Source organism: Macaca nemestrina, chromosome 3 (assembly GCF_043159975.1).
Source record: "Macaca nemestrina isolate mMacNem1 chromosome 3, mMacNem.hap1, whole genome shotgun sequence".
NCBI classification, from domain to species: domain Eukaryota; kingdom Metazoa; phylum Chordata; class Mammalia; order Primates; family Cercopithecidae; genus Macaca; species Macaca nemestrina.
Genome location: NC_092127.1, coordinates 64,919,737 through 65,063,915, shown reverse-complemented (window position 1 = coordinate 65,063,915; position 144,179 = coordinate 64,919,737). Strand labels below are relative to the sequence as shown.

General features: G+C 36.0%; 1 protein-coding gene across 1 annotated transcript; it reads right to left on the bottom strand.

Moving 5' to 3' along the window:
- Nucleotides 1-78,120: 78,120 nt before the first annotated feature.
- Nucleotides 78,121-122,065, bottom strand: LOC105486117 (ankyrin repeat domain containing 50). The gene is made up of 4 exons (XM_071093074.1): nucleotides 120,869-122,065; nucleotides 92,678-92,907; nucleotides 83,047-86,597; nucleotides 78,121-81,578 (listed from the first exon to the last, which is right to left on the bottom strand). The coding sequence occupies exons 1-3, from the start codon at nucleotides 121,378-121,380 to the stop codon at nucleotides 83,050-83,052; spliced, it is 4,290 nt and encodes a 1,429-aa protein (XP_070949175.1). The 5' UTR covers nucleotides 121,381-122,065; the 3' UTR covers nucleotides 78,121-81,578; nucleotides 83,047-83,049.
- Nucleotides 122,066-144,179: the final 22,114 nt, after the last annotated feature.

Genomic DNA, 144,179 nt, shown 5'->3' with positions numbered 1-144,179 from the left:
TTCCCCATCGTCTTGGTTATTAAAATTCAGCTCTTCTTTACTTATGCAAATTTCTTCCTTGAATTCCTCCCCAGAAAATAGATTTTTCTCCTCCACCACATGGTCGGGCTGCAAATTTTCCAAACTTTTATCCTCTGTTTCTCTTTTAAATATAAGTTCTAGTTTCAGGTCATTTCTTTGTTTATGCAAATGAGCATAGGCTTTTAGAAGCAGCTGGACTGTGTCTTGAATGCTTTGATACTTAGAAAATTCTTCTGCCAGATACCCTAAATCATCTCTATTGAGTTCAAAGTTCCACAGATCTCCAGAGCAGGAGCAAAATGCCACCAATCTCTTTGCTAAAGCATAGTAAGAGTGACCTTTACTCCAATTTCCAATAAGTTCCTCATCTCCATGTGAGACCACCTCAGCCTGGAGTTCACTGTTCATATCACTATTAGTATTTTGGTCAAAATCATTCAACAAGTGTTTAAGAAGTTTTAAACTTTCCCTCATCTTACTGTCTTCCTCTGATCCCTCCAAACTATTTCAATCTCTGCCCATTACTCAGTTCCAAAGCTGTTTCTACATTTTCAGATATCTTGATAACAGTGCCTCACCTTTTGGGTAGCAATTATCTGTATTAGTCCTTTCTCACACTGCTATAAGGAACTATCTAAGACTGGGTAATTTATGAAAAAAAAAAGAGGTTTAATTGACTCTCAGTTCTACAGGCTGTACAGGAAACATGGCTAGGAGGCCTCAAGAAATGTATAGTAGGTGGCAGGGCCCAAAAGACTGACTAGAAACAGCAGCATTAGGAGGTTCCCATTGAAAAATATTAATAATAATAATAAGCATGTGAATCCTTCAGTGGCAACCGAGGTATCCAGGTTGTCTCACCGGAACTGACTAGGAGGCTGGTATGACCCACAGAGAGAAGAAAGAACAATGCGGTGCGGTGGCCCACCTGAGAGCCACACGGGGCAGGGAAGCCCCTTCCCCCAAGCCAAGGGAGGCAGTGAGTGAGCGCCGGGGAAACTGCTTTTTCCACGGAGCTGTGCAACCCATGGATCAGAAGATCCCACTAGTGAACCCACACTACTAGGGCCTAGCGTCCCAACCCCGGCCCATGCGGACTCTTAACAGCCTCTCAGCTGGAATCTGCTTAAGCCCAACAAACTCCTGGGGGGAGGAGCGACCAGCACCTTGGCTGCAGCTCCCTGCTGTCTAAGCCTTTTGAGCTCCTTGTGGGAGGAACAACAGCCAGCACTGGAACTCACAACTGTCTAATGTGCTAAGTTCCCGGGGCAGGAAAAGGTCAGGAAACATCTCTATAGCTCCAGGCTGTGCTTTTCCCCTGCTGGAGCCAGGGAGGCTGGATGGCTTGGTTCCAAGACTTGTACCCACAGGCAAACACATTAACTATGGCAGTCTGTGGCCAGAGTGCCTCTTCAGGTGTTACCCTGACCCATCCTTCCTCATTGGGTGGGGCTTCCCTGCAGGAACTCCAAAAACTCCAGCCAGAGGCTCAGGGACACAACCCAGATCTCCCTGGGCCTGAGCCCCGAGCGGGATGGGCGGCCACAGTCTCTGCAGACCAGCAGATTTAGCCTTTCCTCCTGGTAGTTCTGAGGAATCTGGGCAACCCAGATGAGTGGCTTTCCCCACAGTGAGGCACACCCCTGCCACCAAGGGACAAAGTGCTTTGTTAAACGGGTCCTGTTCTTCGTGCCACTGAACTAGGTGAGACCCGCCAACATGGGTTGTCAGACACCTTATACGGGGGTGATCCTACAGGCATCAGATTGGTGCCCTTCAAAGTCAGAGGTCCCAGGAGAAGGAGTAGGAATCCATCTTTACTATTCTCCAGCTTCTTTGAGTGACATCTCCAGATGCAGGAGCAAATAACATGAATAAGGCCTGAAGTGAATCCCCAGCAAATTGCAGCAGCCCTGCAGAAGAGGGACCTGACCATTGAAAGAAAAACAAACAAGCAGAAAGCAACAACAGCATCAACAACAAAAAAAGCCACCACAAAAACTGCATCCAAGGGTCAGCAGCCTCAAAGACTGAAACTAGACAAACTCATGAAGATGAGAAAGAATCAATGAAAAAATGCTGAAAGCTCAAAAGGCCAGAGTGCCTCTTCTCCAAATGATCGCAATGTCTCTCCATTAACGGCACAGAACTGGACAGAGGATCAGATGCACGAATCGACAGAAGCAGGCTTCAGAATATTGATAATAAAAAACTACACTGAGCTAAAAGAGCATGTTCTAACCCAATGCAAAAAAGCTAAGAACCTTGAAGAACGGTTAGAGGAATAGCTAACTAGAATAACCAGTTTAGGGAGGAACATAAACCACCTGATAAAGCTGAAAAACACAGCATGAGCATTTTGTGAAGCATACACAAGTATCAATAGATGAATTGACCAAGTGGAAGAAAGGATATCAGAGTTTGAAGACAACCTTGCTGAAATAAGGCATGCAGACAAGACTAGAAAAAAAAGAATGAAAAGAAATGAACAAAGCCTCCAAGAAATATGGGACTACATAAAAAGACCAAACCTATGATTGATTGGAGTAGCAGAAGGAAGAATGTAAACAAGCTGGAAAACACACTTCAGGATATTATCTAGGAGAACTTCTGCAACCTAGCAAGACAAGCCAACATACATATTCAGGAAATACAGAGAACATCATTAAGATATTCCATGAGAAGATCAACCCCAAGACACATAATCATCAGATTCTCCAAAGTTGAAATGAAGGAAAAAAATTTAGGAGCAGCCGGAGACCAAGTCTAGGTCACCTACAAAGGGAAGCCTATCAGACTAATAGTGGACTTCTCAGCAGAAATTCTGCAAGCCAGAAGAGATTGAGGGCTAATATTTAACATTCTTAAAGAAAAGAATTTCAACCCAGAATTTCATATCCAGCCAAACTAAGCTTCGTAAGCAAATGAGAAATAAAATCCTTTCCAGACAAGCAAATGCTGAGGGATTTTGTTACCATCAGGCCTGCCTTGCAAGAGCTCCTGAGAGAGCACTAAATAGGGTGGGCGGCGTGGGGGAGTGAGGGCGAGGCGGGGAGCCATTACCAGCCACTGCAAAAACCCAGAAAAATATAAAGACCAATGACACTGTGAAGAAACTGCATCAACTAGTGTGTAAAATAACCAAATAGAAACATGATGACAGCGTCAAATTCACACATGACACTACTAACTTTAAATGTAAATGGGTTAAATGTTCCAATTAAAAGACACAGACTGGTGAATTGAACACAGTCAAGACACATTGGTGTGCTGTATTCAGGAGACCCATCTCATGTGCAAAGACACACATAGGCTCAAAGTAAAGAAATGCAGGAAAAATTACTATGCAAATGGAAAGCAAAAAAAAAAAAAAAAAAAAAAAAGCAGGGGTTGCAATCTTAGTTTCTGGCAAAACAGACTTTAAACCAACAAAGATAAAAAAATACAAAGAAGGGCATTACATAATGGTAAAGGGAACAATTCAACAAGAGGAGCAAACTATTCTAAATATATATGCACCCAATACAGGAGCACCCAGACTCATAACACAAGTTCTTAGTTACTTACAAAGAGACTTAGACTCCCATACAACAATAGTGGGGGACTTCAACACCCTAATTTCAGTATTAGACAAATCAATGAGACAGAGAAATAACAAGGATATTCAGAACTTGAACTCAGCTTTTGATCAAGTGGACCTAGTAGATGTCTACAGAATACTCTTCCTCAAATCAACAGAATATACATTCTTCTCAGTGCCACGTGGCACTTATTCTAAAATTGATCACATAATTGGATGTAAAACACTCCTTAGCAAATGCAAAAGAACAGAAATAATAACAAACAGTCTCTCAGACCACAGTGCAATCAAATTAGAACTCAGGATCAAGAAACTCACTCAAAACCATACAATTATATGGAATGGAACAACCTGCTCCTGAATGACTCCTGGGTAAATAATGAAATTAAGGCAGAAATCAAGAAATTATTTGAAACCAATGAGAACAAAGGGACAATATACTGGAATCTCTGGGACACAGCTAAAGCAATGTTAAGAGGGATGTTTATAGCACTAAATGCTTACAACAGAAAATTTGAAAGATCTTAAATGAACACCCTAACATCACAATTAAAAGAGTGAGAGAGGCAAGAGCAAACTAATCCAAATGCTAGCAGACAACAAGAAATAATTAAGAACAGAGAAGAACTGAAGGAGATAGAGACATGAAACACTCTCCAAAATATCAATGAATTCAGGGGCTGTTTTTTTGAAAAAATTAACAAACTAGATAGACTGCTAGCCAGACTAATAAAGAAGAAAAGAAAGAAGAATCAAATAGACACAATAAAAAATCATAAAGGAGATATTACCACTGATCTCACAGAAATACAAACTACCATCAGAGGATACTGTAAATGCCTCTACACAAATAAACTAGAAAATCTAGAAGAAATGGATACATTCCTGGACACATATACCCTCCCAAGACTAAAACAGGAAGAAGTCGAATCCAAGAATAGACTAATAGTAAGTTCTGAAATTGAGACAGTGATTAATAGCCTACCAACCAAAAAAAGCCCAGGAACAGACAAATTCACAGCTGGATTCTAACAGAAATACAAAGAGGAGCTGGTACTATATTCTTTCTAAAACTATTCCAAACAATTGAGAAGCAAGGACTTTTCCATAGCTCACTTTGTGAAGCCGGCATCATCCTGATGCCAAAACCGGGAAGAGACACAACAAAAAAAAGAAAACTTCAGGTCACTGTCCCTGATGAACATTGATGCAAAAATTCTCAATAAAATACTGGCAAACTGAATCCAGCAACACATCAAAAAGCTTATCCACCACGATCAAGTCGGCTTCATCCCTGGGATGCAAGGCTGGTTCAACATATGCAAATCAATAAATGTAATCCATCACATAAACAGAAGCAAAGACAAACACCACATGATGATCTCAAGAGATGCAGAAAAGTCCTTTGATAAAATTAAACGTCCCTTCATATTAAAAGCTCTCAATGAACTAGGCATTAATGGAATATATCTCAAAATATTAAGAGTTTTTTATGACAAACCCACAGCCAATATCATATTGAATGGGCAAAAGCTGGAAGCATTCCCTTTAAAAACTGGTACAAGACAAGAATGCCCTCTCTCACCACTCTTATTCAATATAGTATTGGAAGTTCTGGCCAGGGCAATCAGACAAGAGAAAAAAAAATAAAGGGTATTAAAATAGGAAGAGAGGAAATAAAATTGTCTCTGTTTGCAGACAACATGATTTTATATTTAGAAAACCCCATCCATCATCTCAGCCCCAAAACTCCTTTATCTGATAAACAACTTCAGCAAAGTCTCAGAGTACAAAATTGATGTACAAAAATCTGAAGCATTCCTATACATCAGCAATAGACAAATGAAAGTCAAATCATAAATGAACTCCCATTCACGATAGCCACAAAGAGAATAAAATACCTAGTAATACAGCTAACAAGGCATGGGAGGGACCTCTTCAAGGAGAACTACAAACCACTGCCCAAGGAAATGAGAGAGGACATAAACAAATGGAAAAATATTCCATCCTCATGGGTGGGAAGAATCAATATCATGAAAATGGCCATACTGCCTTAAAGTAATTTATAGACTCTATGCTATTCCCATCAAGCTACCATTGGCAGTCTTCACAGAATTAGAATAAAAAAACTATTTTAGTTTTCATGAGGAATCAAAGAAGACCCTGTACAGCCAAGATAATCCTAAGCAAAAAGAACAAAGTTGGAAGCATCATGCTACCTGATGTCAAACTGTACTACAAGTCTACAGTAACCAACACAGCAGGGTACTGGTACCAAAAGAGACATATAGACCAATGGAGCAGAACAGAGATCTCAGAAATAAGGCCAGTTGCAGTGGCTCACACCTGTAATCCCAGTAGTTTGGGGGACTGAGGTGGGTGGATCACCTGAGGTTAGGAGTTCGAGACCAGCCTGGCCAACATGGAGAAACCCTGTCTCTAATAAAAATACAAAATTATCCAGGCAAGGTGGTGCATGCCTATAATCCCACGTACTCGGGAGGCTGAGGCAGGAGAATCACTTGAACTTGGGAGGCGGAGGCTGTGGTGAGCCAAGATCATGCCATTGCACTCCAGCTTGGGCAACAAAGTGAGAAACTCTGTCAAAAAAAAAAAAAGACATCACACATCTACAACAATCTTATCTTCAACAAACTCGACAAAAACAAGCAATGGAGAAAGAGTCTCCTATTCACAAATGGTGCTGGGAGAAACTGGCTAGACATATGCAGGAAACAGGAACTGAACCCCTTCCTTACATCTTATACAAAAATTAACTCAAGATGGAATAAAGACTTAAATGTAAACCCCCAAACCATAAAAACCCTAGAAGAAAATCTAGGCAATACCATTCAGGACATATGTATGGGCAAAGACTTCATGACAAAAATGCCAAAAGCAATTGCAACAAAAGCTGAAATTGACAAATAGGATCTAATTAAGCTAAAGAGTGTCTGCACAGCAAAAGAACACATCATCAGAGTAAAAAGGCAACCTACAGAATGGGAGAAAATTTTTGCAATCTACCCATTTGACAAAGGTCCAATATGGAGAATTTACAAGGAACTTAAACAAATTTACAAGAAAAAAAAAATCAAAAAGTGGGCAAAGGATATAGATTCTTCTCAAAGGAAGACATTTATGTGACCAACAAACATGAAAAAAAGCTCTACATCACTGATCATCAGAGAATGCAAATCAAAACCACAATGAGATACCATCTCACATCCGTCAGAATGGTGATTATTAAAAAGTCAGGAAACGATAGATACTGACAAGGTTGTGGAGAAATAGGAACCCTTTTACACTGTTGGTGGGAATGTAAATTAGTTCAACCATTGTGAAGACAGTATGGCAATTCCTCAAGGATCTCGAACCAGAAATACCATTTGACCCAGCAATCCCATTACTGAGTATCTATCCAGTAATATACATACCTAAAGGAATATAAACAATTCTACTATAAAGACACATGCACACACATGTTTATTGCAGCACTATTTACAATAACAAAGATATGGAACCAACCCAAATGCCCATCAATGATAGACTGGATAAAGAAAAAATGGCATATATACCCCACAGAATACTATGCAGCCGTAAAAAGGAATGAGATCACATCCTTTATAGGGACTTAGATGAAGCTGGAAGCCATCATCCTCAGCAAACTAACACAGGAACAGAAAACCAAGCACTGCATGTTCTTACTCATAAATGGGAGTTGGACAGTGAGAACACATGGATGCAGAGAGGGGGAAAAACGCACACCAGGGCCTGTTGGGGGTGAGGGGTGCATGGAGAGAACTTAGAGGACATGTCAATAGATGTAGCAAACAACCATGGCACACGTGTACCTATGTAACAAACCTGCACGTTCTGCACATGTATCCCCTCCTTTTTTTTTTGGAAGAGATTAAAAAAATAAAAAAAGAAACTTACAATCTTGGCAGAAGGCAAAGGAGAAACAAGCATGTCTCACCATGGTGAAGTGGAGAGAGAGAGAACAGGGAAGTGCTATACACTTTTAAACAATCAGATATTGTGAGAACTCACTCACTATCATGAGAACAGCAAGGGAGAAATCTGCCTCCATGATCCAATTACCTCACACCAGGTCTCTACTTCAACAGTGGGGATTAAATTCAACATGAGAATTGGATGGGGACACAGAGTCAAACCATATCACCCATCTTGATTCAAAAATGACTGATACTTGTGCCATAGCATTTGTGGGCACTTTGACACCACCACAACAAAGGCTAACACCATACCTCTCAGAATCCCCTGCGCAGTAAATGAGAAGAACATGTAGGGGAGTTCAAAGAGGAAATGAAGTAGAGATCAAGGTCTTATGGGGTCAAACAAGAAGGCTTTATCAGAGGCAACAGCTTTGCAGATCTCTCCACAACCTCCTGCTTCACTCTTATAGACTTTGAAGATCGTGACAAAAGCTCCACGAGCAGCCACGGCTGGTTTCGCACACTTACTTGTGATCTCCAATGTCTTTACCATCACCCTTCACCAATGTTTCACACTGAGACATTTACTGTCAACATTGGCAGCAGCTCCTATTTCCTGCCTTGGGTCTGTAGAATTTCAAACAAGGTTTCTCTGCCTCAGCGTCATTGACACTTTGGACCACATAATTTGTTGTTGGTGGAAGGGAAAAGCTGTGCTGTGCATTGTGGAATGTTTGGTAGCATCCTGGGGTATTAACCATACTTCCAATTGCTGTAAATTAATGCTTTTATGCCTACAAAATGGCCACTAGCTATTCCCAAGTAAACCCTGGCTCATCTAAAAACATCTGGAGATTTCAGTCAGTCCTAAACTATAGGCTCTGACAGTCACAGTGAACCTGAATTTAGCAGGAGAGCCACCTTCAAACATAGTTAGCCAACCCTAAGCCTGCTCCCCTGCCTCACCTGCTCCTTCTCCTGGAAATCACAACAGAGAAGCCTCCCATGCTTCCTCTCAGTGGCTCTGCATTGCATGCTATGCTCTCCTCAAGGAACTGCTGAGTATAACAAATCTGTAAAACTCCTCCTGGTTCTTCTTTCTTCTTCTTCTTTTTTTTTTTTTTTTTGAGACGGAGTCTCTCTGTCGCCAGGCTGGAGTGCAGTGGACTAATCTCAGCTCACTGCAAGCTCCGCCTCCCGGGTTTACGCCATTCTCCTGCTTCAGCCTCCGAGTGGCTGGGACTACAGGCGCCTGCCACCTCGCCTGGCTAGTTTTTTTTTGTATTTTTTAGTAGAGATGAGGTTTCACTGTATTAGCCAGGATGGTCTCGATCTCCTGACCTCGTGATCTGCCCGTCTCGACCTCCCAAAGTGCTGGGATTACAGGCTTGAGCCACCGCGCCCGGCCGGGTTCCTCTTTCTTAACCTGTCTCTGGCCTCACCAAACCTCACCCAAAGTAATATGGCTAAAGCATCTGGCCTCACCCATTGGAAACCAGTAGCAAACTTCTCCACCCCAGTCATGATAATCAAAACTGTGTCCTGACCTTGCTGAATGTTCCATAGGGGACAAAATTGTCCCATGTGGGAACTTCTGGTCTAAAATATTCACTGTCAACTCCTAACCTTCAATAACTATTTTCCTAACATCCTTACCCTTGTCCCTCCAACAGTAGTTATAAGCACTTAATTCTGAATTAAACTTTTCATTTCTGGCTTATACAGAATAGCTTTTAGTTTACTAGCCTAACCTGACTGAGAGTGTTACATAAATAATACATTGTTTTTTGCACATGAGTAATCCAAAATGTAGTTAATTTGGTCACATAAAATACTTAGTTGAAAAAGTATTCACATGGTTTAATAACATGATATAACCTGCTTATTTCCCACAATTTTTCAATATAATAGCATCCTGATTGTTAAGAGAATATTAGTTTAATATTTAGAGATATCCATATTCTTCAATCTATTGCATTTTCAAGAAAAATATGACCTATTTTGCAAGGTTATTTCTGGAGAGATAGCTACTGTCTTACATTTTTAGAATATGTTTATGCAAGAGTTAGATTATAATTTACCAAAATGTTAAGTATAAAAAGGCCAACTAAAAATAAACGTATTTGATGTGGTTGTGGTAGAGATTACTTTGTACTATGGATACATATGCAGGACACATGAGAGAGAAACTGGTATTTTCCCTTGTCAATGGCCTAACTGAACTAGAGCTGAGAAGAAGTAAACAAAAAACTAAGGCTTTGATGCTTTCGAAACTGGATTAGTTCTGTTTGACATTAGATCTTATTGACAAAACAAACAAACAAGCAAAAAGAGTCTCTTCTTTTTATTTGTTTATTATAATTTCACCTTCAATGCAGCTTGATTAATCTTCCCTCAGATAATTGTTTTTAAATTTTACCTATTTATAGAACTGTGAGGCTTTATGGGCTTTGAAATTCTCCAATGAAGGGTATTATAGAGGCGCCAGGTAACTAGAGATACAATATAAATCTTGACTGAATGTTTCGAAGTACAGAATTTCATGCCTTTCTTCTCCCATCTGTGCTCTAATCCTGCCTTTGAGAAAGAAAGCATCAGGGGCACTTCACAGTGTGGTGCATAAAACATAAATAAAACTTTTTTAAAAAGTCTCTTCTCCAGTAAGTCAGTACCCACTGAAGTCATGCCAACCTGTGAATTACAGTTTGCTGAAGCTTTATAATGAGGATAAAATTGCAGGATACTATATCCCATGTGAAATGAAGAAATGTTTTTCCTTTTATATCATGTAAAGCAGAACAAATACTCTGACCTAAAGCAATCCATTTTCTGAAATAGTGTATGTTTCTCAGCTTGCAAGAGCTTCCATTCATATTCATGAGTCTGTTGTACACGTCTTATAATACTCATACCATGGACCAGCAGTGCCAACTGCAGTTCTTGGGTTTGCTCCAGCTGACCCCAGAGTGTATGCATTTTAAGCTTAACACAGAGAAACAACTGTGGCATGTTGAAATCAACATATATATTTTGACCCTGCATCCTACTAATATGTTAGCTGCTAAAAGCATGTTGTGGTTCTTACAGACTCTGCTTGTATGAATGAAATAGAAACACCATAAGATGAAATCTCTACTGATAGTATCATAAACAGTTTCTTGACCCTTAATAAATGAAATTGTAAAAACATCAATTAGCTCTAGTCTAAATATTATCCTCTATTCTTTGTATTTCTGGAAAATATGCTTTATGATATATCCTCTATAAATCATTTCTTCCTGCTCTGTCAATGAGGCTTTCTCTTTTCTGTGTTTTTATTCATTCAACAAATATTTACTACATTTCTGCTGTTAACTAGCTCGGTTCCTGGGTGATATGGTTTGGCTCTGCGTCCCCACCCAAATTTCAACTTGAATTGTAATAATCCCCACATGTTGTGGGAGGGACCTGGGGAAGGTCATTGAATCATGTGGGTGGATTCCCCCATGCTGTTCTCATGACAGTGAGTTCTCATGAGAGCCGATGGTTTTATAAGCATCTGGCATTTCCCCTGCTGGCCCTCGTTCTCTGCTGCCGACCTGAGTAGAGGTGCCTTCTACCACGATTGTAAGTTTCCTGAGGCCTCCACAGCAATGCTGAACTGTGGGTCAGTTAAACCTCTTTCCTTTATAAATTATCCAGTCTGAGTATTTCTTTATAGCAGTGTGAGAACAGACTAATACAGTAAATTGATACTACTGCAGAGAATGTAGTATTGCTATAAACATACTCAAAAATGTAGAAGCAACTTTGGAACCGAGTAACAGAAAGAGGTTTGAACAGTTTGGAGGGCTCAGAAGAAGACAGGAAAACGTGGGACAGTTTGGAACTTCCTATAGACTTGGAAGACTCAGAAGGCAGGAAGACGTGGTAAAGTTTGGAACTTCCTAGAGACTTGTTGAACGCTTTTGACCAAAATGCTGACAGTGATATGGACAATGAAGTCCAGGCTGAGACAATCTCAAGTGGAGATGAGAAAATTCTTTGGAACTGGAGCAAAGGTGACTCTTGCTATGCTTTAGCAAAGAGATTGGCACAATTTTGCTCCTGACCTAGAGATCTGTGGAACTTTGAACCTGAGAGATATGCTTTAGGGTATCTGGCAGAAGAATATTCTAAGTGGCAAAGCATTCAAGAGGAAACAGAGTATAAAAGTTTAGAAAATTTTCAAGCTGATGATGCAATAGAAAAGAAAACCCCATTTTCTGGGGAGAAATCCAAGCCCGCTGCAGAAATTTGCATAAGTAATGAGGAACAGAATGTTAATCACCAAGACAATGGGGAAAGTGTCTCCAGGGAGTGTCAGAGACATTCACAACAGCCCATCCCAACACAGACCAGAAAATCTAGAAGGGAAAAATGGTTTCCTGGGCTAGGCCCAGGGCCCTGCTGATCTGTGCAGCCTCAGAACCGAGTTTCCTGAGTCCCAGCTGCTTCAGCTACAGCAGTGGCTAAAAGAGGTCAAGGTACAGCTTGGGCCATTTGCATGTGGGTTAAGTTTGTGGGTGCACAGAAAACAAGAATTGGGGTTTGGGAATCTTTGCCTAGATTTTAGAGGATGTATGTAACTGCCTGGGTGTCCAGGCAGAAGTTTGGTCAGAGCCCTCCTGGAGAACCTCTGCTAGGATAGTGGAGAAGGGAAATGTCAGCTTGGAGCCCCCACAGAGAGTTCCTACTGGGGTACTGCCTAGTGGAGCTATGAGAAGAGGGCCACTGTCCTCCAGACCCCAGAATGGTAGATCCATTGACAGTTTGCACCATGCACCTGGAAAAGACAAAGCCACTCAATACCAGCCCATGAAAGCAGCCAGGAGGGGGGCTGTACCCTGCAAAACTACAGGGGCAAATTTGCCCAAGGCCATGGGAACTCACCTCTTGCATGACCTAGATATGAGACATGGAGTCAAAGGAAATCATTTTGGAAATTTAGGTTTAATGACTGCCCTATTGGATTTCGGACTTGCATGGGGCTTATAGCCCCTTTGTTTTGACCAATTTCTCCCATTTTGAATGGGTGTATTTAACCAATGCCTGTACCTCCATTGTATCCAGGAAGTAACTAACTTGCTTTTGAGTTTACAGGCTCATAGATGGAAGGCACTTGCCTTGTCTCAGATGAGGCTTTGGACTTGGACTTTTGGGTTAATGCTGGAAAGAGTTAAGACTTTGGAGAACTGTTAGAAGGGCATGATTGTGTTTTGAAATGTGAGGACATGAGATTTGGGAGGGCCAGGGGAGGAATGATTTGGTTTGTCTCTGTGTCCCCACCCAAATCTTACCTTGAATTGTAATCCTCACATGTCATGAGAGGGACCTGGTGGGAGGTAATTGGATCATGGGGGTAGATTCCCCCATGTTGTTCTCATGATAGTGAGCTCTCATGAGATATGATGGTTTTATAAGCATCTGACATTTCCCATGCTGGCACTCACTCTCTCTCTTGCTTCCCTGTGAAAAGGTGCCTTCTGCCATGATTGTAAGTTTCCTGATGTCTCCCCAGTGATGTGGAACTGTGAGTCAGTTCAACCTCTGTCCTTTATAAATTTCTCAGTCTCAGGTTTTTCTTCATAGCAGTGTGAGAATGGACTAATACAGTAGGTTTAGTAAGAAAAAAAAAGAGAAGACATAGTCCCTACCATTTTATTTACACACTAGTGTAGTTCATAAAGAGTTGGCAGGATAATATTTTGTTATATCAATGACAGTATTTTCCCCCTTCATCTATATATTTTCCATAATCCAGACACTATCTATTACCTTAATGAAATGATGTTACAGCAGAATCAGAGAAAATGATTTAAATGTCAAATATGTAGTCTTTGAGAAGAGTTAGGACATAGATAACTTCAAAGACGTGAGAGAATTTCCCATTTCTCCCAAGTTAGATCAAGTTTCCTGGGAGGAAGCTAGGAGCAGGTAGAGACTATGAATCTCCGAGAAAAGAGGGCCTCACCCATGATGGTGAGGGCCTCACCTCTCACTTTTTTCTTTAGAAAAAAAAGGTGAGAAAAAGAGCCCCAATTGTTCTGACTTAAATAGAGCCCAGTGAGGAGCAAGAGTCAGGTTAACTTCACACACTGTGGTAGATAACGTGATGGACCCAGTGGAGTATAGAATGATCTACCAGGACAGTTTCCCCAGTTTCCCTCACCCTAATAATACACAAAGAACAACTAAAAAAAGGTACAAATAATATTCTCAACTAATGATAAATAAACATTCATCAATTAGCCCAAGAGAAAGAAGGAAAGAGGGGAAAGAAGTAAAGAACGAATGGAACAAATAGAAAACATCTAGCAAGTAGGCGGGGTTTAACCAAAACATATTTATGACCATATTAAACGTTAGTGATCTAAAGACATAAATTAAAAGAGACATATTGTTAGATTGGATTTTTAAAAGCAAGACCTTAATATAGGCCTTTTACAGTTTACCCAAGTCAAATATAAAATATAAAGAAGTTAAAATTATAGAAAAAGATACACTAAAAGAAAACTGAAGCAGAAACAATAATATTAAAATAACCTTCTCAACAAGGTAAGTCACTAGGTATAAAGAAGAATATTATATAATGAAAAAGCAGTCAATTATCTAAACATATAAACATGCTAAATGTTCATGCACTCCACTACAGAGTTTCCAAAAACATAAAGCAACAATTTAAAGAATTAAAAGGAGAAATTGGCATTGCCACAGTTCTAATTGGACTTTCTGCACTTTTTTCTCAGAATCAGTAGAATAGCCAAATACAAATTCTGCTGCAATGTATATCACCTCAACAACACTATCACCAACAGAGAAATAGCTGACAATTATAGAACACTCCACCCAGTATTATCAGAGTGAAAATTTGTTTAAAATGAACATGTAAATTAATATTCAGGAAGAGAGACTACATTCTGGAACCTAATTAAAAGCAAACAAAGTATATTTTGAAATGAAACTCAATTAAACAAGAAATCAGATAACTGAAAATTTCCAAATATTTGGAAATAAAATAGCACATTTGAATGAGGACTACCCTGATGCCAAAACCAGGCACAGACATTGCAAGAAAAGAAAACTGCAGGCAATTATCCCTCAGGGGTATTAATGCAAAATTTTTAAAAAAATGCTAGTAAACAAATTCAGTAATATATTTTAAAAAATAATATATCATGTCCAAATGGGGATTATTTTAGGAACTCAGAGCTTACCATTCTAAAATCAGTTGATATAATTCACCATATAGATACTAATTAAGACAAAATATACCTAATTCTCGATTCAGAAATTGTCTCTCACAAAATTCAACATCCCTTAATGATAAGTCCACTCAGAAAATGTGTGTGTTTATACAGAAATATATATTGTTAGAGTTTGGATGTTTGTCCTTTCCAAACCTCATGTTGAAACTGATCATCAATATTGGAGTTGGGAGGTGGGGCCTAGTAGGAGGTAATTGGGCCATGGGGACGATTTTCTTATGAATAACTAGGTGCCATTCCTGCAGTAGAGAGTTCTCACTCTATTCTCTCAAGAGCTGGTTGTTAAAAGGAGCCTGGCACCTCCCCAGTCTCTCTTGTTTTCTCTTTCACTAAGTGATATCGGGACACCCATCTCCCCTTCACTTTCCACCAGGACTGCACCAGAGGCCAAATAGATGCTAGAGCTCTGTTTCTTGTACAACCTGCAGAAAAGTGAGGCAAATAAACCTATTTTCTTTCTAAATTATGCAGTCTCAGATATTCTTTTATAGTGACACAAATGGATTTAGATATATGTTTGTCTGTGTGGAGATATATATGTATATAATTATATTATACAGAATTATCAAAACTTAAAACAATAAATAGCAAGAGATTTGAATAGGTACTTCCTCAAAGAAGATATATGAATTTTTTAAAATGTATTAGTTTTTAGGACAATACCAAAAAAAAAAAAAAAAGTTTAAACCACTAAGAAATACTATTATGCACCTATGAGAATTACTAAAGTTTAAAAAAGAAAGTGTCAATATCAACTGCTCACTAGCATATAAAGCAACTGGAACTCTCATATATTGCTGAGATTATTGCAAAATGGCCTGGCTACTCTGGAAAACAGTTAGACAATTTCTTATAAAGTTAAACATACACTAATTAAGTAACTCAGTAATCTTATTCTTCAGTGTTTTCCCTGTAAATTGAAATCCTATGCCCCACACCGAAGTTTATACTTGGATATTTGTAGCAGTTTTATTCCTAGTATCTCAAAATTTCAAACAACTCAAATGTGTCTCAACTGGAAAATAAAGAACCTGTGGTATCTATATAACTGAGTACTAGTTAACAATAAAAAAAGAAGAACCACTGGTATACTCGGCAATATGGAAAAATAACTATGCATTTTGCTAAGTGGAAAAGGTCCAGAAGCAAGAGGCAACATAGTATATGATTCCATACTATATGACAGTCTGAAAAAGGTGATGCTATAAGGGCAGAAATTATACAGTTGTTGCCAGGGACTGTGGGGATTGGAGGGAGCAGGACGTGCGTAGTTTGACCAAAAATAGATAAGAGAATTGGGGGTGATGGTACTTTTCTAAGTATCTTCATTGTGGTGGTGGTGGTTACACAAATGTATATATTTGCCAAACTTTCAGGAAGTGTACGCTAAAAAAGAACTTTACAGTGTTTAAATGACATCTTAATTTTTAAAATTAAAACTAAACTATTGAAACATAAAACATATAAGAAGGGGAGCCAAATTAGTCTTGTCCCTGAAGAAGTGTCCCAGTGCATAGATACTTTGCTCACTTGGTTTTTCTGCTGTTTACTAATCATTAAGCTTCTGGGCAGTATTTTGCTTCATTGGTTTCCATACCCCAGCATCCACTATGATGTCTGGCAAAAAGAAAGGTCTTAATAAAATTTGTCATGTGTACTAGTTAAGTGAATTATTTGAGAGTTTTAAAGCTTAGCCAATAGATCTGATTGAAAGATTCTACATAATAAATATCAGAAAAAAGTCAATATGACACAGAACTTTTAGAAAAACACCTGACATGTGGACGAGAGAGGAGCTAAATTGAAGAGTCCCAAATGGCCCTTGATAAGAGGTTTATTACTTGCCTAGAGCATCTATTTTAAGAAAATTCTGGATCTGTCACACAGGATTGATGTGATTAACAGTAAGAAAATTTAAATGGCAGCAACGCAAGTTTGGATCTGGGAGAAATGAAATTGTATATCTTAACATAAATTATCCAGGTCCTAGGGGGTCCAAAAGAGTCTATCTTGTAGCTAGAAAGGAAATAATCACTCAAACACATTAAGGAGAAGCAGTTCTCCTGGGAAAGTGATAAGAAAGAGCTGAGAAAGCTCAAGCCAACCTGAAGCTTGATGACGGGATCGTGAAAGGATTTTTATTTGAACCAGCTTAACGGCAGTGGAGTCCTGTGAGATTCTCACTGCACCAGCTGTTCTCTTTCTTCATGGTGTGTTTGATGTACGGGGTTGTGCCTGGAGCCGAGAGCTTCAAGAACATGTGCAGTTTTCCAGCTTCATTTGCTGACAGAAATGAGAGAGCTGGGAGTCAATTGAGTCAGTGTGAAGCACATTAGTAAGTGTCTCTCTGGAACCACAGATTGGGGGTTGGGAGGGGGATTCTGCTTGGTAGACACGTAATAAATTATTTGTTGAAAAAATAAATGGGTGAATGAGCGAATCAATATGTGAATGAATAAATGAACAGGGCTTAATTTGTGTCATTTGGTGCTGAAAAAGTAGAAGCTAGGAGATTAATGGTAAAGATGATTAACTTCTATGGAGTAGCATTTCAGAATTCAAACCTGCTCTTCACTAATCCCCATCATTTACATGTGGATTTGCTGTGGGCATGATTCATTAGCTTCTCCTGTTTTTAGTTTCCAAAATTCTAGGTAGTTCTGTCCCTTAGGAACTCTTCTCTGATACTCTCCTTCTCCGCATTTCTCTTTGTCATTCTCTCCTGTAAATATATTCTCCTCAAACAACGTTTCAGTAAGAAGACTCATACTTTTATGAGCCCATAGGCCAGTCTTGCATTTTATTTTTATAAACCAGGGAAAAGAAAAAAATAAAAACCTTACTTTTGGGGGGATTAAGTAGAGATTATATCCACTGTTTGCATGTAACACTTTCATTCTTACAGCTTTAAAATAGAAAGCAAAATGTCTTCTTTGTACTAATTCACCAACTTAGAGTTTCCACTTCATTTATCAAGAAGACAATAATAGATTATAACAGAACAGATGTATTTGGAAATACTGACCAAAAGGCGTTTCATATACCTCCTTATCAGAGTTTTGCCTTTATTACTTTAACATTAAAACACAAATCATGAACTGAAATAAAGGCAATGTCTGCTTGAAACAAGCAATAGAAATACACGCCAGGCTACATGAACTCCCTTTGAAATCAGCTAAAACTACATTAGGTTAGAACTTCCCAAAATAGTGTTTGTAGTATCCATTATCGAAAAATAAGAGGTTAGAAATGTGATGACTACGATAGTAGTGAATTGGAGAATTTTAATTTTGTGATTTTCTAGTAGTACTAATTTCATAAAGATGGTGCAGAGAGAATCCTGTAATACAATTTAAGAAATTTGGTAGTATCTCATTCACTTAATGATGCATCATAGAAGACTCACAATCCTTCTGTTCAATTTCCTTCCACTGGAAAGCAAATGATGATAAGCTTTGTAAAATACTTACTTCACAGAACTATCAAAAAGATTTAATGAAAAATGAACAAAAAATGAACTTATTGAAGTGTCATACAGAAGAAGGAATTGTTATGCATACTATTTAGGAGACTTGATCTTCAAATACCTTAAGTTCTGATTAGATGCTAGTCAATTGACACAGTTGACATTTTTAAATATGGGTTACATTATATCGGCATTTTTAACTTTAAGCTCTTTGCATATTTTTTATGTTCGGGTTTTCATAACAACTAATAGAAGTAAATAGTAGAATTTTTTTTTTTTTTAAGTGAGGTTCACAGACTAAAAGGTGTTAAATCAAGTTTAGCCAAAAGCTGTTTCCTTACATATTTTAAGTTTGGTCTAAAGGTTTCTCTGTACATTCTGAACTGTAACAAGCGGAGGTGCGAACAGACCGTAGCCTACACTTGTGCCAATCACTGAGTTTTGGCCAATCATATGTAGCCAATTGTTTGGACCGTGTTCAAATAAGGCAAATGCTGACCTGTAACCAATCCAACTGTTTCTGTACCTCACTTCCGTTTTCTGTATGTTACTTTCCTTTTCCTGTCTGTAAATCTTCTTCTACCATGTGGCTGTGCTGGCATTGCAGAGCCTACTCTGGCTCAGGAAGCTATCAGGTTTGAGAATCGTTCATTGCTCAATTAACCTCCCTTAAATTTAATTTGGCTGAAGTTTTTCTTTTAATAAAGATTGCTCCTTTCACACAACCTGTGCATGGTAGGTAGAGGGTGGAATGTGCATTCAGGTAATTTTTACCGTAGGCCCTACTATCCTAACCAATTGAAACTGTTTCCTCCAAGTGTATCCACCTTGGAAAATAGTGGATCGATAGATTTATCAGTATAATCCGAGAAACTACTCCAGTTTTAACATTTGTGGGCTTTCATGTGGTATTTTTGTTCCTAAGAAGTGGCGTGGTGATTAGTGCTTAGAGTGGAGCAGTAGTTCACTTTACAAATAATGCATGTAAGACTATCCTTAGATCCATTTTTTTTTCTAGCAATAGCATGCTTTTATGGTTAGAGTTGTATTGATTAAGAATGAAATGTGGAAGATTTCCATTGTTTCTGAGCTTGTACAGTGCAGGAAATTATATTCTTTTTTATAGGGTTTTCCCTCACTTGACTTTTGACCTATTTTTTCTGAAAACCTGGGAATTTTCAAGAAACAGCTCATCACTACTCACCTCCAACAGTGGAAAAGTCAAGCCAACTATTTCTTTACAAATGTCTCCTATAAACTTGTGAAGAATTTTACTTAATAGGGTTTTGAAAATTTGGGGTATTCCATTTCCCTAAGAGAGGAAGCATTTCTGAATCTAAGACTAATTAAAAAAACTGAAACTTCTGTGATTTCTAAAGAGTGATACAGATGGCTTCCTGTTAAGTCTTATTCAAAAAATAGCTGAGTGTAGTTTACACTATTTTTAACTCACACATTAGGCAAAAGCTAAGACTTATTAGTCTTAGCTTCTTATTTTGCTAAATATGGAAAGCACAATGGAGAAAATATTCAGAGAAAATGTAACATTACTGTCAGGTTCCTTGTCAGTGAAAGACATTTACTGTGTTCATAATGCTGAAGACCCCAATTTTGTCACTTCTTCTAGCCTTCTTATACAGCCCCCAAATTTTCAGGTCTGGTTATTATGACAATGATCACTTCTTCTTTCTAACATTGCGACATTTTGATAGTTTTTTTTTTTTTTTCCATAGTGTCTTTTCATGCCTAGAAAAAATTAGGCATGCTTTAGCATTAGAATGGAGTTTACATTTAAAAATGGGTCTTCTAAAAACTTAGTGATACAGTATGTCGAAAAGGCATAAAAAACAACAGAAAGAGCTCCCAATAGCCAAAGTTGAAATAGTTTAAGCAACAAAATGAAGTAGTATTGGATGATAATGCAAGGTATAAAACAAATATCTATTTGTTCACACTGCTATAAACAAATGATTGAATAAATTAATAAGTGAGGTGAAAAGAGGCAAATCTCCTGTGCAAAATTCCAAATAAACTATCTAGATACTTCACCTTTAAGGAGGGAAGGCAAAACTTCCACTTTCTAAACATGGTCTGCATGTAGTGACTTTCATTGAAAGAGAAGACTGAGGGGTGTGGGGCAGGAATAGACTAACCTTACAATCCACAAGCTTGATAAACACTACTTAAGCCAAAAGTAGTGATTAAGAATAATATTGGCTGTGCGCGGTGGCTCAAGCCTGTAATCCCAGCACTTTGGAAGGCCGAGACAGGCGGATCACGAGGTCAGGAGATCGAGACCATCCTGGCTAACACGGTGAAACCCCGTCTTTACTAAAAAATACAAAAAACTAGCCGGGCAAGTGCCTATAGTGGCGGGTGCCTATAGTCCCAGCTACTCAGGAGGCTGAGGCAGGAGAATGGCATAAACCCAGGAGGTGGAGCTTGCAGTGAGCTGAGATCCGGCCACTGCACTCCAGCCTGGGCGACAGAGTGACACTCCGTCTCAAAAAAAAAGAAAAAAAAAAAAGAGAGATTAATATTAACAGCCATAAATGTGTTGATAGTATGTACCCTTGATTTGAAATGATGAAAATGGCAGTTTATGTCTGTGAGCTTCCTTCCAAAATCCATAATCCCAATATCACCCTGGGAAAAACACTGGGCAAATTCCAATAGAAGAGAATCCTAAAATATACCTGACCAGTATTCCTGCAAACTATTAAGGTCATTAAATAAAAGAAAAATCTAAGAAATGTTACAGTCAGAACACATCTTAAGGAGATATGATAACAAAATATAATGTGGTTTCCTAGATGGGATCTTCCAACAGAAAAAGACATTAGGTCAATACTAAGGAAATCAAAATAGAGTACAAAATTTAGTTAACAATGATGTATCAATATCTGTTAATTAATTGTAACAAATGTATCATACTAATGTGAAAGTTTAATAATAGATGGAGCTGTGTATATTGGAACTTTCATACTATTTTCCCAATTGTTAAATTGTTATTGAAATCTAAAACAATTCTAAAAATAACATCTAATAATTAAAAAAAATGGGTCACCCAACTGTGTTTAGCAGAGTGAAACCAACAAAATAACCTCTGGGGAAGGTTGAGGTCAGAGTACTCCATGGTGAAGTAAAACTGTAATTAGATGACAAACTACTTGAAAATCATATTGTCTCCTAGTTACAGAATGACTTTTAAAAAATCTTTTTGAATGTATGTTTTATTTGTTACAAGATCATAACATAATGACATTAAAGGTCATTTTAAATGGAATAGATTAAATATCCCTCCTTAATACTTTTCCTGATATTGCTTTTCCCTGTTTGCTTCAGTCTGCTTACATGCATATATTCACAAGGTTTGAAAATGTTTGGCTAGTTCATTTACATTATGCATTTCTATGTTGCTATTTGTCCCTTATAATTATAAATTGACTTGATAAAATCATTCTGGTTCACATAAAAAGCAAATTGTTTTTGAAAACTTAATAGAAATAAAATGAACTGAAAGTATTATTCACAAGTGAATTTTCTTTTATATGACTTTTGAGAATAAGGATGACTTGAGTTCCTAGAATATTTTTTGTTTTATTTTTCACTTGAGTTAAACTACATTATTGTATAAAGAACTAAGACTTAAAACAAATTGAGAAACACTAATAGTTTTATTTTATTCATTATATACATGGAAATATTTTTAGTGAACAAATGAAATGAATAAAACAGATAAAATATTAAACCAAGTCAAAAATACATCCTCAAATCTCTGCCTTTTTTAATCATTGGAAATCTATTAATATTTTCTGATTTCAAAGATGCAGCCTTGTATACATATTTTAGTTGTGATTTCATGTTATATTTCAATTATTAATCTCCTTCCATTGGTTTTATTATTCTATTTATATACCAAAAATCAAAACATCTTTATCAAGATGTATGATGTATGTTTATTTCAATATACAAACCAAATTGTCTTGCAGATCTTCATTGCAAGGCATAGTTTAAAATGTGGCTTTCATCTACAATCATCTGATCTTTGACAAACCTGACAAAAGCAAGCAATTGGGAAAGGATACCCTATTTAACAAATGGTGCTGGGAGAACTGGCTAGCCATGTGCAGAAAATTGAAACTAGACTCCTTCCTCACACCTTATATAAAAATTAACTCAAGATGGATTAAAGACTTAAATGTAAAACCTAAAATTATAAAAACCCTAGAAGAAAATCTGGGCAATACCATTCAGGACATAGGCATGTGCAAAAATTTTATGATGAAATTGCCAAAAGTAATTGCAACACAAGCAAAAATTGACAAATGGGATCTAATTAAACTGAAGAGCTTCTGTACCACAAAAGAAACTATCATCAGAGCAGAACAGACAACCTACAGAATAGGAGAAAATTTTTGCAATTTATCCATCTGAAAAAGATCTAATATCCAGAATCTGTAAGTGACTTATGCAAATTTACAAGAAAAAAACAAAGAAAAATCATTAATAAGCAGGCAAAGGACATAAACAGACACTTCACTAAAAAAGACATACATGCAGCCAGCAAACATGAAAAAAAGCTCAACATCACTGATCATTAGAGAAATGCAAATTAAAACCACAGTGAGATACCATCTCATGCCAATCAGAATGGCGATTATTAAAATGTCAAGAAACAACAGATACTGGCAAGGTTGAAGAGAAATGGGAATGCTTTTACACTATTGATGTGAATGTAAATTAATTCAACCATTGTGAAAGGCAGTATGGGAATTCCTCAAAGATTTATAACCAGAAATGCTATTTGACCCAGCAATCACATTACTAGGTGTATACCCAAAGGAATGTTCTATTATTCATTCTATTATAAAGATACATGCACATGTATGTTCGTTGCAGCACTATTCACAATAGCAAGACATAGAATCAACCCAAATGCCCATCAATGATAGACTGGTTAAAGAAAATGTGGTACACATACACCATGGAATACTATGCAGCCATAAAAAGAAATGAGATCATGTCCTTTGCAGGGACATGTATGAAGCTGGAAGCCATTATCTTTACCAAAGTAACACAGGAACAGAAAACCAAACACCACATGTTCTCGCTTATAAATGGGAGCTGAAAAACGAGAATGCATGGACACAGGGAGAGGAATAACACACACTGGGGCCTGTCAGGGGAGGGTAGGGGGTGGGGAGAGCATTAGGGAAAAGAGCTAATGCATGCTGGGCTTAATACCTAGGTGATGGGTCGATAGGTGCAGTAAAACACCATGACACGTTTACCTGTGTAACCTACCTGCACATCCTGCACCTGTACCCCAGAACTTAAAACAAATTTAAATTTTTTTTAAATGTATCTTTTAAATCATCTAATAGTGAATACTTTTAGAATATAAAAAGAGGAATGTGTGACTCTTAAAACTTTCATAATATATTGTTAAAGCAAACCAAATATGGCCTGAGAAGGATTCCGTACTTCTATATTTGAGTCCTTGGGGATGGACTGTAACCTAGCTTAGTAGTCAGACAAAACTGAAAACCTAACTTAGTAGTATGCACCTGTAACAGTAGCCGAGTGTTGGCCAATCCCAGTGGCCCTACTTCAGCCACTCATAGACTAATGAATGTTCAAAGTGTGTTCAAATAAGGCAAACACTGAATTGTAACCAGTCTCACTGCCTCTGTACCTCACTTCCGATTCCTGTACATCACTTTACCTTCTTTGTCTATAAATTTATTCTGACCAGGAGGCACTCCTGGAGTCTCTGTGAATCTGTTATGATTCTGGGGGCTGACCTATTTTTAAATCATTCGTTGCTCAATTAAACTCCTTTAAATTTAATTTGGCTGAAGTTTTTATTTTATCAATATCATAAAATGTTATGCTGCTATTAGACAAAGATATTTTCATATAATCCTGTAATTTTGCAGAATTCACACACACAAAAAATCATTGTAATATTGTGCATCAGACTCTCTGATAAGAGTTTTTAAAAAGTTATATTATCCTTTGAAACCATACAACAATAACCTCAGTACTATATGGATAACATTATTTTACAAATGATGAAACTTATGCAAAGAGGGTCTAAGTATTTTGCCCAGGTAGTAATTACAAGAGAAGTGATTTTATAACAGATTATGGAACTTCAGAGCTTACAATTAGCCACTTCATCAAATTCAAAATTTTGAATAAAATGGATAATTCTTTTAAATCAAAGAACTTATAAAGAGGTCCTCGACATGTCTGAACCTTCAGAATTACACAGATCACAGCCAAAGAGTTTTTGTCTTTTCGATTACTAATAAAAGGGGGTTTAGTAATACAATGCTAAATAAGGTCTCTGTGCTATTCAATCTTATAGCACATAATGTTTTCCCTAATCACACTTTTCACATTTTAAAATTCTATTTTTATTGTTTACGTTCTAGTCTCCCCTGCTGCTCTGAAAGTACCATGAAGAGAGAGACCATGTTTTGCTCACTGTTGTGTTCTTAGAATCTAGCAAAGTGCCTGGCCAGAATGAGCCATCTTATTTGTTAGGATACCTTCTGCTCCTGATGCCACACTAGCCTGCTAACAATTCTTAGATGATGTGGACATGTAATTATTTTATGTAATAGGAAAGTTGGAGTTATACAGGTTTGGAAGAGGGTTCAGTTGCTCAGAGATGCTAGGGACACTGACTGAGCATCTTGGTGTGCGCTATTTAGCCATTGCTGCATTAAAAAGAACTCAAGATGTAGTGGCTCAATATCAGGTTGCTGCAAAAGTAATTGCGGTTTTTGCAATTACTTTTAGTTGCAAAACCACAATTACTTTTGCACCAACCTGATACTATAAGCATGTGTTATATATGAGTTTGTGGATCAGCCGAGTAGTTCTGCTCTTCTCAGCTGGGTTCAATCTTGAAGCTGCAGTCAGCTGGTGGATTGGCTAGGGGTGAACTGGTCCAGGATGAACTCTGCTGAGGAGACTTGTTGCAAGCTCTTTTCTCTGTAACCTGTGATCTCTCATCCTCCCGCAAGCCAGCTTGGACTTTTTCACACGGTGGTGGCAGAGATACGGAAGAGAAAAAAAGAAGCACACATGCTTCCTAATACCTACACTTAGAATTGGTCTGTTTTCACTTCTTTCATATTCTATAAATCAAAGCAAGTCATAAGAAATAAGTCTTATTTACACTCATTATATTCAGAGATATTCTAGTGTGAAAGAAAAATACATCTTAGAGCCCCCAGATCACTAAACTAAAGGGAAAAGTCAAGTCAGGGACTGCTTAGGTGAAACCTGGCTCCCATTCTATTCAAAGTCATTCCTCTGTTCACTGAAATAAATGTATATCTGATTGTCTCCTTTGGAAAAGCTAATCAGAAATGCAAAAGAATGCAACCATTTGTCTTTTATCTACCTATGACCTGGAAGCCCCATCCCCACTTTGGGTTGTCCCGCCTTTCTGACCAAACCAATGTTCATCTTGCATATGTTGATTAATGTCTCATGTCTCCTTAAAATGTATAAAACCAAGCTGTGCTCTGACCACCTTGGGCACATGATGTCAGGACCTTCTGAGACTGTGTCATGGGCTGGTGTCCTAATTTTGGCAAGATAAACTTCCTAAATTGACTGAGACTTGTCTCAGATTTTTGGCATTTATACTAGGTAAATGGCAACTTCCCATGATGGTTTAGTTTCACTACCTGACTCTGCAGTCTTCACTAGGTGTCTCTGAATATAAGTATTCTCATTTGTATTTCCACTCTCTTCATAAAGAGATATAATAGCTATGATCATATATCACAAAAAGAACAATGTTTCTGAATGATTTGGGAAAAATGCAAGTGTATTCTAATTTGAAATACAAGAAGAGACTGATTAATGATATCTCAGAGAATAAAACACTGGGGAATAATCATGGAATCTTGGCTTGGGAAGAAGCATGAGAGATAAGATAGCCTCATCTATCCCTATTTCTATGTCATCTTTTGACAATAGCTATTTGAGACAGCCTATGCTTCGTATTTCTCAGGTCAGTAACTATAAACACATTGCTTCCTAGGTAACTCACCCCTTTCTTTAATCATCCTAGCTGTAAAAACTACACCAGCATCAATATTCTTTGATCTTATTTCACTAATTCTCTGACCCTCTCTTTTCTGTCTAAATTCCTATTTTTGACTTCACCCTCTAAAGCTTGTCCCCATAATACATTACTTCAGTCATATGTTTGCGAACATTAAATTTCTTTCCCCCTTGTCTTTCTTCCACATTTCCTGTGCAAACCTTCAGCTTCAATCAATCCTAACATCTTGTAGGATTCTTTAAATTGAGCTATATACAATGTGATGCAGTCTGGAGACAGTTTGTTACTATAGAACTACAGCAGAACTTCTTGAGCATGGCAAAGATGAAGTAAGTTCTTAAGAAAGTTAATGAGATCATTTTTATAAAGACAAAGCAAAAACTTTTGGTTTTATTACATTATATATCATATGATATAGTTGGATGTTCACATATATGTACAATTTACATTTTGACCAAAACTTTTAAAAAGAAGAGGGATTGTGTTGCGTTGATTAAGTTAGAATTGTTTGGGATTTGTAGCTGCACTGGTACAAACAGGTTTTTGCAACCAGTAGGTAGAATACACATTGTTCAGACAGTCAGGCTACTGCTGAGCAAGTGACTTGAGCTAGAAGACTTACTTTTCTTTTCTTTTTTTTTTTAAGTGATAACAGTTATTTAAATGGAGGAAGGGGGTGAAAGGGATGTCTCAATTCCAAAACTTTTTACTTATTTTCACATTTTCTGCCACACATCTCAACACCTTCAATTTTATACCAAGGCTGATGAGAGATGTAAAGAATAAAGCCAATACTTGATTTCAACCTCAGCTGGGCTTTACAACCCTGTTCCAATAACCTCCTAAACACTCCTGGATGGAATTTCTATTGTTCACTGAAGTTATTCCCAAATTTGAAGTCTTTACTCAAGCTCCCTACCAAATTTTTTCTTAATCATTGAACAGAGAAAACTGCAGTTTGTTCTTCCTTGAGAAAATTGATGCAACTGATGCTAAGGTATAAAGTCCTTGTCCCTTATCTAAAAACAATATTTTAATCTGTACAATTCTTAACCTAGTTACCCCAATCTCAAAGAAAGAAAGATAATGTCATCCACTGATAGTTACTGGGATCCCTCCTAGTTTCTACCTCAGAGACCTGACAAGTACCTCCTCTCCCTCTAGGATCTCAACCTCTCCCATTAAGAGAATTTCTTTCTTCCACACATATAAATGCAATCAGATAGTTCCTATCTTAAGAAACATTTTATACGTGGTGTCTCCAATTTAATCATGGGATGGTTATTCTTTTACCCCCACCATTCCACTGAAGTGGCCTTGATCAAGTTCACAAATGACAACTTAAGAGTTAAATCCAAAGCATTGTTCATATTTATCTCTAAGTAACATTTGGCAGTATTGGCCAGTCTTTTCTTGAAACTAATGCCTCTCTATGATTGGGGGTGCTGGTAGTCTCTTTACTCATCCAGCAAATATTTATTAAGCACTTATTTTCAACAAAACACTGTTCTCGGCAGCTGGGATATATCATTAAACAGATCAGTCAAATATTGCTCCCCATGTGGAGATTATATTCTGTTGAGGAAAGACAGAAACAACCAATATGCATAATATATAGCTAACTTTCTCATATCTTAGAAATTGATAAGCTTTATCACAGAAAGAAAAATGAGAGCAGAGGAAGGGGGTCAGATGTATGAAGGATGAGATTAGTTGCAGCATCAAATTTAGTGGCCAGCTTAGGCCTTATTGAAAAGTGAGATGCTAACAAAGATTGAAGGATACGAGAGAAGTATCCAAGAAGAAATGCAGAAACACAAGCATTCCAGTCAAATGGAAAAATTAGACAATGACTCTGTGTGTTAGAAATAACAAAGGCCCAGTGTAGGTGAAGAGGAGTAAGTAGCAAGAAGAGTAGGAATAGAAAAAGTCAGAGGGTGAATGGGGGTCAAAGGATGAAAAGCTTTTTAGGCCATTGCAGAGACCTTGACTTTTCCTCTAAATGAGCAGAGGAGTGACACGATTTGACCCTGGCTGCACAAGTTGCACTTTGGCTCATGAGAATAGATTGTAATTGGTAAGATCTGTTTTAGTAATCTGGTGAGAGATGATGGTGGCTTGTACTAGAGTAGAGTTAATAGCAACAAAGATGGTGGTAAGTGGCAAGATTCTGGCACAGAAGTCAAAGCCAATAGAATTTCCTATATTTAGAATGCAAGAGAAATTAAGAGATGAAGGATGACCGAAGAGGCATTGGACTAGTGACACGAAGAATAGAGTGGCCATCAAATGAGATGGCAAAAGCTCCAGACAGAACAGATTTGAATGAGAAGATCAGGAATTCCCCCCAGACATGTAAAGTTGACATTTGGATATGTCAAATAAGCAACTGGATATATGAGTTTGAAATACAAAATAGCAGTCTGAGCCTGAGATGTGTATTCTGCAGTCATTAACTTATAGATGGCATTAAAAGTCATTATCAAAGGAATAATGTAGATAGAGAAGAAAGGAGGACCAAGGATGGAGCCTTAGCACGATGCAACATCACACATTAGGTACAAGAGGAGTCAACAGAGGAGACCGAGGACAGGCAGCCAGTGAGGTAGAAGGTAAACAAAGGGCGTGTGGAGTCACAGAAGCCAAGGGAACTAAGTGTGAAAAGGAGGGGTGAATTTGAGTCCTTGATTTGGTCACTGCCAGTCAATCCCATCTACTATGTGGCTTGATTGAGTTGACAACTTTAGTAATTAAGTCACATCTCTGGCTCTTACTGTTCTTGGGGTCAGCTAAAGCATTCAGGTTTTGCTTTTTAATTTTTTTTAATGTAAACAACTCTATAGTCCACTTTCCTTCATTCAATTCTAAGTTTTTATTAAATTTAAAGATAGAACTTATACAAATTTTATATGTAATTTCTTCGAGTTTTTTTTTTTTTTTTACAATTTCAACTTTCCAAAATCAGTGTCTTATAATTGATGTGTATAATGTAATAATGCTTTCAATTTTCCAGCAAACACTATTTTCAAATTGATGATGAACCTTAAACTAAGGTTAAAGCATAGGTTAAAATTAAGGTTAGGCTAACGAATTAATGGCATACTTGAAGCAAAAAAATCTTGAGGATTATCTCTGGGGCAATTATAGTAGCTAGTATTTGTCAATCCTTAGACACCATACTTAGTGTTTATTAGATGTATTAGCTCATCTAATTCTAAACAAAACTTTATGAAGTAGATCATGTGATTACTCCAATTTTACATATGAGAAACTGAAGCTTAGAAAAGTTAAGTTGTATACCCAAGATTATACAATTAATAAGTACGAGAGCCTACAATTGAGCCAGGTCTTCCTAATGAGTCTATGTTCTTAGCCTTCATGCTATCTAAACCATTTAAGTGACTAAAATCATTACAGAGACATTTGTAATTATAAAGAATTAGAAAAACTTAATGCGTACTTTCTGCTATCAAATTTCCAGTTGATTGCGAATATATCTTAACACTATATTACCAATTTCCCTTAAAATTTCCTGGAACTGAACAGAAAGCATCTTGTTCCCCTTTACCCTTCAACATGATTTCATCTATCTTCTTCAGTTGAATACTAATTATAAATATAGGATTTAATTGATGTATTCGTAATAAGCTGATTTTGTATATACTTACATACATATGTAGGAGACATATGCATATATATACATGCATTGGGAGAGAGAACTTTCATATTCTAATTTTTCCCAATGGTTTTTGGAGGCTAATTCCCATGTCAGTACAGCCTACATTTATTATGCACCTGTATGCTTCAATAATTTCTACTTAACTGCAATAATTAATATAATTCTGAGGCATAATGTAAGTCAAATCCTTTCCTTTAGGTGTAACGCATTTCCTATTTAGTGCAGTGAATTTCGTTATAATCATAAACAGTTATTTTGACTTTTTATTACTACTGCACTCTATGCTGCAATTGGTTTGGTCCCTTAGTTGAAGCCGATAGTTTGTGATTGTGGGGTACACACTAGACAGAATAATAATGTTTTCTCAGAATACTTGGCTAATACAGTTTTAGACAGTCAATCCAAAAGCAATTATAGTATAACTCAAATTCTAATTTAAAAGCAGAAAATGTCCTATGTTTACATTTTTATTATCTTGAATTTGCCTTGTAATTATAGTTACCAGTTGTAATACTTACAGTAATTTAAAAGTAATGTGGCTTTTATGCCCTCTAGCTCAAATCCTCTACATCATTTAATGGAAATACTGCAAGCTGAGGCATACAGAGAGAAATTAGGATATTTATAGTGAAGTTTTTCTCTTCATCTTGATTTTTAATTATGGTATTATAAATGGCATTTTGGGAATAACCTCAAACAGTTGCTAAGGATAAGGATGCAAAACTTACTGGTTATTTAACTACATCAAGTCCTTTCATCTGGAAATACAGACGAAAACTGTAGGGGTAGATTATTCAACAGTAAATCCTTCCACATTTATTTATAAATAGTCCAGTAACAGCCACCAAAACTTGTTTCACTTTTTTCCTTCAACATTTGATTAAATTCTTTTCAAATATTAGAATATTTTTACATAAACTATTGTTAAGTTGATATCTTTATATCCTAAGGAAGCTACATATAAGTGAGCTATGTTGAGATTTTACTGAGTAGATCAAAGTCAATTTAAAATTTACAAAGAGTAATCTTAGGACCTATCCCTGGCAGATTTTATTTATCAAAGTAGCCTATTTATTTCGACCTGTATCAAGTTAAGATTAAATTCAGGTTGAGAGGACAGAAATCTCAAATTAGCAGTGGCTTAAATAAGATAAATGTTAATTTCTGGATATGAGCAGTCCTGGCCCATAAGGACCTAAGACACTTTATATTTTCCTGTTCTTCCTATTTTCAATGCATGGCTTCTCTATTATGGTCCAAAACAGCTGTTCAAGCACAGCAATCCCTCTCATTTTGGTGGACAGGATATAAGAAGAGACAAAGAAAGGCATGCCTCTTTCATTCAAGGGCACTTCCCAGAAGTTGCATATAGCCTTTGTTTCCCTTCTATTACCAAAAAATTAAGTCACATGTTGATATTTAAGTACAGATGAGGGTGAAAAATGTATTACTTGTCCCAGGCAACCATGTAGTCAGCTAAAAATCAGGTTCACTGTAATCATGTAAGAAGAGAATAAGTATTAGTGACAGCCAGCAATATCAGCCATATTACTTTTTGTTTAAATCTGTTGCTTATCTATGGTAAACTCTTCCTCCTCCGTCTCAATGGTAATTCATTTATTCAGAAGTAAATGTTAATCCCTTAACATTTATCCTTTCTAAAATAGGTCCAGTTGATGAAATGGTGATAATTTTTTCCCTTACAGTAGCTATATTGAGTTTATCTATAAACAGTGCTGTCACATAACTACAATGTTATGAATGAAGAGCGTGAAAGTGTGTCCCTGAGTAACGATCGTTTGTCTAGGTAAATGAGTGTGCACAGGCTTCCACCATGCTCCGTTGATGATTTGCTTGTGATTAGTTACATATCTGCTTAAATAACCAGTGATCTTACATCTTATTATACATTCTATCAAATTGTATAATAGGGAATCAAAATTCAGAAATAAAAAATTTTCAAAGCTTCCTAAAGAAGGGTTCGTACGATTACCTAACACTTGGGAAATTCACTCTTTCTCTTATTGAAGTTAAGTAAAATATAGAGATGGATCTCTAGATTTAAAATGTTTACCTTATCCTCCAGAATTTATATGAGTATGTAGTTGAAATGCTTACTAAATTTAGAGATGTATATAATAATGGCTGACAGTTTTATTATTCCCTCTATGGTAGGTACTATATTTCAGTTGATCCCTACAAACATTCTGTAAGAGAAATACTAGTATTTTTTATTAAATATATGAAAACTGAAACTCAGCTAAGTTAACTGGGTTACCCAAAGTTATACAACCGGCAAGTGGTAGACCCCTACTTGATTAGACCCCAAGGACCATGGATTTAACCAGAGTCCAGAGTGCTTTTTATGAAAGGTAGTAGTTCTCCCTGAAACTAAAGACTGAGAAAGAAAGCAGAAGCAAGTTTCAAAACATGTTCCATAAACTGTAGAGTACTGTGTTAAAAACTTGGGTTTAGCCCTGGCTCCACCAGTAACAAAGTACTCTCTTAGATCACTTAGGGTTCCAGTTCTAATAAAGTAAGATGACAGTATTACATAATTTCAGTTAGATACTGTTGAATATTCCCTGGACCGATAATTATTTACAAATTATACTTTTTAAGTTACGTGTAGTAAATGCTTAGATGACTTACATTGATTTTAAAAATCTACTTTTTACATAATCACAAATTTAATGAGTCAATTATATAATCTGCTTGTTCAAAATTAGCAAACCTTCAGAATTCATCAATATTCGGGTGTGTCCAGAACACAGGAAGTGATAGCCCCACTGAGTTGTTAATGGCTCAGACAGCATTTGCAGTGTTCATTCAATTCTGGACCTAGACAAACAGGTAACATACAAATGTGTTAAGTTGGAATTTCAGGATTCAGATCAGGACATGGGATTCAGGTGGGACTGGTCAAGAACTGGAAAGGTGTCAGGTAAAGTGGAAACTGCAGATCGAAGAACAAATCCATAAAAGGTTGTATCCAAGAATACAAAGGCTTTACAAACCCAAAGTCAGCCTTCTGTGTCTCCCCACCGGAGCTACACCTGGGGCAGGAAAGTGGGCACAAATACAAGACTCAGTCATTCAAAATGAAAAGGAAGAAGGAAGTTAGGAAGAGAGGTAAGGAGAAGAGGAGAAAGAGAAATAAATGGGAAGCTAAACTGAACAATAAAGAAGAAATTGCCTGGGGAATAAATTAACTGTATGAAAAAAAAAAGTAATGGGTTTGGCAGATAGCTTTGAAACTATAGTACACTTTGGCTATGGAAAGAATATTTGCAAGTGGAGCACCTTGTCTGCAGAGTAATGCTGAGTGAAGGCAGATCCTCTGAGGGAGAAAAACATTTGTAAATGTCAATACAGATTATTCTAAATCTTTCCATGACATATAGGTTATAGACATGTTTTGCTAATAGCCAGGAAAAAACAATATTCTATGTGCAAGAGATAGAAAAAGATACAAGGTTGCACACTCTTATTTAAATATATTTCCAGGACTCCACTGGAATAAGAGATGTAAGATTTCCTGAATTTCTCTCCCTGCCTTTTGAGAAAACAACAGTGATACAAGTCATGCTAACTGGAGTGGTCTGACCGGTGCAACCACTTGGCATTTGTTAGCACTTGCAAAAGAGTGGGTAGTGTCGCAGCATAGTTACCCCAAGGTTGAGCCTAAATGATATGATGTTCTCTGGAAAGAATTCAGCAGGAACTCCAAAACAGTATTGCCCCTCCCTGTGTCAAAAATAAACCTTGCAAGGCCCTCTACCCCTCCACTGACTGTGCCTTCTCCAGCTCTCCAATCACATCACTCCTCTCTCTCCCACCTCTCTTTTCCTGAAAGCAAATCTGCTTAAATTCCCACACACTCAATCTTTTTTGAAGACTTCTGTCTGGAAAACTTTCTCTTGTCTTTCTCAACCCATATCATTCCCCTTTTAAAAGTTCATTCAAGACATATTTTCTCTAAAAGAGTTGTCTCACTGGTTCCATAGGACCATGATCACTTATGATGTGTGCACTGCTGCAGTACACTGAATAAAGTTATATTGTCATTTCATATATGCTATAGTGTATTGTTCTTATCTCTATGCTATTTTCTCAGGCATTATTTCTGAAAGAGGAGTAACTATGATCTCTTTTTGATCACTTATTTTTCTTTACTTATCTCAACACGCATATACACACACACATCTACTTCGGTTAGTAATTTTACTCAGGGAGAATGACTATATATACTAGATTATCACTCTTTCTCAAATTATCTTCCATAACTTAGATTACATTCACCTCCATATGGAATTACTCTACTATCAGAAGACATGGAAGGATATTTTTCTGATGGCACAGATCCTCAGGAAAAAAAAAATATTTCATATTAGAAAAATAAGGGCTACTGCTTTGCTTAATTCTTAGGAAGCTGGATTTCTTGTATAAAAGAATAAGAAGATCATACACCTCACAGAGACAGCAAAAGAAGTATTTCTATCTTCTCTCTGAAATTCCTGATGAGAACTCTCTCCAGCTGATCATGTCATCTCAATCTATTAATGGATGAGAGATGCTAACCACTATAGGCACACACTGTGATTAATATCACATAAAGTGGGTAAATAGGCAAGTTTCCTCTAAACCTACAGTCGAAAATGAAAAAAATAAAGATTCATCTAAGGAACATATCTAAGCCCTAGGCACTTTGAAATGGTTAGATTCTTCAATAGCTGTCAAAATCATTTTAGCACCTTTCTTTTCAAAGTAATAAAACAGGGTCTAAAACAGGTTAAGAAAATGTCCCACATTCATACAGATGATAAGTATAGGGTTCAGATTGAAACCTGATCTTTTAACTCCAAGCCCAATCTCTCCACAACAGTCACAACTACCTCAAAACAAGTACATATATATTTAATTGGACAGCTTAGACAAACTATATGCTTTAGATTTTGTTGATTTAACAAAGATATGGTAACATGATAAGAGTCCTATATAGGTAGGCTGACATAAAAAAATAAAAAAGTGCAGAAACATAAAGGAAGCCAATATAAAAAACCTCAAAAGAATGTGAGTGAGAAAGACCCAAACATGAAAAAGAAATTTAAATGGTGTTTCACATCAGTCTATTATATGGTTTGGCTGTGTCACTACCCAAATATCAACTCGATTGTAATTCTCATAATCCCCAAGTGTCATTGGAGGGACCTAGTGGGAGGTAATTGAATCATGGGGATGGCTACCCTCATGCCATTTTTATGATAGTGAGTGAGTTCTCATGAGATCTCATGGTTTTATAAGGGACTTTTCCCCCTTTACTCGGCACTTCTCCTTCCTGCTGCCATATAAGAAGGATATGTTTTCCCCCCTTCTGCCATGATTGTAAGTTTCCTGAGGCTTCCACAACCTTGTAGAACTGTGAGTCAGTTAAACCTCTTTCCTTTAAAAATTACCCAGTCTCTGGCAGTTCTTAATAGCAGCGTGAGAACAGACTAATGCAGTCTAATAGGTGAAGCTATTTGACTCTTTCAACAAATAAGAAGGAAAAAGAATTAAAAATAATAATGCTTCTTTCCAACCATACTCCACCCATTGCTGCCAGACACCCATTTCAGTTATATCACCCTTGATCCACACTGCTTCAGTTTGAGGCCCTTGAAGACTGATGGCTGATGAAGTACCTCTTGGCAAATTTACATTCTTTGTGTTCCCTGAAGAGATGGCAGAGAGGATCCCTAGCATGATCCCAGATTTCTCACTTTCTCTGGAGCCTTCACAAGTTATGCCTCGTGTTTCTCTTATTTTTACGGCACATAAGCCCCTTCCTTGCAGGATGAGCCTCATAAGCCCACTGCCAAAAAACACTTCTTAGGAATCTTAAGAAAATTAATGTAAGTTGGCTTTGAAGTGTTTTCATTCATCTTCTTCACTTTTTCCAGATTCCAAAGGTACATATTATTCCACCTTAGATATTGCCATCATCTCTAATTGCTCCACTCCCCAAATCCCTCATTCAAACAGCCCAATCCCAATTCACATCATCGTCTTCTACTTGCTTGTTCAACCATGTCTACTATGAGCATGAATGTAAATTGAGTCCTCCAGCTTTTTGATCTCAACAATCAAATCTTCCATTTCTTGAATCCTACCTCCGTTACCAGGCTTAGCTCTCTGCAATCCCAGCCACAGCCATCCCCCAAACATTTTCTGTGTGTATTCTACTATATTCAACCTTGGCTTAATATATTCTTTCTTCCTAAAATGTCATCCACTCCACCATTTTTATCTGTTGAAGTCTAATCTACCTTTTCAACTCTATATCTTGATTTTACACAATGTTTTTTATAAAAAAAGTCTTTTCTTCTTATTAATCTTTCCTTTCCTCAAACTCTAACATCACTTAATTTGAATTTCTTGCTTACCATATTCTATCTTAAATAAAATTGCTCTGTTTTGATGAAATGGTTTGTGAGCTCTTGCAGAATGTGGGAAGAATGTTTCTTCTATGTCTTCAACATAGCTAGCTCAGGGTTTTGAAAGTAGCAGTTGCTCAATAAATTGCAATTAAATTATTTTAAGTTTTTTATTGATAATGCAGAAATCCTTGTCTTATTTATATAAATGACAAATGCAAGGTCATTCAGAACAAAGTTATTTTGTTTATACTTCTCTGTGACCTACCTAAAAGCTGTGTGAATCATCTGTTTCTAACAGACAGGAGATAGCTGTATTGTTTAACATTATTTTAGTAGCTCACAGCATAAGCTATGTTTAAAATTCTGTTAGTTTCCCATCCTCTCTCAGTTAGTATCACCATTGGTACATCATCGTGTAGTGGGCACCATGAAAACAACAGATTTATTTCCTAGTATGTTTATAATATAAATGAGGGTATATTAAATGAGTCAATAAAATACCTGGTCTGAGAAGTCACTATATCATAAAGATAAATATTATAGACATCACTGAAATCACAACCTCTTACATGAAGTAATAATTTTTGTAATATATGTATGTACCCATCAGTAGAGAGATACCACTGAATGTGACCCAAGGAAATTTCTGGGAACATTCCTTCACTTTCTCATCTAATTTGTTCATTTTCTTTTAGTTATCCTTCCTTCTATTTATTTTCTTATTCTTGCACCCCTTATTTCTTTTCCATCCTAAAGCTTGGATTGAGCAGGAATACATATGGACAACTTCAATTTCCCCTCAGGGTGTTTGGAGAGAGATGTCACTGGCTCCAGTTTAGAAGGTGCATTGTCAGAATCATCATTCTTCTTGGTAAATTCCTGTGAGTTTTCAATAAGTTGTCTCAGCTATTAAAGTTTAAATTTAATCAATCAAAAAGTTCAATAAATGGATTGTTCTAGATTACTTCAGCATTCTGATTAACTGCAAATAAAAGAATTCTTGGCATTCTCTATACGTTTCTATTTTTATAATGAAGAATGCATTGGCCTACTTTGTTGCCTTAGAAAGTAGAATATATTGAAAATAACAGATCTTTTTAAATGAAGATTTAACATAGCCTAGGATCAACAATTAGAGAACAGATATAATCGTCATATAATAAAGAGAATAGTGGAATGGAAACACAGTTTTTGAGGCCTGTTTTGTTTTATTTTTTTCCTATTGAATAGGTACTGACACAAAACTGTGCTTCTAGAAATTTTGGTGGAATTTTGTAAAACAAAATTTTGACATAAGCCTATTTTCTTGTGTGTGCTGCTTCATTTTTTTCCAGCTTTTTGAGGAAAAACATAGTTAATTCAATGTTCCAGTCATATGGATTAAATTTAATCAGAATTTTGCCATGCTGAAACAAAAACTCTCGAAACGGTACACATAAACTCAGTCAACTTCTTTCTTTTGAGGCCACAGACTTTAAAGTCAGTGGTTAAATAACCAATCCACACACAAAAAAATGACGATTTTCTTTGGCCAACATTATTTTAATTATAAGTTCCAGTTTCTTCAGCATTTTGTTTGCTGATACATGACTAGCTTACACAGCACCTTGGTTTGCTGATCCAAGTAATGTATTGGTTTTTCTTCTTTCCTATAATTAAATTCAAGTAAATGTTTTCCCCAATGTACAACTCATAATTAGTAGTTAACTGCATGAATTTTTTCATTAGCCTTGTATCTATATTTTTAAAAGTTTAATGTAAAAAGTTGGGTTAGCATACCCATTTTGTAAAAGTCTAATTTATCAGATGATACTTAATATAAACTCAAATATTTTTATAAGTAGTTATGTATATCTTTCTCTTTGTCCCTATAAAATAATGTTAGTTTTAGGAACAGAAATTCCAATCCTAGTATTATTTTACATAAATACAACTTACATTATCCAATTTTTTTTGCCTCTATTTGCCAAATGTAGACACATTTCTATTTATTTATACAAACACTGATTACAGCCTTGAGTTTCTCTTTTCTTGATCCCACTGTGTATTTCTTTGGTGTAAATATCCTTTACTAAAGAGGAATACTTCCCCCCACTGCCTTTGCAAGTAAAACAAATCACTTGTCACAAAATGATGAAAACATATAGTTTAAGTTTTTGTTAGCATATGTGATAAAATGTCTTAAGTCTGCAATGGCTGAGGCCAATGAGAGAGAATGATGACTTTCTGAATAAAATATATTTTCTCATTTGCTGCTGATTCAGATTGATTACTCATTACCATCATTGAAAGATAGAAAACACACAAAGAGGCTTATATATATATATAAAATCAATCATCTGATATGCTGAATAATTAATCATCTGATATGCTAGTTATCAATACAAATTAATGCACCTCACCTCTGGAGTTACTGTTAAAAAGTTTGGAAAATGGGCCGGGCGCGGTGGCTCAAGCCTGTAATCCCAGCACTTTGGGAGGCCGAGACGGGCGGATCACGAGGTCAGGAGATCGAGACCATCCTGGCTAACACAATGAAACCCCGTCTCCACTAAAAATACAAAAAAAAAAAAAAAATTAGCCGGGCGTGGTGGCGGCGCCTGTAGTCCCAGCTACTCGGGAGGCTGAGGCAGGAGAATGGCGGGAACCTGGGAGGCGGAGCTTGCAGTGAGCCGAGATCGCGCCACTGCACTCCAGCCTGGGCGACAGAGCGAGACTCCGCCTCAAAAAAAAAAAAAAAAAAAAGTTTGGAAAATGGTTGAAATTAGTGCCAATTTTGTAACCTTGTTATTCTCCTTATCCCCCAGAACTACACCTGTCATATGTAATTATGAAGCACAGTTACTTGGACCACATCATATGAAAAAGTGCATTAGAAACCACACTTCTGTATTGAAATCTTCTGCTCTTCTAGTGAAAAAAGGTCAACTAACAGCAATTTCCTATGACCCAACCTAGTATTTTCCCCTCTTGTCATATTAACATAAAGCTGGCTTTTCCATGGGTTGCAGAATTCAGTGTTGTTATGAAATAATATTTTGAAGTTTAGTTAACTTGTCATTTTCTATATTTTATGTTACCCTGTGATCCTTTGACATTAGGGCAATGTCTGAGCACGTTTCTGCCACTATAACAGAATACCACAGACTGGGTAATTTATAAAGAAAATAAATTTATTTTTCACAGTTCTGGAGGCTTGGAAGTCCAAGAGCATGGGTCTGACATCTGGCATGATACAAGGGCAGATGGCAAAAGCCAGCACATGAGACAGGGAGAGGAAATCAGGCTGAACTTACCCTTTTATCAAGAGTCCACTCCCATGATTATTAACCATTTCCCACAATAATAGCATTAATATATTCACAAAGGCAGAGCCCTTCTTATCTAATCACCTCTTAAAGGTTCCACCTCTAACACTGTTACAATGGCAATTAAATTTCAATATGTACTTTGGTGGGGACATTTAAACCATAGCATTATGCTCCTGACTCCCTCAAATTTATGCCTTCTCATTTACGAAATACTTTTTATCTATATCAATAGCCCCCAAAATCTTAACTAATTTAAGAATCAACTCTAAAGTCCAAATTCTTATGTAATTCAAATATGGATGAGACTCAAGGCATAATTCATCTTGAGGCAAATTCCTCCAGTTGTGAGCCTGTGAAATTAAAACAAGTAATTTACTTCCAAAATACAATGGTGGAACAGGTATAGGAAAGACATTCTCATTTAAAAATGGAAAAACCAATAAGAATACAGGGGTAACTGGTCCCAAGAAAGTCCCAAACCCAATGGGAAAAACAACATTAGGTATTAAAGCTGAGGAATAATCTTTTTGACTCCATCTCCCACATCCTGTGCACACTGGGGCTAGGGTTGGGTCACCAAGGTCTCAGGCAGTCCTACCCCTATGGCTTTGCTGGGCTTAGTCCACCCAGCACCTCTCTTCGGCTGGAGTCCCCTGCCTGCAGCTTCTCCAGGCTAGCATTGTATGCTGGTATCTTCTATAGTTCTGGGTTCTTATGGGCAGCCCAACTTCCATGGCCCTACCAGGCATTGCCCTAGTGGTAACTCTCTGCAGTGGCTCTTTCCCTGTGGCAAGTTTCTGCTCATACCCCCAGGCAATTCTTAACATTCTTTGAAATCTAGATGGAGATAGCTATGCCCCCACAGCTCATGCATTCTGTATGCCTGCGGAATTAGCACCACACAGATGCTGGCAAGGCTTGTCACTTATACCTTCCAGAGCAGTGGATCAATCACACCTGAGTCCACTCGAGCCACGGATGGCATAGAGAAAAGACACTGAGTGGAAACGTGGGGAACAGTGACCTAAGGCAGCACTGGGAAGTGAGCCTGTGGAGGGTGTCCTGGCCCATCTCCCAAAATAATTCTGCCTTCCTAGTGCTCTGAGCCTGTGATGGGAGGGGCAGTCTTGAAGCCCTCTGAAATGCCTTTAGGGTATTTCTCTCATTGTTCTGATGAGTAGGATCTGGCTGTCTTCTATCCATATTAATATCTTTAGCAATGGGGCACTTTGCTGAACCCTTGATATTCTCTCCCTAATATACCTTTTTACTGCTTATGTGGCCAGGCTGTGAATTTTCCAAATCTGTTTATTCTACTTCCCTTTTAATGATAAATTCTTCCTTTAAGTAATTTCTTTTATCTCCATCTCACTGAATACAATTGAAAGTATCCCGAAATCAGTCTGAATGCTTTGTTGCTTAGGTATTACTTCTGCCCTATACGTAATTCTTTGCTCTTGAGTTCTGTATTCCTTAAAGCCCTCAGGCATGGAAGCAGTTCCACTAAGGTCTTTGCCACTTTATAACGAGAATGACCTTTACTCTAGTTTCCAAAACCTTGTTCCCCATTTCTGTCTAAGACTTCATCAGCATGAATCTTTTCTGTTTGTGTTTCCATTAACATTCTGGTCACAATCATTTAAGCAATTTCTAAGAAGATTCAGATTTTTCATACCTCTCTCTTCTGAGCCCTCACCAGAATCACCCTTAATGTTCCATTCACAGCAATATGGCTTTTTTTAAAAAACTGCTCTTCTAAATTCTTCCAGCTTCTAGCCATTACCCAGTTCCAAAGTCATTCCACATTTTTAGATATTTGTTGTAGAAACAAATACCTCCCAATATCAATTTTCTATCTTAGTTTGTTTTCTGCTGCTGTATCAGAATATTACAGACTTGATAATTTACAAAGGAAAGAAATTATCTCTCACAGTTGTTGAGGCTGAGAAGACCAAGAGCATTATACCAGCATCTGACAAGGACCATCACATGGGGGAAGGGTGGAAAGCAGAAACAAGCATATGAGAGAGAAAGAGGAAATCAGGCCATAATCATCTTTTTATTAGGAGCTCACTTCCATGATAACTAACCTACTTCTATAATAAGGACATTAATCTATACATGAAGGTGGAACTCTCATAATCTAATCACCTTGTAAATGTCCCACCACTCAACACTGTTACAATAGCAATTAAATTTCAATACAAATTTTGGACGGAACATTCAAACCATTGCAGGCAGCTAAATCTTTCAACATCCATTGACTCCTAGAAAAAAAAAAACCGTACTCACAGAAAAAGAAAACAGTCTTTTGAGGATCAAAAGCCTCTATGTCTTCTTAGGAAAATGTAGCCCACAAAGAAACTCAAGGCACAGATATTTTATGACTCAAGTGAAATTTTCCTGTTTCTGTCCCCTCCTCCCTTCTCTTCTCTTATCCCAAGATAAAACGCAACCCCAAAAGTTAGGAGAAGACGACAGCGGGAAGACAATCTATGAGTAAATAGATATTGTAAGCTGTTGAGAAGGGGCATCCACACTGCTGAGAGAAGTCTTGAGGGAGGATGAGAGAAGGACTCTCGATCTGTTGTGGAAAACAAGAGTAGAGAAAACACTTGCCTCATTTTTCCTAATAGAGATGAAGAAAGGGAAAGTTCCTCAGGGTAGCAATGGCTTCAAAATAGAACTTTCTTATACCAGGAATAGATAATTCCCCCTTTCCTGAGTAAATAGGAAGAGGTAAAGAGCTGAGCTATATGAAGCGTGCTGTGGTTTGGATGTTTGCCCCTATGGAATTTCATGCTAAAATTTATTCTCCAGTATGGCATTGTTGGGATCAGAGGCCTAGTGGGAAGTGTATGGGTCATGAGGGTGAAATCTTCCTGAATAGGTTAGTGTCTTCCCTTGGAGTCAAGTGAATTCTCACTCTATCAGTTCCCATAAAAGCTGGTTGTTAAAAAAGAGCCTGACACCTCCCCACTTTCTCTCTTGCTTCCTCTCTTGCCTCCTCTCTTGCCATGGGATCTCTACTTATGGTGACTCTCCTTTGCTTTCCACCATGAGAGGATGCAGTTGAGGCCCTCACCAGAAAGTGAGCAGATGCCACCTCCATGCTTCTTGTACAGCCTGTAGAATCATGAGTGGAATAAACCTCTGTTCTTTATAAATTACTCAGCATCAAGTATCCTTTTATAACAACACAAAATAGACTAAAACAAGACCCCATTCGGTTTCTGTAGTTTCAGGATGGACAAGAATAATAAAGTGATACTTGTGCATGGAAGAAGGGCCCAGGCATTAACTGGGTCATAACATGACCCATGGAGCCTTGTAGTCAAGATTTTAAAATGTCACAACAGCTATCAGCATGGGTCAACACACAAACGCCAGAAAAGGCTGTAACACAGAAGGCTGCTGCAGGAGATGCAGAGTGGCCACCGAAGACAGAAGCCATTCTTAACTACTTGGCACTCTGTAAGCTCCTTGAAACACAGAGATAATCCCAGAGAAAGGGGAGTGAGTATTTTTGGAGTGGGTAGAGGAACAGTCACCAAGTGAAATTAGAGTTAATGTTAGAAATACCAGTTGGAGAAAATAAAGAAAAATCTATTTTTTGGACCTATGAGTTTTGAGGCTAAACTGGAAAAGTTATGACAAAAATAAAAACTATATGCAGCAGAAGTACGTTTCAAACCGAGAGAGGATTAAATCATTTAGCCATCCCTTTCCAAACCCTGCATTAAAAACAATAAGCCATTCTAGCTCTCTCTTTGAGTAAAAAAATTTATTTCACAGCCCATCTTCCAGTCTTAGCCACATTAGAAGCTAGTGAAATAGGTTCCGTGTTTGGCTTTTGATAAGCACACTTCATCCCTTACTACTTTGGTAAGTACCATAAAATACTGTCACTCAAGATTCCTGATTTTTACCCTCCTTTTCTACTCTTATTTTCTGACTTTTCTCAAAGTATTTTGATTAGCCTGTAACTCATTCTTGACTCTGTTTGTCCTGATTTCCTCTTGTGTTATAACCAATAGATAAAATTCATTTCCCCTCACATTTTCACCAGAGCTCCTCTCAATCTTTCATCGACCCCTTTTCCCCCAAACAACATGCTCATGTATGCTAGCACTGAATATCATATTTACCTGTTAACAGTTTTACTTTAAATATATATCATATTATATTTCCTAAACAATACTTTCCATTCTACTCACTTCTTTGTAATGCAACTTTTCCACATACTTATCAAGTGGTAGAGTGTATGTCTGTGTACTCCTTAAATCCTGAACTTATTTTAACTAATAGAATATCACAGAAGTGAGAGAACTCCAGTTCTGGGGTCAGTCCTTTACTGACATGGTAACTTCTGATTTTTGCTCTTTAGAAGCTAGCTCCCACAAGAAGTGAGACTATCATTCTGCAATAGTCCTAGCTACATGGGCAAGCCATGGAGGACAAAACATCACGAAGGGTGACCAAGAGGCTAAGGAGGACTGAGGCTCCAGACACGTGAGCGAAATACTTATCTTGAGTATCTTCCTATCAAATCGTCAGATGGTATGAGAGGTCCAAAGAGAGAACTGCCCCATTGAGTCCAGGCAAACTGTAGAACCATAAGAGATGATATGTGATTGTTTTGTAGTCATGTATTTTTACTTAATTACAGAATACAGTATATGTGTGTGTATATCACATCAAATTATAAACTGTAAATCATATTTCCTTATATAGCAAATGGTACATATAACAATATGTGTAATGGTGTTGTGGGTATGCTAGATGCTCAATAAATATGTGTCTGATGAATTTTATTTATATTTTATAGATATCAATTAAATGAGAGATGTTTTCCAAATATGAAGCATATTACTTGTCCTTCAAGGGCTAAATCTCTTTGCACTATAGCAAAGCTATTCAAAACTTTCCTCATTTATGAACTTTCTACTATGTTTCTAGTTAGTGGGGTGCCTAAATGAACTGACCAAGATATTCATTTGGCAGTTTTAATCAATTGTGGTGAATTAGTAAGTAAGCCTTTAAATCACCATGGTTCTGCCACAATGTGAAGACTCAATCTTTGTAATTTCTCAGAATATTGTAACCAACTTTTATCGAACATGTCTACTTTGATGACATTTTAAAAATAAAACTATTAATTGTGCATAGAGAACATCAGATCTTCCTCAGTTCTGAGGAGTCAGATGGTGGGGATGAAGAATGAAGCGTTGGTTACAATAAGCCAATTACCAGGAATTGAAATAGTTAACACAAAAGTATTTATCTTTTGGTTCTTCCTCTGTGACTAGACTCTTGTGTCCTTTACTACACTTTGCTCTTTATTTCTCATCCTGCTATCATAGATAATAACTCATGGCAGAATTGAACCCATGATGACCAGTGAAGAGCTTGAGTTCCATTGTTCCTTTTATCTTCTCCATATACCTAGCAAGACACTTCAGAGGTAAAGAAAATGGAACCGGGTTCATGAGAATCAATTTAAAGAGAGGAAAAAAAAAAAAAGATTGTCGACAGTTTTTAACAAGAAATCCATAAACATCCAAGTAAGTGACATTTCTGTCACCAACACACTTGGATCTGAAAATTTACTTTCCACATGCAAACCTACATAACTGAAAAAGTACTAGTTTTACAAATAACCTAACTGCTAGTATATGCTAACAAAAGATCATTCCAGCCTTCCCAGTATTAAGAGAGTGGAAATAATCAATGAATGTGAGTAAATCAATGAAATTGTAACTAAGCATTTTCAGTTTTATTAGGAGTCTAAATAATGAGTGGTTTATCTAACATTTATAATATAATATATTGACACATTTTCAATATCTATATCTTTTGCTCAACTTGGTTATAATTCCAAAGAAATTTTAAAATACAGATTATTTTGTTGACCTAATATTTGTTTTTTTTTTTTTTTTCTGTTTTTCTGAGATGCAGTCTCACTCTGTTGCCCAGGCTAGAGTGCAGTGGTGGGATCTCAACTCAGTGCAACCTCCACCTCCCAGGTTCAAGCAATTCTCCTGCCTCAGCCTCTCAAGTAGCTGGGATTACAGGCACCTGCCAACACACCCAGTTATTTTTAGCATTTTTAGTACAAACAGGGTTTCACCATGTTGGCCAGGCTAGTCTTACTCCTGACCCCAAGTAATCTGCCCGCCTCGGCCTCCCAAAGATTGGGGTTACAGGAATGAGCCACCATGCCTGGCCATATTTGTATTTTTCTAAAGTATGACATTCAAGATTATCTTCCTGTTTCAAATTAATAATTCCATAATAGAACATGCCAGAAGTAGAAGACATTTGAGCACCAAAAGTTATAATGCTTTGATATATGAAACATTTATTTCAGAAATTCAATTATTGTTTGATTCTATGGTTTTATATTTAATAAAAAGACGACTCCGATCTTAACTTCATCTCTAATCCCTTTAGAGATTATATGCCCACACATTTTGTTTTTATCATATTTCTTTATACTGCTTCACTTCATATAAGCCCACTTTTATTAAAGATGTTCAAATACAATCATGAGAGGTTTTGATTTTCAGAAACCAAATACAAAAAGTCAGTTTAACCAAGTGTGATAAAGTGTTATTTCTGTTTCGAACTTTTTAACAGCCTGCCTTTTACAGTGATATACCATAAAAGAAACAATTTCTTCCATTGCATCGAAAGTGCTGATTCTGTATAGTAGATCACTACTTTAGTGCTGATGTTGTTGTTTTTTTTTTAATCCTAAATTAATTTCTTTTAAACATTCTGAAATAACTTCTTTTTCTTCTAAGGAGAGACACAAAAGGGTTTTGTTTCTTTTGTTATTGTATTGTTTTATTGTATTAACTAAGTGTCCTAGGAGGAGCATTAATAGCGGGTGTTGGCTCTACTAAATGCTTAAAAGAACTGGAATTCAAAAAAGTTAAAGGACTTCTTTGATATGTTGTCACAGAATAAAAATTAGAGACATGAAGCCAGCTCCTGGTTGTTCTGTACCACACCTAGTATTAAACTTCACCTCTCTAGAAGGATTAGTAGTTGACCACCTCTTAAGATACTAATATTCTGCCATACTATGTTAAGAATTCTATCAGAATGTCTTAACTTACCAACCTACAAAATGACACCTACTTAGGTGACACCTCTCATGCCTTAATATAGAGAAATTTGTGCCTTGTTATACATTAAAGTTTTTGAAAACCCAGTTTTTGAAAACTCAGAATCTTTTGCAGTCTGTATTTGTGGCAAGGGCTATATTGCCTGGTTGTACTAGAAACACATGAAAATCAAGAAAATACTCAAAATGGTAAGCACATAATAATTTTTCTCACATAAAACTTATTTTTGCATGTCTTCATAGGTATATAATTGTTCGTGCATATACTTATTTTTATCAGGTGTTGCCTAGCAGCAAATAAACCCTTGCATATCTAAATCAGAGCACAGAAATAACTGAGCAAGCCTGGGGGATAGTGAAATTTCATTTTCAACATAATTAGCTCTGTAATTGTAAGGCCCAGCTTAGTAGATGTGTTTGGAAATGTAATTAATTATGATTGATTTAAACACTGTTTAAAATGCATATTTTTATGTTCTAAAAGCTTAATTAGGTAGGGAAAAATTCAATTTTGAAATTAGTAGTGTTTATAAACACTATTGAGTTTTTTTAAAAGTTAATGTAGTAAAGTTAGCTGCAATTGCCTAAGTGTAATTTTTAGATGAAAACATTATACAACATAAATTAGTATAAATTACAAGAAATTAAAAAATCTGTTTTATGTCAAATCAACTAATAATAGAACTGTTACTACTTAAATAATCAAAACATTTTTAGAACAACACATCCTAATAATATTTATAATCCGAGGAATATGAAAAAACTATAAATCTATCCCTAGAGCTATCTTTTTAAATTATTTTTTATGGTAGTTAAAAACACACAACATAAAATTTACCATATTAACAATGTCTAAATACACATTCCAGTAGTGTTAAGTATATGCACAGTGTTGTGCAACTAATCTCAAGAATCTTTTCATCTTGTAGAACCTAAACTTTGTACCTACTAAACAAAAACTCCCCATTCTTTCTCCCAATCCCTGTCAAACACCAATTCTACTTTCCGTTTCTATGAATCTAACTATTCTAGGTACCTCATATAAATGAAATTGTAAAGTTTTTGTCTTTTTGTGACTAGTTTATTTCACTTAGCATATTGTCCTCGAGGTTCATCCATGTTGTAGCATGTATCAGAATTTTCTTCCTTTTTAAGTCTGAATATGTCTTGTATGTATCCACCACATTTTGTTTATCCATTCATCCATCAATAGGCACTTGGTTGATTCCACTTTTAGCTATTGTAAATATTCCTGATATGAATTTGGGTGCGCAAATTATCTATTTGAGATCCTGCTTTCAATTCTTTTGGATATATACCCAGAAGTAAAATTACTAGTCATATGGTAATTTTAGTTTTAATCTTCCGAGAAACTGACATACTCTTTTCCATAGCAGCTGTACCGTCTTACATTCCTACCAAAAATGCACAAGAGTTCCAATTTCTCCATATCCTTGCCAACATTTATTTTCCGTTTTTATTTTTTTTGCTGGTAGCCATTCTAATGGGTGTGAGGTGATACTTCATTGTGGTTTTGATTTGCATTTCCCTAATGATTAGCAATGTTGAGCATCTTTTAATATACTTTTTGACCGGTTGTATATAATCTTTGGAGAACTGTCTACTCAGATTCTTTGTCTAGAGACAGATATTTTGACAAAAGGAATGCTAAAAAGGAATCCTAAATGAATTTCTTTTAAAAATCCTGAAATAACTTATTCTTCTTCTAAGGAGATACACAGAAGGGTTTTGTTCATTTTGTTGTGATATTGTTTTATTGTATTACCTAAGTGTACTAAGGAGAGCATAAAGAGCAGGTGTTGGCTCCACTAAATGCTTGAAAGACTGGAATGCAAAAAAATTAAAAGACTTCTTTGATATATTGTCACAGAATAAAAATTAGAGATATGAAGACAGAATGATAATTAGAGACAAAATATCTGTCTCTAGACAAAGGACCTGAATAGACATTTAGTTCTAAATATATTCACTGATTTTTCTAAACAAAAGACAGAAGAAATTCTTTAAAAAAAAAAAAAAGTCAGGATTTATAAAGTTCCATATCAGAATAGAAGTAATTTGCAAAATAGTATTCAAAAATTTTTGTTTTGCTTTGCCTTTTGTTTGTCTGGAGGCCTAACGGGTTAAAAAGAGAAAAGAAAAAGAATCGTGCATTTTTCTTTCAATTACATTTTGCTGAAAGTAAAGCGTGTCCTAGAGTTGAGGAAATGAGGGAATTCTGATTTCCTCAGCTGGGAATGACTTACAGAGGTGAGTAGGCAGAAGTAGTGATACCACAGTCCGGGATACTTTTGAAACTTGGCAGAGGGCCCCACTAACCCTGAGGCTGTGGTTCTTTGAAGACCGGCAGAAGTTGCAGGAAGTCATGAGTCATCACAGTCTCAAGGCTTGAATGGCTCATTGGCCTTAATTCTTTCTGCAGAGTAATCTCCATGTTGCTCTTTATCTCATCAGCCTGCTAATTTCCTAGGCTTTTGTCACAGTCACTTGAACAAGATACTGCCTGATCCTTCTCCATTTACCAGAAAAATTAGTCCCAATCCTCCTCCCACATTCTAATCCCTGTATTCCTCTGCCCTCAGTTTCTCTTACCAAGATATCTCAATTTAAGCACAAGTAATTACTTATCTCTTCCATTCTAAGGTGTATTGACTTCCTCCAGTTTTGTTTTACCCTTTTCCTGGGAACTGCACTCCTTTTGCATTACGATGCTGTTCTCTTCCTCTTCGACCTTGAAGTTCTAATGGGAGCTGACTATGATAATACTTTACCTGCCTTAATAGAGTTGACTTATTCAAGGGTGGGCCAATCTAAATTCTCCTCTGTGACGAGTGAAAAGACTGAAAATCCCTCTGTAGTGGTAATAGTGTGAGACTTGAAGACCCTAACCTATGAAAGAAACTGATCTTCAATTAAACAATAACCTTACATCTAGAGAGAACAGAAGAGAGACAGTCAGGAGGATGTCCAGTTCCTGGCTTCAGTTGCCCCTCGGGCTATGCTGCTTTCTGTGGTTCCACGTTTAGGCAATCCAGCCTTTCCATAAAGTCCCCTCTCTCGGGAATAAGTTGAATGGATTTCTGTCATCTGGAAACCAAAGACTCATGACTAATATATTTATTTCCTTCTGCCATTGAAAAACCCTCCTTTTATGCGATCTTAGATCTGACCTGGTGAGGCCTTTGCTTCTCTTTGGCTGGTTAGCATGACCTTTTGATGAGGCTTTACTGAAATCATCTGAAGCAAACTCTTTACTGTTGTCCTACAGAAATGCTTCATAGGAAGCAGAGTTTCAAAGTTATTTCAAGATTGAATGACATTTTTTTCCAGAGGTATTTTTAACTAAACTGGACCTGTATCATCCAGCTTAAAAGGTTTAATACCTATATATACTAACATCTTCTGATGAAGGATCTACCATATCAACCTGTTCTGTCAGTCAAAAAGCAAGTTTATTTTAGATTCTATATAAATGGGCCTGTCTCTCCTCTTCTTCCAGGCCCTGAAGAGTTGATTTTGAATTTACACTCTCCATCAAAAAGAACTTATATTCAGATTACCTTGGGGCATTAAGGATAAAGATAAGATAGCAGTCTTAATGTGGTGCTTTCAGCACTGTAGGATTGCAGTGGGTTTGGGCACAAGAGCCATTTTGGTTTCATTATTTATTTTAGTTTAGATAACACATATCTATGAGTGGTAGAACAGAGTACAGCAGAGTTCTGTAAACAAGTAATATATAAAAGTAAATTAGAATATGGAGTTTATAATAAATCTACAATCAGGTACTTTCAGGAGCTTATTTTACAGACCATAACCTGACTGCCTAGCCCATGACCTGATTCTGATGTAAGGAGATACTCAAATATTCCGTGAGAAATACAGCTCTGTACATGTTAGAAAACCCTTTGTGTTCTTTGCTCCCATTAAGAATAATCCAAAACAGACCAAGAAAAAAACCAGGGTAACACCTCTAGTCATGAACTAATCATTACTTTACACCTCAGTATGTTCATACCTGCTTCAGGCAAATCTCCATGAGAATTCTAAATGTTTTGATTGCTCAATAACCACTGGCAAAAGCAAGGGGGTCTCTTGAGCAGCCATAGCAGGCCCTCCCAAGTGTGAATTACCAAAACCTGCTTATTTGCCAGCAGCTGCAATCTTCTGATCTCCAAAGCTACACTTGCTTGGAACTCAGCCTTTGTTTAGATCAATTAAATTGCCCTAGGCAAAATGCATGTTTCTCTCTTTACTGTACTTTTCTCTCTTACTTCTCTGCAATGTATTTAAAGTAAATACATAAAAGAAACTTATGGATGTGAAAGGCATATTTGGGGGATTAGAAACAAGGCTTTATGGTTCTAGAAATTAAACTTTCCTATCACTCTTCTATTCATGAATGGGAAATGATACTGGAAACTTCTTTTGGGAGAATACATGTTCTCGAAACTTGTGTCAGTTATCGATGAAAACTCCCACAGTAAAGGAGATGCATGGCTATTTTGGAAAAAAAGAGTAGGTTTAAAGATCTTGGCTGTTACTATTTCAACTTATTTTCTTCAGGGAACATTGACCTTTTTCAGGCACATTAAAATTAGAGTTTTGAAAATGTTTGTAGTGCGTTCTGTCGTGTGAAGAGTAGGCTTGGACCTCAAGTTTAACCTGGAAGAAAAGATAGAGGTGACAGGTAAACTGTAGGAATCCAAATGATCAACTATAGTTCTCCAAAAGGCCAATAAAATACTGAATTGTAGAACAAAAATAGGACTCTGGAAACACAAAGCCATATTGCCATAGTCCAGGGACATAGGGAGGCTAATCTGACCAAATACAGATTAGCAAATACCGTCATTAATCAATTATATTCACTTTTAACATTTGAATATGATTTTTAAGTTTTCTCTCCTCATTGTAGCCTTCTTGTTTTCTTCTTTGTAAATGTTTGAGATTTCATGTCTCCCGGGTATTGAGAAGATGCTGGAATGTATGACTATTCAAATTTACTTTTGAACATTTTTATTTTATTAAAATCTAGAAATAATTTTCAATCAAGTCTCCAGTATTAACAATCACCAGTATTTAAAATCTAGATATAGCATCTCTCATTTTATGCTTGGGAAGATATTTTCATATAATCATATAAACAGCTGGAAGAATAGGAATTATTATTTCTCCTTTACAGGTGAATAGAACAGTAGCCCAGGAAGAAATGTAGAAGAAAGAACAGCAAAGTGTAGATTACGTTCTAGGTCTCCTGGGTGCTAATTCAGTGATCTTTCTAACACATCACATGCTATTTTTAAAAAAATGTCTCCAAAGTTTATTACAAAGGAATGGTCCCTATAGAAATCTATGAAATTAGATTTTTCTTTGCTTTGCTCTTATACATGTACTGCAAAAATTAACAATGATGCAAAGATAATTTGCCAGGAATAAACCACACATGTAGGTGTGAGAGATTTTCCAGCTTAACATTTGAATCATTAGTGAATGGAATTTATGTTTCATACTAACAGAAAACACAGCACCATTAATCCTCAAGATTCACTGAAAGACAGCTAACTAAACCTTATTTATCTTTGCTAATTGATGGATCCTGTGAAAAGGTATGAACACAGTTTATTGTTGTGGTTTTAATGAATGAAAACGCCTTCTGTTGTGGATTGGTTTGGTAGTCAGTGTTGTGTTTAGATTGTTTTTCTTCTGTAAGGATATTGAATTTGTATCAAAGCCTTACTCCAAAATCTGTTTATATATAATAGCTTATCATATTTTCATCTTATATCTTTCCTAATATTCTGATATGGTTTGGATTTTTGTCCTTGCCCAAATCTCTTGTTGAATTGTAATCTGCAGTGTTGGAGAAGGAGCCTGGTGGGAGGTGATTAGATTGTGGAGGTGTATTTCCCTCTTGCTGTTCTCCTGATAGCGAGTGAGTTCTCATGAGATCTAGTTGTCTAAAAATGTGTAGTACCGTGTGAAGACAGCCTGCTTCCCCTTTGCCTTCCGTCATATAATTGTAAGTTTCCTGAGGACCACCCCCAAGCTATGCTTCCTGCACAGCCTGCCAAATGATGAGCCAATTAAACCTCTTTTCTTTATAAATTACCCAGACTCAGGGATTTCTTTATAGCAGTGTGAGAACAGACTAATAAATTTTCAAAGATAACCAAATTCCTGTGGCAACTCTTCCACTCCCCACACATTCAAAACCATGTCAACAACATGCCAGAATCTCATTTTCTGAAACTGTTGAAAAATCCTCCTGGAGGTTTCTCTGACTATTGAAGCTCTCTGCCTAAAAAGCTCAGAAAACAAGAAGAATCTCAGGTGACCCTGATCATCTGGTCTTTTTTTTTTTTTTTTTTTTTTCCTACATCCACTGATGTATCTTCAGGTTTGATAACTTTTCCCTATCTTGTAATTAAAAGGCAACAATTAAGACATAAGAATTAAGAGGTCATTTCATTCTGAATCCTCCCTATGGGTAGACACTTTTCATCAAAATCACATATATTTTAATTTTTTTAATTTTCTGAGGATTGTCACCCTTAAATTCTTCCTATCGCAAATCATTCATTATTACTAAACAGTTATAAATTTAAGTTGTGCCTATTCTTTTTTATATGTAACGTACATAACAACTGTGTAACATTTTCCTTATTGATTGTATGAATTCACAGGCAATATTGTCACCCTTTATATTTTATTATTTTGTTCTCTACATTTTGCAATCTCAGTTTACTGGACTCATCCATAGATACCTAAATTGTCACCTGATTCTTCAGCTTTTCCTTCAACTTAGCATTAAAAAATGACAAATAAAAAAATCTTGGCTCTGTCTTTTTACTTTGTTGACAATAAGTTATTTAACCTCTCTAAAACTATTTTCTTAATTCATAAAATATAGGTAATAAAACTTATTTTATAAAATGTACATTTTAAATGCAAAATAATTTTATAAAAGGTCTTAACACAATGTCTGGAATCTAAACTTCTGGTAAACTGCATCCTCTTCACAGATCCCTAGGCTGAGGAGGATGAGGGCAGAGAGGAGGATCTGTAATTTGCAAGATATTTCTCCTTAAAAAAGAAAAGACAAAATAACAAAATACCTAAATTAGCCTTTACCAAAATTCATGGATTCCCCAGGAAAGGCATTTCTTACACTCTGGTCAGTTCACAGTGCTGCCTGTCTTTTGACCATCCACTATGGCTGTGTTTGCAGGGGCCGGCTCTGTTTCTGGCTTTGCCTGTTGGCTTCATCCTAAATAGGCTATTTCTTTACAAACACATCCCTTGATTGCTTTACGCCCATGTGTTCTGCCTGCTGTTCTCATTTCCCCAACTCCTGAGCTGATGTTACTATTCTTCAAATTGAGGGCACCCTGAGGATGGAAACCTGCAGGGCAGCAGAATGAATTTAATCCCATTGTTAGGTTCCATTCTAAACTACTCAGCAGGCAAAGAGCAACTCCTCACAGAATGTGTTGCTCCTGAGAGTGGAAGGGTAATGAACTGTAAAACCAGATGGCTCAATCTCCCAAAGCTATTACAGGGTTAACTTTCCTCTTGCCTGGGATCCGCAAGGGTACCAACTCCTGCTGATTGTCTCTCCAAATCCCCAGGATAACTAACTCTGTTTCCTTTTTGGGGAAAAAATATTAAAATTTGTCAAGACGATCAAGAAACAGTGAAATTCTCAATTTCTTGTTGTAGAAAACTGATAGACACTATTTAATTTTTCTCCCAGTAATTGTAAGAGTTGATATTTTAATCTGGGAAGGTAGACGAAAGTTTTTGCCTGTGTATTAAAGAGAATACACCCAGTTAAAATGGATTTTATTCAAGAGAGAAGTAGAAAAGAATGCTGGCAAAGATGTGGAGAAAAAGGAACTCTCATTCACCGTTGATGGGAATGTAAATTAGTACAATCATTATGGAGAACAGTATGAACATTCCTCAAACTAAAAATAGAACTACCATATGATCCAGCAATCTCATTGCTATGTATATACCCAAAAGAAAGGAAATCAGTATATCAGCACTCCCATGTTGTTGCAGCACTTTCACAATAGCCAACATTTGGAAGCAACCTAAGTGTCCACCTACAGATGAATAGATACAGAAAACGTGTTACATACACACAATGGAGTACTATTCAGCCATAAAAAAGCATGAGATCCTGTCATTTGCAACAGCATGGATGGAACTGGAGATCATTATACTAAGCGAAATAAGCCAGGCACAGAAAGACAAACTTTGCATGTGCTAACTCATTTTGGGGAGCTAAAAATTAAAACAATTGAACTCATGCAGATAGACAGTAGAAGAACGGTTATCAAAGCCTGGGAAGGATAGTGAGCGAGGAAGAGAATAAGGATGGTTAATGGGAACAAAAAGTATAATTAGAATGAATAAGATCTATTATTTGATAGCACAACAGTGACTACTGTCAACAATAATTTATTGTACATTTTATAATAACTAAGACTATTAAAAAGTAGAATGCTTGTAACACAAAGGATCAATGCTTGAGGTGATGGATTTGGCTACATTTTCAACAACACGCTCTGTAAGAAGCTCCATACCAATGTTTCTCTCTTTCTTATGACATTTCCGCCTATAACTTGATTGAAATAATTCACCGTCGGTGCAGGCATATGTCCCACATAAAGGCTAATAGGAACTGCATATGCATGCACATCAAGGAAGGGCTTTTCCCATTAAAACAAAACAAAAACACTAAAGCTTTGGTCCTTTTTTTTTCCTATGCATTCTGTTTTTAAAAAAATACTGTTTAGATACAACTACAGGGGCCATTTGTGATGTTATTGGTCAACATGGTCCTAAGGACATATTTTTTTTCTCAGAACTTGGTGAAAAGTGCTTTCATCTAATAAAAGCAAGAGATGATGAAGAGAAAACTGGCTTTGTTCATTTTGTCAATATGCAATTTTTGTTGTCCTTTGGTTCTTTTTCATATTGTAATGCTGTGATGAATCAAACACAGCTACAAATCTTGCAATATGATTTCTATTATAGATTGTCCTCAAGGATAACTATTTCACTTATAACATAAAATTTCAGGGTAATTTTTCAGAAATGTATTTGGGGGACCAAATGCTAGCCCTTTGAAGAAGTGTGTAAATGGGTTTCATTTTTTAATCTTGACTTTCAACTATAAGTTTCTGACAAAGACTCTCTCTTTGACCAAACCGTAGTCAGGCTCCTCTGAGCCCTCTTCTCAACTAGGCTTCAACCCCAGGTTTCCCTGTCCTATCCTTCAGGTTCCAGTTATAGCCAGAATCCTGCTAAGTTAGTTTGTAGAGAATCTCTCCACCCTTCATATTTGATCACTCTTAGTATCTATTAATAATCAGATTCCTCATGCCCTACCCTCAATACCTGATCATTCTGGCCTACCTTCAGCAAGAGTCCTGTTATGTCAGTTTCACCAGAACCCCTGCTACCCTTGATGTCTCCTTTTAGCAGTTTTTAATCTATCAACCTGACTCTCCAACCTGCTCTTTTGTTATAAATCTCCTACTAGTTTTTGCTGTATTCAAAATTGAGCCTGATTTCTTTCCTGTATTTTGATAGCTTTTATACCTATTGCAATGGTTCTGTAATAAAATCTTCCTTACTACCTTGTCAGAACTGTCAGAACAAGCTGTTTTGTTTGTTTGCTTGTTTTTGTTTTTGACAGTTCACTAGTTTTAATAAGTCTCAGTAATTGCATGAATGGGAATTCTCAAATAAATCACAGATACCTACTGGATGAGCTAACTTGTAGCTTCATTTTTCTAAGGAGAACATTTCAGAATCTTTACTAATCTTTGAAGAGAAAGTTTATTGCAGATGCTAATCTGACTTTTAATCTGCTTTTGTCTTTTTCTTATTTATCTCTGCCTCACCTCTATTACTAACATGATATTCTTCAGGAATAAATGTTCTACTTCTAGCCTCTAAATCAAAGCATGCAGTTTCACACAATAAAATCAGTTCTGACTAGTCAGGGAAAAAGATAAGGATGTCTGGGCCGGGCGCGGTGGCTCAAGCCTGTAATCCCAGCACTTTGGGAGGCCGAGACGGGCGGATCACGAGGTCAGGAGATCGAGACCATCCTGGCTAACACGGTGAAACTCCGTCTCTACTAAAAAATACAAAAAACTAGCCGGGTGAGGTGGCGGGCGTCTGTAGTCCCAGCTACTCGGGAGGCTAAGGCAGGAGAATGGCGTGAACCCGTGAGGCGGAGCTTGCTGTGAGCCGAGATCCGGCCACTGCACTCCAGCCTGGGTGACAGAGCGAGACTCTGTCTCAAAAAAAAGAATTTAAAAAAAAAAAAAAAAAACAGATAAGGATGTCTGCCTCAAAAGTCTATTTAGAGTTTTGATGAAATAAACTTTTTCCAAAAAATCCATAAGCCACCAATTAGTATGTTAGGAAGGAATATGCTATGCATTAAAACTATTTACCTAATTTGAACATATAGATGGCCAGTTATAGTCTTATCACAATATCAGAAAAAGCAGAATTTGCATGAGTAAAGAGTTAACTCAGAACTACTCTTAATCATAATAATCAACTCCTCAAATAACTATAAAAGTTATTAATGAATAAATAAGAGACATATTTGATTCAAGTCAGTTAATTTGAAATAGTTTGCCTAATTTAGCAAGCCGTGTGGAAATCAGAGAGAAAAATAAAAGGGCAACTAATATGTACTTAATTCTTCAACAGGTGTTTCATAATGTTAACTCCTTTAATCTTCACAACCTTGTAGTGAGTGTATTATCTTAATTTTAAATAAAGGAAACAAGATGTGAGAGGTTACGTAATTCGCCTAAGGTCAAAGTGCTAGGAAATGGTAAATACCAGATTTGAAATTAAGCCTGACTAAAAAAGTTCACGAAGGCTTTGCTATGTCCTGCAGTTCAGGCAGGAAATAAGTTTTGCATCCTTAGCTAGTTCATGGGATTGCAACCATGGCATTCTAAGGTGACGCTGTAATGAGTCATCATGGCATGATTCCAGCCAATGTACAAATTGGCACATGGGACCTACTTGCATTCAGGAAAAAAATGACTAAAAGGGCCCCTAACAAATAAATAATATTTCAAAATTTGAGCTGGAAACAAAGTTCAAAAAAATAAATTTGTCAGTTTCATTGACTTATTTTAAATTGAGAATACATTCACTTGGTAAATAAATAGAGGGCATCCAGTGAAAAGTCTACCTCCATCTTTGCCCTGTGAGCCGAGAGTTTCTATTCTCCTCTTTCCATTTGTGAATCATGTGATTAGCTTTATATGTGCCCTTCCAGTGATTGTTCTGTGAAGACATTTTGTCACCTTTCTAATGAAAAAGGAAGCATAAGATACATACTGTTCTCTGTTCTGCAGCAAGTTTTTTTTTTTTTTTTCTCACATAACAATATCTTGGAAAGTTTTACTAATCTTTACTAAAGATTGGTACATAGATAGCTACCTCATTCTTTTTTTTTTTTTTTTTTTTTTTTTTTTTTTTTTTTTTTTTTTTTACAGTTGCAGAGTGTTTCCTTAAATAGACAATAATTTATTTAATCAGTCTCCTACTAATGGGCATCATTTTCAAATTTCTTGCCATTATCATTTTCATTTTTGTGCTATACTTTCATCCTTGTTGGCCAATTATCTTTTAATTATTCAAATAATGCTTCAATGAATAAAGTTGTATATACATAATTTCAAACAGGTATAGTCATATCTGTGGGTAAACTACCAAAATGGGATTGCTGGGTCAAAGAGTAAATGAACTGACAATTTTCTAATATCATAAGTAAATCACTTTTCATGGGGATTGTGGCAGTTTCTACTCCTATCTGCAATGTGTGAGCACACCTATTTCTCATAGACTTTATTTAAAAGAGAGATTTTTTTAAAAATCAAGTTTTGAGATTTTTGCCATTCTAATAGATTAAAAATGCTATTTTAGTATATTTATTACACTACATGTTGTACTCGGTTTTCATTTGTGTATGTAAGAATGATTGAAAATATATATTATATACTTTACTGCTTTATTGAAACCTCTCATTACTTATCGAGTAGTTTTTCAGGTGATTCACTTGGGCTCTTCTTACTATACAATGACATTGTCTGCACACCGTAAAAACTTAACCTTCTTCATTGCAAACTCTGCTAGTTTTTTGTTGTTGTTGTTTCTAACTATATCGACTACTAATTCAGAATATATATAATAAAATTTCATGTAACTGTAAAAAATAAAAGAAAAAGAGTACGTATAAAAACTTGTGCAACACAAGTCTATGATTTTGTTATAGTATTGCTCCAATGTCAATTTCCAAGTTTTAGTAAATGTACTGCAGTAACTTAACATGTTATCATTGGAAGAATCCGGTAAAGAATATACACAGGAACTCTGAACGATTTACACAAGTAAAATAAAAGGTTTCCTTGCATTTGATAGACTTTTTGCTCTAATTCTTATACTTATTTCTTTATAGAAACTTAGACTTTTTAGATATTTAGATATAATTATAGAGGGTAATAGTAGAAAACCCAATAATAGTGTTTAGTCTACACACATTCAAGTTTATAACATGTCTTACGTGTTGTGGTTGTATTTCATACAGCGTGGTGATCTTTCTCCACTTGAAAAATTAGATGAAAAATCACTCACAACTGGGAAATATGCTGCTGTTTCCTGTGCTGATCCCTGATGGGAAAACAGAAGCTCCTCTGTTCTCTGTGTGACAGGTTGAAGAAGGAAATATGATCCAGTCTCCTCTGAAATAATGCATCTTCACTGTGGATTATAGTGGAAGAAAGAATGTTAGCAAAATCAATGTGAAAGTAGAAACATAAAATCTTAGGGGTTGAGGTGGGGATGGAAAATCATTCAACATGGATTAAGAAGATCTGTCATATGAATGAGACTAAGTTTTCTGAGTCATTCTCTTGAAGGAGGAAGTTAACTAGATGACCCAATGCAGTACTTCATAAGCATCGCTGATTTTCAGAAATGCTGGGAAGCTGCTAAGGTGATTCAGATGACAAGCCAGGTGTGAAACCCCACTGATTCAAGATAAATTTTATGTCTAAATTATTATTTTAAATAGGACCAGAACATCATCCATTGCAGAAATAACTGTTATTCCCAACAGATAACCAATTGACTTAAAAAGTGAGAACTCTTAAAACAACCCAAATATGTATTTCGGACCTTAGAAGAATAGTTATTCTTGTTTAAAAATTACTTTTCACCCATTGGAAATTTTGGATAACCTTCAAGTCTTCATTATTAAGCACTCCATTGATAATGTATTTGACTTAAATACATCCTAAATAACAGCTGTAAGTGAAATGAGCCAAACGTTTCTTTCATATATTATGAGCTACTGTAATTATTTAACATTTGAATAGGATCACCATAAAAAAGGGGGAAATACTTCAGAAAAAGGCGGTATCTGACTTTATAAATGATCATACAATTCTTAATAGTTGATGTTTTATTTTAATTATCTCTAGCTCTTCATTGCTTAAATTTCAAAAATGACTTAGCAAGTTTTCTTTCTCTTAAAAAATATTTTCACAATTGCTTAGGTAAAATCTTTTGCCTACATGGGGTTAACTGCTGTAAGTCCCAACACTCACTTCAACCACTATAACTTCGTGCTTTACCTTCAGACTTTTTATCTTTAATACCAATATTTACCCATAACAGATTGATGTATTTTTAAAATAGAAACCAAGAACTTCTCCTTCAACTCTTCCTAAAAGGCACCTTTTATGAGAAATAGGTGTAGGCAGGGCAAATAAGGAACCTTGCCCATACTTGCCTATCTTCCCTCATTAAGGTTCTAGGGTGTCACTCTTGGTTCAGGTCCCACATTTGCACTCTCATCACTGCCCTGTGGAGAGGGCTGAGACCAACAATGATAAAATTTGGCTTCTGTTCTCCAAGGAAGTACCTGTGAGCACAGGCGGAGAATTTATCTATATCATACATAGTAAGTCTTGATGGGGAAAATATTTTAAAGCCTGATGACCAGTCTTCTTCCCTCTTAGAAGTCTATGAAAGGCCCTGCTGCTATGCTAGTAATAAACACCAAAGAAGAGCTCCTTGAAGGCGGTGTCATAGATAAATGTTCTCTCACTAAGGCAATGTCAGAGGTTAAGTCCTTCATAACTAAGGCAATGGAGTGACGTTGAACTCTTGGTTGAATCCCAAATTGAGCTCTGCCTGATCTCTACATGCTCCCACACCTTCTTCACAAATAAATGCATATAATTTTTCAAGTTCCACCCAATAGATGGAGGCACAAAATGTACATGCTGTTCTTGATGTTATAAGCCAGCCTGATCCACACCAGCAACAAATAACAATCAGGGTTTTAGGATAATTCCATTGCTGGTACCAGTACCTTCACCTGGCTTTCTCTGAATCTACAAAACCAAAATTTCTTAGCTCTGTGACCCTAATATTATCTTCATCTTCTAGTTCTTTTGACCTTTAGTTCTAATGTTTTGGACGTTGGCTTTCTCTTCCATTTTTGACTTAAATCAGACATTCATCTGTTAGTATTCCTTTGCTCATCTGAACCCACACTCTTACTTTGTTGGGAGACAGTTCTCCAGGGGTCTCATGTTTCTGCCCATCCTGTGAAACCTTCCATTCTCTACTACATTTTCAAAGATAATTGTGTAAGAAGGAAACAACAGACATTGGGGTCTACTTGAGGGTGGAGGATGGGAGAAGGGAGAGGAGCAGAAAAGATAACTATTGGGTACTTGGTCTAATACCTGGGTGATGAAATAATCTGTACAACAAACCCCCATGGCATGTGTTTACCTATGTACAAATCATCATATGGACCACCAACCCTAAAAGTAAAAAAAATTAGTAAATATAAAAATATAGTCTGGGAGTGGTGGCTCATACCTATAATCCTAGGACTTTGGGAGGCCAAGGTGGGCAGATCACAAGGTCAGGAGATCGAGACCATCCTGGCTAACACGGTGAAACCCTGTCTCTACTAAAAATGCCAAGGAAAAAAAAATTAGCCAGGCGTGGTGGCAGGCACCTGTAGTCTCAGCTACTCAGGAGGCTGAGGTAGGAGAATGGCGTGAACCCGGGAGGCAGAGCTTGCAGTGAGCCGAGATTGCTCCCCTGCACTCCAGCCTGGCCGACAGAGCGAGACTACATCTCAAAATATATATATATATATATATAAAATATATAATAAATAAAAATTAATATAAAATATAAACATATAATACTTAAAACCCCAAAGATATTGTGTAGTAAATAGCCTTGCAGGTATAATACCTACTTCCAGTGCAGAGGACGATTTCTTTATTGTCTAAGTTAATAAAGACAATAGCTCTCTCCAGGGCAAAATTTGAGCAAGTCTGTTAGCAGTACCTTTATAAGATTGAGGATTTCTTAGTCTCTGGGTTCCTCAGCACAACCTCTGTGGATGCAGCATTCTCCTGTGCCTGCCTCTAAGTCATTCGAGTGGGGCTTGGTGTGAAACAAAAACCAATGCAAAGATGGAGCTCATGCTGCCTGCTGTGTTATGAGTAATAAAGTCCTTTTTCTCTAACTCAAAAGTCTTATGTCTTCTGCTGGCATCTATGAGATGGTAGCTGGCTAACTTGTGAGCTTCTAAGTAGAATAAAATCCCACGCCATGTGCAGCACTTGACATGCCTCAGTTCATAGAACTAGTATAGCTGGCATTGTTTCTTTGGGGTTTTCCTAGAATTTATTTCCCTTTCCTGATGGTACTCTGTTTCCCTCTTGAGAATTACATGTTCCCCATTGGATACTATCTTCAGGAATGTAATTAGGTGTTCTGTCCTCTCCTAGTTATGACATGGAGGCATGATGCAGGTTGAACTCATTGGAACTTAAACAAAGACAATGAAAACATTTGACATTGATTCATCCCCAGCAGTGACTCCCTAAACAAACATTATCTGCTATTTCTGTACATCCTTTTCCTAGAATCTATAGATAACTTGAACTCTGCCTATGTCCAGGTCAGTTTCCTCACATTTTCCATGAATTGTGTGAGATTCAAATATCTCCAAAATACATTTCTTTTGGTTGAAGTTGGCTTTTGTTTCTTTCCACCAAAGAACTCTAACATAGTCAGCCAGCATTCTGGGCAGTCTGCATCTCACTCCTGGCTAACATGGTGAAACCCACAAGGTCACATGTGTTTTTGTGTTGTGGCCACCTGCCTTTTCATAAAGCATGGTTCAAATGCCTCTGATTATTATTATCACACCGGTAGCATGTATGGTGAATGCTCAGAGGAAGAGTTGTGATATGGAGTGCAGCTGACAGACCACACTTGTTCTTTTTGCATACCTGAAACCTTCTTTTTCTCCATACTTGTTGGATAATTAGAGGACAAATGGGTAGGTCTTTTTGACTTCAGTGACAGTTACTAAATTCTTCTTAAAAGAATCAAATGAATTCAACTTAATTATCTCCAATAGAAAGAGGTCATGGCAGAGTATCAGCTAAAAGCAATTAAGCAGTCAACCCACAAATGTTCAAATGAATAAGTGATGAATAATTGGTTGGTTTCCTATTATATTCAATACAAATTGAGTGAGTAGAACAGATGGGAAAGCAGGGATAAGAAAATGTATACTATTTTGTACTAAGAGTTGGGATCCTGTTTGAGAATGATTAAGCCAAGAGTATGTTTTAACAAGTGGCCTAAAATAGCAGGATTTAAATGTTTCTCACTACCACACAGCTGTTTTTGAATGAGAAGAAAGTGGAATTCAAAGATTAGTAATTGAACACATACTATGTACAAGACAATCCAAAAGATACCAAGATAAGTAAGACTTATTTTCTATCTAAATGATGATTACAGTGGGAGAAAAATGAGACAATCTGTTTAGCATAAAACAGAAAAAAATCATGAAATATAAAAATAAATCACGACAGTCATTAAAAATAAATAATCTGTGTCTGGGAGATGAGAACCAAGGTCAAAGTGGGCAGAGAAATATAGCCGTGAAAGAGCATAGAGACTTCCAGCAATAGCAAACACTTCGATGGGGATATGAGCGGAAGGTTTGGTTCCTGTCCAGTGGTAGTGAAGTGACAGAGAAAAATGGAAGAAGCAGCAACTAACTGGAAAGTTAGGCGAAAGATAGCCTGTAAAAAGCTTTGTGTGCCAAGCATGAACTGGCATTCTGTCAGAAGTGAGAGATCCTACAAGTTTAGAGGTAGGATTATGCTGTAATAGAGTGATGTTTTGAAAAGATAACTAGTGGCCACATGAAGGAAAAACTGCAGAGCAGACGCACTGGACTGAAGAGCACAGAACAGGCTGTGACACGGTCAGAGCTCTGCTAGAAGATAGTTAGGTGCCATCAGCTTGTAGAGTTGGAGAAATCCGAGCACTAGAGAGGAGTATGAGTTAAGGGGGAGTCCCAGGAGACCAGGAGAGGTTCTAAACAAGGATGGGGGAAATGGGCGGAAGTACAGAACAGAAAGGTGAGAAATGGGGTACGGATAGAACCCATAGGCTCCTAGGCTCCAAACCTGTACAGCATGTTACCGTAAAGAATACCATAGGCAATTGTGAAAGAATGGCAAGTATTTGTGTATCTAACATAGAAAGTGTACAGTAAAAAATACAGTGTAAAAGATCATAAAGCAGATCCCTGATCCCTATATAGGTCGTGAATACACTTTGCAGCAGTGGAAGTTGTTCTGGGTGAGTCAGTGAGTGAGTGGTGAGTGAACGGGAAGGCCTAGGACATTACTGTATACGACTGTAGACTTTGTAAACACTGTTCACTGAGCCTACACTCAATTTATTTTAAAAATTGGTCTTTCTTCAATCATAAATTAACATTACCTTACTGTAATTTTTTAAAGTTTATTTTTAAATTTTTAAGGATTTTGACTCTTTTGTAATAACACTGCTTAAAACACAAATGTAGAGCTGTAAAAATATTTTCTTTATATCCTTATGCTGTAAGCTATTTTTCTATTTTTTATTTTTTTTTAACTTATTAGACTTTGTTTGTTACAAACTAAGTCACAAACACACATAACTAACCTTGGCCTACACTGGATCAGAATCACCAGTATCACTACCTTCCACCCCAACATCTTGCCCCACTGTAAGGTCTGTCATTGCCTATGATAATGATGCCTTCTAGAATACCTCCTTTAGGACCTGCCTGAGGCTGTTTTATAGCTAATTTTAAAAAGTTAAGTGTAAGGTATACACTAGAAAATAATGATAAAAGTACAGTGTAGTAAATAACCAGAAATATAGTCATTTACTATCAAATATTATTCACTGTACATAATTGTATGTATTTACTTTTATATGACTGGCAGTGCAGTAGGTTTATTTACCACAAAACATCACACAAACATGTGAGCAAATGCTTTGCTCTTGATGTTACAATGTCACTAGGTGACAGAAAATTTTCAGCTCCATTAAATGATTTGGGACCACCATCGTATATGCAATCCGTAGTTGACTGAAGCATCATGATGTGGAGCGTGACTGTACCTAGATGTGAGAGGTGAAGAGAAGCAAAGCAATTCTGGAATGCATTCCTTACCTAGTTTTGAACAGCAAAAATTTGAAAAAGAATGTGGAGACAGGTAGTTTTGTCAAAAATTTTTTGAAAGAAACACTAGTTTTTGTAAAGTTAAATAGTTAATATTTTTCCTGAAGGACCTCTCAGAGCCTTTAATGTGACAACATGAATTATAATTTTCTAAAAGAGAGGAATAGCTTGCAGCAATTACTAAGCCTAGTGTAACATAAACATTTATTTTAGATTTATTAACACAATTTGGAAACAAAGTTCAGTAAATGTTACCTTGGAGTTTTAAGCCTAAGTGCCTGGGAGAGTAAAGTGTACAGTGGAAGCTCTTTTATTGACTCAACTAGGATGTATATGTGGTTTTCTAATCAAAATGTTTGGTTGGTTAATTACTTAAAATTTTAGTCACAAAGCAAAAATGTGCATCTCTTCACCAATTTCATGAGGAAGAACAAAGCTTTTCTGCCAAGAAGAGTTCCCAGATGGAGTTCCTTGTCCTCTTTCATGAATATGCCTCCCTCATACAGCATCATCTACAATATTCCATTTCAGTTTCTTTAAAGTAGAATGAAACACTCTGTTAATTCTCAGAGGAGTCCAGGAGATAACTCACTGTTGGATGGGGAAATTGATGGTTTTCAATTTGGATATACTGAATTTTAGAGTTTTCAGAATATGCTTGTAGAGATTTTTAGCTAGTATTTGGAAATGCATAAATTACCTTTCCCTATAAGAATTAATGACAATTATAATACTTACTTTAACTGTATGTATGTATGTGTATAAGAGTGTCTGTTTTTTCTTTATCTCCCTACAGAAGTATATTAATAAAGTTATTACTCATCAAATCTAATAAAATTGCATGGTTTAATTTATTGTAACCCCTATCATCACAATAAACATTACTTTCTTCAGACATGAAGTTTACATTTAGACAACAAATTACACAGATGTGTCGGTTCTTGTATCCAAGAATCACAGGGAAACCCGAACAAGTACTGCACTAATGACAACACATACTTCTTGTTGAAAACCACAGTTATGAGGAGTTAGATGTGTGGATGTGTCCATAATATTCACAGATTTTAAAATTTTGGCAGTGAGCAGTGGCTCAAATCTATAATCCCAGCATTTTGTGAGGCTGAAGCAGGAGAATCACTTGAGGCTAGGTTTTTCAAGGCCAGACTGGGCAACACAGCGGATCCCATCTCTACTAAAAATAAAATAAAAAGAAATTAGCCAGGCATGATTGAATGTGCGTTAGTTCCAGCTACTCAGGAGGCTGAGGTGGGAGGATCATTTGAGACTAGGAGTTTGAGTTTATAGTGAGCTATGATCACACCAGTGCACTCCAGCCTGGGCAACACAGAGAGAACTTATCTCTAAAAAAGTAAATAGGTAAAAAAAAGAGAACATTTTATTTATTAACACGCTTCCCTTGGATTATTTTTTAAAATATTAAGGTAGGTCACAGGCAGACACAATAAGAATTACAACATGGAAGTAAGTGGCATAGCATGAAATTCTTAATAACAGGGGAGACCCCTAAGTGTGGAGGTGGTTTTGCCCCAGACTAATGTAAGGAAAGAGCTCTGAGCGATTCTAGTGATGCAACGCCCTGCTCCCTGTGTGCCCCACAAACCACCGTGTACATGCCTCTTATGAAGAGAAGGATATGCTGGGGTGCCGTGTCCCATTCATGTCCTTGATCTTGGGTACATTCATGTGCTACTTATCAGCTGATTTAATAACAAAGCTAAGTGAAAGTAATTCTTGTCACTCTTTTGGTCACAATTAGCCTTTGTGACCTAGTCTAGTTCAATAGCTTAGGACTTGTAGCATTTCATCTATTTGCACATTACTTTAACTATTTTGGGTAAGCTCACAAATTATCCTTCAAGTTTTTTTTTTCCCTAAAAAGATAGATATTACTGTTTTACACATGGTACATTGTTAAAGAGCACATTTAAATATAGGCATTTTTATAGTGGTTACAACAATTAGGTTCGTAGTGGTGAGTAAAGATGACTGAATGGGATCTTTAGGAAATTTTTAATTAGGTTGCAGCAAACAAGTTATTAAGGAATTAATTATTAAGAATTTTAACCTAATACAACAAGAAAGCCTAACACAATATTCCATTTGTCAAAATAGCGTATTCACCAAACATAAAGCATTTTTGTAGTTAGTAGAATCTTTGGTCTAGAGAATTCTTTGACTTAGTATTTGGGAATTTTATGATACATGAGGACAGAGCTACTTTTCTTTTATAGCAAGATAGTGTAACATAGGGATTTGTGACACAGGTTCTAAAGCTAGACTGCTGGTTCAATCTTGGCTTTTGGGCTCATCCACTATGTGCACTTGGGCAAATCACTTAAACCTCAGTACAGACATGGGGTGTCTCATCTGTAAAATGATGAGGATAATAATGTTTACCCTATGGGGCTACTATGAAGCTTAAATGAGTAGATAAACTTTCAGGCCAAGTTACAAGTAAAACAAAAATTATAATTTTAATATGTAAAACATACGAAATTCTCCCAGAAGCAGAAACACATGCAATTATATCCTTTTCTGCTCATTAGAAGTAGTTTATAAGCAGGAGAAAACAGAATCAGGAAAGCAGAAATTCAAGAGAGTGTAATCCCCATCTGGGGATGAGGAGTATGGCCAGGCAGTGACATCCCAGCTGTCAGTTAACAAGGCCTCATACAGATGGACAACCCTGAATCAGTGAGACAGAAGCAATCAGGCAAGTAGGTATCAAGGAAGATTAGACATTTAGATAAGTAATAGATTCAAAATCAGATGAAAATTATGATGCTCTTGGTGAAAAAAAAATAATTGTAAGATTCATGGGACTCCAAGAGTCATATCAGAGTAACCAGGAGAAAAAGTGAAAGAAAAAAGTTCATAAGGTAAATTATTGTCATGCAAGATGCAGTGTGAATCTTCTTTCTCAGGGAGATTTTTTCCTAACCACCAATCTAAAGCAGTAAGATATCATGACAGGTCAGGTTATCAAATTAGACACATAAATCAGAGATCTTACCCAGTATCAAGTTAAAAAAATCCCAAAGATGAAAATAATCAAGAAGGATCAGGAAGCAGCAAGCAAGGAGAGGATCTTAAAACAACTCCTCAGGCCCTTTCTTTCTGCATTGTACACATTCTGGTCCAGGATAACAGGTGAGTTTTTTAAGTGAGGGGTATGATCATCTAAGTTGCAAGAGAGCTTTATTGTATACTAACACAAACTTAGTACTTATGTGACATTTTCCAGGGAGCTATGCACCTTAAATCCATTAATATCAAGTTTGCTTACCTCAAGAAATCCTTGCTCAGGGACATCCTGCTGAAAGTATTCTACAGAAGACTCTCTAGCTAGAAAATACTACTGATTTATTTACCTGGTGGTCTATCATTAGCATATGTTCAAGATTCGACTGATTCCCTGTGCCTTTCTTTCCTGGGATGAGTGTGCTGCCTAACTCCTCCCTTTCCAAGAAGTTACCATGTGATATAGTTTGGCTCTGTGTCCCCACCCAAATCTCATCTCAAATTGTAATCCCCATATGTCAAGGGAGGGACATAGTGGGAAATGTTTGAATTATGTGCGTGGTTTCTTCCATGCTGTTCTCATGATAGTAAGTTCTCATGAGATCTGATGGTTTTATAAGCTTTCCCCTTCGCTGTCTTCTGTTCTCTCCTACTGCCATGAAAAGAAGGTCCTTGCTTCCCTTTCTCTTTCCACCATGATTGTAAGTTTCCTGAGGTTTCCCCAGCCATATGGAACTATGAGTCAATTAAACCTCTTTCCTTTATAAATTGCCCAGTCTCAGGTAGTTCTTTATAGCAATGTGAAAATGGATGAATACACCATGTTTTGGTTTTCTACTCGGCCCATTGCATTTGTGTATTTGTTCATTTTCTATCCCTAATCCCTGCCTACTATTACCACTAAAAGGTAAGCTCCATATGGGTAGGACATTATTTATATTATGAATTGCTGTCTTCTCAGCCCATAGCGAAAAATAGCGGCTCAATAATTACTTATCGTCTTCATAGAACAGTGGTTAATTTTTAAGGATGAATTGGATTTTGACATATTAAGAAGATGAAGATGGCATTCTAAGTCACAACAAACTGTGTAGAAAAGTTTGAAAGAATAAAAGCATTTGAGTGGGCTCCATCTGCTGAAATAGCTAACATTTTATTTTTTGTTAATCATGGCCTTTTGAGATTTGAAGACCCATCCAAAATAACTATGAGTACCAATTTTGTTCTTCTCTACCACAATAACTATCCTTTAAAATGTTGATATTAAACTGAACTTTTGACTACACAGTCTTAAGCCCATTTAAGATACGTAACACATTCTTAATTATAACAGTTTTAAAAGCTTAATGGTGTTATATATTATGCATACAAAGACTTTCTATATAGATGATTGTGTCATATGTTTATTTAACACACTATTATTTAACAGATGAAAGACCAAATGCCAATTACTGTATGGAAGGTGAAGTTGAATGGATATTGCCTCCCAGATACAAGATTAAAGCTAGACTAATTTTGAAATAAAAAAATGTGTTTACTCCATCCAAATTGTCTCTAAATTAAACTATACAACACCATCTTGAAAGGCAATAGAGTATAGAATTTAAGAGTATACGTTCTGGTGCTCCTTTTGGCAGTAGATATGCTAAAAGAGTGCAGGTTCTAGAATCAGACTGATTCAATTCAATCTCCACTTCACCATTTGCCTTTTAAACGTGAATTAGTTCACTCAACTCTCTATGCCCATTCAAAATTCATTCATTATTAAAAATTATTCACAAATTAGAAATAGAAATACACTGTACATAATTAAGGGTATCTATAAAAGACCTACAACTAATATTATAGTTAATGGTGAAAGACTATTTTTCCAACAAAAATATCCATTCCCAAAACATATTCACCATTTCACTCAGGGCTCTAGACAATGTAGTAAGGCTATGAAAAGGAGTAAAAGGCATGTAGATTGGAAAAGAAAACATACAACTGCTTTAATTCACTGATGATATAATCACCTATGCAAAAAATCTCTAAGAAATTACTGAATATCTACTTGAAATATTAAGTGTATTTAACACGGTCAAAATACACATATACACAAATTTTATTTCTGTATAATAGCAACAAAAATTGGAAAATAAAATTAAATATACCATTTGCAAAAGCATCAGATAAAAACTTGAAATACTTAGGGATAAATTTAACAAATATATTCAAGAACTGTACACTGAAAACTATAAAACATTGCTGAAAGAAATACAGATACATTGTTTTCATGGTTCAGAAGATACAACATTCTTAAGAAGTCGAGTCTCCCCAGTTTATCTGTAGATTCAGTGAAATCTCAATCAAGATCCAAGGAGGCTATTTTTTTGCGGATATTAACAAAGTGCCTTGACAATTTACAAAGAAATGTAATGAATAGGAAAACCAAAACTGCTTTGAAAAAAAAGTTGAAGGCTGATCTACTTGATATAAAAACTTACTGTAAATATAATCAAGGTAGTGTGGTATTGACATAGGGTAGACAGATTAATGAAACAGAATATTGTCAATAAACAGATTTACATGTATGCGTTCAACTGATTTCCAACAAAAATGCCAAAGTAATTCAATGGAAAAGCACAGTCTTTTTATCAAACGATCATTATATCTAAAATGTATAAAGAATTTGTTTTATTTACTAATAAAATAGAATTTTGACCTAATTGAAAAATGGACAAAATGTTCAAACAGACTCTTTATCAACTGTACAGATGGCAAGTAGGTATGTGAAAAGAGGCTCAGCATCATTACAAAGTAGGAAGAAAAACAATTAAAAATCACAATATGATTCAACTACATATTCACTAGAATGGCTAAAGTCGAAAAAAGACTGAGAAGGAACTTTTGAACCAAACAAAGTGGTGTAGACTCATGTCTCCAGCCTCCTCTCCACTAAAAATGACTGTAAACTATGCACATTGGGTAAGATGCAGTCAAAGTAAAATTTTGAAATATGGTAAGAGGAAGGCAAACTAGTTTTGCAGTCTATGACTACAGAAACAACACAGGAGCAGGATGTCTTATGACCTCCACCCAACTGATAGAGGTGACCCAGGTTTCGCTTTTATCAACCCCAACCTAGTAAGAGACAGCAGATGGGCACCACCAGCAAGGGAGATTCATCACCAGCTCCACTAACAAGAAGCAGTTTGAGGAAGAGCTCTCCAAACACAAAGCAAAGCAAGCAGAAGGAAGAAAATAATGAAAATAATAAATAATAAATAAAAACAGAAATCAATAAAGTTGAAAATAACAAATGAGGAAGTCAATAAAATAATGCTGAATCAGATAATCTGAAAAGTCCTATTATAATCACTAAAATTTTGAATTCACGATTAAAAACCTCCTAAAGAAAAAATTGTCAAGCCCATATGGTTTAGCCGAAGAATGCTATCAATCATTCAGAGAAGAGTTAACATCAATTTTATATGATCTCATGCAGAAAATATGAGTGGAGGGAACACAGCTCAATTCATTTCATAAGGACATTAGTACCTTGATACCAAAACCAAAGACAGTACAAATAAATAAAACTACATAACAATATGTCTCACGAACTTACATGAAATTCCTTAACAAAAGTTTAGCAAACCAAGTCTAACAATGTATTGAAAAATGTACATCATGACAAGGTGGGATTCATTCCAGATATACAAAGCACTGGACAAAACCCAGCACCCATTAATAATAAAAACTCGTCAGTAAATTAGAAGGAAAGGGATATTACCTCAACCTGATAAAGAACATCGACACAAAATCTACCATGAACATCATACTTAATGGTGAAAGAGACTAAATATTTTTCCCTTAAAATTGAGAATTTTTAGACAAGAATATCCATTTTCCTTGCTCTTATTTAATGTGGCACTGGAACAATTAGCCACTGCAATGAGGTAAGAAAAAAAGATAAAAGGCATACAGAGGGAAAATGAATAAATAATATGACTCCTATTTTCAGATGGAATTATTGTCTACACAGAAAATCCCCCAAAATCTGCACACACAAAAAATATGGAAACATTTAATCTTTAAAATTAAAACAAAAATACTAAAAATGACTACGTGAAAATTTAAAACAAACTTAAAATTGCTACAACAAAAGTTAAATGTTTAGATATACATATAACATTACAGGATCCATATATAAAAAATTACAAAATGGTGATAAAAGGAATCAAAGACCTAAATAAATGGAGATACATATTATATTCCTGGGTTGAGAACATCAACAAAATCTTTACTATGTTAGTTCTCTTTAAATTGATCTACATGTTTATGCAATTTCTATCAAAATCTCAGAAAAGTTTTGAACAAACTTAGAAAAGCCTATTTTGAAGGCACATGACCTAGAATAGCTGAAACAATCTTGGAAACAAAATGGAAAGCTTCACCCTGCTCCATACTAAAGCACACTGCATAGCTACTCTATCAAGACAGGGTGGTACTGATAAAGGGATAGACACACAGATCAATGGAACAAAATAGAGAACTCAGAAATAGACCCACAAAAATACACTCAACTGATTTTTGGCAAAGGTGCAAAAACAAATTAGTGAAGGAAGGACTGACTTTTCACCAAATGGGGCTAGAGCAATTGGACACCTATTATATTTCATATTTTAGCAAAAATATGAACTCAACCTAAACCTCATACCTTATAGAAAAAGTAATTCAGAATAGATCATGGACTTAAATGTAAGGTATAAAAACTGTAAAACATTTGGAAAAAAAGGGTAAAAATCGTTGGAGTTCTAGGCTAGGCAAAGAGTTCTTATATATCACACAAAAAACATAAGCCATTATAGAAAAATTGATAAATTGAACCACATCTTTTTGCTCTGTGAAAGACTAGGTGAAGAAAATAAAAAGACGTGAGACAAAATAAAAAGACAAAACTGAGAAAATATTTGCAAACTATACATCTGATAAACAACTAGTATCTATACTATATAAAGAACTTTCAAAACTTTACAGTATAAACAAACCAAAAAAACAACCCAATTGCAAAGTGAAAAAGATACAAACATTTCACTGAGGAGGATACATAGATGGCAAATAGACCCAGGAAGAAATGTTCAACACCATTAATCATTAGAAAAATACAAATTAAAACTATAACAGGATATCACTATACACTTACGAGAATGGCAGAAATAGAAAATAATGACAGCACTAAATGCTGGCAAGGATATGAAGAAATTGGAGCACTTACACATTGCCAGTGAAAATATAAAGTGATACAGTCACTCGTGAAAAGTTCATTTCTTATTTTCTTTCTTTTTCTTTTCTTTTCTTTTTTTTTTTTTTTTTTTTGAGACAGAGTCTTCTTCTGTCACCCAGGCTGGAGTGCAATGGTGCAATCTCGGCTCACTGCAACCTCTGCCTCCCGGGTTCAAGCAATTGTCCTGCCTCAGCCTCCTGAGTAGCTGGGATTACAGGCATGTGCCACCAAGCCCGGCTAATTTTTGTTTTTATATTTTCATCATGTTGGCCAGGCTGGTGTCAAACTCCTGACCTCAAGTCATCCACCCGCCTTGGCCTCCCAAAGTGTTGGGATTACAGGTGTGAGCCACCGTGCCCGGCCACATTTCTTGTTTTCTTAAATAGTCAGTATCCTGTTCCATTATTTCTTATAATTGCATGTGAATCTACAATCATCTAAATTAAAATTTCAACTAAAAAGACTGACAATACCAAGTTTGTGTGAAAATGTGGAGAAACAAAAAAATCTCATCCATTCCTGGTGAGAATGCAAAAGGGTACACCCATTTTTGAAAAGGTTTTGTTAGTTTCTTATAAATTTTAACTATACACCTAGCAACCCAGGAATCCCACTCCTAAGTATTACTCAAGACAAATGAAATCACATGTTGATAAAAAATATCTAAACACAAACGCTTACAGAAGAATCTTTCATACTAGCCAACAACTGGAAACAACTCAACCTTGTGAACAGACAAACAAATTGTGGCATAAGCCTACAGTGGAATACAGAATACTACTCAGGATTAAAAAGCTATGCTACTCATACATGCTAAAACATGGATGCATTCCAAAAGCATTATGCTAAGTAAAATAAGTCAGGCACAATCGACTATTTATTATATCATTTCACTTACATGACATCTCTAAAAAGCTAAAACTATTAAGAAATGAAACCAATGGTTGCCAAAGGTTGGGGGTAAGAGGAGAAAATTGATTCCAAAGGCGCACAAAAAACCTTTTTGAGGTGATGGAAATATTCTCTATCTAAGCTGTGGTGATGATTACATTGTACAACTTGTCAAAACTTATTAAATTAGACTTTCAAGGGATGAATTTTTGTGTATGCAAGTTATATGTTGGTTAAAAAAATAAAATTTTCAAGACTTTTGAATAAACTTGATCAATATTTAAATAAACTATATTTCTATATATCAGCAATGAATAGGAAATTAAATAAAATACTATTTACAACAGCATCAGTAAGCAACAAATTCGCTAGGAATGCAGCTAATAGAAACACATATCTCTACAACAGAAAACTATTAGGGTGGCACAAAAAGTAACTGCGTTTTTTTATTACTTTTAATGGCAAGAACTGCAATTACTTTCACACCAACCTAATAAGAAATATTATTTAAGGTAAAGAGGATCTAAATCAGTGAAGGATATAAGAGCTTCATTGATTGGAAGAGTAAAGATATTAATATAAACAAATCAATTCACCCAACACCATATTTATCTGTAGATTCAGTGCAATCCTAATTAAAATTTCAGGTTAAAAAAATAATTGAGAAGCCTATTATAAAGTTTTATGGAAAGCAGAAGGCCAAAAGAAAAAAAAAAAGCCAAGGCAATCTTGAGGGAGAAAGTGGGAGAATTTATACTATCGGATATTAAACTTATTATAAAGCTACAGTGATTAAGTGGATATAATATTGGCTCAAGGAAGGACAAAAAGATCAACTTATAAAGAGTACCTGATTTATAACAAAGCTACAACTAAAATGCAGTGACAGAAAACTATTCAATAAGTAATGCTGGATTAATTTGATAATTAAGAAAAGTAAAAGCTATTTGAAGAAAACATAAAAGAATATCATCATGACCTTGCGATAGGCAATTTTTATACAATAGGACACAAAAGCATAACTACTAAAAATATCAGATTAAATAAGAATCTTTGTTTATAAAAATGTCATTATGAGAGTGAAACGGCAAAGCACAGAATCTAAGAAGATATTTGCATTGCATATGCTATAAAAAAGACTTAAATCCAAAATATAAAAGAATTTCTACAAGCCAAGAAACTCAAGGGGAAAAAAATGTGCAAATTTCTCAACAAGATAGGATATCCAAATGGACAAAAATCGTATGTAAAAGTGGCTGATTCATTAGTCATCTGGGAAATGCAAACTAAAACCTCAATGTAATGCTAGTACAGAACCAAACAGAATTAAGAAAAGTAAAAGAAGAAAATGAAATATCAAATGTTGGTAAAGATGTAGAGCGTAAAAGATAGAGAGTAAAAATTAATACAACCATTTGAGGAGACTGCTGGGCACTAGCTATTAAAGCTCATCATACACATACCCTAAAATCCAGTAATTTCATTCATATTATTAAAAAGAAATGTATGCACATGGATACCAAATATATGTACAAGACTATTATTTCCTGCAGTATTCTTAAGACTCCCAAACTGGAAAGAATCCAAATGTCCATTAGTAGTAAAATATATTTTAAAAAGTATGGTATATTCACACAATGGAATACTGTGCAACAATTCAAAAAGGACAAACAAAACTGTGTCAATGAATTTCACAAACATAATGTTAAGGGAAAGAAACCAGCACAAAAAGGACATATTGTTTGATTCAATTTATGTAAAGTTAAAAAAAAAAAAACAGTTAATACTAATGGTAATGAAAGTCAGAAGAGTGGTTTTCTTTCTTGGGGGTAATGTCTGGAAGTGGCAAGGTAGGTTTCTCAGATTATAGTTATAGCCAACAACTTGATCCAGGTGATAAACAGGTTTGTTCAATTTGTAAAAGTTTATAGCATAGCAACTTAGGATTTGTGTGTTTTTCCTAAATATCTATGTTAGAATTCAATGTAAATTTACAAATGAAATGGGAGTAACAGACATATCCATTAAAATGTGGCATCAATTCTATCAGGATATATACCATTATCAGTGTTCACACATCCAGACCAATAATGAGTAAAAAATATACGCATACAGGGGTCTTCTAAACATTACAAATATATTCTTCTAAGAATCCAGCCCTCAAAACTTAGCTAACTTTTGCCAGTGTGGTAATAATAGTGTGAATTTAAGAGTGGAAATGTAAACATGCAATAAATTTCAAATAATTTTATTTTAAAATTGGATAATTACAATTTTACTATAACAGCAAGACTGGCAAGCAGAGGCTATCTCTAGGAATTAAGATTAGCTCAAATATTTGCACAATAAATGATTTTTTTCCCAGAAATTCCACAACATAATCCTCAGGGTGTATCTCACCACTATTACATTCAGCCCTTCCTATCTGCGGATTCCGCATCTACAGATTCTCCCAATTGTGGATGGAAAATACAATATTGGAGAGATGCATAATATGCAAATACAGGAGGCCAACTGTGGGACTTGAGCATACACAGATTTTAGTATCCACCTGGGTTCCTGGAACCAATCCACCCAGGATACAGTGGGATGATTGTGGTTGGAATCCTTCCAACTGCTACAGCAAAGAAGTGAAAACATTAGTCATCACCAAGTTCTCATAGTGTATTTCCTTGGACCATTAGCTAGAAAACTCCATGTAAGTTTATTTAGCTACCGGTCTGTTTTTAAATTCTTCTATGTATACCATATATTTGTGTTTAAACACATTTTGTCATATTATTTTTTAGAATAAGATTTATATTAATTCAACAAACATAAAAAAAACTGCAGAACACTACAATATTCATGAAATTATTGAACAGAAGATACCTTGTTGGCCTTTTTAGAAACCTCTCTTTGAAGTAATAGGATAGTCATTCATCAGTAAACATGGAGAGATTGTTTCCAGGACTCCTGTTGGATACCAAAATCCTCAGACACGCCTGTCCCTTATATGAAATGGCACAGCGTTTATATATAATCTACGCATATGCTCCTGTATGCTTTAGATCATCTCTAGATTACTTACAATACCTAACACAATGCCTACACATCACTTCATTCAGGTGGACTCAAGGTAGTATTTAGCACACAGCAAATTTGTTTTTCAGAACTTTAGAATTTTTTTTTTCCGAATATTTTATCTGAGATTGGTTGCATCCAGGGATGTGGAACCCACAGATTCAAAAAGCCATTTGTGTGTGTGTATACATACAGTGTGTGTATGCTGTGTTCTGGTAGGGGAAAGAGGTCATGAAGAAGTGACTCAAGTTTACTGAGTGAAGAAACACAAATTTTATTTAGAAAATGAATGACCATGTTTGCAACAAATTCCCAAAATATCCACCATAAGATGGCCATAATATTCTGATGATCAAGGAGCACACACGTACAAAATTTATTGGATTACTGCAATTCTCAGAGGCACAAAACCTGACATGGTGTGATGTAGTATATAATCAGTCGTAGGGGGCGGGGGGAAAGAACATTAAGTCCTTAAGAAGGCTTAGGAAGACAAACACTAGATCTTTTTGTTTTTCTACCTTCCTTTGGACAGTGTTACATTTCACTTTCTTCTTTGCAAAATGGTTCCAAATTCATTTGCTCAGGATGTATTTAAGATAATAACTTAAAACAATAGTTGTTTATACTCTATGCATATCATGCATGTTCTACTGGTTCAAGGACAAAATTAAAACAAGATTTTCTCTGTAAAGCAAATATATTTATTATGCACTTTCATATACATAGGGATTTTTTTGAGTAATATCATACAAGGGATAAAATAAAACTTTTACAATGTGAAATTCAATGTACACTTTAGGCTATTTACATACCCCAAACCAAAGGAAAAATAAAAAGAAAGCATTTGTTTGCAACTACATTTGCTGAGAAGTGTAAATGGAGGACATTAAGCAAAACAAATATTTGCATAGCCAAAACAATATTGAGAAAAGTATTTACTTCTTTTTTTTAAGTATCAAACTATTTTTTGGTGAGAATTCCAGTGAGGGTGAGGGTGAAGACAAAGAACAAAAAATATTCGCTGTACTTCGCAGTACACACTGATTTCAGGTCATTTTTCCTTCCAAAACCTTTCCTAGAAACATTCAGATTTTTATTTCATTACTGTATTTTTATCACTTTCCTTATTATAAACTCATGATATTTAGGGAATAGACACAGACGGAATGTTATAAAAATGTTATAAGCACATGCCATCATAGTTGTGTAGTGGCAACAGCTGATTTATAAAATTTAAAGATTCTAATTTCAAAAATATCTATTAAGGAGTTTTATATTTGGAGGACAATTTTTACTTTTTAATAGAGCAGAAGCCATTTTCATTTATAGTATTAAATCCCCCACAGAAACAAATAAGCAAAGCAGGGCATCTCCAGCACCCATCCTATCATCCTTATCCTAACTCAAAGTCATTTATGTTCTATTCTAAAACATAATTTATATAAAAACATCCCGAGGAATACTCACTTTTGAAAATCGTATTTTTCCAATAGGTTCTCTTCCTACCAACTGCTTCAAGTGTATATAGTATGGATATGAAAACATTTAGCTCTTTGAAAAACATAAATCCCTTATGCAATGTCATATCTTTGCCCTTTGGACACAAGGTGCAATTTTGTAAAAACAATAAAATTAAATAAATACAATTTCAATAATTCAAAGTTAATAGAAAAACTGGCAGCTTTCAGGGTTCTCTTTCTAAAGAAAAATACATGTAATAGAAATTAGAGCTTCATCCTCTACAGTAATGTAAATGTACTGTATTTATGAGTAAAGTTGGTTCTAATAATAGTATGTGTTCATATTTATTAATAGACTCATTAACACTTTTAAGGCTACTTTGCAAGAGTCCTATTAAGTGTATTTAATAAATGTCCCATAGGGACAAGAATTCAATACTTGAAACATTCACATTTGAGTTATTAATATTGCCGTGTCACCTTAATATCAATTGAACTTATCATCTTATCTCATAGTCCTCACTATGACTCATAGACAAAATGAGTTTTGCTGACTTAAAAAATAAAAGCAAGAAAAGCCTTACAATAAGATTCAAGTGAAACATTTATCATAATAACACATTTCTATTTCCACGAACAATGTATCACATGTGTCCTTCATATATGAAGATGACATTACTGACCTTTGTTACTAGGACATATTCTAAAGATTTTGTTCTAGAAGTAGCAATGGTTTTGTGCTGAATCTCCACATTCTCTTTCCTCATTCCTCCTTATCAACAGTACATGAAAAGAACAGAATTTCTGGGTTCTATAAGATTAACAGGCCCATTCTAAGATCAAATTCACAACCTTGGCTTCTGAACTGTTATGACTACTTTTCCAGACATATAAACCACCCATCTAAGCTATAGCTCCACTGATTTAAGAGTAAGGAGACTAAGGCTGTGGGTCACATGCTCATTTGAACCTATTTTACCTTGCTTGTCATGAATTTCTCTCTTAACCCTGGCATCCAGCCCTCCTGCATGCAAATGTACAAAGAAGAAAACAGGAAAGAGTATGAGGATAGAAAAGTGCAAATCCATCACTATTAAGTCACAATAAAAAGTACACGTGCTATGATTGACAGGTGAGCGGTGTCATCTGTGAAGGACAGCACATTTTATATTCATCAAGAATACTCACTCATCCAACCAAACCATTAAAATTAATCCAATTGATTTTGAGTGGGGCTATTTTGGTCATGCAGCAATTTACAAAATAGAAACAGCTGAGAGAGAAGCCAGCAAAATTAATTTATTTAGCCAGGAGGAAGAGGTCAGTTTAGTCAATGAATTATTCAGGGATCAAAAATCTACCCTTAGATAGACAGGTGCATTTCTCTCTGCACACACATGCGACTGAGGCATGGCTTTGTCCCTGAGAATTTTCATGCCTCAGGAATGATAGTCTGTCTTCTTAGAGGTGGAATGACAAAGTGAATGGAAGGTGAAATTGTATCCCAGTGGATGAAATAGGACTTTGTTCTGCCTACAGACTGGTTGGTTGTTTGTTCTGACATGTTTAGCCACAGATGAGAAGAATTCTACTGGGAAAATCCAGATTTAAACTACTTAAAGCAGCTCCCTAAACTACTACAAAATATTTTTTTAATCTGCCAAGAAATCATTTTTCATTTCAATGTGATATTTATATAGAAACTGATTTTTATCCAATGCTGAAGGTGTAGTGAACATAGAACAGTTGCAAGATTTGTTTTATTGAGTAACATTTTTAAAGATACAAGAAACAGGCCATACACTACAATGCAATGTGACTAAAACAGTATGTTTAAGTTTCTTTTGCCACAAAAACAAAAACAAAAACAAAAATAAATACAAGGAACACTGCCTTTTCATATATATTTGATCATGGCACATGCACATTTTTAAATCAAATCCTTAACTTAAAATACTCAATTTTTCTTTTCAGCTTTTATCAGGGAACTGCAGTATGTATCTGCATTTTAAAAAAGTGCTTATTCCTGTGTAGTGAATACAAAGCACACAAAATGAAATTTTTTAAGCACAGAGGGTTACATTGAGAAGGCAGCCTTACTATTTAGGCACATTACAGTAATTAAGGTAACTGTACTGCAGAGATCACATTCTTCATTTTTTTCTTTTTTTCCAGCAAATCAACAGGCATGTTTTCATCCAGTAGCTGAAGAACCACTCCATCACAATGTCTTCTGTTTCACAGAATAGGAAACTAATGTAAAAGTTAAAAAAAAAATAATTAATTTCTACATTGTATTATAAAGCTACATATCATTTTAAAACTTTATATAATACATTTACCTCTAGTTATCTTTATCTATATATTGACCATGCAAAGCGCACAGCAGACTTAACTATTATTTAACTTACAAGGCACTTTTTAAATTCCACAAAATGTTTACCTTAATTCAGGTGTTTCATTTTTAATATGTATTTATACTTTGCCTTTACAACAGATATCATGAAAGTTGAAACGATGCACCATCAGAACTAATTATTTTAAAAACGAATTGCATTTGGGGACTGAATTAACTACTTTATTCAAATTATTTTTGAATGACATTTGACTCGTCACCCCTAGATTCACACTGAAGGCTGTTTATTATTAGAAGACATGGGGAATTTATCTTTAATAGTATTTCACCTATTATATTCCTAAAATATATTTACAAAGACAGAAGCAGCAAAAAGGAAAGACTATAATTTTGTTAGAGGAAGAAAAGTCATTAAGCAAAGTGGGATAAATATAGCTGCAGTGTAAGCTAGGAAAGATCCCTAATAAAATCTTCAGATTTATCTCCAACATAGGAAATGTGCTTCTGAAAAAGCATCTAAAATATAAAACTTTCATATCTATTTTCCTACTAACGTCCCCTGTATTATTAACGAAGCATCCTTTGTCATGGGGAGGAAAAAAATATTTTTATTTAATAAATATGACTATTTTATCTAGGTATAAAGTTCCTTAAATATCAATATTGCAAAAACATCCATTTACCATTCTTCACATCTATGCCTTATGTGTGAAAACATTACTTGGAAGATTATCAAGAGATCATAAAAAATACCTTCTACTAAGTTTTTTACTTCTTTCTGGGTGAAAAGGAATGAAATTAATATTTACTATCTACTAAGTGCTACAGACATTGTTGTACTCAAACCAGAAAGATGAGTGTGAAACAGCCCCTCCCTCTGCCACCATCAAAATTCTTTTAAAAGGAGGAAATAACTGAATAGGAAAGAATTCTTAATATGGGATCTATAAGTAGTATATTCATTCATTCATTCGTTTGTTCACTTATTCAACAAATTTTTACTGGGAAACTACCATAGGTCCAAGTACTATTCCAAGTACATGAAATACGGTAGTGAACAGATAAAAATCCCTAACCTCACACAGGTTGTATTTTTAGTACAGAGGAGAAAAATAAATATAATAAACAAAACATCTCAAGTATTTTAAATAGTGCGTGCTTTGGATAACATAATGCAGGAAAGGGGGAAAGGACTGCTACAGGCAGGAGAATTCTGATGTAAAGGGGTGATGAGGAAGGTCTGGCCCAGATGACATCCGAGTAGAGATTAACTGAGGGAATTGGCCTTGTGATCGGGGAAAAGAGCATTCCAAGTAGAGGGAACTATACTTTTGTTTTTTACTCTTTATGTTGACAAAATATTACCTTCTATAATGGTGTTTCCTTTTTATAGTTGAAGCTAGGGTCAGAACCTTCAATCTGAAGCTTCAGAGCTTGTTTAAGGCTTAATTCTGTCTCTGAGGAAGGGTATCCCTCCAACACTTCCTGATGCCCTCTATCTTGCATTGTTCGTGGGACTGAAACCCTACCAAGAAAAACCTGGTTGCTCTGAAGATGGTAATTTGGATTTGTCATTATTCCATTTCTCTTCTTCTGTTCCCCACTTTGTTGGTGAATAAGAAACTGCTGTTGAGATCGACCAATTTCCTGCTGAGCTGACGGTATCGTAATTTTGCACTGAGATTCTGCTGGCATTTGTTTAGGTGGTGCAGCAGTCCCGGATTTGGCTATAGGTCCTCTTTTATCAAACTGAGTCATTTCATATTCTAAAACCTTTGGCTGTGAAGAATTACTTTGTTTCGCTTTTTTCCCAGCTGATCCAGACTTGGCAGAATTTTCTGATTTCCCCCCTTTATTTGCTTTAGTTGACTTCAAACTGGGCTTTACTTGACTCCACTCAAATTCACTACTTGGTGAATTATGACTCTGTCCTAAGGACTGTGTTGTGGAAGATGGGGAAACAATTGACTGTCGACTTCTACTGCGTGGCAATGAATGCTGCTGAATTTGTTCTGTAAATGACAAGTTGTGAAAGCTATCAATTGGCACTGTTTGAGCTGTTGCTGTAGATGAAGTAGTTCTCAAAGATGAATTTTTTGAGCTTTTTAGGGAATTATTTGACAGTGATGACTTCTGCCGGTCAACTGTAGAATCTGGAGATTCTGAAGGAGAACTAAATGCATGAGCTGGCCCATTAGGTAAACCACGTAACGAAGGCTGCATATCCCCTCCACCAGTACTACCAGAGCTATTTGATTTAATTGTTAATGACTGCATTTTTGAAGACACTGACTGCAGAGGTTTTTGCTCCATTGTGTGAACAGGTGATGGGGAACAGCCATTCAAACTAGATGCACCGTATTTTTCTAATAATTTAATTATTTGAGAATGTCCATTTTTGGCTGCAACACGCATAGCAGTGCGTCCAAATTGATCAGCATGGTTTGGATCAGCACCATGCTCTAATAAGACCTGCACAACATCAATGTGCCCTTCCTGGGCTGCAATACAGAGTGCAGTTGCACCTTGGTTGCATGTATGGTCAACTATAGCACCATGCTCAATTAGAAGCTGAACCACTTTTACATGGCCCTGCCAGGCTGCAGACTGCAAAGCAGAGCGCTTTTCATTGTCTGCAGCATTGACATCAGCATGGTATGCTATCAGAACCTGCACCATTTCCATATGGCCTTGCCAGCAAGAGACATGAAGTGCTGTCCTTCCTTCAGCATCACTTGCTTCTACGTTTGCACCATTTTCTAAAAAATATTCGGCCATTGTAAGTTGATTTTCTAAAGCCAAGATATAAAGTGTGGGCCTACCATCAGCATCTTTGCAGTTAACATCAGCTCCATGGCTAAAAAGCAATTCAACAATGTCCCTGTGCCCTTCTAATGCAGCAACTCGCAGTGCGTTTCTTCCATCATAACCTCTTTGATCAATGTTAGATTTGTTTTCCAATAATACTTGAACACAATCATAATGACCCTCTTGTGAAGCTAATATGAAAGGGATTCGTCCATCATTGTCAATCTCGTTTGTTCTAGCACCTTGTTCAATAAGTGCTTCACATATTAATCTGTGCCCTTCGAAAGCTGCCATGTGCAAAGGTGTCCATCCAGCATCATCTCTGTGATTTTCATCTAACCCTCTATCCAGTAGAGTACGTACCACCTCAACATTTCCTTGTGCTGAAGCTATACTGAGGACTGTCCTACCTTCACTATCAATACTATCCACAGCTGCACCCCAAAACAAAAGTGTATTTACAACTGATGCATGACCCATAGAAGCTGCTGCTAAGAGGGGTGTACGACCATTGTTATCTGTGTGATCTACATCTGCTCCCCCTTCTAGAAGTAAGTCAACCACATCAACATGTCCTTCATAGGCAGCTACCAGCAGTGGAGTCATGCCATCTTTATCACAATGATCTACTTCAGCACCTCGATCGATTAAAAGGCTAACAACTGATGCGTGTCCTTTACTTGCAGGCACACAAAGTGCAGCTACAGAGAGTGCAGTCCTGCCATCAACGTCCTCATGATTTACTTCTGCTCCATGGTCCAGGAGGTGTTCCACAATCTCCCTGTGTCCCATGTATGCTGCTGCTATCAAAGCAGTTCTACCTTCATTATCAGCTTTGTTCACTTCAGCACCATGTTGTAGCAAATTCAGTACAATATCCTCATGTCCTCCCCATGCTGCTGCTCTCAAAGCTGTTCGGCTATCAGCATCTGCACAATCCACTTTTACGCCAGCATAAAGTAGTGCAGAAACTACCTCAGTATGGCCACCCCAAGCAGCAGATCTTAATGCTGTCCAACCATCTTGATCAGTATGATTAATATTTGCTCCACACCCAATCAAACAATTAACCACCTTAGTATGTCCTTGTCTAGCCGCTAGGGTGAGTGGTGTATGTCCATGAGCATCTTCTATCTCTAAATTTGCTCCCCTAGAGACAAGTAAATTGACTACATCAAGACTGCCACTATATGCGGCATTAGCCAATAATGTTCTCCCATTTGAATCACACTGATTTACTGAAGCTCCATTATCTAATAATGTCCGAATGGAATCCTCTCTTTCTAAGGCTTGTCGAACTATGCATGATGTGCGATCATCTTCACTGTTGACATGAGCCCCAGCTTTAACCAACAGCTGCAGTACTTCTTGTTCCTTGGGTATTAAAGTAGAAAGGGAATCTCTAACAGGTGTACCGTTCCATATCATCCACAGAGCTAACTCTGCTGTCTCTAATTGTAAGTTTGAGTTAATTAAGTGCAAGGCAAATTCTTGTGCTTCCAGTGGTGTTAAATTCTTGGCTTGACAGGTATAACTCATGGCCAACATTCTGTGTCCTTCTGCTGCATTACATAAATACTTCTGAGTACAGTGTTTCACATCCAGAAGCCACTCTGCAAAACTATAGTGAAACAGTATTTTTGTATTTCCTAGTCCATCAACAAGAAGTTTGGAGAGGACATCTAACTTGCGTTGAAAATCTTCCAAAGTTAACGACATGTTTTTGGTCCATACTGCATGATATAATTCCGTTATGGTCAAAGGTCGGCAGGCTGCAAGAATCACATTCAAAATAGGCTGAACCTTTGCAAATTGTTTTCTTACAAAAAGTCTTTGGCATAGCCAGAGATATAAGCCATTTAGAGTTCCTGGGATGTCACGAATTTCTCTTAACATAATAAAATTTTCTACAACTCCATCTAAAACTCGTTCTAGGTAAAGAAAGCATCCGCTGCTTTTAATGTGCAGTTGATTTAACATCTCTGCAGTTTCTTTTGTGAGGTGTTGTCGCAAAGCTTCTTCTTGATCTAAACGATGAAGAATGTACTGCTGAACATCCTTGACAATATATGCCTTCCGAAGGTCATCTAAACTTATTTTTCGAAAACCTAAAGAAGAGATAAAAAAGTGGATGTCGTCAGTTGAAAAGGATTATAGAAGTTGCCATATCTTCAAAGATAACGTCTTCAACATATAATAAACAAATAAATCAATTAATAAATTAATACTAATAAGCAGATCAATATCTATTAGTATGCAAACAGTTTTCTTTTCTTTCTGTAAAAGCACACTGATGGCAGAAAAATTTCATTTTCCTACCTACAAATCAAACTACTTATTCCTTTAGTAGCTTGGTGCCTCTCTCAACTCCATTGTAATAGATACTAATTAAGACGCAGACAGTCTTACATAACCATAAAAGTACCCAGTTAACATTATCTGAACTCCCAAGTGATTAGGAAAAAAAGTTGCAGGGGATATAACAAGTAAGGTTTCTTTTTATGAAATCTTTTCCATATAAATAATTTATATTTTCACCTATACACTTGAATGTACACTAGCCTTAATTATGTAACTGAGTATTTACATCCAATTAGAATATCTAGTCATTGCCTTTAAACTACATTACTGTATATTTTATCAAATTAAAATAACTAAATCTCAGACCATCAATAAATAGCTTGAACCAATTAAGATCCAACCTTTTGGCCAAATTATGGTAAAAAAAACTTCAGCACTGTAAAATAAATAATAAAACTTAAACCAACCTAAAAATATGCTAGCTGTAGCTATTTTAAACTCATTTTAAATTCTTTAAAGGAAGCCATAATTTCCCTGTCTAAAGGGAGATGACATTATGCTGTACAGATATGAATTTATTAGATAATTGTGTATCCATCTTAGAGAACAAAAAACTGCTGAGTGAATGAACTTACCAAGTCTCTAACATGACCAGATTTGCATTTTGAAGGAATATTCTAACATCTAAAGAAGAACTGGAGCAAGTCAAGACTAAAGGAAAAACCTGTTTTAAAGAGGCGGTGATAAACTCTAGATGAAAATCACTATGAGCCTGAACACCCATGGTGGTGGCAGCAGTTGTAGCAGCAGCAGCAAAAATAACATGATGGACTTAGGAATTTTTAATCAGAGCTAGATTCTATAGTATTTGGTGAATGTGGAGAATTAAAGAGAGAAGGAGGAGTTGAAGCTGACATTAACTTGTGGTTCTGCCAACAGGAGTGAAAAAGAGACCACTGAAGGACAAATAATAGGTCTGGAGAAAAAGTTGATGAATTCAATTTTGTAATACTAAGCTTTAAGTATGTAGATAAAATGGACAGTTATTGAAAAAAACAACCTACCAAGAATGAAATATGAATAACAAAGTTGTCCTAATACAGTCTTTTGTATATAGATTTATATAGCCCTAAATCTATATAAAAATAGAATCTAATTTTACATATATATGTATACATGCACAATTGATTATTAAATCCTTAACAGAAATAATTTCAGAAGATAAATTTCAATTATGAAAAAGTCACTCCTCACCAAAGGAGGGTTTAAAAACATACCTAGAAATTTACAGCAATCTACATTTACCAATGATGTGAGATGATTTGCCTCCAAATCTTTTTCTGTGTGTCCATTTGTTTCTGGCTTTATCAATTCACTTAAAAATTTAAGTTAGATAAGGGAAATACCTAGTACATTGCTAATAAAATAAGTTACTTAAGAAATAATATTATCTTACATTATATAGTGTTTTAAAGTTTCTGAAGTTATGTAATACTTTACATTAATGTAATACTTTATATTACATTACTTATTTACATGAAAGATCATATAAAACATTATGAATAAATATCTAAAATTTAAATCTAATTAACTAAGATGTCATGATTGGAACTTGAGATTATTAAGACGGAAACTCCACAGTAACAGGAATGGTTCTACAGAAAAGAATAAAAGAGAGCAACCTTTACTGAGAGTCAACTATTTCTAACGCAGCACTTTAAGTACTCATTATATAAACTTCCTTGTCTGTTAAGCCTGTGAGATAAATATTTCTATTTAAAAAAATGAGGAACCTAAAGCTCAGAAAGGCTAAATAAATTGCTCACAGTAACACAGCTAGAAAGTGATAAATCAGAATTTTGATTGTTTTGTTTGACTTCAAGTTTGCTCTTTTCATTAAGATAGGAACAAGAATAGAAAGCTGTGAAAGAAAACTCAAGTGTTTGATAGGGGAATAAAGAGGAGGGAGTAGGGACATAGGATTAATTCTATAAGAAAGTATAGAATTTCATAAAGAAAACTTACAAAGAATTTATAATTTAGAGAATAAATCTCCCCCAATCTAAATACTTAATAATATGAAATTTAGACAGAAGAAATTATGTTCATTATCAATAATAATTATCTGTTCATTAAAACAGAATTAAGAATATCTATTAATCAACAACTTAAATATCTTGAATTAAGGTACTGAAAATAATTACTTTTTAAAATTATAACTTCTGACTAATACACATGTAATCCTCCTATTATGAACACACACAATATATTGCTACCAAAGCACTTTTAAACATAAGATAGGGTTGAAAAATAATCAAACCTTCTAGGGGAATAAAAACATGACTTACTGAAATGATGGACCACCTACCTCCCTATTGCTTTTCTATTCTTACTTGAATAGAAGTATTTTTCTATTTCATTCTTACTTGAACTTTTCTATTCTTACTTGAAATATTTCTATTATTTTCTATTCTTGCTTCAATTATTTGTCAGGGTATGGCATCACGTAGTATTGGTGAAAACAGAGTGAAAAAGAAGACCTGTGCCAATATTTATAAATTGATGCTTACTGAAATTACTTATTATCATGAAGAACCTGTGAGGATAAGCAATATGAAAATAAAACCTAACAAGAAATTTAAGCAAATGCCAGCATATTAATATACAAATAAAATATGTAGGCATTAAATAGTCATTAAAAAGACAATATGGTGACACTGAAAGGTCTGTCAATGTTAAATTTAAAAAGCAGAAAATCAAATTGATATATAGCATGATCTCAACTAGGAAGGGAAACATATACAGAATTTAATACAACGTGTTAAGAATGCTTAATTATTATTTTACCTCTGGTGTAATATTTGTGTATGTTGTCATTTAAAATATGTTCTAAATGGAGCCTGTATTACTCTTATAATCAGATAAAATAAATACATAAATAACCTTTAAAAAATATTGGAAGGTTAATTTTTTGTGCACAAAATGTTTTGAAATAGGCTGTTATTTCTTTAAGTCCCATTACAAGGCCTAACAACTATCAGCCTACGATGATACCCTAGTTGTAGTCAAAATTCTGCTTAGTGCCAAAGTGATTTTCACTAGATTAATCTGAAGCCATTAATGAAAATGCTAATGATCAGTATGGTGAATACATCAGAAACGTTGTAAAAACTCTCTTTCCAAAGGCTTAATCCTCAGATATGAGTAGATGAAGCCAATTTAGACACAGTAAAGATCTTAGGGCTATGATGATAATTTCAAATGCATACAACTTGAAACTCATACATTTCAACTTAAAGCATAAGCAAAAACCAGAAAGATATGTGTAGGACACATAGAAGGAAAACTGGAAAATCTAAGGAGAAACTTGAATAAATGCACAGATATGCTATGTTTATGAGTAGAAAGAAAGCATATTTTAAACAGCAAATTACTTCTTATTTAAATTGCAATTTTATCAAAATCTTAATTTTTTGGCTTATATTACTGACAGTTATAATTTAAAATATGATATTACAACCTAGAGGAATACAGGTAAAAATATATAATTTAAAATAATAATATTGATGGCAAAGAGGGCTGGGAAGTAATTGTACAAGAAAATTACAAACATTAAGCCAATATTTTATTTGCAAAATGATGCTGAGATAGTTTAGAAGAGCAGATGAATAGTTTAGAAATACAGTAATAGCACACAGACATATCTATATGTACACACACCCAAACTTAATGTATGATGAAAAAAATATCACCAAGTAATTGTAAAGGAAGTCAATAAATTGCTGAGAAAATTTATGGTTTTACAAATTATTTAAGTTAGAGCTTTATTTCATATCTTTTAGTAAAAAATATTCTATACGGGCAAAATCATTAAAGGTAAAGTAAGAATACAGAGTAGTAAAGGACAATACATTAGTTTACGTATAATATACTTCAAAATAATCATTACAATTTTAAAAAGCTGAAGAAAACAGTTGCAAGGAATTGAAAAAATATCAAATAAAAGCCCTGAAAATCAGTAAGAAAATAACTTTGACTTCCCAATAAAAACATAAAGGTCAGATAGCAGAATTTCATGGAAAAAAGGCAAATTGATGAAACAGGCATAAGGGAGAAAGGGTTCAACAGTAAACAAGAAGTACAAATAAAAATGATAGCGTATTTTCCACATATCACATTGACAAATTTAAAAAAGACATAATTCAATACTGGCGCAAGTAAAATGAAACCACCCAACATTTTCAGGTAGGAATATAATGATGTATATCCTTTTGGAAGGCAATTTGACAATATGTATTAATACCTTTAGCAATATCCTTATATTTTTACCTCAAAATTCCACATCTACCATGAACAGAGAGGTGGTCATGTTTATATACAGCCCAACATTTTAAATAATTAATATCTCAAAAAAAGAGAAAATTAACTGGAGTTCAAAATATACATACTCTATAATCCAACAATTACAAGTCTATATTTATAACATAAACTTTCAGTACACGTGGACAAGAATACATGAACAAATATGTTCATGAAGCATTTTTGTAACAGCAAAAAACTGAAAATGATGTAAATGTCCATGAAAAGGATAATGGAAAAATAATAGAAGGTTTATTGATGGGAAGGAGTACTATCTACCAATTAAAACCAATGAAACGCATTTATAATGAATATGGCTCAAAAATAATGTTTGCTAAAAAAAAGAGAAATAATAATAGCAACGATATATTTCTGAAGCACTTACTATGTATTAGGCATTGTCGTAAGTGCTTCATATGTAATTTGTCATTTAACCTTACAAAAATCCTATAAGAAAAGTAATATTAAAATCCTCATTTTATAGATAACGAAACAGAGGCACAGAGAATATAAATTGTGTAAAGTCACATGGCTAGTGAGTGGTAAAAGCTAAGGTGGCGTATGCAGTGTTTCATTTATGTAAACTATAAACATACATAATATAAAATATGAGCTGAAAGCATATAAAATAAGTTAATAATACTGGTTTTCTCTAATGAGGAAAAGAAAGGAATGGTGACACAGGCCAAAAGGGGCTTCTACTTTACCTACGCCTGACATATTAAGTGCTATATAAGTGTTAGCTATTGTCATTTAAATTACTAAACTTTTACCAACTACATTTTTATCAATAACAACAAAAAAGAATGCCATATGTGGAAACCAAAAGTGCTGCCATTAGTAGCAAGGGAATTGAAGAGGGACAACCTGAAAGAAGGAATAAAGCAGATTATAGAAAATTATTTTAACAAACTAGTAAGATTTCAACATACTGTAAAATGTATAGAACTACTCAAAAGTTATATGACCAATTAACCATTAACTTAATTAATGTCTCTCCAATTACACTATATATCCTGTGACAGGTCCTTGTTTTACACTCCTTTTTTTTTTCCCACAAGACAAAGAGGAGTGTGTTACATAATCTAATAGGAGTAACCACAACTTTATTATGGTAGTAAATAAAGAAAAGTAAGAAAAAGTAAGAGAAAAGAAAAAAATAAAAACAGAAACTCTGATAGTGTACTTTTATATATTATATAGACTGTAATCTGACATCAGAAAAAGGTTTAAACTGATCATGATACAACAGCATAATAAATAGAGCCCCAAGATGTATAGCAGCAAATAATGGCATGAGATACTCCTAACCTTTACTAAAGAACTTAGGAAAAGAATCTTGAAAAAAAGGTAATGTTTAAATGATCTTAAAAACACGCTAAGGCTTTTTTATATAAATTTCAAAAGGCACAGTAGAGAATAGCTGATAGAAGGAGCAAATGCAACATGCAGATTTTCAACTACATTCCTTTCCCTCTAAGAAACTAGTGCATTAATGAAAAGCATTTGAGGATGGCAGTATGCTTACCAGTAAACATTTTAGTAACAGCCTTACTCTGCTTTCGGGCAGAACAGAGAAGCAATAGCCATGGTGGAAAGAACTCATGGTGACCAGCTAAAAGTTCTGCAACAGTCCCAGATAAGCTGGTAGACGTTTGTTCACCTTCAGTAATGTTACACCCTTCATCAACAGAATCAACAAGCAGGTATAGGCTTTGCTGGGGAGGCTTCATTCCCAGTAGAGGGAGTAGAACACATCTGTAAAACACATACACATGAGCATTTTGAATGTTAAGTGGCTATAAGATATATTATTCAACCATTAGAGTATTAATTATAAATTCTTTAAGAATAAAATAAGGTATTAGAAAAAAAATATTATACAAGTTTCAATTCCTTACTTTAAGTACAATACTGGTCCCAAACAGTTTGTATTTCCAATTACAGCATTCTGAACAATAAAGAGTGTGTGTGGGTGCATGTGTGTAATTCAGCATAATTAACAAAGGCATTCAGAACTGAAGAAAACTGTATTTCAAAATTCCCTTTCTGATTCTTTTCAGTCAGTGATAAAAAGTGTGATTTCCTTACGACAAAGCTAAAATGTGTTGCAGAGTGGAAAACAAAACAAACTCAGGGGATCACCTTAATAAAAAGAAAAATATCAAGAGTTCTGTAGAATTTAGAAGTATTTTATCACCATTTTTCTCACAAAATTACTGCAATTTATACAAGGTCGTCTTTCACAAATTTTATTTTAAAAGACTACAAAGATCAACTATATTCTAGATCCCATTTGACGTATTTTCAAATTGCAAAGTAAATAACAAAGTATTATGCTTTACTCCATTAATTAATGCATTTCCTATGCGTGTAACTTATATTGTAGTTGAATATAACGTTTTCATAAATACAACAATGCTCATTCATTTTCAACAAATATTTACTTGATGTGTGCTGTGGGGTCAACAAGGTGCTGAACAGATACAACAGTGAAGAGGAAATAATCCATCCAGTTACGCACACCAGAAACTTACAAATTATGTTTTCTAAAACTGTTTTCTTAGTCTTTCAATGTAATAGCCACCAATATCTAATTTATCACCACGTAAGAATCAATATTTCTTTTAAAAAAAATCTCAAATATCCAGTATCATCATCACTGTAGGCCAAACTACCTCAATTCTTCATCTCTTTTACCTGGGCTACCCTAACAATCTACATGCCTCCAACAGCTCCCCTCTTGTGAGTTTCTACTGCAGCCAGGGTCACTTCAAATGTTATTCCAGCCAGACTAGCCTTCTTTCAATGACTTCATGAGACACGATCACACGTGGGCCTTTTCATTTGCAGTTTCCTCTGCCTGACATGTGCTTCCTGTCTCTCTTCATATAGTTTATCTTCAATTTTGAGAGTAACCTTCTCAAGGTCAAATCCCTATTACATGCTTTCATAATGTCAAATACAGTTCTTTTCCACTCCACTATCAAATTTTCAATTTTATATTTAATTATTTAATGTCTTTTTTTATTTCTCCTTAGCTGTAAGCATCAAGAGAAGAGAGACTAAATTGGTTTTGCTCATCAGTGTAGCCCCACAACCTAGCATAGTGCCCACAGTAGAACCTACAGACTTGACATTGTTGCAAGCTAGAATGGAAAATCAATGAACTGCAATGCAGTGGTCTCAGTGCTATGAGAAAAAGCAGTAAAACTGCTAACAAGATAAGAAGAAATGACTAACTGAAGTGCATTAGGTAGGGAAGGAAGAGAATGTCAGAATAATATTCATATATTAGGTGCTCAAGATGAACTAAGTTTTGAGGAACCAATCACACTGATACAGGAGGGTAAAGGGAAGGTGGGGTAATCCTGGCAAGGAACGTGCTGAGTTTGGGAAAACTTACTCTATTGTATCTTACACATATATTTTGTCCATTATGAGCACAAAGATGGTTGATGAAAAATCAGTAACCTAGTCATATAGTACAATACATATAGAACACAATATACTAGAATAATGTACATAATAAGTACCACTTCAGATATAGCACACAGGAAGCCATCTTAAGTTACTTTTGATAGGGAAAGTGTGGAGGAGAGGTTGGGGAAATTGGGAATTGAGGTTAGTAAGGTAATGAGCCAGGAGTTGTTTAGTCAGGAGAAACAGCTGGAGGACACAGGAAAGAAAATCTAGTTGAGGCAACAGCACATGCAAAGGCTTAAAGAAGAGAAAAACCAGTGAAGTATGGAAGAAAGAATTATGAGAATCATGAAAATGAGTAATGCTGGGTATTATAAATTGTGGGCTTTGCCCTAAGGGTATTAAGGAGCCACTGAAATATTTTAAGCAGAAAATTGGTAAGTTTATATTGGAGTTTAGAAAGACAACTCTGGTGTATGTGAAGGAAAATCTGATGTAGGTAAGTCCAGAAGGAAAGAGTGACATATGAGGCCAATGCTTAGAACTTAGAAAAAAAAATCTCCATCCAGAACTACCACTATCACCAAGGCCATCACTGCCAACTTAAATTCAGTGCTCTATATGCTTTAAGTACTTCACACATCCATTAACTCATCTGATTCTCACATTAATTATTTAAGGTAGGTACTATTATAATACTCATTTCCAGGAGAGGTAATCAAGCCACAAGAGGATCAGTCACTTGTTACTTTAAAAGTGATAAGAAAGGGATTCAAGTCCAAGGTCTGGTTTCAAAACCTATGACCATCCATCCTGGTTTGCCTGGGACATTCCCAGTTTCAAGCACTATCTCAGGACCCAGCCCTGCCTCTTCCCAATCTTCTCCCCTAGTCCTGGGCACATCATAGTGGGGGTCACCCTAGTCTCCACTCTTACCCACCATGGTCCACTGACTAGCCATAACCAACGGTGAGAAAGTAAATTATACATTAGTAGCAGTGGGGATAGCAAAAAGTAGACAGATTTGAAAGAAATTTGGTGAGTAATATTAGTAGGATTTAGTGATTATCTCCTTTCTTTCGCCTATTCCAGGATATCTGTCTTCTTTACCTAGTTTCTTATAGTGGAAATTGAAGTCATTTTTCATACTTTCTTTCTCCTCTAATATAATCCTTTAATGCTGTTAATTTCCCTCTAAGCATTTTCAGTATCATTCACTTAAAAATAATTTCCCTTTGATTTCTTCTTTAAAACATCCATTATTTAGAAGTAAGCTATATAGCTTTCAAATAATTGAGAATGTCCCAGTTATTTTTATCTGTATTATCACAGTTTAATACAATTGTATCAGATAACATGTTTCGTATAACTTCCATAGCTTCAAATTTATTGTGACTTATTTTATGGCCCACAGTATATCTATCCTAGCAAATGCTGTGTATGCACTTAAAAAGAATGTATACACTGTTGTTGCTGGGCAGACTGTTCTGCAATTGACAATTAGGTTCATTTGGTAACAGTATTGTCCAAGTGTCCTATGTACTTATTGAGTTTTGGTTTATCAATTGTTAAAAAGAGAGAGTTAAAATATTTGAATATAAGTGTCTACTTCTTAAAATAGTTAGTTTTGCTTCCTATATTTTGAAGTTCTGTTATAAGGTGTACAAATGTTATGATTGTTATATCCTCTTAAGAAACTGGCCTCTGTATCATTAGGAAATGACTCTCTTTATACCTGGTAATATTCTTTTCTCCAAAATCTACTTTGAAATTAACGTAGGCACACCACCTTTCTTTTAATTAGGGTTAGCATGGTATATACTTTTCTATTCTTTTATATTTAAGCTATTTGCCTCTTTATATGTGAAGTGTAATTGTTATAGGCAACATATAATTAAATCTTGTATTTTTACCCAAATTCTATCATTTAATTAAGATATTTATCATTTACACTTAATGTAGTTGCTGATAGAGTACAGTTTAAATTTATCATGTTTTTGCCCACATTATTTTGTAATGTACATGTATGTCAGTAGGATATATTACTAGGAATAGAATTGTCAGATTAAGAGGCACCTTCATGTATATTTTGATAGATACTGCCAAAGTGATGCTCCCCTTATAAATTATATATACACACACACACACACACATATACACATACGTAATGTGTATACTCATATATGTAATGTGTGTGTACATATTTATCATGCACATATATGTAATGTATATATTTATACACACATAGGCAACAGCTGTGTAACACTAGGTATTTTCCTAGCCCCTCCATAATAGTGATTAATGTTATTTACTTTTTCTACAGCTAGGTGAAAAATGGCATCCTCATTATAGTGAAAAAAACTATATTATATATATTATTATATACTATATATTATAATATATAATGGTTGTACATATTTTGGGGGCACATGTGATATTTTGATACTTACATGCAATTTGTAATGATCAAATCAGGGTAATCGTGGTACCTATTACCTCAAACATTTATATTTTCTGTGTATTAAGAACATTACAATTCTTCTTTTCTAGCTATTTTGAAATGTAATAAATTATTAACTTTCTCTATTGTATTATTGAATATTAGAACATATCTCTTCTATTTATGTACCCCTTTATGTTTTAAATTTATAATTCCTTACCATAAGGGCAATCATATTCACATGTGCCTAGGAATCATATTTCTTTTTCTTTAAATTGTGTTTTCATACACTTTACCCATTTCCTCAAAGACTGCTAATTTTTCTCTTATTGGCACTCTTTAAGTGTTAAGAAATTGAGATAGTGCCACTCCACTCCAGCCTGGGTGACAGAGTGAGATTCCGTCTCAAAAAAAAAGAAAAAAAGAAATTGTTTGTTGTATGTAATACAATTTTTTTCCACCATTTGTCATTTTTCTTTTGACTTTTTGAAAGGTTTTTCTTGGACATGTACAATTTCTTTTTTCTTTTTTTTTTACTTTTATATAGATAACACATCAGTCTTTACTGTTTTCCATTTATAGCTTCTAAGTTTTATGTCACATTTCTGAGGGGATTCCCCAGTTCAGTGATAATAAGAAAAGATTTTTGCTATGTTCCATCTCATTCTGTTGTTTCACCAACTCTTTTCCAAGCACTTACATCTCTGCTTCATGCAACTGTTTAACTCACGCAATCACTCATTGTTTTCATTTAAGGCAATATATTTGGTCACAGATTCCATTTGTTCGATGGAAACATTTTTTTATGGTGTTTCTTGTGCCCTGTTTTTCACATTCCTTCCCCATTTGTTCTTGAGATGTATTTTATGTATCCTGTGATAGCTCTTTTTGAGTACATTCTTTCTGGATCAGCAATTACAAGTTGAGTGTATACAGTGTCCAGGCTGGCAAGAAGTCTCCTTATGCATCAGAGTTATAGGTATAAACAATTTATTTGAGCTTGGACTTCTCCCCAGTCAATTAAGATCAAAAGCTGTAGGGATGTACACAACCCGTAGAGTTTACTACACCCAATACCTTTTACTACACCAAATACTACACTTAATACCTTCCTCCTGCACATACATGGCTCATCTGTGTGACTCCTTCTGCCCTGCCCTCTTCATTCTTTCTATATGCTTATCTGGGTCCAGGAAACTTCTAGCATAAGTCTATAACTTATCTCCCTGGGATCAAATGAGAGCTTTTGTCCTCTTGATATTCATCAGAATATGCACTTATTTCAACGAATAATGGTCTGCCAGCTTTGCATCTCAATTTGATATTCACTCTCACATTATATTGAGGTTTGGGATTATAGGTCTCTCATAGTTTCAAAACACACAGAGCTTTTCATTCACTTTCTTGCCTTGAAGCTATTTCCCAGTACTATTTAAAATGGTCTTCATCATGTTAAAAGCAGATAGGATTCATTCCTAAGTCGTCCTTTTTGTTTTAGCACATTGTCTTCCTTTCTGTTTTAACACCAAGCTTTTTTTTTTTCCATTCAGCACCTATTTCTAACACTGAGATTTTTTCTCTCTGTCAAGAAAGCTCCCTCCCCCAGGCAGTATTTCTTATTTCAGCAGAAGTTTCATTCCTGAAATAAGCCTTCTCTGACCACCAAATCTAAAGCAGCCCTCATCACCATTACTGTTCCTGCAATTGTTTCTTTGTAGCATTTATCACATTCTTAGATTAACTTGTTGGGTTACTTCTGTACTGCTTTTGTTATAAGGCTGAGAGTGAAGCTCCTGCACACCTCCACATCTCCTTGCCCTATTATGTAGGCTCCAGGAGGGCAGGAATTATGCCTATCTTGTGCACTGTTAAGTTTCCCAGCACTCAAAATCACTTGTAAAATGAAAATCCCACCAAAGTATGTATACACAAAACAAAAATTTAGACAGTCTAAAACAGACTTTTCTGTATTTGTGAATAATTACATACATGTATATTATTATTCCAAAAGAGATAATGTAATGACAGTTGGTTATCACAATCATACAAAGATAACACCATCTTTAAAAGCAACGGTATGATACAGGGTTTGACTTTGCATGTGTACCTTAACTAAATGTTTTACATTTCTTACCTTCATTAATATTGAGCCAATATTTATTACATTCTTAATTTTTTGTTAATTCAATTTAAAATCCTTGAGTTAGTTTTTCCCCCATTTTCAATTGCCTTGAAAATGAGGAATGACAAGATCATCCTTCTGTAGCTAGCCTTTTATTGATTTACTCAAATTTTTTTTTAAAATGACAGACAAAATTATATGTATTTACCATGTATAACATGATGTTTTGAAGTAGATATACGTTGAGGAAGGCCTAATTCTAACTAATTAACATATATAGTACTTGACATAGTTACAGTTTTTGGGGTGACACTCTTGATTTCCTGGCAGAAAGGCTGCTGAAATTCTGAAATGAAAGACATCCATTGTTCTTTTCCTTTGATACAATGAATTTACTTACTGCCTTTTTCTTGGGAGATTAATGACCTTTTAAAGCTCCTATAAATAAATTATAAGGAACATACTATTAGATAGATAGATGAACAGATTGAACATGTAAAAAGTGTCTTCAGACTTAAAATTGTTTCTGTGAAACATCAGGTTGCAGCTCACTTTCTTCCTCACTTATTCAGACATAAAGTAATAGGAAGAGTGTCCCTCCTAGCCTTTTAACAAAACAACTCAGACAAGCTGGAAGAAGAAAAATTGTGAATTACAGACAGACTGTGGAGCCCCTGGGGCCACTGATAAACAGCGTTCACACTCTCTTGCTGCCTTTTCTCTACTGACCCCTTAGGGCTTTAAAAAATACAGCAATCACCGTGGCTGGGAAAGGTATGGAATAAAGCCCCACCCCCAGTCTAGGCTCTTCTCCCATATGACCCCTATGGAAAAGCCTTAAGGAGGAGTCGGTGGGGAAGAATAGAATAAGCATTACTTGTCCTTGAGGAACGAGTGAAACCCACTGCAGCTTACAGCAAGGGGATGGGCAGGATCAGAAGACCTCACCCCAGATCAAGAGGTATAACATAATCTTTATCAGAAAAACAGAAAATGTCCCCATTCTCTGCCCTCACTGCTGAGAGAGTTGCAGAAGAGAAGAATTTGAGAGCTGAAGGTAGAGTAGATATTGAAAAAATCCACCCGGAAAATCAGCCCCTGCTCTAAATACAACATATTATTAGAAGATTTGAGGTGAGAGGTACACTGAGGGTACCCACAGCAACAACAAATATCAAATTTCGTGACTCCTGACTAGCTTAACTCACCTCTCCTCCACATTAAAGCCTCCTGCAGAAAACAAAAAGTAGGCCCATTTCCAGGTAAAGACTATTTACAACTATTTTCCAGTTGTTTGACATACGGTATGGGGCTTCAAAAATTAATTATAAAATACTAAAATAACGAAAATACTTCTGAAACAGAAAAACAAAGTTGAAGGACTCACACTACCCAATTTTAAGATTTACTATTAAAGCTAGCGCAATCAAGGCAGTCTGTTAAGTATTTGTTAAAGACAAATACATAAAAATTCTGGAAACAGCAGCATAAATAAAGGAACATGATTTTTCACAAAGTTGAAGAGGTAATTCATTTGAGAAAGGCAGGTTTTTTTCTTTCTTTCTTTTTTTTTTGCTGAACAAACAATGACAAGCTGGATGCCCAAATGCAAAAAAGACGAACTTCACTACATATCTCTCATGCCGTCACACAAAAATTTACTCAACACAGATCATAAACTTAAGTGTAAAACATAAAACTATAAAACTTTTAGGAGAAAATCTTTGTAATATTGAGTTAGGTAAAGAGTTTTTAGACACTTCACCAAAAGCGGGATCCATAAAGGAAAAACAAATTGAAAACTTGACTTTATCAAAATTAGCTACAGCTGTTAGACACTGTTAAGATAATGAACAGAAAAGCTGAAGACTGGCAGAAAATATTTGTAAAGCAAATTTCTGACTAAGGCTCATATTCAGAATACATAAATAACTCTCAAAACACTAAGAAAACAAAAATTTTTAAATGGGCAGAAGATTAAAACAGACAATTTAGAGAGGAAGACAGGGGTGTCAAATAAACACAAAAACATGCTCAGCATCATCAGTCATTAGAGAAGTTAAAATTAAAACCACAGTGTGATACCATTAGACACCTATTAGAATTGTGCAAATAAGTAAAATCCCGGACAACATCAAGTGCTGGCGCAGAGCAATGACAGCCATTTCCAACGGTACAACCACTTTGGAAAAGTCTGGCAGGTTTCCCAAAAAGTTAAAGCTACACCTACTGCATGACCCAGCAATCTCACTTCTAAGTATTTATCAAAATGAACTGAAAATATATGGCCACATGAAAATCTGCACATAAATGACATAAATGTTTACAGCAGCTTTATTTATAATCTCCCAATTAGAAACAGCATACAGGATCTTCTACTGGCGAAGGGATAAACTAACTGTGGCATATTCATACAACAGAGTATCACTCAGTCATAAGAGAAAAAACAAAAAAGAAAAAAAAGACTACGGTTGATTCGCACAACAGCATGGGTGAATCCTAAACGAATTTTCTAAGTTGAAGAACCCAGTTCCAAAAGGATGCACATACTATTGCATTTATATGACACATGGAAAAAGTAAAACTATTATAGAAATAAAATTTACGTCAGTGTTTGCCAGAGGTTGGAGTGGGGGAAGGAGTTTACTAAAAAGTTCAGCAAGTAGGAATTGTTGGGGTGATGGAACTGCTCTGTATCACAACTAGGTGGATCCATGACTCCATGCATCTATCAAAATTATAAAACTGTACTCTACAAACAGTAAATTTTACTTATGAAAACTGAAAATAACGCAAAAGTATTACTTGTTAATGTTTCGCTGAAACACAAAAGACACAGCTTGGTACTACCAGGGAGTCAGGATATTCAGAACTCAGAAGATTATGTCCTTCATATGTGTAATATGGAGTAAGTCATTGTCAATGAGTTGCCCTCTTTCCAGTTGGTACTCTGAGGTTCTTCTGAACAGACCAATGCTCTTAGATCAGATCATTAACACTGAAGTCAGTGAAGCCCATCTAGACCTACCAGGATGCTGAATCAAACTATAGGATTCTGTTTTCCAGGATCTGATCAACAACTGGCGCCTTATCAATTTCTCTAACCTCTTCAGCCCTGCGCTTGGTTCTTTAAACAGATCCTCCCTTTGGCCGTAGAACCTTCATACATGCTGGTCCCTTACCTATTATAATTTCCACTCCTCCTTACTTCAACGTTTTTATTATTCTTTAGAAATCAGCACTCATTCAGAAAGGTCTTTCCTGACATTTCTCACCCGACAACCCAAACTAGGTAAAGTTCTCTACATATACACTCCTACAACATCCATGAAAGCCCTTATAACAAGTGTAATTAATCAAGTAACTAAGAAATTGGCAGTTCAGCATCCACTTTCAAAAACTTTGGGAGAGAAGGAACCACCTACATATTATTCACCACTGCATTTCCAGCAGCTAGCACAGAACTTCACACAAAGTGGATGATTTATAAATATTTATGGAATGAATGAATGAATGGGTTTATTTCATTATTGATATACAGAACAGTGCTTATTCATTCCAGTGTCATGCCTTTAAGATTAAACAAAAACAACAGTCCACTGTTGGCTTGCATTCAGCTCCTAGGTGCTTGTGATGGTTCATTTTGTGTGTCAACTTGACTGGGCCACACGGTGCCAAGACATTGGTCATATATTAATCCAGGTATGTCTGTGAGGGTGTTTCCGCATGAAATTGACATTTGAATGGGTAGATTGAGTAAAGCAGATTGTCCTTCCTAATGTGGGTGCTGGCCTTCATCCAATCAAGGATTGAATACAACAAAAGGCTAACCCTTCCACCTGACTCCATGAGGTGGGACATCAGTCCTTTTCTGCCTTTGGTCCTGAAAAATCAGCTCTTCTTGGGTCTTGAGACTGCTGGCTTTCATAATGGAATTCACACCATTAGCTCTCCTGATTTTCAGGCCTCCGGACTCCACTGAAATGAAACTAGTGGCTCTCCTGGGTTTGCAGCTTGTTGACTACAGGTCTTAGGATTTCTTAGCCCCAAAATTATGAGAGTTAATTCCTTACAATAAATCTCCTTAAATACATATATGGCTCTGTTTCTCTGGAGAATCATAATACAGGGCTTACTGCAAAAATTTCCCTTCATATAGGTTACTTTCTTAAATTTATTCTTACATAATTTGTGTTTTTTAAAATGTGTATTCTGTATCTTACACTTATACCTACAAAACATTTATATCTTCCCATGTATTTTTGCAGTATTAGTCTATTCTTACCATACTCCAAAGTACTAAATAAAAGTCTCCTACAAACAGTGCAATATGGATGAAAAATGTACTTTTATCTGGGAAAAACTGTGTGCCTCTAGTGAAAGGTCCTAAAATTAGGGCAGAAGAGAAAACTAATGCAACAGCAATCCCAAATTACTGATCACTGATTTCTACTTGAAAGCAGTACACAAGTTGAGCATTCCTATTCCAAAAATCTGAAATACAAATCCAAAATGCTCCAAAATCTTAAACTTTTTGAGCACTGACATGATAACACAAGTGGAAAATTCCACACCTGACGTCATGGGACAAGCCGAAGTCAAAATGCAGGCATACCACACACAGTTTATTTGTGTTCCCAAGGGAAAAATAAAAAAAAATTACCTTCAGGCTATATGTATAAAGTGTAGATGACACATAAATGAATTTCATGTTTAGACTTAGGTCCCATCCCCAAGATTTCTCATTATGTATATGATAATATTCCAAAATCAAACAAAACATATATCCAAAATCTGAAACATTCTGACGCCATATATTTTGGATAAGGTATACTCAACTTGTATTAATTAAAGTTGCTTTGCATTCGGAAATGGATAATGAACCAAAACTCTCAAGTACTAAACACTCAGTATATAGACACTGAAATACATGTTTGCAAAGTGACTTAACTGGTAAATATTTTAAAGCAATTTGGCTTTCTGGAGGGAGGTAATGGTTGGGGGGATATAATGCATTTGTCTTTTAAATTAAATATATGTGTAATGTATGTTGATTAATTTTCTTCTTCAGGAAGTCAAGATAAATATAAAAATGGAAAATAAACACAATCATCCTGCTATGTTTAAATTGAGCCCCTCCCAAAATTCACGTTAAAATCCTAACCCCCAATGTGATGGTATAAGAGGCAGGGCCTGTAGGAGGCAATTAAGTCATGAGGGAGAAACTTCATGTATGGTATTAATGTTCTAAAAGAGACCCCAGAGAGCTAGCTCATCCCTTTTATACCATGTGATGGCACAACACTGCAAGAAGGAGCCATCTATGAACAAAGAAACAGGACCTGACCAGACTTCAAATCTGCCCATATCTTCAGCTTGGACTTTCCAGTATCCAGAACCTAAAGAAATAAACACCGTTGCTTATAAGCTGCCTAGACTATTGCATTTTGTTTTAGCAGCCTGTATGGACTAAGACACAAACTGACATTTATGCCTAGAATATGTAGAAGCACGATCTTTATGAATTTACCCATTTATTCCTCACCCAAATCCTGTAAATTAGATACTAGTATCACTTCCATTTCACAGATGAAGAAACAAAGGTTTTGAGGGTAATAGCTTGCTAAGTGAGACAAGTAGTAAATGGCAGAAGAAATAGAATTCTCTTCATTTCAAAGTTCCTCTTCTTAATTATTGTGTTAAATTGCTTCTGCAAACATCAAAGAGTATAAGATAAGAGCGTGGTCCAATATTAAACAAGGAAGTTCTTAAAACCTGGCTAAACCAGGAAAGTGATGCTAATTTTTTAGCAATTAAATTAGCTGAAAATATTTTTGCGGAAGAAATAATATTGTAATGTTTAAGGTCTTCTAACTGAATATGCTACTTTTCAAATTTCACTTTTCTGAGGGTATTAAACATTCCTGTTTGTTTGCTACAAATTCTTTACTAAAAATCACTTATCTCAATACTGAAATTCCAGAAAAATCAATAGATGGTAGGTGTTTGAAATAATTTTGCTGAAATTATTATATAATTAGTATCAAGGGTCTAATTACCTACAGCTCCTGAATTCACTAAATCTGAATCTGTAATTACTTGTGATATATCAGAATGCTTTTTCTGTATATCTGAAGACTGCTCTGATAAGTTTCATTTTATTCAGTTATCCCTTATACTATGCTAAATGCAGAATCATGATTTTTAACCAAAAATATCCTCCAATTTAATGGTTTTCAATTGTAAATATCCATATTTTTTTCTACATTTATTACCAGTTACCTTGATATTTATGGGATTTAAAAAATTATACAACATTAGCAGTTTATCCATTCTGAATTCTGAAGCCTGAAATATCATTACTACCTAGAAGGTAAACTCTAAATGCACGTTTTGATGCTAAATTTAAATAAATAGTAATGAGATTTGTTTTGATGTTAAATTTCATCTAGAAACTAAACTTTCTAAAATAGTTGAGGAGTATATGCTGACACATCTGCCTATCACTTTGTTAACCAAAGGATTAAATTCTTGCAAAAAGCCAGGTATTAAAAATATGTTTTTATATAAGATGAGAAGTAGAAAAAGTAAAGCACTAACAATTCTTACTCAATATATCTTGTTTTATTTTGGAAAAACAAACCTAGACCTTCTTTTCTTAGGAGCAAAATTACCCATCCAATAAAGTAAAGCAAGTGGAACAGGAAAAAAAAAAAAAAAAAATCAGGCAATACAATTAATACTTTCAATCAGGGAACAAATATTATCTATGCATTTACCAGGATAAAAAACTAGTAAGTAAAATTGATAATTAAAATTAGTCCAGGAGTTTGGCCCAAATGTAAAACACAATTTGTCTCTAAATTTTGGACTAAGGCATAGTAATTTCCTGGTTTTACGAACTGTCTCCCCTTTGTTAAAACACAGCAGGAAAATATGGAATTGAAAATAAAAAGAAAAATATAGCCAGTCAAGAATAAGATAAACATTTCAAAGTATCAGAAATGAAAAAGAGGCATAACAAGACAAAATCTCTAGCTTGCCAAGAAAGTATGCAAGGCAACCTAGAGATTTGCTGATGGAAGTAAAGGGAATATAAGTTCTCCCACTTCTAGCAACAGGACTCAGGCTCAGTTTGGAACTAGGAGCTGGAGCTAGGGCATGTCCTATTAATAATGAAAGAAAGATGAAACAAAAAGCACTGCTGACTACCACCCAGGGCTATGGCTTTTAAGAAGCAGCAGGGAGCACACAAAGTTAGTCTCAATGGAGACAGGAACTGAACCTAAAAAGATCATGGGTCAGTGACTGAATTTACAAAATCGTTAGTATCGGCTTGGAGTAAGAACTTCATATCTCAATTTTTAGCCCTCATTCAGGATCATACTGGGGATGGGGAATGGTGGAGGCAATCAATAACAATTAGACAGAGCAGGAAGAGCAAAGAGGTAGAAATGGTAATAGAGAGGAAATCCAAAAGAGAGTGAAAAAAATTACAAAACTTATAATGCCCAGAAAGAGAGCAACAAAATCAATGATCAGAATATGAATTCATATCCAAATTAATTTATAAAACTCCTAAAGATTTAAAAGAAAATGTATTTGTAATAAGTATAAAATTAATTTTTTTAAAAAAATTATTTTACAAAGGTACAAATCCAATAAAATTGGAAAGAGCCAGAGAAATCTTGTTTATAGGAACTTCTACTGCCAGACAAAATGTAGTAGGTGGCAGCAGCCCAAAACTTCCATTGCAAGAACTAGAAAAAAAATGAATAAATTACAAAATTTATATTTTTCAAGATATGAGAGGGCTTGTTGAAGCAAGAAGATAAGATGAATTAGAATTTCAGAAGATAGGAGCTCTTCCAAAGTGAGCAAAAGAATGACCTGCTAATTTATTCTCAGGGGTTATTTGCTAATTTGGGAGGCCTATACTGATTTTAGTTACAGACTAAGAATCAGATTTGGCTCACCCTGAGGGACTCTACAGGAGAACCAAACCAGCAAAGCTTTCAAGAAGTCAGTTAAATTCCTTTTATAGTGCAAACGTATGGTGTCCTGAACACGAGACTGAACTTCTTCAACGCACGTCTACTTAAATTCTGGGCCATGCTTAAAAAGTTGGGCAACTTGGCCAACTGCATCTAAAACCCAATATGAAATCTCTCGTAGTATCTTGGAAACAAAATTCTGCTAAAGGGAAGGTGCTTACTTTAAGCACGTAACTCAGGAGATTTGCAAGAATTTGAAGGTATAAGGGGCAGGAAGCTAAAGAGCTAAACATAATTTCTTATGTTGCGGGGAAGAACTGAATTACCAAGGGTCTTTCAGAGCTGAAAAGGCTCTTCTGACTCTCCAACCAAAAGCTTAAGTGAACCACATAAAAATAATAGAAATAAACCAAGGATCTTAGTAACATTATAAAAAAGTACCAGCTCAGCTTAATGCCTGACTGCATCAGCCCCTCACCCTATCTGTCCAAGGTTTTCTTGTTGTTGTTCCTTTGTTTTAATTAGCCTTTTCTGATAAAAGACATCACCTGGAAATCTACAATCATTTAACACACTATCAGACATAAAATAAAAAGTTATTAAACAGAAAAAAGTCAGGATTATAGATTGATAATCTAGAGAAAAAAGAGATAACAGATGCAGAGGAATAATCCAAATACTTTAGTTAGTATAAACTAAAATAACCATGAATAATATTTCAAGAAAGTTGAGTAGATGGATCAAAATAGATAACTGAAAGAATTATAATTTAAAAATGTAACCTATAAAAATAATGAAATAAAATTCCATTCTAGAACTAAAAAATATATAATATTTGACATTAGGAACCCTGAATGTATTCAACACCACTCTCATTAGAACAGAAGACAGGATTAGAAATTCAAAACAAGTTGATAGAAAATACCCAAACTGAAGCACAGATAAAAGAAAGAGAAAACAGAAAAAATGAAAAAGATGTGTGGAACACAGTTAAAAGGTACAACATATATGCAACTGTGGTCCCCAAAGAAAAAGAATGAATAAACTAGAGACACTATACGATCTGAAGAAGTAATAGATTAAGGCTTTTCCAAACTTATGAAAAGCATCAATCCACAGATTTAAGAAATTCAATAAATATAAAATAGAAAAAACATGAAGAAACCACATTTTGGCATCTCATGCCAGAAATCCAAAGACCGAAACCCTTAAAAGGAGCCAGAGAAAAAAGGCATTATCTCCAAAGGAGAAAAAAATAACACTTTAAGAAACTTTTCAACAGAAACTAAAATTAAAAAGATTTGCAAAACATGAAAAACAATGCCATTCTTTTAAGTTTTTTTTGTCTTGGAGAATATAGTTATCCTTTTATTTAAATGTTATTTATATTAACATGTAATGATTATTAAATATATGAATGTATTTAAATTTTATCAGTTTAAATTTCAAATATAGCAAATACATATTGATAGACATAACTGGCATAAAAGTTATTTGAGGATCTCAATACTTTTCACACCCCACATCCGTCATATCAATCTTGAAACATAAATTAGGGTACACTTTTCACTTGCACTGATACTTCACCAAATCAAATCCAAGCACCACTGTCTCTCCCTTCAATTACTGCACTGGTGCTTACTGGTTTCCTCAGAAGGATAAAATCGCTATTTACTAAAAACGAAAAGACTAAGGGAGCAGTAAGATGTGGGATGGAAGTCAGAAGTCTAATTTTGAACATGTTCAACATTAGAAATCTAAGCAAAGAAGTTGAGTAAGCAATTAGATTTATAGGTCTAGATTCAGAGAAGAGGTCATGGCTGCATAAATAAAATTGGGTCCACTGAGAGACAGTTGATAATTAAGGCCATCAATGAGCTTTATGTAAGAAGCAAATGTAAACAAAGAAAAGCCAAGATTTTTACCCTGATGTATTTCAAAATCAAAGGTTGGTGCTATGGTTGAGTGTTCCTGCCAAAACTCATGTTGGAAGCTAAATTCTCAGTATAGCAATGTTGGGAGGTGGTTGCTTTAAGAGGTGAATAGGTTATTAAGGTAGATTAATACGTTTCTCTTTAGATTCGATCTCCAGGGAATTGATTAGTTCCCAAGAAAGCAGGTAAGTTATAAAGTGAGGTTGCCTCTAGTGTGAGTTCCCTTTGCATGCACCTGCTTCCCCTTCCACTTCTCTGCCATGCTGTCACATAGCACAAGGCCCTCATCAGAAGCCAGGCAGATACCAGCACCATGCTCCTGGATTTTCCAGCAACCAGAGTTATGAGCCAAACAAACCTCTTTTCTTTAAAAATTACCGAGCCTGCCGGGCGCGGTGGCTCACGCCTGTAATCCCAGCACTTTGGGAGGCCGAGGCGGGCGGATCACAAGGTCAGGAGATCGAGACCACGGTGAAACCCCGTCTCTACTAAAAATATAAAAAATTAGCCGGGCGAGGTGGCAGGCGCCTGTAGTCCCAGCTACTCGGGAGGCTGAGGCAGGAGAATGGCGTGAACCCGGGAGGCGGAGCTTGCAGTGAGCCGAGATCGCGCCACTGCACTCCAGCCTGGGCGACAGTGCGAGACTCCGTCTCAAAAAAAAAAAAAAAAAAAAAAAAAAAAAAAAATTACCGAGCCTTAGGTATTCTGTTATAGAAGCACTAAATAGACTAATACGGTTGGTAACATATGAAGAAAAAGTTGCTGGTATAAGAGGAAAGAACCAAGTGAGAAAGTGAAGAAAGTGTTGCTAGAAGTGGGGTGTGGTGGGGGGTGGGTAGCAGGAGATAAGTTATGTAAGATATTTCTGCTGCATTGAGTATTGAGCATTGGATTTAGCAACATGGAGGTCTTGGAATACTTATAGAGTGGAAAATAAAGCTTGATTATACTCTAATGGGATCATGAATGCATGAAAGAAACAATAGTAAATATAGACAGAATTTTTTGAAGCATTTGCTATAAAAGGGAACAGTGAAGTTGAGTAGTAGTTGAACAATGATATAGGTTGGGGGAGTGTTTTAAAAAGGCTACTAGTACGGGATATTTGAATAATGATGGGAAAGGGTAAAGTGCTTAAATATGTCATTGAGTAAGTGAGATGGGATGGGATCTGGTAAATAAGTGAATGGAAAAGGAGCATGGATGGTTTAACCATAGTTAGAGTGTAGATCCATACTCTACAACCATAATTAATGTAAGGCAGACTATGTAGATATAAATGCAGGAGGGTTAGTACAGTAGATGTTCCAGTAAATGTGTAGATGTTCTCTTCTAAATATATATATGTGTGTGTGTATATATGCTATTTACTTTTATTTACTTTATTATATGTATATATATGCTATTTTATTTTATTTACTTTTTATTATATAGGAAGATAAGTTGACAGCTAAGAGTAAGGGTTGGGAGGTGGGCAGGGAAATAGAGGTTGAGAAGACAGAAGTGTGAAATGGTGAAGTTGGCGAGCAAGGGAATGGAAAGTGTTTCTCAGAGTGTGGTATGGGGACCCTAGAAGACTCTGAGAACTTTCCAAGGGGTCTGTGAGGTCAAAATTATTTTCAAAGAAATATTAATATCATATTTGCTTGTTTCACTCTCATTTTCTTCTGAAGGTATGGTGCAGCTTCCAGGGACTATATCATGTAAGGTATTGTAAGAGACTGAATGTCCAAACAGTCCAACTGGGATTTTTGTTAGGATTGTATTGAATCTATAGGTTATTTTGTGGGAATTAGCCTGTTTACAATATTGAATCCTCTAATCCATAAAAATGATATACTCCTCCATTTACTTTTCTTCGGTTTTCTTAATGTTTTCATTTCCAGTGTACAGACTGAACACATCTGTGATTAATCACCAAGCATTTGACTTGTTTTGTGTTATTGTAAAAGAAAATTGTCTGTAAATGTATTAAAGAAGTTTGAAAACTGTTGCTATAGAATAAAAAATGTACAAAACTAGAGTTTGTAACAAGTATGTGTGTATACCTATATATCTCCCCTTATGGTCAAACTACATAGATTTTATAAAAAGTAAATTCATAAGAAAGGTCATCTATGGGGTGTGTGTGAGTAGAGTAGATCTGAATTAGAAAGGATACCCAGGGACTTTAAGTGTGGATTATTTGTTCTTTAAAACAAGACAGAAAACTCAGATTAGAAGCAGATATGACCAAAAAAAAAAAAAAGAAAAAAAAAAAAGAGTAGGTATGTATGTTTGCTTTCCTGTTTACTTTCCCGTATCACTGAAATGCTTTAGGGGATGAAAACAATCTATCATTTCCCCAACAAATTGCTTATAAGGATTTCTTCTCCTCTGGGGCCATTAATTTTTCCCTTTCAATTCCTGTGACTTTCATTGTTTGTGATCTGTGTCCCTCTAAGCAGCAACTGAACCAACATATCAATTGAGATTGAATTCAAGTTTTTTCTCCTTTCCAAATAAATATTAATTTTAAGTGATAGTCTCAGAAAGAATGACAGCTATTCCACAGATGAAACTATGGATTTATGGAAGAGAGGCAAAAGGTGACCTCATACGACTCTCATCAAATAACATAAATCTAATGCTATTCAAAAGATTTTCCACTTGATAAAAATTAATTTCAACATAAATTTCAAAAGATACAAATACAATAACCAAAATAGGGTTTAAAATAAATCCTTTTCATCTATAACTATATAATCTACATGTATAAATTGTTCCACAAAAAACAACCATGGACTACTTAAAAACTGAACATGGCTAAAGCAGTAACAATTATCAGTGTGAACAAAATTATAATGTTTTAAATTAAAATATAAAGTTATTCATTAATTCAAGAAATAATTACTAAGTTCCAACTGTATTATAAGCCCTGGATACAAAGAGGACAAGAAAAGCAAATACTCTGTTGATGCCAATAGATGGGCAGAAAGTCAAAAGAAACAAATGCACAAAAGAGTTCCAGATCATGACAGATACTGAAAATTAAGAACAAAGACAGCTAAATGGGGTGATGTGATTTAAGACAATGACCGGCTAGGGGACTTCTAAAGACTCAGTGATTAAGGAAAGCTCTCTGAGGAGACAATGTTAAAGATGGTACCTAAATGACAATAGGGCAAATAGCCATATAAAAATGTGCTGGCTGGAACATGGCCTATTTCAGAACATAATAAGGGCAATGTCAATGAAGAGCAATGTGCAAGAATAAAGCAGTACAGGTTAAAGTCAAAGGCTAGGCAAGGGTAGACCATGTACATACAGCTTAGGATTTATTCTAAACATACTAAGAAGCCACTGTCAGGTTTTAAGCAGGGAAGTAACAAGATCTGATAACTTTGCTTTGTGAAAAAAAGAGAAACAACAATAATAGCAAGATGAGCAGTTAGGAGTTTAGTGCAGTAATAGACCAGGCAACAGAAAATGGGAGTAGTAGTGTTGGAGATAGAGAGAAGTGGAGGTATTTGTTTTATCTTGGAGACAGAACCAAAGTATTTAGTGGATTGAATGTAGATGATGAATGAAATCGACGAATCAATGGTGACTCCTATATTTACGATAAAAATTAATGACTTCCCATTTTAAATATTTAACTTTTGTATCGTTAGCTATTTTCACAATAGTGGTATATCATAAACACCCCAAAACTCTGTGGCTTAAAGTAACAATCATTTTAGCTTTCTTCTGCATCTCTGCTCTTCGTGATTTACTCTTGGGTTGGAGACAAGTTGCAGGTTGGGTCCCATCTGCTCCAAAGCTCTCTCCTGTTCCTTGGATCAGCAGCCTAGAAAGATCTTGTCCTTCTCACTGTGGTGGCAGAAGCACGAGAAGACAAGCTCAACTTTAAGCTTCTGTTTGGGTCATGTCTGTTAATCCACTGGCCAAAGCAAACCTTAACGGCTGAGCCAGAAGGAAAAGATAGAGAAATACACCTTTTTTTTGTTTGTTTTTTGAGACGGAGTGTTGCTCTTGTTGCCCATGCTGGAGTGCAGTGGTGTGATTTCAGCTCACTGCAACCTCCGCTTCCCGGTTTAAGTGATTCTCCTGCTTCAGCCTCCCGAGTAGGTGGGATGACAGGCATGCACTACCACGCCCAGCTAATTTTGTACTGTTAGTAGAGACGGGGTTTCTCCATGTTGGTCAGGCTGGTCTCGAACTCCCGACCTCAGGCGATCTGCCCACCTTGGCCTCCCAAAGTGCTGGGATTATAGGCGTGAGCCACCGCGCCCCACCAAGAAGTACACTTTTCCTCTAGTGAAAGGACCTGCAATCTCTTATGGCAAAGACCGCTAGTAGATGGAGGTACAAAGAATAGAGACAAAAATAGAGACAAATGAGAGAACTGTAAAAGGCTACTAGTTTCTGGAAAGTTCCAAATTATTCTTCAAGATAACCATGAGGAATATGTAATTCTTCTTAATACTTAGCTCTAGTAAGCAATTACATAAACATTTTCAAATTCTACTTCATCATTAAAGACTACACTTAGCTAAACACGTGTATAGTAGAAAGAAAATGGCATTAGAAATATTTCTGAGATTAGGTTAGCATAATAGACATGGGTTTGAAATTTAAAACAATGAAAATTATATGGTCAAAGACACTACTAAAACAACTAGAGGGTAAAGACAGGCAACCAATTGGAATACACTTCAAAGTGATTTGTTCATTTGTTTGTTTATAGAGATGGGGTCTCACTGTGTTGCCAGGCTGGTCTCGAACTCCTAGGTTCAAGCGATCCTTCCACCTCAGTCTCCCACATGTGTGAGCAACCACACCCAGCCAAAGAGATTTTTAAAAACAAAAAATAAATATTTAGTTACCTTATTTCATAAAAATCAAACTATTTTACTTCACAAAATTGAAAAAGGCAAAATTGCTAAAAACAAAGTAGAGACCTAAAAGCAAACTGCAAAAAAATCAAATTCTCAACATATATCAAACAAAAGCTTCATATCTCTACTGTTCATATAAAGGTTTTACTAAATGCTAAGAAAAATAAGAATGTTCTCACTTGTCCATGCTCCCTAGATGCTTTAATACGTTTCATAGACTTAAAAATAATTCTTGAAAGAATGAAAGAGCATAATGTGCTCTGTTGAGGTTATAGAAATACACGTTAGATGAGGCATAACCAAATCATTAAAAGTTTCCAAAGCTAACCAGAGAAATGTGAATTTGATATGTGGGTTATCACAGGCTCAGAGGAATATCCTAAAGAAAACACTGTTTTAGTATGGCTAATTAGGCAACTGTGAGAAAAATGAATGAAGTAAGTAGATCAACCAGAATGGGTGAATAAAAATTGTAGATTAGGATAAATGAATTCAAGGACTATCCCAAGAAAAAGATTAAATATTTTAGAGTAGAATATTATGACAGAAGACAGTCAAAGAAAACTCCAGAATCCAGCCTAGGACAGTGCTTCTCAAAGCACTCTAATGCACACAGGATTCACTTAGGGATCTCATTAAAAGGCAGATTCTGATTCCCTAGACCTGAGAGTCTGCATTGCTAACAACCTCCCAGGTGATGCTAATACTGATGATCCTAAGATCACATTGTTTAGTAGAAAACTGCCTAGGAAATAAGAATAATTATAGAACTTAGGTAAGGCATCAGTTTTCCCGTATTTCTAGATAATAATCAAGCTTCCTATTATATGCTCTCTTATCCTGTTTCTTCCTTCTTAGCACTTATCAAAGGTGTGTTCATAACATGTATTCTTGTGACTATTTGTTCAATATATTTTACCTCACTTAACTTAGTGTTCTGCTTGGCTCAACACTTTAGCCCTAACGCTTAGCACATATCTAACACACAGTTGACACTGAATACTTGATAAGAAATAAATAAATCATCAATGAATAGAAATGCTTCAAGAGAAGCTAGTTTAAACATAGGTTAGTGAGGGACTACCAAGTGAAAGGATACATATTGATCAGAATGATAAGCAATTTTGATTGCTATCTTATTAGCAATCAAATCTGCATCAACAGCTTTATCTATGCATTGGTAGCCATGTAAGTAAATAAAATAACTGAAGGCATATGTGTAAAGAGAGAAGATCTAAGCTTGTGGGGCGAGAATGCAGAGGAAGGTCCACCAAAGAATGGAGTGAGTGGGAGATTCTGAAAGAAAAAAGTGCAAATAATGAAAACAATACCTAAAACACATCATTTAAAGGACAAAGGCAAATTGAGCAATAAGTTCACAGGCAATCATGCATAAACATCTTTTTGTAAATGTGTAGAGATGAAAGTTAGATTTCAGTAAGCTAGGAAGAAACTGATGGGGAAGAGGAAGGGAAACTGATAGGGAAGAGGAAGCAGCACTTACAGATACAAACTCTAGACAGTATGAGAGCAAATTCTGGAAGTGATAAAAAATATAGCATTTTTTTTGGAGGAATAGAAAACATATTTGTCTTTGAAAATGACTATAGGAGCCAGGCTGGCACATGTAAATACATGAACTGGTCCTGGTATAGAATAATATAGCATGGTGGAGACTGAACCAAATTAGAGCATGCAGAGCTCATAAGACAGCAGTTGACTTAAGTCTGTAAGATTACTGCCTCAAAGGAATGAGAACCCAGTATTGTCCAAATTTCCAGGTTTTTTTTTTTTTTTTTTAAGAAAAAGCAAAAATCTGGATATGTATACGAAATTTGCTGCATTAGGAAAAAAGCAAAACAAAACAAAACAAAATACTCAACTTGTAGAGCACCACTTCACTCTCTCTGGTCTAAAAGGAATCTGAGTTATCAAACAATAAATTAGATTGCAGAACAGAACTAAGAATGTGGCTGACTTCAAAGTTCTAAGTATGCAAACAGGAGCAATATGTTATGCCATTAGAGCAGAAGTGATTAGAGGTTGAGGACTGGTTCAGCAAATGATAAAGAGTACCAGGAACCAAAGGAAGCAGCACTTAGATTGAAATATAAAAGGAACAGACAAGCTAGAGTAAAAAGAAAAGATTTTCAGAAGGAAAAGTGAGAAGATTTGAATAAAAGGAAGTTTGTATCTTGAAGTAGAAAGGATATGGTTAAAAGTTGGAAACAATAGACCATTCAGTGAAACGTGATGATCTTTAGATTAAAAGACAAACATGTAAAGTTTTGATAATGAAATTATATTGATTAACTTATTTTATTTAAAATTTGAATAGTAATGGCACTTTAGAAGGATCTTTTAATTTGACAATACTTAAGAATAGATAATGACAGTTATCTTAAATAGCACTAGTTATACAAGATTGATTATGAATGTAATATATTTTGCCTTAAAAACATACAAGTGAGGGTAAGAAGGAGGCACACATTCCAGCCCCCTTCTGTTCTTGGCCCCTTTGTTGAGTGTGCCAAAAATACTTGGAGCCAGTTGAGACAGGAGATAGATATCTGGCCACTTAAAACTATCTGGACTAACGCCATATTAATATATGCTAAAGAACAGACAGTAGGTTAATATATTAATAATCACTATACCAGTCTGGTCTGCATTTAAAACTGACCTAAATCATGTAGCATTTCAATTTCCTTTCTTATTTAAGAGCTTCAGCCTTCTTTCAATTAGGTTCACACATATTCTAGATAAGCAAGTAGCATTATGCACTCATTCAAAAGACAGTCATTTAACAATTATTATATGCAAAGTGCTATATACAAAGCACCTTGGAAAATATAAAAAATTCATCAGTCATGAATAATGTCATGAAGAAGTATATGCCTAATAGGGAAGATAACAAAAGATATATGCATAAATAACTACAACACGGCCGGGCGCAGTGGCTCACGCCTGTAATCCCAGCACTCTGGGAGGCCGAGGCAGAAGAATCACGAGGTCAGGAGATCGAGATCCTGGCTAACACGGTGAAATAAATCCCATCTCTACTAAAAACACAAAAAATTGGCCGGGCATGGTGGTGGGCACCTATAGTTCCAGCTACTCGGGAGGCTGAGTCAGGAGAATGGCATGAACCCGAAAGGCGGAGCTTGCAGTGAGCCAAAATCGCACCACTGCACTTCAGCCTGGGCGACAGAGTGAGACTCTGTCTCAAAAACAAAAACAAAAAAACTGCAACACAAGCTACAAACCTAAACAGATATAAGTGAAGATCCATAAATACTCCCAGAGGAGGTAAGATTAGAAAGAATATTCATTCAAAGATTCCCATTTGACACACAAAACAAATGTCAGTATTTGGTCTCCTAGTTTGAATTCTTTTTCTAACAAGGCATACCGCCTTTTACCATTAGCACAAGTTTTCTATTAAACTCTCAAAACAGAGTTACTCATCTTTAATTCTTTATAGAAATTTTACTCCATTTACACTGAACCCATGGTATCCCTGAAGATGTTTAATTTTTCCTGTTAACATTACACAGAACAAAATATTTTTACCCAACACAGTAAAACTGACATCACGTATCTGGTCCTGCAGACTGTTAACAAGAAATAAAAGTGAGGTAATGACATACACTAAGAACAAAAATTTGTATTTCCCTGCACCACATCCTTTCAAATCTCCAAAATGACTTTTCTGTTCAAAGTCCAGAAAGGTGTTTCTGGTTGAACAAAATAGCTATCTTCTAAACCAGTCACAAAACCTAATGCTACTACCCTCCACTCCTCACTAACTTAGATGCTTGAGCTTTTTGTCAAAAATAATTGGAATGTTTTACAATTATAGGGCTACTAGGAGTCCACCTCTAACACTAACTCTAGAAAAGACACCGTCAATGCAAAATATACAAAGTTTTGCACTAAAGGCCTAAAGGGGAGGCAGAATTAAAGAAATCAGCCTTTGGCTCTCAAAATAAGTAGTAAGTAAAAATATAAACATCAACTTAGTTTCAGCAATGAGGAAATAAAATATTGTAAACAAATTAACAATAGTATTGTACTTTAGCCAGATACGAAAAATAAAAATGAAAAAAAGATATCAATGTGTCTTCACATCATTCCCTTTAGCAGATCACCAAATTCTATTAATGTTTAAATGTTCATGTGTTTCACGAACCCTATAACAAGTATTTACTCTGATGGTTATTTCTCTTTATATGAATAAGATAAATATTAATGTTAGAATTTGAGTTCCATGAAGGCAGAATTCTGTTTGTTCTATTGCCTGATTTATCTCCAGCTGAATTCTATCTAACACACAGAAGGTTCTTAATAAATAACGCAGATGAACTATGCTTAAAACACATAACACTCTCATTATTTGTCATACAAATTGATGAATGCCAGAAGAAATTTTGTGACAACTAAATCTAAGAAACTATAGAATATACTATACCATGTGAGAAGGGAAGAAAGCGGCAATGCTTCACTAAGATGAAGTTCCTTTCACTCTTCCTTAATTATCATGAACTAGTGATTAACAAATGACCATTTAGCCATACAATTTCATGTATTATGTATTCTATCTACTATCATTAGGCATAAAAAAAAATTAAAGAAAGCTAGGAAGTAAACTGAAGAAAAGTGGATTTAAAAAGCATCAAGTAAATAACTTCTCTGCAATTTCCCCAGCTTTGTGAATCTGTGAATAACAGATTTTTCATTATCAACTTTCTGTAACTATTAAATAGTTCCACACATGAATACAGATGCTCCTTAACCTATGATGGGATTATGCCCTGATAAACCCATTGTATGTTGAAAATATCTTGAGTCAAAAATGCATGTAATAACTCTCAACCTACCAAACATCATAGCTTAGCCAACCCTACCTTAAGCATGCTCAGAATACTTACATTAGTCTACACTTGAGCAAAATCATCTAACACAGTTTATTTTATAACGAAGCGCTGAATATATCATGTAATTTATTGAATACTATATTGAAAGTAAAAAACAGAACAGTTGTATGGGTACTCTAAGGTTTCTACCAAATACATATTGCTTTCTCACCATCCTAAAGTCAAAGAATCTTAAGTTGAACTATTATAAATTGGGAAAAGTCTGTATATGAAATCATCAATATTAGTAGATATTTAAAGGTTAAAAGTAATAATACAAAAACTGGTTTTGGATTTAGTTTTTGTCAAAAGCGAAAAATAAGTATTTTCCTGTTATTTGCTTACATTTATCAGTTTTAATGCTGACTTTGATGGCTAACAACAAAAGATAATAGATTTGCCTTGAGTTTTATTGGACTAAATTTACACATTAAAGAGTCTACAAGAATATCACACCTCTCAAAGATACATCCCTTTGGCTGACTTTAATAAATCCCTCCCACATTTGAATTCTGTACCATCCTTAACTCTCATTCTAGAATACCACTCCCTCTATCACTATATGGGTAATCTGAAAACCCACACTCAAACCACACTGTGACACAACTCCTGTTCTCCAGCTTTGCCACACATAACCTTCTAAACCCCTCCTCTTCCCATCAAGTCCTCCAAAGAATTTCTAAGATTACTAACACACATACATACATACACACACACACACATATTTAAAATCTCAGCCCTGCCATTTACTAGTCTGTAACCTTGAACAATTTACTTAGCCTCTCTGTACCTCAGTTTCCTCGTGTATAAAATGGGAATAGTAACTACCTCACAGGATTATTATGAGGATTAAATGATCTAATATTTGTAAAGCACTTAGAATAATGACCGATACATACTGTTTACTGTAATTACTATTAAATATTTTCAATAGTACTTCCAAAATTTATAGATTTCACCCCATTAGATTTGAGGATATCATAAAAACAAACATCACTCTTTTTAGAGTGATTCAAATCTCTCCTAGAAACACACTCACGCAGAAGTGAGCACCCCCCCCACCCCCACACACACACACACACAAACCTCCAGTGCACAGTATACCAGAATCTGGAGAACAAACTTTTGCCCACTAAGAATGTTATTGTAGAGAAAAAGCTTATGGCAAAATGGGTAATTCAAGCAGAAGTGAGGCACAAACTAACAATTTGCCTGCTACTTTTACAATGAGCAGAGGCATGATAAGCAAACAAACAAACAAACAAAAACATGTTTTCAAGGAATTATGTTTTCTTGAATAGATTTGAATCTGAAACCACTCTGGAAAGCAACTTGCTCACTTCCTGAACCAATCCATTTACTATGGAAAAAAAGCTTAGCTGAAGTTAGGAAAAAACCACTTTCTTTGTACCACTCACTAAAAGTAATAGTAAGATGATGCCAAATTTTCCCTATTTTATAAAATCACATATTTCAAAATATCACTCAGCTTTTCAATTATTTAATAGGAGAATAAATCCCAAAACTCATCAGCAAATTTTCTTCAGATTCTCAGTGGCCAATAATCTCCTTTAAAGAAACCCTTTCTTATTTAAAGAAATACTACTACTATAAGGGGGGAAAAAAAAAGGTACTAGATGCTATACTGATAACTACTCTAAGTTCAGTTCACCCTCTGAAAAGGTAACCTATTTTCAGACAGCTAAATGTGCTTCTCTACCACAAGAACAAATTTCCCTTACCATTTATAGGCAATATAAATAACATTCTGTTATTAAGCAAAATTCAGATACACTTTTAATCCATATGCTGTGCAATACCAAAACCTAGATTTTACTTTCTTTGATATTCAAAGTAAACAGGTATATTCATAACTTCAGATTAAGGCCAAATGTACAGCACAAGTAAAAGTAACCCACAAAGTTAAAAAAAAAAAAAAAAAAAACTACAACTAAAAATTATTTTAATTTCAGCATAGAAATCTGAACACCATGACAGTTTTATTGTTACCTTTTAAATGCTTCGGCTGGGTTTCTCTCGCACTCCCCAGGTTGTAAAAGGCTTTGGACTGCTGGATCCCTTAGCTTGTCCTCATATCCTTGGAGTAGTCCACTGCGGCAGATCTGGGCTACTAGACCTCTAATAAACCCTCCAACACACAAAGTATCAGAGTCCTGGGCTTTGCAGAAATGAAAGGCCAAAGCTTGGCGATGTAAACCTCTCTGCAAACTTGTAGGTGAACTTGGCCATAAGAGTTCAGTACATAGGGCCGTCTTGCCACTGCCAGGCCCTCCTACCAACAACACACCCCAGGCAGCTCCCTTTCCAGAGACACCACTAGCATTATTCCCAGAATTCATTACAAGTGATGGTGCATTGACAGTACTATTGCAGCAGTTACTTTTTTCCTGGAGGCAATGCTGAAGCTTGTGGAAAACCCACTCCCTACAGTAAAACTGCTTCCCTTGCAGTAAACTGGTTTGAGCCATTTTGCAGACTTTCTCTTCCCAAGGATTAGTCATAATAGGTTTTTTATCTTCGTTTGCTAGAGTCTGGATACATCAACACAGGTCTTTCCATCCATTATGACATAACGTGCATACTAAGTTGACTTGGAATGACAGAGTAACTAGTTACAGTAAAATTCAACAGCCACAGAGTTCATCTGTCAACAGAACGTGCATGACTTTATTTGGTTCCTTATTCTTGATCAGCAGTCTATGCATTAGTTGAACTGAGGGAGAAATGCCTGATTCCACAGCTCAGCATCACTTTTCCTATATCTTAATGAATCACATAACTCCATGGTTACAACTGGAGTTTATGTGATTGTGGATGTTTCAAGAACAGAGATGAGACAATACATCTGGAAAACTAAAGAAAAAAACCCAATCTTTCGATTTGTACAAAATACTTCTCCAGATTCCAAGTGTTAATTCTGCATCTGACAATTAGATTCAGAAAAGAGGTCCATTGCATTAAATGGCATCAGAGAGATTACATTTACACGGTATGAGGTACAGTATGTAAGTAGCTCTGTATTTCTCGTTGAAGGATGATCACTCAGAGTATTAGATCTTGCCAGTTTCAGGCATCTGGACAACTGCCAGGGAACTGTTTCAGATTATAGTTTCTTATGTGGCAGAAATGACAGACCACTGTTAACACTTTCTTAATTCAAAGCATTCATAAAATGCATTTTTCAAGACAGCAGATTCTTAATGAACCTGTTCACAGGTTTCTTGGTTTTAAGATGTCCGGGTAATCAACAATTTCCACAAGTAACTAAAATAAAACAAACAAAAATACCTCAGTGCAAAATATCATATGTTAAAAACGTATTAAGGTCAATAAATGTTGCAGTGTACCAGTTAACGTAATCTCAAAAATCCACTGCTTCACCTTTGGCACTTTCAAAAAGTTGGACAAAAACCCCTGAAATAATCACATTCTCCTTTCTGCATTTTTCTTCCTTGTTGTTATGCTTCCCAAACAGCCACATTTTAATCAAGTTACCCAAGATTTTTGCAACTTCACTATAGCAAGGGAGGGGGGGAGATACTTTATGCACATACAGTAACACCCTTAACTCCAGCCAAAACGCTCATTCACAGTAGACTGGTAGAACAGCGCCAGCTAAGGAAGCTCTGTTAACTTACACAGTCCAGTCAGTCAAGGACTGTCTACTCCTCCAGCCACACTTCTTTGTTGATAGTTTGCAAAAATCTAGGGGAGGATTACCAGGGTTGCAGCTGGATGGGAAACGGCTTTAAAAAAAAAAAAGAAAAGAAAACAAAAAACGATGGAGGATGATTGTTCCTATACGAATGATAAATCAAACACAAGTAAAATGTGAATCCTTCCTTCCTCTAGGCCAAGGATGGAGGTCAGAGATAAAATCTACCACTCTGGCCGGATAAAAGGCTGCTAGGGAGAAATTCCTTCCAAGACAGAAAAAGGATAAAGAGTAGAGTGCTTCGGTGCTAGTGGGTGTCTGCCCACAGGTCCGGCCTCCAGTTTCATCTGACAGACAAAAGGAACTCCGGGATTCCCAGCGCCGGGCACTACCTTGGGTTTGAACCGCCCAGAAGAGCCACAGGGGGGCCACCTCGGAGAAGCCACGAGCGAAGGTGCAGCCTCCACACCGAGGTCTGCCCTTCCAGAGGCTGGGAGCGCCTCTGCACCCCGCCCCGCACCGAGACTGGGGTGTGTCTTTTGAAGGGGGAGGGGGTGACCAAGGTCCTTGCTAATCCCAGACGAGGGGTCGCCTCCCGGTCGGCTTCCGCCTCTGCACTCCCGCCCCATGCCCCGCTCCCGCTCCCGCTCCCACCCGGCCGACGGCGGAGCGAGGGAAGGGGGCAAATCTGGGTCTCGAGGCTGGAGAGGGTGGGTGGTTGGGTCAGGTTCAACCCCGGCCTCAGCCTCCCAGCTTCCAACCCGAGGGAGGGGCCTCGCTTCCACCGCCGCCGCCGCCCCCCGGTTACCTCGGCCCCAGCCGCCGCCGTAGCTGCCGCCGTGGCCGCCGCCGCCGCCGCCGCTGCTGCGGACTCAGACACTTGCTTCGCTGAGAAGTCGCAGCCAGCAGCGCTCCCGGGACTCCAACTGCAGCCGCCTCCTCCGCCGAGCCCGGGGCACGCTCCCAGCTCCGGATCCTCCTCTTGGCTCCCAGCGGCTGCCAGTTCCAGCTTTCCCAGCGGAATCGGTCGTGCTCGTCCCAGCCCCCACCGGCCAACCGCCGCCGCCGCCGCCGTCAGGGCAGTGACTGTCTCAGGCAGCCCCCGGCCTGCCGGCTCCGCCCCGCCCCGCTCCGCGGCCCCGCCCGACCGGCCCAGGCCCCGCCCCAGCCCCCGCCCCCGCCCCGCCGCTCGGCCTTTCTTTGCTCGCCGGCTCCGCCCCCGCGCCCTTCCCCTCCCCCCACGGCGCCCTCCCGCTGCAGCCAGTGCCTGGGCTTGTGCGGCCGCCAGGGACCCGCTGCCTGCGCGGCGGGGAGACCTCTCGGGGCGGCGGGGAGACCTCTCGGGGCGGCGTGGGGGCCCCGCCTTTCTCAGGGGAGGCGGAGAACGGGGCGGGGGCTGCGTTCTCACGTCCCCGAGCTCACGCGAGTCGTTGCCCCCACCCTCCCCGTCACCACTGGGCCCTGATCCTTCCTTTGTCTTCCAGGCCGGAGGGACTCGCCGGCGGTTGGGGCCGTATCTGCTCCTGGGAGGGGCAGTTGGGTAGGGGTAGATTGCCTCTTCCCTCTCTCTGCTCAACCCTCTTGCCTCTCCCTGCTCAACCCTCTGGTCTATTCCTTAACCCCCTTGCTTCCAAAGCCACTTCAGGCCCCGTTCTACCCCTCAGTCGTCCGGTCTCCTTTCAGTCCATTAAATTCCAGGGATGCTTTTACTTTGGCTGGGACGAAGGGAAGGAAGGAAAGGACTGGGAAGAATGTTGCAAAAATAGAAATAGTGGGGATTTAGGGTGGCGTTCCTAACAGCCTCATGAAAAGGACGTGGCCTCCATTAGAGGGAGGTTGACAGCAGGCTTGACTGGGTCTCAGGCCCCTGCTCCTCAGGGCCACCTGATCACCCGTAGCGTCCACTAAAGGGGGAAAGGTCCACGGTTCTGTGGCGTCAGGAAATGCCCTAGAGGGCCTGCTCACAGGGGCCTGTTGTACTAAGCATGTCAGTTGTTTGCACTCACTGGACCTGAGTTGCTTAGATTCCAAATTTCTGCCAGGAAAATAAGTATACCGTCAACTGATGGAATAGGAAATGTAGCATCTTTCTATTCTAATTTTTTATGCTAAAATCCAGAGTGCTCTATCTCCCATTCCTCATTAACTTGAATGTGTTTATTTGCCAAAATATTAAGCCAGTCTCCCATCTGGTTTTAGAAATTTCATAGTATAGCTATCACATTTAGAAAAATGGGTAAACAAATAGATCGTATTTGTGCTTACTCTTTCATATTGTTTATTCGTGCCAATTGAGGTTTACTGATCTTAATATTTAATTTTAATACATGTACCCTGAATTTGGGGCTTCTTTCGTAAACCACAAGCAGAAGAGGCAGAGTATAAATTCTCCAGAATTAGGGGGATGAAAATTGATTTTTAAAAAGCTACAATTTTAACTTATTTTTACTTAAGCGGTTTTAATTCCCACTTAGCTTGTTTGCCACGCAGCTTTATTGTCATTGAATAGGTTGACTCCTTCAGTTTCATGGTTGTAAAATTTTATATTTAGAGGAAAATTTAAATGAGAAATATGTACATCATGTTATCGTTTCTATTAAGCCGTTTGCTAACGTGATATTTAAAATAATTTCTGCCCAGTAGAGAAGTTACCGAAACTTTTTGTTTAGTGGGCCTCATTTATGATAACTAAGCACTGTCATGGAATGCTGTTTTAAATAACATCAGCTGTAACTAAGCTGTAATTAGTCTTCAGACCTATTTAGTTAGAATTTTATGTTTTTTGCTTTAAAATTTCACATTTTATTATTGCTTTTTGCTTTCTTTAATAGAAAACCCTTAACAGTGACATACACACACACACATATATAATTTTATGAAGCTTTTATTTATTTATTTATTTATTTATTTTTGGAGACGGAGTCTCGCTCTGTCGCCCAGGCTGGAGTGCAGTGGCCGGATCTCGGCTCACGGCAAGCTCCGCCTCCCGGGTTTACGCCATTCTCCTGCCTCAGGCTACCGAGTAGCTGGGACTAAAGGCGCCCGCCACCTCGCCCGGCTAGTTTTTTGTATTTTTTTTAGTAGAGAAGGGGTTTCACCATGTTAGCCAGGATGGTCTCGATCTCCTGACCTCGTGATCCGCCCGTCTCGGCCTCTCAAAGTGCTGGGATTACAGGCTTGAGCCACCGCGCCCGGCCGAAACTTCTTTTTATCAATTGCCTAAATGTTAAACGTGTCATAAGCAGAATACTTACTCTTGGTACATATTTACGTACTTTAATCAGTTTCTTAGTTGTATTTTCTCCAATACCATATACTCACATTTTTCCAAAGAATGCAATTTTTTTTCAATGTGGCCTTTCTTATTTTTAATTTGTTCATAAAATTTCCTGAAATCACAGTTTCACATGAATTTGAAATTACTGACAGCTTTAACGAATGCTTCTCTGAAGACTATAATGTTTTAAATGGAAAATTAAGTGGTGAGATACGTATTAAGCTCAAAACACACTGCTAAATAAAATCTATTCTCATTCTTTCTATACTGAAATGTACAAATTTTTCAGTCCAAATCTTTTCCTAGCTGTTGTCTTTTTTTAAAGCTCACTTAGTTATATTGTGCAACAAGTATTTTTACAAAACAAAGCTCATCATATAAGTCTTGAAAATGTATATTTATTTTGATGGTTTCAATCAAGTTTAAATACTACAAAATTATGTCATCTGAATTTTAATCCATTTAGATACAAAATATAGTTTCATCCAGTTAGAAGCAACAGCTCCATCCAAAGATTCCACAAGTTGAGATTTTCCAAATCACAAATATAAATTTCAAAAATTAAATCTTTTATAATGTCTGTGTTCTCATCATACAGTACATTCAGTTCCTTGTTTGGTAGAGTTAAATTTCAGTTTCTTTATATTTGCAAGCTCTGTAATAATTATAACAATACCTAAAAGCTGCAAAAGTTGAATACTGTGATCTTAGAGTTCCAATGATTTTACATGAAAGGCTATGAAAATTTAGAGGACTCATTTTAGTCCTCTAAATTAACTTGTGTAAGTCACTCAGGTTTATTTACAAAGTGATGTTTTATCCTTGGCAGTCTTTCAAGTTGTGCCACATATTAAAATTTAAAATTTAAAGAACTCTGTGCATTGTATAAAAAGCGTTCAGCCTACTTGCTATACACTCTACTACAGGATAAGTCAGTCTCCACTTCACATATTTCGGATATACCTCACATGTAATTTTCTCCATTTACTACTGATTCTCAAAAGTGGCATTCTGGTGGCTTCTTGCATGTGGAAGGCAGCTGCAGCAAGCCCGGGCACACTGAACTGCTATACCACGTGTCTGGCAGGATCAGCAGCCTTAAGAGTTTCTCTGATTACTACCAAGCCCAGGATTTGGTATATATTATATGAATGTGTATGTGTATGTGTGTGTGTGTATATGTATATGTTTATGTATCAACCACCCATATCAAGCTATTTTTATTTTTTCAGCTAGCACACTGCACACTGTCCTTCAACGGATAGTTACTTTGAATCTGGAAAAGAGTTATTACTGGCAGCCTTTCAGATTTCCCCACAAATTTAAAGAACTCTGTTTATTTCATCTTATATACTATTTAACGAGACCATGGCAGAAGCTGAAAATAAAACAAGGAAGGTCCATCAAACCATACCAGATTATTGTAATGCTGCTATTAATAACAGTGTTATGTTTACTTAAATTCACATTTTGTTAGTTATGTTCATTGGACTTGATGGAGACCTAGACTAATAGAAAAACTTTGATTGACATGGGAGGCATAATGATAGGAACGTCCAACTGTGGCTACCCTCTTAAATACTCTTTTAAAAGAATGCTTATTTAAGCCTTACATTTTAAAAGTAATTGTTGCCAGCTGTGTTCATTCCTGTCCTTGAAAACAAGCCTGAAAATAGATGTTGCTCATAAAACGTGTAAGATATAGGTCTTTCTTTCAAAGAATTAAACAAATCCCCAAATAAGATTTATTTTGTAGAATTACCAGTGAAGAGAAATAAAGACTCATTGGCTGTGGTTACTAGGTGACTAGTTACAACGATTCACCTTTACCCTTCACTTTTTTCCATGTGCCTCGATAAAGCAAAAACTCTTAGTAGACCCCAAAATTACACCAACAGTACACATGACAGCATGGATCTGAAATTCATATTCTCATTCACCCCAAATATGCAGCAAGAAATTTAAAGAAGCAAATTAGGATTCTCTAACATGCTCCTCTATTGGATTCCCAGAACTGCTTTTTCCTACCTTTTCTTCTATGGGTCCATATGTAGTTTAAATGACCTCCTCATGCCAACCACAAAGTCACCTTTTCATCAAATCTCACCCTTTCATCAAATCTCGGATCCCAATAAATACCCTCCATGAAGTATTCTTTGAACTATATTTTAAATATCCAAGAACAGCTGAAAGTGGCTTAGTAATAAGTTATATCCCTGAGGCCTCTGTCAGTCATATGGTCACATGCAATAATAGCAATAATTACATGTAATTACATTAATTAGAAAATAATTCAATGTCATATGTGAAGGTAAACTTTCAATTATGTCCACTGTGCGTCCTTTGACTAGATTTTGGTGAATCATTAGATAAATTGATCACTTGCTTTGCTGCAAAGAATTTATTCATTTGACAGATTCCCAAGTAAAAGAGAGATACTATTTCACTTACTGCCCTGAGACTCTCTGTTTTGTAGAACCACATATTATTTTTTCTTTGTCCAGGTCTCTTATTACTTGATAAACTTGCATGCCTTGGCATTGGTAACCTCGGGAAGGTAGATTGTATTAGTTTGGAAGTTTAATATTATGTACTAGAAAGCATAAAAATAAATTAAACAGTCTGTGGGAGTAACACATCTTATAAGACATTTTTCTAAGGCCACAGAGGCTCTTGTAAATATCACTTCCCATCCTACATACATTTCCAGGGAACTGTAGTGATGATGTGGGCAGAGACAGCATCTACATACATTTCCAGGGAACTGTACTGATGATGTGGGCAGGGACAGCATGTACCACAGCTGATCCAAGAAGCCTAAGTCTTGGTGGTTACTTCTCAGAAAGTTTTGCTTTGTTTTTTTCTAAGTTAGGTGGTAAATGGCCACCAAGAGGTAATTCATAATATCCTGACTAGTCAATCTTACCTAGGTGCCTATATTTGTTATTAGTGCTCTCCAGTCAGCTTAATATATGATCATTCCTTTGGAATGTTAAATTTTTATTTTCATTTAATACTGATTAAACCCCTTCTGTTTTTGAAAATTATTCTGTCAGAAAAATGTAACTGGAATCACAAATCTAGACTAAATTGATTGAGGAACACTGTATGCCCCGTGGTTTTTATTTTGTTTTGAGACAGGCTCTTGCTCTGTCACCCAGGCTGGAGTCTAGTGGGGCAATCTCGATTTACTGCTACCTCCCACCTCAGCCTCCAGAGTAGCTGGGACTACAGGCATGTGCCACCACGCCTGGCTGATCTTCATATTTTTAGTAGAAACTGGGTTTTGCCATGTTGCCCAGGCTGGTCTTGAACTCCTGGACTCAAGGGATCCACCTCCTCGGTCTCCCAAAGTGCTGAGATTATAGGCATGAGCCAGTGCACCAGGCCCCAAGTGTTTTAACTATGAAACACAGGGCCCTGTCAGAGATGATTGCTGTTTTACAAACATACTGAAAATACCAACCTACAGTTATTTTCTATGTAAATGTGTGGATTTCCACACTGTTGAAAAAGGAAGCCATGATTTTATGCCTTTTTTCCAACTCACTGTGGTAGCTAGACTCCAAAGGTACCCCCAGTGAGCCATGCCTCCTGGAATTCATGTCCTTAAGCTGTCACTTCATTTTGTATCTGGTCTTGCATTAACCATTGGAATGTGGCAGAAGTAACAGTGTGCCAGTTCCAAGTCTAATTTTGAAGAAGACTGGTAGCTTCTGCATCCTACTTTGGCATGCTCACTTGTAGGAACCACCATTAAAGAAACTTGGCTACCCTGCTGAAGAGGCCATGCAGAGGGGCCTCACAAGGAAGCCACGAGGAGAGGCCCTGAGATCACATGGAGAGATGGAGAGGCCCAGCCCAGCATCCCAGTGGGCAGGGTGATGGGGGGAACTTTTCTGATGACTCTAGCCCCAGCCAACATCTAGCCAACTTCTGCAAATGATATAGCTCTGGAGAAATGAAACAATATGCCCTTGTTTATACCATCCTGGTTTTATTTGATACATATATTATCCATTTGCAAAATAATTAGAGAAATGAGATAAAGGTTAAATGAATTTTTGAAGTCATATAGACTGAATGAGAATGCATGCTTATTTCCAAATGTCTTTTCTCTCTATTACATACTCCTTATCTCATTAGAAACCTTTCATCAACAAGGAAGCCTCTGATTCTAGCCTATTAGACAGCCACTTGTTACTTCCAAACATGCAAAAGCATCTGGCTCCGGCATAATGCTTCATAATACCAGAGTCAGAAGCTCCCCTCTCAATTCACCTGCAAAGTTTTATATAAAAATGGAATGGTGGCCAGGCGCAGTGGCTCACGTCTGTAATCCCAGCACTTTGAGAGGCCGAGGCGGGCTGATCACAAGGTAAGGAGATCGAGACTATCCTGGCTAACACGGTGAAACCCTGTCTCTACTAAAAATACAAAAAAAATTAGCCGGGCATGGTGGCGGGCGCCTGTTGTCCCAGCTACTCGGGAGGCTGAGGTAGGAGAATGGGGTGAACCCAGAAGGCAGAGCTTGCAGTGAGCGGAGGTCGTGCCACTGCACTCCAGCCTGGGTGACAGAGCGAGACTCCGTCTCAAAAAAAAAAAGAAAAAAAAACAATGGAATTTCCATTGCTGGGGAAGGGAGGAAGGGAGGGGAGGGTAAAGCAATCTAAATCGGAAGCACATTGTCTCAGTAATGCTATGTAAGTTCTGAATGCCTAGAGTTTGTAACTGATTCAAAATTTAAAAAGGAGGAAAATCATTGTTTTTCCAACATTTACCTTAAGGAAAAGCTTTTGTTTAATTTCTTTTTTTTTCATGGAGGATTCTATATTTGCTCATTATTGTCTATATATTTATATTCTATATTTGGATATTATTAAGAAAATTGTACCCAGCTAAAATGTAAATAATTCAGGTGAACAAATGCATTAATATTTTGCTAAAGAGTCCATGTTTAGTGCTACAGTATTTAAACATGGAGATAAACTGGTTTAATAGAACTCAGAGATCATAATCTGATGTGAGAGTCCCACAAAATTTATTGTTACAATCTCAAAAAGCTAATAAGAAAAGTAAATCATTTGCAGCCAAATCAGGTGGATTAAGACCCCAAGGATGTGGGAAGCAAAGAAATCAACCTCACACTTAGAGACATACTCTTTAAAAGAGAGAGGGAATCTTTTTTTCTAAGAGACCTCATGGAAGAAAGAAAAGGGTATATGGTCTGGAGTTGTTTGAGAGAGAGAATACATCTGAGAAACAGCTTGTCTGTAAGGTGGAACCATCATTTGAGCATTAAAGATTTTATGGTTTATGACAGTGTAATCTCGGTCAGAGCCACCACATACAGCTAGCTGCACAGGCTGTGTGCTGCACAACTTCAGGTGACACCATTCAAATGGACTGTGATGTGGTTCACATGGACTAGAGTACATCAAGGTTGTGAATGCAGTTAAAGAGCATGTTTGAGTATTTGTAAAAAAGCCAAATTTCATGAGTTGATACACAAAAGTTTATTTCTCTTCTCTAATAAAAAGCCCATAGCTTATATGGTAGCTGTACGATGCCATCAGGAACTGCCTTTCTTTCTCTTCTACCCTCTTGAGTAACTTTCATCCTCATTTTCACTTCACCCTTTGGTAAGATAACCAACTTCTTCCATGTTGCCTGGGGTTTTCTCTATTTTAAAATGAAAAGTCACATGTCTAGGAAAACTCCGCAGTCCCTGATTTTACCAGGAGGGTTGGTCACCCCACAAGGTCTCAAACTGTCATTCTACCTCCATCTCCTTTTATCCGTTAGAAACAGAAGATGAGGGAAGGAGTAGTGAATAAGTGGTAACTGGCACCTATATCAGGAAAATAAAACTTTTTCAATAATTGTCAGCACATTTGTACTTACGTTTAATTTACCAGAACTACACAAGGTAGGTAGGGAAGTAGATTATATTAGCTAGACACATTGCTGCTCTAAAAAAAAAAAAAAAAAAAAAAAATCAGAATTCTATTAATATTAGAAAGAATTAGATAAATTATATTAGGAAGAAATTAGAAGTGCCTGCATAACTTTGAGGCTTTCTGTAATATTCTCAGCATCTCTGGAACACAGTGCAAACAATGAAGGCAAATTGGGGCTGGGGATTGTCAAAAAAAGAATACCAGAAGGCTAAGGAAACATTACTTAGGGGTATGCATATCATTATTGAAATGATTCATTACGCGCTACATACTGGCAAGAAATCAGATAAAGCCAGGAATAGTGTTACCTATTGAGAAAATGATAGAAAGGATAAGAATTTAGAAGAAAATATCAAGGTTTATTTTAGATCCTGGGGAAAATACCCGTATGAGAAAGTGATTTCTTTCATTTCATTGCAAACAGATTGTTTGCCTTCAACTTAATATTTATCAAGTAGTTCTCTTTTGTTCATTGTAACATACTAAACTTTAAGGAGGAAACTTTATTTAAAATTTTATTAAAATGATATTTCTATTACACTGATAACAAATCAACAAATAAATTAACAATGAAAAGGAAAATCAAATAGAAAAAGAGGTAGTGATTTGATAACTGAAAGATTTTTTAAAATTTATTTCAATGAATATGTGTGTGGAAAGTTTAGCTAAGCATTTTAATGTCCCATGACAGTTTGAATAGATTATGGATCAAAAAGGAAAGCCGTTCATCTGCAAGTCATAAGTGACAACTGAATTGAAAACATCACCTTGTACTTAAATTAGACCACATTTGAATTAGTCTTATATGCATTTATTCTGAGTGGGAATAAATAGTGCGGTAAGAATCCCTGTGAAAGACATAATGTTTATATGTGAATGTTCCAATTTCTCCTAGTTATAGTTAATGGGATTAAAATACAGTTTAATCCAATCCAGCAATATTTAAATAAATATGCTTTAGAGAATTAGTAAAATATAATAGGTCTGGAATTATTCAAATTTTTCTTTGTGTCTATAAATAAATGAGAATGAAGTGACAGACTTGATAGACTAAGATTGTGAACATGCTGATAGTAGGAATTTTCAAATGTCATGGTGAAATATAAAACAACCTTTTGGAAAGAAATAACAAATTTGATTTTAAGGTGTGGACCTCATTTTGATTAAATACTATTAAATATTAATTATTATTATTATTATTTTGAGATGGAGTCTCGCTCTGTCACCCAGACTGGAGTGCAGTCGTGTGATCTTGGCTCACTGCAACTTCCACCTCCTTGGTTCAAGCAATTCTTCCTCCTCAGCCTGCTGAGTAGCTGGGATTACGGGCACACACCATCATGCCTGGCTAATTTTTTCTGTATTTTTAGTAGAGAGGGGGTTTCACTATGTTGGCCAGGCCTCTCTCAAATTCCTAATGTCAGGTGATCTGCCCACCTCAGCCTCCCAAAATGCTGGGATTACAGGCGTGAGCCACCACACCCAGCCTAATATTAATTATTTCTTTCATCATTATTATACTAAGGATACGATACAGGGTAAATAAAAAAAGATGGAGAGTAGATGATATAGATACATCATAATTATTTTTGAGTCAGGACATGGTGAACATAAACAGATTAATTTCTCAGAGAAAGAATCCTCCCTTATGATAACATTTAAAAGTGTAAATTGGAGATTCTATATATTTATATTAAGATGGTTGATATGTTTGGGATATTTATCCCACCCAAATCTCATATAATACCCAGTATTGGAGGTGGGGCCTGTTGGGAGGTCATGGGGGTGAATTCCTCATGACTTGTTTGTGCCTCCTGGCTTGCTTGTGCTATTTTTGCTACAGTGAGTGAGTTCTCATGAGATGTGGTTGTTTAAAAGTATATGGCACCTCCCCCAACCCTCTCTCTTCCTCTTGCTCTTGTCATGTGATCTTCCTGCTCCTGCTTTGCTCCCTGCTATAACAATTCCTTGAGGTCTCTCTAGAAGCTGAGCAGGTGCCAGCCCCATACTTATACAACTTGCATAACCATGAGTCAGTTAAACCTCTTTTCTTTATAAGTTACTCAGTCTCAGGTATTCCTTTAAAGCAACACAAGAATGACCTGACACAATGGTCAAGAAATTCCATTGATGGAGTCAAGCCTGTAAGCTTGTGTACTGATAAAATGATCCTGGAAATTTTGACTTCTTCGAAGGAAAACTAAGTCTATATATCATTTTTGTATAATACAAATGAATTTAAAACATTTTAATTATAACATTATTGTAAAACAATTTTTCGGAGGATGAATATTATCTCCTTTTGACTCATGGAGTGGAAGAAAAGTGTCATTAAAGTGTTGATTAAGAAATGTCTCCTCCTTAACACTTTTGTCAAAAAGACCCAGCAGTAAAAGGGAAAGTTTTTGGAGGAGAATTTGCTTTTTGCCCCAAGTCAGCTTTTTATGGGGTAATCGATTTTTTATATCTATTGCAACATCGTATACTATAACCTAAAGCTTAGCGGCTTGAAACAACACTGATTTATAATTTCTCACATGTCTGTAGGTTGACTGGGTGTTTCTTCTGCTAATCTCACCTGGGCTTTATGCAGGTGCAGCCAGCTGGTATCACTCACATGTTTGGGTCATCAACTAGAATGACTGAAAGAATGGAGTGACTGATTGCACTTTCTACCTGTGGCTTCTTCTCAACACGATGCTTTCGGAGTTCCCTGAGAGTTTAGGAAGGATGCATAAATCCTCTTGAGACCTAGATTCTGGAACCCAGTGTTACTTCTGCTAGAGAAACTCACAAGGACAGCCTAGATTTAAGAGGTGGGGGAATAGATTTCACCTCTTTATGGGATAAAGTACAAAACATTACGATCATACTTGTAAAGTACCACAAATGGAAACCCTTAATAATGTAATAAACAATATAAAATCTTCACCAGAAAAAGCAAAAAACACACATACACAAATTCTATGTTAATTTTAAAGGAATGGTGCCCTTCTATGTTGTAGGACCCCAGATCTTAAAACTTTGATTTAACCAGCTGAAATAACTCAGAAACAGAAAATCAAGCGCAGCATGTTGTCACTTATAAGTGGGAGCTAAATAATGGTTATGCATGAACAGAGAGAAGGAAATAATAGACACTGGAGATTCCAAAAGGGAAAAGCATCAGAGACAGATGAGGTCTGAAAAATTACCTACTAAGTATAATGTTCACTATTCCAGCGATGGGTACACTAGAAGCCCAGTGCCACCACTACACAATATATCCATGTAATAAAAACTGCAGGTGTAACCCCTTGAATCTATAAAAAAATTTTTAAAAAATCCTGCTGGTCGGTGTTCAGAAGGAAATGAGGAATATATTATTGGAAACTGGAGGAAGGGAGATCCTTGCTGTATAGTAGCAGAAAGCTTAGAAAAAAATTGCTAAATGTAGAAAGCAGACCTTGTAAATAATGAACTTGGATATTGGGTTGAGGAGATTTCTAAGCAAAGTGTTGAAGGTGAAGCCTGGGTTCTTTTTTCCGCTTATAGTAAAATGTGAGAAGGCAGATAAACTGAGGAAAGTACTGTTCAATTAAAAGGAACCATACTTGATGATTTGGGAAATTCTCAGCCTATATGGATGGCAAAATATGCAAAAATTAAGAGATTACTTCTGAATGTATGCCACAGAGAGAAACTCAGGATGTGACTGTACAACTTTTTGCTGCAACCTCAGAAAAAACAAAAAGGCAGAGTGTTAAATACAAGAGATTAAAGATATTTATCATAACTCTTCTCAATCAAACCAGAGAGCCTCGAGGAAGCTTGTTGACATCGTCCCTCAGCCATGTCAGCAGAAGCCAAAAATAGAGAAGGAATTATTTCAGAAAAATCTGTGGATTATTTTTGTCTAATGGAATGAACTGTGAAATACACAAAAAGCCCACAAGGTAATTGGGAATAATTCATGAGAAGAACTGACAGCTGAGACTGAAAGGGACAGAGACAATATGAAGAAGAAGGAGACTCTCTTAACCCTGAATTTATCCAGGCAGGAAGCAGGGACTATTAAAACTACTCATCAACAAACACATGCTACCTTTTATGAAAAAGAAAGGATGTCTCAAAGCCAAGATCCAGAGGATACAGTGGAAAGCTACAGAGGATGTTCCCAGGCCTTGAAACCTAATGGAGTTTTCCCAGCTGGATTTAAAACTGCTTCCATTTTCCTCATTTTGGGACCAGAATGTTTTTAACTGTGTTTTCTATTGCCATGTAACACATGATCAAAAATGCAGTGGATGAGCAGAGGTACCTGAGACAGGCTCCAGTGTTCTCTTGTACCCAGTACGGTATGAGTGAAAATCAAGTGTTTGTTATATGCTTTGGAAGATCTCACACATACCTGAGATCTAGTCGTCTAGATTATGGTTTAAGTAGGACTAAGGAAGGAAAAGCAGCAACTTACATGGACTAATAACCAGAGAACCAATGAGAATATGGACATTTTTAGCAGAAACCAGTATGACTATATGATGACAACCATTAATCAGTTCATCCTCTTTCCATTTCCTGCTGTTTCTTAACTATGTTTGAGCACAGAGGAATCCCTTGGAACATAGATCTAATTTCAAGAATCACTGGGAAGATAGACTCTGAGTTGGCCAAGCAAACCGGGCATTGACTGAGGAAACCCAAATTTTTTTCTGAGATTATCCTAAATTGACTGAAATTCTGAGATTAAGTTTCTAATATTCAGCAAAAGGGGAGCCAAAATAGAAATAGTTTGAATTACAGAAAAAGCAAAATCATGTTTCATGTACATTGAGTTGAAGATGAATTTTTTTTACATGTTGAACTTCCAATGTGGGTCTTATAACACTTTATTTACTTTATTTGCTGGCAGTTCCATCTTCTTCACATAGATTGTAAACATTTGAAAGGCAGTAAATTGGTCTTACTTGTTTTGGTATTACCAATGACTGCATGCTACTTGTTCACAAAGGTGCCCAAGTACATGTTGAATAATAAATACTTACCATCTTTGATCATTGTTTCTTTGATACAACATCCTTGTGATTCTTTATGAATAAAAAAGCTATTTCTGAGTAGTCACTGTAATGATTTAAAAATATAAACTTTTTCTCATTTAAAATTAATTTATTTATTCTTTTTTGACTGTATTGGTAATACAAAGAAAAGTAGGAAAAAGTAATTATATGTTTTAATGACACAGAAATTGGATTCTAATCTTCAGTATCCATATATACATATTAAAAGTAAACAGTGAGTCAGGCTCTTTTTATGAGTGCACTATTAGCCTTTGAGAGTTTAGATGTAAACTAACATTAGCTAAATGAAAAATAAAACAGATAATGATAAACATATTTAGATCATTTCATGCAATAAGAATGAGTCAACAGAAAGGTCCAAAGGATCTTGTTCTAATTCCGTTATATATACCTTAATATTTTTATAGAGTATATTTAAAAATTCAAATGCCAAACAGTATAAGATAAGAAAGAGCAATTATATATAGGTGCTTGATTATAAAATTGCCCTAAAACAATTCCTTTGTCATTTATGTAGATTTGGGGGCAAAAGATATTAGTTATAATTGACAGGTATTTAATATGTGTGCTTGCATGTGTGCGCCTACTTGTACCCATATATATCCACATAAATATTAAATCTCTTAAACTTTAAATTGAGAAATATGAATTTATAAAACCTGAAATCAACCAGTATCCAACAACATACCTGTAATTGTCTACCTCAATATTATTAAACTTTGTGAGAGAATACAACATGAATTAAAAACACACTCCCTGACTTGAAGTATGTATACTGGAATTGGAAAACGAAAACAATACTGATAAAATAACTGAAGAATATTTATAGAACATGCCATAAAGTGAAGTCAATCTCTACATTTTAGACTCTGTTCTGTGATTTGCAAGTTAACATCAAGCCAAATATGTTACACCTGTTGCATTCAATTTAACTTTATAAGTTCAACATGATCATAGAAGATATTATACTAACAAGAAACAGCTGGCTATATATTTTTTAAATATTTAAAATACAATAATGAGGAACTATTTTACTTTAACACTAAGTGGTATATTTTCTATTATAAGACCTCCTGCTTAGATGGCTTCTTTTAACTGGACAAAGAGTGGGCAGCTGACTCAAGTCAGAGGATTTATTGATTGATCAGGCAGTCTATAGGGTGAATAGGCCTGAAAAGTTCTGCAAAAACTGGGATGAATTGGATCAATAACATTGTACACTATGGAGTAGATATTAGTATCCACAGAGAAAGTTAGGCAGGTAACAGAAGGAGCTAGAAATGAAAGGATGCAGATACCATAAATTCCAGGATCATGATGACTTATGCTAAAGAAGAAGTTATGAGAACACAGAAATTATCACTAAGCAGGATAGCTAAGGTAATAAAAAAGAAGAAAATTGTAAAATCAGTTTGTAAGAGAAACAAAAAAATAAAGACTCCAAAAAGGAGGCACAGGAATGAAACTAGTGGGACCATGTTCGTTGAAGAATCATGAATTTTTACTTCTGATGTTCCTAGTGCTGCCTTGAATCTAGTTCCAATCCCCACATGTCCTGATTCTACTCTGGATCTTACTCAGCTATTTCTGTATGTCTCATCTCTCTCACTGAGCCTTATGTTAAATCTCTGCTACTTGAGCTTGTTTAAATGACTTTGTTCCTTGAAACCAAAAGAGCCTGATCAAACATTATATTTTAGGTGCTTGGGAAACAAAGAATCTCTGTACCTAAAGAGTTTAGTCACCTGAAATAGGGAAAACATTATAAATAGATGATTCAGAATATATATCATAAAGACTGAATCATTATTCCCACAAAGGATATAATTTTTTTTCTGATTTTCATAATCCTACAAACATATAAATCTAGGCCTAAACTCTTTTTTGACTTTTGTTTCTTGTTTGCAAAAGGTTGTTGTACAACACCACTTGGGTGATCAGTGAAATTCATCCATGGCTTATCTCACTATTTTCAACAAAAATACTTTCTGTCCTCCTAATTTTAGTTAATGTCACTAGGATACATTCAGTAATATTGATTTGACACCATTGTGTCTTTTTTAATTTCATTTCTGTCAATTCTAACAATCTAACAAGACCCATAAATTGGTCTTCCTCTTTCCTCTTTCCTATACCAGCTGGAGTCCCTTAAATGGTCTCTTTGTAAATCAGCTTCAAAATTAATATTAGTAAGAACAGCTCTGATAGGTCATTCATCTCCCCCTTCTCAGAAACTCTCAGTAGATTCTCACTGCTACCAAGCCGAATCCTGATTCTCTGACCTCTTTCAAGATCAAGTTTGGTTTCCAATACTAATACTCATCATTACTCTAAATATAATTTCCACTTTGGTCAAACTGGGTAACCACTAGATGTTTCTATGTGGTTCGCCTTCCCTGCATGTGCCCGTTCTCTTCCCTCTTTTAGCATGTCCTTCCCACATTTTTTTAACCTATCAAAATTCTGTTTCTTCTTTCTATCTTTCAGGTATAATTTAAATCCCATTTAAAAAAAAAAAAGTGTATTTCCTTAAACTTGTCACCAAATAAATTCTTTCTTACCTGAATTCTCATAGCAATTGGTTTGGACATCTCTAATGATAAATACTGATTATTTGTGGAGCTTATTTCCACTCTCATACTCAAACTTTTTAAAAGCAGGGACCATACATATTCATTATTGTATTATCCCCCCCTATCCATTACTCTGCTTTGGCATTGCTATTACTCAGGAACTCTTGTTGAATAAATAAATGTACTATGACTAACACAGGGAACCACAGAACTACTTTTATAAAAAGCAACCTCATTTAATATAGCCACAACATGATATTTTCATTTTAATTCAAATGAACATATCTTTCCATCCCACACAAATCTGTTCCTCCTCCTGGTTCCCTCTTACTGTTTGGCTACATTATCTACTTGGTTGCCCAAGTCAAAAACCTAGGATTCACTACACACATCATTTTTTCTTTTTCTCTTGATAATAAACTATATTTTTTCCTACTAAATATATTTTATATCTCTCCTTACTTCACTTTTTCATCATCACTGTTTAGTTAGGATTTTCATTATCTCTCTTTTCTGGTACTCCTGCTCCAGTTTCCACCATCTTCTACACTATTGCAGAGCAATCTACCTTCCATGCTACTGCAAAAATGATCTTTTGAATACAGAAAAGTATGAACATCATTCTTCTTTGTTAAAATTTTTTTCTCATTGACTGCCTTTAATCTGTGTTAGAGCTAATATCTTGTATATGGCCTTTTGTGATATGTCACCTAACTACCAGTCCAAGTTATCTCTTGATCTTTTTCCCATATGCACTATGTGCGTAATAAATTACTTGTGCACATTATACTTTCATACTTTGGAAAGCATTCTGTGTAGGTACAAGGGTTATTTTCTTTAAACACTTTACCCTCAGAATTTGGTGGAGTGCATTTCACCATCATTTAAAAGGCACATGGTAAATTCTTTTGAAACAATTAATTAATAAATAAATAAATATAAATTATAGGAAAGGGAATTCCTATATTTCTTAAACCTTAAATCATTCTATGTTTTATTGTCAGTAATTATCAATCTTTTAAGGAGTAAAAGAGACATTAAGAATTATCTTTGTTCATTGCAAATGAATGGCCGTAAATAAAACTTAGGACTTGAGGCAGCAATAACATGGACAGAATTTTTATTTTCTTTAGTATTAAAAAGTAAAATGAGTAACCAACACTATAAATGGAATGCTAGATTATGCTTAAATTTACTATTTCACAAAATTTGAAAACACATACAACATTCTGTATTTTAGAAATGTGACAACGTAAAACATGTTTATGGCATTTTTCAATGATGAGGATAATTGAACTGGCTTTTTCAGAAATTATTATTATCACTACTTTGGTCATCCTAATGCCCTTAAAACCTATATTATGTTAAAGAGAAAGGATGAAGAATTGTCTCTGCTTGGGATGATACACAGATTCTTATGTCTTTGGCAAAAAATATATCACAATAATAAGAAATCTTATACTTCAATAAAAAGTGAATATATTTTATACCAAACAGTTGGCATAAAATTGGGCAATATTCTGTCTGTGGCTCTCACCTTATAGATGAGAAACAATAAAGTAATTTTGGAGGATTAAAAAGCTCCATAAATCTTACTATTCTCAAGTTATCAGCTTTATTTCTCTATTATAGGTGAATTGAACTTCATTTTACATTCTATTTCATAGATGTCAGAGTTTTAAATATAATTAATATAAATTAACTTTTAAAGATATGTTAAAGTATTAATTATCCAGAGTTAAGATAGGTTATTTGGTATCCCAGTATTTATCCTACACCAAAATTTTATGTCACGATCACTACAATATAAAATGAACAATAGAATTTTTAATGATAAAAAGTACCTTGGATCTTAATATGTGAAAAGAAAGGCTGCAATATAGTACACTATAAAATATTCACTTTATCCTGAAATGATCATAAAATAATATGATCAATTGATTCAGATGTTTGTTTTGTAGCTTTACAAATCAAATTTCATCATTTATTAACATGGAAATCTAATTATTGGGCTTTTACTGCTAAATATTATTATAGATCCTAAAAGTACATTATTCTATTCAATTCTCATAACTCTCTAAAGTAGATACTATTTTAAGTATTTTACAAAAGAGAAAACTGAGACATGGATTGGTTAAGAGACTTTCCCATAGCCATGCAAGGTGGTAGTAGATTTAAAACCAAACTTTCTGAGTCCAGGCTAGGTGTTTTATTGCTTAGTTATACTAGCCTATATATGATTTTTGTTTATATCAACATTGGAAGGTGCTCAAGAGGGTATGTATATAATAACCTGGTAGTGATTGTGTAGAGAGGAGTATACATTAGCTTGGACGTAGGAATAAATAAAGTTTAAGAGTGATACTATCTTTGTCAGTCCATGAGGCTATCTCTACTTTCATTGTCACCATCTTCTCTCAACTGGACAACTACTCTAACTGCTTACCTGCTCTCCCTTATTTCACCTTGTACTTCTTCCACTCTATTCTCTGCGCCTAGTTAGAGAGATTTTCCCAAATCTGTGTAACTTTTCCATTTAAAAATCTGAAATGGGCAATAATACTTAGAATGCTTTACATTCCCAGCATAGGCTAGCTCCTGTCTGTCATTCCATCCTCCCCTTGCACTACTGTCATTCCTTGAGCAATACTTGCAGGGCTATAGCCATAGGCCATGTAAGTAGCCAAAGAGTAACCCCTGAGGTTCCATTAATGCCATCTACAAAGGAGTTGTTCATGGTACACCATGTTCCCTTCTGTCAAAGGACCTATTCAAAACTTCTTTTCTTTGCATGGATGACTTTCTCCTGCACTCCTGCTCATCCCTCATATCTCAGTTATTTGGTCAAACTTCTCTGAGGTAGAAGTTTAGAACATGTTCCTTTCCTCTAGTATGTAATTATAGAATCAGTAATTTAATTTTATATATATATATATATATATATATATATATATATATATATATATATATATATTTTTAGATGAAGTCTCACTCTGTCACCCAGGCTGGAGTGCAATGGTGATCTTGGCTCACTGCAACCTCAGCCTTCAGGGTTGAAGTGATTCTCCTGCCTCAGCCTCCCCGGTAGCTAGGATTACAGGCATGTACCACCACACCTGGTTAATTTTTTGTATTTTTAGTACAGATGGGGTTTCACCGTGTTAGCCAGGATGGTCTCGATTTCCTGACCTCAGGTGATCCACCCACCTTCGCCTCCCAAAGTTCTGAGTTTACAGGCATGAGCCTCCGCACCCCACCTTAATTAAGTGATTAACGTAATTCTGTGTTGACTCTTGAAAACATGTTGCCATTTGCCATCATTTTATCCACTATACCTAGGAGTACAGCACATAGTAGGTGCTCAATAAATGTCTTGACTAAATGAAGGTATTACATGAGCTTCTGTTCTTTCCTCTATGAATTATAGAGAACATATCAAAGTATCATTTGAAGAAGACTGTAACACAAAATGTAGTAAAAGAGATAAATTGGCTAGAATAACACATATCTTGAATATATACAGTATTTTTAACAATGAAACTAGATTTTCTAAAATGTTTCAAAATTATTTTCATGTAATGCTCACCATCAAGTATAAAAACAATGTTTTCAGAACATTTGGAAAGAGTGACAATAGCATTCAAAACCACTAAACATTACTATGGAAACCTTTGTCTAACAAATTTGATAATCCATGTTGATAAAAATAAGATATTTTTGATAAAAAAGTAATGTTTTTCCCTAAACTACCTTCTCATTTAAGCCCTAACCCAGGGGAAAAATTCAAACAATTAAACTACCTATAAAATACGGACATTGACTAATCACAATTGGTGCTGGCATGTCCATAAAGAAGGCAAACTGAAAATAATTGCTTCAAGTATATGCACATGTGTTCATCGATTATCAGTCCTTCCTGTATTTCATATCTCCTTGGTCAAAATATGACATCTTGAAATAGTTTTTTGGACATCTGTATTCTTTAATTAATACGCTCAGTGAATATGCATTAGGTCGGGTATTGTGCTAGTGTTACAATGGTGAACAAAACCAGGTATAATTTTTGTCTTTCTGGAGTTTGCAGTACTCAGGCACACTGGGTACACTGGCACTTCTATGACTCCTTGAGTAGGCCTGGCATTCTAGAGGCCAGCTCAATATTCTTTCTTTCTGCCCATCCAGAAAAGTTTCTGTTTTAGAGATCAAGGTGCGCTCTCTCTCTCTCTCTCTCTCTCCCCCTGTCTCTCCTCCCCACCTTACCTCTCTCCCCACTCCGCCGTGTGTGCATGCGTGTGTGTCTTGTTGGTTCTCACTTTTGCATGCTCTCTTACACTTGCTACCACTTCTACCCTACTCACTTTCCCAATGGTCTGCTAAACATGTACACCCTAAAACACACATTAGGGTAAGGATAGGGGGCCCCAGTTCAATCTGAGGTCAAGTTATGTTCTCCTCTTAAGGCTTTCCTAAACAATCACAATTTGGTTATCATATTATGCTTGTGTGGATTAATACAATTAGTTTTCATTTGAATATTCTTGTGAATATACTGCATGTGTCAGAACTTGAAGAGGGAACATGATGAAAAACATGCCAAATCTTTAAACATTTTAGGATATATTCCCAGGAGTAGAATTTCTGGGTCAAAGAATTTGCTTCATTTAGAGCCATACTTTTGAATCCATCTCTGTATTCCCATTTCTTCTACTCTGTTATTGCTCCATTTATTTCAATTTGACTTTCTCCCTTACTGAAATGGCTCCCATTAAGATTATCAA

Coding starts and splice junctions, on each gene's coding strand:
- LOC105486117 (XM_071093074.1), bottom strand. CDS start 121,380: ATGACTAATCCTTGGGAAGAGAAAGTCTGCAAAATGGCTCAAACCAGT. Junction 92,908..120,868: donor CCAGCCGAAGCATTTAAAAG/GTAACAATAAAA, acceptor TGTGTTTTACAG/ATGTGTTCTACTCCCTCTAC. Junction 86,598..92,677: donor TGTTACTAAAATGTTTACTG/GTAAGCATACTG, acceptor TCTCTTCTTTAG/GTTTTCGAAAAATAAGTTTA.